This window comes from Vulpes vulpes, chromosome 8, assembly GCF_048418805.1.
Source record: "Vulpes vulpes isolate BD-2025 chromosome 8, VulVul3, whole genome shotgun sequence".
Lineage (NCBI taxonomy): Eukaryota > Metazoa > Chordata > Mammalia > Carnivora > Canidae > Vulpes > Vulpes vulpes.
This window is the reverse complement of record NC_132787.1, coordinates 34,564,215-34,678,823: the sequence shown is the minus strand read 5'-3', so window position 1 is coordinate 34,678,823 and position 114,609 is coordinate 34,564,215. Positions and strand designations below refer to the sequence as shown.

The 114,609-nt window shown below is 37.7% G+C and overlaps 3 protein-coding genes and 1 long non-coding RNA gene across 8 annotated transcripts; 1 reads left to right on the top strand and 3 right to left on the bottom strand.

Moving 5' to 3' along the window:
- Positions 1–41,443: 41,443 nt before the first annotated feature.
- LOC112917496 (killer cell lectin-like receptor 3) lies at positions 41,444–61,777 on the bottom strand. Of its 2 annotated transcripts, XM_072766038.1 has the most exons (8): positions 60,320–61,777; positions 51,835–51,938; positions 50,277–50,444; positions 48,979–49,068; positions 47,528–47,740; positions 45,566–45,708; positions 43,811–43,917; positions 41,444–43,208 (listed from the first exon to the last, which is right to left on the bottom strand). In XM_072766038.1, the coding sequence occupies exons 3-8, from the start codon at positions 50,386–50,388 to the stop codon at positions 43,046–43,048; spliced, it is 828 nt and encodes a 275-aa protein (XP_072622139.1). In that variant the 5' UTR covers positions 50,389–50,444; positions 51,835–51,938; positions 60,320–61,777; the 3' UTR covers positions 41,444–43,045. The 2 variants fall into 2 exon arrangements, with proteins under 2 accessions (XP_072622139.1, XP_025851333.2); XM_025995548.2 differs by lacking the exon at positions 60,320–61,777 and having other exon boundaries at positions 51,835–52,510.
- Positions 61,778–66,289: 4,512 nt separating this feature from the next.
- On the bottom strand, positions 66,290–73,878 carry MAGOHB (mago homolog B, exon junction complex subunit). Of its 2 annotated transcripts, none has more exons than XM_025995223.2 (5): positions 73,709–73,878; positions 70,899–70,957; positions 70,065–70,175; positions 67,885–67,967; positions 66,290–66,630 (listed from the first exon to the last, which is right to left on the bottom strand). In XM_025995223.2, the coding sequence occupies exons 1-5, from the start codon at positions 73,800–73,802 to the stop codon at positions 66,531–66,533; spliced, it is 447 nt and encodes a 148-aa protein (XP_025851008.1). In that variant the 5' UTR covers positions 73,803–73,878; the 3' UTR covers positions 66,290–66,530. The 2 variants fall into 2 exon arrangements, with proteins under 2 accessions (XP_025851008.1, XP_072622138.1); XM_072766037.1 differs by lacking the exon at positions 73,709–73,878 and adding an exon at positions 73,184–73,324.
- A 21-nt stretch (positions 73,879–73,899) lies between these two features.
- On the top strand, positions 73,900–95,609 carry LOC112917286 (uncharacterized). The gene is made up of 4 exons (XR_003234454.2): positions 73,900–73,983; positions 75,280–75,412; positions 90,414–90,608; positions 94,184–95,609. It is a non-coding gene; the product is annotated as an uncharacterized lncRNA (long non-coding RNA).
- Positions 80,874–112,962, bottom strand: STYK1 (serine/threonine/tyrosine kinase 1). Of its 3 annotated transcripts, none has more exons than XM_072766035.1 (10): positions 112,639–112,962; positions 94,775–94,923; positions 94,202–94,336; positions 91,449–91,715; positions 90,486–90,667; positions 88,570–88,653; positions 87,077–87,285; positions 85,441–85,481; positions 84,553–84,649; positions 80,874–82,483 (listed from the first exon to the last, which is right to left on the bottom strand). In XM_072766035.1, the coding sequence occupies exons 1-10, from the start codon at positions 112,707–112,709 to the stop codon at positions 82,279–82,281; spliced, it is 1,440 nt and encodes a 479-aa protein (XP_072622136.1). In that variant the 5' UTR covers positions 112,710–112,962; the 3' UTR covers positions 80,874–82,278. The 3 variants fall into 3 exon arrangements, with proteins under 3 accessions (XP_072622136.1, XP_025851007.2, XP_072622137.1); XM_025995222.2 differs by having other exon boundaries at positions 94,775–94,870; positions 112,639–112,739; XM_072766036.1 differs by lacking the exon at positions 112,639–112,962 and having other exon boundaries at positions 80,874–82,504; positions 94,775–94,860.
- Between the last annotated feature and the right edge of the window lie 1,647 nt (positions 112,963–114,609).

The window sequence follows — 114,609 nt, the reverse complement described above, 5'->3', positions numbered from 1 at the left end:
AGAATCTCCACCTATGAAAACTAGATAGGTAAATATGATTCCACTAAACCTAGAACTTCTCTCTCCCTCAAATAAAATGAAAAAACAAGGTTCAATCTGGAGATATCTGCAATAATCTGAAGGACAGATATTTCTGTAAAACAATAAGAAAACTATCCAATAAGAAAAAATGGACAAAACATAAGATCATATTTCAAATAAATAAAGCATATTGCTAATAAATTTTGAAAGATTCTAAGAGAATCTTAGATCAGAAAAATGCAAATCAAAACCACAAGGATAGGGGATCCCTGGATGGCTCAGCGGTTTAGTGCCTGCCTTCTGCCCAGGGTGTGTCCTGGAGTCCTGGGATCAAGTCCCACATCAGGCTCCCTGCATGGAGCCTGCTTCTCTCTCTGCCTATGTCTCTGTCTCTGTTTCTCTCTCTCTCTGTGTCTCTCATGAATAAATAAATAAAATCTTTTTTAAAAACCCATAAGGATATATTTTACAACTAAAGCAATTATAGTGAAAGGGTTATGGGGAAAGGAAATAAAATGAGTGGGAAAAATCAGAGAGAGTGACAAAACATGAAAGACTCCTAAATCTGGGAAACAAATAAAGGGTAGTGGAAGGGGAGGTGGGCAGGGGGATGAGGTGACTGGGTGATGGGCACTGAAGGGAGAACTTGACGGGATGAGCACTGGATTATACTATATGTTGGAAAATCGAACTCCAATAAAAAATATACCCAAAAAAAAGTGATTATTTAGTTCATCTGTTTTTTATAGGTAAAAGTGATTAATTTATATTACTATTTCAATAAGAATTTTATTTTATTTCTTTTTTAAAAACAGGCAGAGGGAGAAGCGGGCTTCATTCAGGGAGCCTGACACAGGACTCAATCCCAGGTCTCCAGGATCAGGCCCTGAACTGCAGGCAGCACTAAACCACTGAGCCACCCAGGCTGCCCATAAGAATTTTATAAACAAGAGAACCTAAAGGTTAGGTTTTTGGATGGTAGTTTTTTTCTTGGTTGGTTTCTTTGCTTTTTTTGTTGTTTGTTTTTTAAGTAAGCTCTATACTCAACATGGGGCTTAAACTCTCAACTCTTGAGATTAAGAGTCTCATGCTCCACTGACTAAGCCAGCAGGTACCCCTGAATGTTGTGGAGATTTTTTGTTTTTTGTTTTTTCCAAACATAGGGCTTTTAATTCATTCTTCATAAGATACTACTAGAAGTAGCATTGCTAGGACAAAATAGTGTAACTAAAATTCAGTGCCTAAATGGAATCTTAGAGGGAAATCTACAGAATCAAATCAATTGACTTTATGGTCCTAAATTTTATAAGGAATGGCAAATGTGATTTAGATTGTCTATTCTAGAAAAGAGATGCTTCCTCTGTCATTCTGGATTGTAAGTAAAATAAAAATCCATTTAAAAAATCAATCCAGCTATATTCAATATCTATGTTTCATTCTTTTTCCTATGGCTATTCATGAAAGTATAATGTGAATTACCTCTTTAGATTGCTCACACCATTGAAGGAAGTTTTTCTTTGCCCTGTATTAGCTCTGAGAAGTTAAATAGCGAACCATCTAATATATATTAAAATGTGAAGGTGTAACACACACAATAAAAAGACTGAAAATCAGTCCATGGCACACACAGCAGAGAAATTTCTCTTGTTCATTGTTTAAAACAATGAATCTTGGGGTGCCTAGGTGGCTCAGTCAGTTAAGCATCCAACTCTTGATTGCAGTTCAAGTCTTGGTCTCTGGCTTATGAGTTCAAGCCCCATATGGGCTCTAGACTGATTGGATCTTACTTTAAAAATACATAAATAAATAAAATAGTGGTTCTTCTAGGTCTCTGTTACCCCTGTGTCTCCTCTCGAGAGAAATTTATATCAATTAACAAGTGCTTCAAAATAAAGTGGCCAAATAACATTGGAAGAAAGTTGAAACAATTATCCTAATAAAGACATAAGACTTCTTATAAAGCATTTACTTAGGTTGAATAAAGTAGACATACCTGCTCCTCTTTATCATCAATCTTAATAAGACTAGAATGTAGGCCTTGGCATGACTTCTGACTCCTCTCCCAAGTTTTCTCTTCTTTTGAAAAATAGTAACAGCTTTTTCCACAGCAGTACCAATTTCCTTGAAATGAATCATAGTCTTTATCTTGAAAACAAAAGCCACAATGGTTCTCAACCACAAGACCACTTAGAGACCTGCCCTTTCCACATATTTCTTGCTTGCTGCAGACCAAATGTTCAAAAAATTAGCATTTTCCCCACTTCCCAAAAGTCTAATGTTTGGCTCTTTGGCCAAATTGTGGTACCAGGGACTGTCTCTGAACAGACTTCAGATCGTTGTTAGGATTACACTGAGAAATCTTGACTTCTCGAGGACATATATACTGCAACAACGTGGAGTAGATATCCTCCTCGCAGGAAGAAATCCACCAAAGTGAATATACAGATATGGTGTTAATTCCAAGGGATCTATTTTGGGGGAAAATTCATTCATGAACATAAATTACTCAATCAAATCAACATGAGTTTGTGAAAGTCAAGAGTTCAATTAGCTATAATAAAGAAAATAGATTTGATTTTTTAAAAAAGTACCTGACAAAGTACAACAGAAAGTTTTAAAATTATATCTTGAAATGGGACAGAGGGGATAATTCTTTAAAAAGAATCCATCTGTAAACTATCACTGTAGGTATTCAGTACATACCTATGATAGGTGGTAAAATTGAGTGATCTTCAACTTCTACAAAGGAAACATTTTTTTCTTTTGTGTCCTTCATATCTTGCATTGTGTGTCCAGAACACCTCTGAAAAACTTAAATCCATATTATAAAGTTAAGGTCATGAATGCCTTTAATAGATCATATTATTATGCTCACTCTAATTCTAAATGGCATAGTGAATGTTGTTGACTAAATGAAATTACAATCAGACAATGTTAGTCTAAAATAGTTTGAAGTGTCACAGAATAAAACAGAATTTTACATAAAAATGTAACTTGCTATGTATTATTTTTAAGTATATAAAAGATATAAAACATATAAGCATATAAGTCAGAAATATAAACTTGAAATAAAACTAACTAGCTTCTATGCCATCTACTCTTCAAATAAATATTTTAAAGTTGGTGAAATTTTGTATTTAGTATTTATTTAGCCTTTAGTATTCACATGTAAAGCCAAATACAGTGATTTGGCTCTCCTCTAGGATAAGCTTATAATGGATTCATTGAATTTACATGGAGCAAGAGCTCAGATGGTTCCTTCTAATATGCAAAAGGAAAGTTAAAAATCTCTGAAACAGTAGTGTCTTGCCAAAGCTCACAAAAAAATGTAAAAGCATGAAGTATACTGCTTTGTGTGTGAACATTAAAAGAAAAATGCTTTAATTTTGTTACACAACTGAGAAACATAATTTTCAATTCTACTGCTCACCATCATTCAACTAAATTCTATTGGATGTCTATTTGACAAAATCCAGTAATATCAATTGCACAGTCTCTTATTTACTCAATTGCAATAAATGCAATTACTGCTTCAATTCAGTCACCCATTCCAATATTCATATATTGGATCTGAATTAAGAAGACATATTAAGACCTCTAGTACCTAAATACTATCATTTCTGTGACTAACCAATTCCCTTGTCCTTTCGTTTCTGTCTATCCAAGGACACAGGGTACAGAACTAATCTTGGAAGGACCTCCAAGAACTTTGCAACATAGTCTTTAAAATAACAATTTAAAATAGCCAACTTCATTGGGGCACCTGGCTGGTTCAATCTGTAGAGCATGTGACTCTTGATCTCAGGGTCATGAGTACAAGGCCCACATTGAGTGTGAAGCCCACTTAAAAATTTTTAAAAATTAAAAAAATATGAAAATGCCCAACTTCAAAATACTCTTGTCATTCACCATCTCAACTTCACACAAGCTTCTGAAAGTCATATTCAAAATAATCACAAAACTGTACACATATGGTTTAATGCTGACCAACAGTTATCTTTCTCATCACTAGTTCACCTCAACATTACACAGTATAGTTATTGAGTAACACTCTTCTCAATTCAACAGCTATTTCCAGTATTTATACTTTTCCTAAATTTTCTAGTGCACCTCCTTGACTCTCCCTCTCAGATGGCCTCATCTGCTATTTCACAAAGAAACAGTCACTGGTAACTATATATTTCCCCCAACTTCCTGCTTTTCCTCCTATAAATATACAGGCATCCCTCACAACATCTCAGAAAAAAAAAATGCTTCTCGTTGAACAAGTCTGAAACTCTCATCCCTACTGAGGGTTTCATCTTCTACTGAATCTTTGGTGATTGTGATCTCCTACTATTATATTTCTCCCTTGAGCGCTCAACATTTTCCTTCTCATGGCTCCCATCTCTTGGATATACTCATCTCCAGTAAATTCTCCCACAAAATTTCCTGTCCTCTTTCATATTTTTTATAACAGAACTGTTTTCCTAACTTTTACATTAGGGATAGCATAAGATTGTTCATAATACTTCATCCATGAAACACTCTCAACATTACTCTCAGAGCTTCTATTTACTTTTTATTTAGCTGATTTGTTAGCCATCCAGAATTTTAGCTAGTACTTTAACCATTACATTTATCTACTTTTTAAAAAAAGATTTTAGTTATTTATTTGACAGAGAGGGAGAGAGCATAAGGAGGCAGAGCAGCAGACAGAGACAGAGGGAGAAAGAGAAGAAAAATCCGCCTAAGTAGGAAGCCTGATGTGGGACTCCATGCCAGAACCCTGGGCTCATGACCTGGGCTGAAGTCAGATGCTTAACTGACCAAACCACTCAGATGCCCCTTTATTTATCTATGTTGATATTTCATTTCATCCCATCTTTGTACCTCTCTCAAACAGTGTAGCTAAAACTCATTACAATCACCCCCTTGATATTATTAACTCTTTATGTATTTTCTGGAATAATACAATTTATTTTGTTTTTAACTATTTAAGCTTATTTTTAAAAGTATGATGATATACAAGAAATTATGTGATTTTGCTCTTTTTTCATTTCATATTATTTTGCTAAGATTTGTCCACATTGCTGTGTGTCATTGCAGTTTGTTTTGACAAACTACATAAAGTCCATTGGTAAATAAATTGCAGAGACTTCATTTGCTCTGCCATTAATGATCATCTGCATAGTTTGGGATTTTAGATATGGAGAATGGCACTGCTAAGAACAGTCCTGAAGTTGTGCATTTCTGTTCCTGTGCAAGTGTATCTGTTGGATATATACTTAGAGTGAGAAAAATTGATTCATGTTCAGCTTTAGGAGATAATAACAAACTGACAAAGTGCTATGTGAGTTTCTAGTCCCTTTACAATGTATGAGATCATGTAGATCCTTATACTTTTAATACTTGATAATTTTTTTGCTTAGCCATAATTTAAAAAAATAATTTTCTGTATTCACTGCCTCTGCTTCCTAATGTTTGAAGTTTCAGCCATTGCAATCAGGCTTTGACCATACCCACCATTCCACTGAATCTACTTTAGAAAATGTGATTAGTGACCTCCCTCTTGCTATATTTAATAAAAATAGTGTTGGCGATTATTTTACTTGATTTTCATCTACTATTTGGAACCCATGACTATCTTTAGCCTCCTTTCCATATGATGCCATAATGTTTTGGATTCCCTCCTACTTATTTAACCAAAGCATCACTGTTTTTCACTGTTTACTCATCTTCCACTTTCTTCTAAATACTGGTTTATCCTAAGGATCATCCTCTCACCCTTGTTCTTCTACTGCCAAAACTCACTCTAGAAGACTCATACCAATCTAATTCTTCCTGGTCATCTCACTGATATGCCACAAGCTCCTCACTCTTCACAATTATTACCACACACACACACACACACACACACCAATTCATACCTAATGTTCCTCTTGTTCTTACTATAACATTTAGTGGAATATATTTGCCAAAGTGCATAGCCTGATGTCAAATGGTATCACTGATTCACTTGTATCCCTTCCACAATCAATAACAGGCATATCCCAACAATTCTACATGTTAAAATTTCTCACATATGGTCCCTACGCTTCATTACTTCTTTCATGACACTAATTCATTCTAAATAATCCTGATTCCTGAAATATCCTCCTATCTGATCCCCCTCACCCACTTTCCAGTCTATTCAGATTGACCTTTCCAAAATTCCTATCTGTTCAGGGGACATGAATCATGTTTTTTCTTTGTGAAAATCTTCCAACAGTTTCTTTTGTTTTTAGAACAAATCTAACATTTCTTAAAATGATATTAAAATTATCATAAATTACATACCTAGCACAACGTATTTCTGGCTACTTCTTTAATTTTCCCAGAAACCTAATTTTTCTAACACATCAATATGTTCTTTTGTTCATGTTGTTTTTGCCGAGATGAGTCTTCTCTACCCTGAGCTTCCTGATTAAGTCCTATCTAGTCTAATAATAATAGATAATATCAATTACTATATCCTGGAGGAAAGCTTTCTTGACCTCCACATGGAATATCCAATCCTTCTGATATCTTCATACCATTGTCCCAGCACTAATAATATTTATTTTAAAAACTGCTTCATTTAAAAAAAAATCTTCCCTTTAAACTGGGTTCATGAGAGCTGATTTTTAAAATTCTTGTATCTTTAGTTCCATACAGAGTTCCTGAGCCAAAATTATGTTGAATGAATGAACCAAGGAATTAATAAACATCAAGGAAAAGATATTAAAAGTATTGTATACATATTTGTAGAAATTGAGATGAAATATATAGAAAGTGATATACAAAACAGACCAACTTGATATTCCTCCATGATTTAAGCAATATTGTATTATGATAGGGAATGTAATAATCAGGGCAACTGGGTGGCTCAGCTAGTTAAGTGTCTGCCTTTGTCTAAGGTCATGATCCCAGGGTCTTGGGGATCAAGCCCCACATCAGGCTCCCTGCTCAGTAGGAAATCTGCTTCTCCCTCTGCCTCTCCCCCAGCTTGTGCTCTCTCTCTCTCACTCTCTTTCAAATAAATAAATAAAATAAAATCTTTTTTTAAAAGGGTGTAGTATTCAAATAAAAATTTTTCTAATTCTCTGATTATATGGAAAACCTCATTCTATATAAAATATAAGGTTGAATATATATATGTAAGCCTCACTGTACATTTCTGCCAAATTTTGTGCCATTACAACTATTATATACCCTAATTTGTGTAGCATAAAAAATAAGTGTTAGCAAAATAATAAAATTATCATCATCAATATTATCATTGACACCATCATGATTATTAACATTTCTATAGGACTTTATGATTTACAAAGGCTCTGAAGAAATTCAGTTTTTATAACATCTCATTTATCATTTTGGCTCATTTTTCTTATAAGAACTGTGTATGCCCAATACTCACACATAGATCCTAAGACTGTGATTGCCAGCAGGAGGAAAAAACATATAACTCCTAGGATTAATGCAACCATATGCCATGGAAATACTGTACAAATCAGAAAGCAAAATATAGAGTAAATATTGAGCATAGCAAAACCCCTGTAATTAGAACGAAATGGAAATTCATTCTAGAATTTAAAATGAATGTTACTATTCACTGTGATAATAAATCTTACATTTAATATATCCGTTGATATATAAAGAGCCAGACATAAAATATCAAATACATATAGACATGATTATCATGATTTCACTTTTTCTTATCTGACTTCATAATGTTTTCAGAAAACAAGAAAACAACCTGAAAAACTTTTACCTCTCCTTTTACCCACTGGATGTCTTTTGTCCTGTTTCCTTGAATAGGGTAATTTCAGCTTTGCGTATACCAGTCTGTCCTCACTCACTTTTGAGGTCTGCAGGCAAAGAACACAGTTCAAATCCTATGCAATGTTCATAAGGCATAAAAATATTCATCATAAAATATCAAGGACAGCTAAATAAATGCTAAGCATGATAAACATGATAATCTAAAATAGCAAATTTAAGTAAATATTTATCTGGGAATATTAGGAAGAAAATTGTTTTCAACTTCTCTTTGTAATGCCTTACAACAATGATCCTACACTATTAAATAAAGGTCCATTACTGTTTATGGACATGATATGCTAACTTTCACTGTTTTTTAAAATAATTAAATTCATTGCCAAAATTTTAAAATGTATATTATATTCCAAACTCATCTAAAAATCTAGATTTATACCATCTTTTGAAAAATTATGTTTGATCACTTAGTGTCTGTTTTATGCTCAAAAGGGCAGTATTTTGACAACAAATAGAGTCACTCCCTCCTTAGTAACACACACGCAAATTTGACAAACACCGTACCTGCCACATTGTTGTCAGACCCCATTCATTCATTCACATGAACTTCATAGTCACTGGGTCATGACTCCATTTCAGAGTGTGAGGAAAATGTGGAAATCATGGGGTTCAAGGAAAGGGAGTTTAGGAAGTAATATTAAATGAGGGAGGAATGACTTGTCATTCTAACAACAATGCTGCACAGTGATCTCTTTTCTATTTGTAGATGGAAGAAAACAGTCTCCAAGACAAGAAATATATATAAATATATATTTAGTTAAAGTATGTATATTATATATATAGCTTATATATGTTTATCCAAATAATGATCCTTCACTTACACTTAACTTATATAAACAATACTTTCCAAAAAATACTTAATAAATTCTCTCCACTAAAATATAAATATGTAGCGATTAAAGAAGAGAAAGCATGTTTCCCAAAAGAATATTTTTGTTAAGTGTAGAAAGACTATATAACTGTTCTTCCTAAATAGATTTGATTCTTGAATTTTAAAAATATCTAATATTTCATCATTTAATTGCTTTATAACTTCACGAAACTTGATTTGAACCATCATCTAATACATATCTAATATGTAAAGACACTGCCATTTGTTTTTAATAAATATTCTCTCTGCCAAAGTGCCAGATCATAAGGTAAATTTTGTCTCGAGGTCATGTTTTCCTAGGTAGCCGGTTTCTGTTTAGTTGTATTTTAACTGCATATCTGTATAACAAAATAACAAGAAAAGAAATTTGCAAATATAAAACTAGATTTATTTTGATAGAAAATAATCCTATTCTCAAGGCATCAAACTTTTGTATTACATTTAACTGAAAGATAAGAGAATTTAGCCTTTGGATAATTAATTGCTAACTGGTTAGGTAGCACCCATAAAGATAAGGTGGAAAAAAAATACAGACTTATGTTGTCTAAAAAAGAATTAAGTATCCTTTAAAATATTTAAAGATTAAAGAAATAATATTCTGCATAGGAAATATTTTGACCCACTCCCATTCTGATCCATTCCTGTCTTCACTTGTAGAATAAAGTTAGCATTTGGTATGAATTAACACGGATCCCAAAGTCAGTTATTTTCTGCAACATTCCTACCCCACCCCCAACTTTGTATATAGCTTTCCTGTAGCAAATTCTACTTTATCCCTCTTTGCTCCTCAATAGGACAGCACAGGCATGGGTCACACAAGCTCCCTGGCTGCAATACCTGCATCTGTGCCTTGGGATTTCACCAGCTGGAGAAATAGCTTGGTCAGGAATACCGCTACAATGTCCTGGTTCTGCAGACCTTTCACCTCTGCTGTGACTCTAGGACGTACTTGCTGATATGTTTGACTCTCAGAGAGATCATGTCAGAAGAAAGATAGACAATGATCATGTGACATTAGATATCCCACACAGCTTCCACTGGTGTCAGTATCTCATTAAGTCCTGCACTCTACTGTGTAGACAAGAGTCATTGAGAACTCAAATGCTAAATTTTATACACATTTCTGAAACATTTCTGGCTTTAGCCCAGTTACCTTGAGATTCAGTTACCTTGAATCTTGAAAAAAAAAATCCTTCTCAAAATCTCATGAGATTAGGAAATACTTAACAATAAAATTGAAAAATTATAAAAATAAAAAGGGTAATATCCATATTCTACCTAATGTGATTCATGATTTCTTTTTATGGAGTGAAAGTTAGATCGCAATTGCTACATATATATAGTAAAAATAAGAGAATGTCAACTTGTGTACACATTTTAGCCTCTATTTTTAACAAACATCCTAAGGATATCCAGATTGTTTAATATATCATATTAAATCTAAATACATAAAAGTTGAGATAATTTAAAGAAAATCACATTTCTACTTATTTCCTGTGTTCTCTTCAAATTGCCTGAAGAAACTAACTCTTTAAATAATAAAATTAAGACAGAAACAGAGACACAATTAAAATTTGGAATAGGTTTCCCTGTAACCCTTTTAAAGCTTCAAAATCAAAGTAATCTGTTCTGTTAGTTCTATTAGAGCATGTTTTAAAATGTTTAATTCAGTGAGCAGCTCTAAAGCCCTATGTAACTCTAGAAGTCAGTGTCAGACTGGAACAAAAGCAGTTTTGTTTTGTTTTTCAGATCTACCACATTGATCTGTGATCCTCAAGGGCCCGGTGCTCTAGGCTTTAAAATACTTCTTAGAAATATGTAGTAATAAGAACTGAAATTCAACTGTATGTCAGCGACACCAGGTGAAGTCTTTTCAAAACACTCTTTCGTGGTTTGAGCTGCCTTTTCCATCACTCCCAAAGCACAATTGTCTTATCCTCTTCTAAATAATGGCAGTAGCACATTGAGAGTCTCTAGCTTTTTCTCTTGTACGTTTGCCTTTGGATTACACTTTTTCTTTGCTAAGGTCTAACTAACTGTTTCAGGAAGTAGGTTTCTGACATAAAGAGAGAAAGCATTCTGCAAATTCTGCATGCAACAGGGCTTTCTCTCAAGGGTAAACATGGTCTTTAGCCATGCCTATGAACTATGATGTTCCAGGCTCCTGAGTGGAATTACTCTGCATGGCAGCTGCACATCGCTCTCTATGCCTTATGTCAAATTCCCCAATACCAAAATATATCATTTAACAGAAATATATTTGATAATTCTTTTTTTTTTTTTTTTTTTGCTACTAAATACTATATATCTTTCTGGTTAAAGGATGACTAAACCAGAAAACTGACTGTGAGCATGTGTTTTAGAGGATAAATAGTATGGACTTGTAAACTCTCAGGGCAGCACTGTCTTCTGGGGTGTGGACCATTAACACCTGACTGTAGTTCATACTTGTCTGCTTCTGAAGCAGCAGCTGAGTGAAGTGACTGACTTTGGAAGTCCCCTCCTCACCAGCAGCATTCAAAATACCTACCATGCAAATGAGTTAGCTGGGAGATTGAACTTTAGGATCAGAATCTTTAAGGAGGTATTGAATAACATTTGTATAGCTTAGAAACCAAGTGGAAAATTGACTCTCAGGGTTAGCATATTTTACAGGAATATATTGCCTCTGATCTTTTTAAAAGTTGACTAGATTGTGTTTATCATTTTTAAGGTTAACAGGTCAATCAATACATATATATCCTTAAGAACTTGGGGCAGAGCATCAATGAAAAACACTTATTAGCGATTTTAGTTGTTAGGGCATTTTTAATAAGATGCCAGGTTTATCATAACTAAAATAGATGTAACAGGTTGTAGAAAACCTATGAAATATATAGCTTTAAATATTTCATCAATAATATTTAGAGCAAGTAAAAACAATAATACTTTGGGCATATGACTCTTGTTTTTAGGATTGATTTTTAATTTTCTAACTATTTTGAGAAATGAGGCTATTACTAATTAGTTAGTTATAGAGACATTATATGCAAAAATCTTTCTGTCTTTAAATCACCCACACACTTTTATAACCAATGTCAGTGTATTTTTAGTGTTTCTTAAAATGTTTCCTATACTTCTTTTCTACTTCAACTTGTATTTATCATATAAGGTTTCAATAAAATATCAGTTGTATTCACTATTTTTACATTCACCAAGCCTAGCCTGTGTCAAAGAAAAATAAACACTATAATGATATTGAATGAAAAGATTTAAACTAGTAGAAACCACAGTTTAACCTGAAGATGAAATAAGAAGTAAACAAACCAAGGAGAGAGACAGAAGTGTTCGTGATAACATTAGGTAAACAGATAGAGCAGAATGACAGCTGACCCAACTAAACTAATGTGAAGTTTATAATAAAGCAACTAAAGTGTATAAAATTTTGAAGTAATATTCCAAAAGCAAAGGTCAAAAAGAAAATTGGTTCTATTTTTAATTTTTATATTATGCTTTTCTTATATATTATTTTCACTTATTTTTATAATAAAATTGATAAAAGTTAAGTGAGTGTGAAGAAATCAGGAGTCCAAAATTCTTGGTTACATTACACGGCAAGGAACAGGGACAAGTGATTTACTTTGAAAACTAATAAAAGCTTGTGTAAACAGAAGTGAAAATTATAAAAGGAGACAGTTTACTTTACATTTTTATGTGTAATTTTTGATCAATAACATAAATTGGTACATTAAATCTCAAATTATTTGGGAGCATTTCTGTTACACTTTTTCCTTTAGTAGCTAAAGACTTAAGCTCTGATTTGCCTTCTCCTATGACCATAATTATTGGTATTTTTCTTACCTTAGTTTCAAAAATAATCTTTATTTCAGTAAAGCTGTCAGCAGAAACAGAAGTATCATTAAAAAAAAGTGCTGTTTCCTCTCATACTTTTGATTTTTGCAATTTCCCATCATATATCCTATCTTGAAAAATTATGAATAATAGTTATGTTTTTGCAGGAAATGTCAAAGTAGACTTGCCTGTTTGCTAGTCACCTATGTTTAATGTTAGTTTGGAAGAGGAAGCAATGTAAAACAGACCTTTCTAAATTTTCAAATTACCTAAAAATATGAAAGGTACTGACTTCATTATCAGTTGAGATTTAAATCAGAAGATAGCCAGAGGGAGCTAAGATGGTGGCATGATAGGAAGACTCTAGGTTCATTTCATCTGTCAAAAACACCTAGATAACTATCAAATCATTCTAAATACCCAAGAAATTGATCTGACTGACAGAACAAACTCCACAACTAGAGGGAGAGAGGAATCCACATTGAGGAAGGTAGGAAATGAAGAAACATGGTTTGAGGAAGAAATGGATCATAGGAGCTGCAGAGGGGAGAGAGCCCTGGTCATGGAGAAATGTGAAAGGAAGATGCTCAGAGAGGAAAGTACAAGGAGAACACTTATCCAAAGCATGAGTATATTTCCCCAATGCCATTGACAGGAAAAATGTGAGGGGCTGATTTTCATGAGTTTTTGCCAAAAAGTAGGACCTGAAGACTAGAGTTTTAGCAGACAATGGCTTGGCTAGAGCACCTTGGATAGAGCACCAAGGGCACTCCCTGCTTCTGGGGAAGCAGGAAAGCAACCCCTGGGCAGATGGTTTGATCTGAGGATCTCCTAAGGCACACAGAGAGAGACTATTCACTCTTCTTGGAGCATATCTGAAAGAGGAGACATTTGCAGAGTTCCCTTACTGGGACAAAAGAGGTGATGGGCATCATTTTGCCACTCTGACCCTCACCATAGGCACAAAGTCACCCATGGAGGATGGCAAACCCAGACACTACCTGCCTAGCCAGTGCACTCTGGCACAACTGGCCTTCTCAGTCAAACCTCCCTCAATCCCAGCACTCTTAGACTCTCCCCCAAGAAGACCAGCATGCTCCTGCCCAGGTCCCTAAAGCCCAGAATTTTAAAAGTCAGCAGTCTCAGCTAGTATAAAGCCGAGAGGGCTCACTGCTCCTGGAGAGAAGGCAGACAAACAATCTGGAGTAGACAGCATGAATACTGCAATCTGAAAAATGCCTGGGATGCACAGGGAGAGATTATTCATTTTGTTTGGAGTACTTCCCTGACACCAGCAAGCATGGAGACCCCTCTTTGGGGACAAAGGAGTTGGTGGCCATTTCCTATCCCTCCCCTCAGCATAAGCACAGAACCACTTGCAATAAATAACAGAGCACTGGCACAGGCCACCTGACCTCCCTACACCAATTCACACACCCTTGTGCTCTGGCAGTATGGCCCTTCTCAGTTGTGTTTGTTTCAGTCCCAGTGCAGTGGGCCTCTTCCCCAGAAGACCAGTAGAAACACCTGCCCACATCATGTCTCCCAACCAAAGAATTCTACACAGCTTCAGTTCTAGTGAAAATAGCATCAGGTCTCATTTAACAAGCAGACCAGAGCATACTTGGTGTGGCCAAGAACCAAACACTGCCCATAGCCAGCAAGATGAGCCTTTAGAGATGCCTGGACCAAAGGATAGAAGAGCCAGAACAGACCAGCAGAGTGCACATAGCACACACCAAGGACAATTCCCGCAGTGCCAGGCCCTAGACATTATATGACCTCCTCTTTATAAAGCTGTTACTCTCAGGAGCAGAAATCATAACAGGCTTTTCTAACCAGAGAAGAAGACAGAGACTTAGAGAAAATCCCAACATGGAAGACTTTGTCCCAAGGGAAACAACAAGGAAAGGTCGTGGCCAGAGATGTAATCAAAAAACACACATAGTAATATGTCTGATTAAAAAAAAAAAGTAATATGCCTGATGGAGAATTTAAAGCCACAATCATAAAGATACTCACTGGACTTGAGGAAAGAATGGAAGACCTCAAGGAGTCCCTTATTGAAGAGATAAAAGGTTAAAAAATGATCCTTCAGAAATGAAAAATGCAATAATTGAGATTTGAAACATACAAGATGCAATGAACACAAGGGTAGGAGAATCGAAGGAATGGATAAGGGGTATAAAAGATAAAATAATGGAAATTAATGAAGCTGAAAAAAAGAGAATAATTATGGAACATGAGAATGGATGTAGTAAACTCTATGACTCCATCAAACATAATAACAATTATAATATGGGATTCTCAGTAGAAGAGAGAAAAGGGGCAGAAATTTTATTTGAGGAAATAATAGCTGAAAATTTCCCTAATCTGAAGAGGAAACAGACATCTAGATCCAGGAGGTACAGAGAACTTCCATCAAAATCAACAAAAGCAGGCTAATACCAAGACATATTATAATTAAATATGTAAAATATAGCAATAAAAAAAACCTGAAAACAGCAAGACAAAAGAAGTCCCTTACTTACAAAGGAAGAACCATAACACTAGCTGCAGATGTCTCAATAGAAATTTGGCAAACCAGAGGGAGTGGTATGATATATTCAAGGGGCTGAATGGGAACAATCTGCATCCAAGAATTCTCTATCAGCAGGGCTGTCATTCAGAATAGAAGGAGAGGTAGAGTTTATTAGATAAGCAAAAGCTAAAGGAGTTTGTGACCACTAAACCAGCCCTGCAAGAAATATTAAAGGAGACTGTTTGAGTGGAAAGGAAAGACCAAAAGCAACAAAGGCAAGAAAGGGACAGAGAAAAATCTCAAGAAACAATGACAAAACAAGTAATAAAATGCCACTAAATACATATCTATCAATAATTCTCTAAGTGTAAATGGAATAAGTGCTCCAATCAGAAGCCATAGGGCATTAGAATGGCTAAAAAAACAAAATCCATCTATGTGCTGTCTACAAGAGACTCATTTTAGACCTAAGGACACCTGCTGATTGAAAGTGAGGCCACAGAGAAATATCTATCATGCAAAGAGATGTTCAAATAAAGCCAGAGTAGCAATACTTATATAAGACAAACTAGATTTAACCCAAAGATTGTAACAAGAGATGGGGAAGGGCATTATATCATACTAAAAGGGACTATTCATCAAGAAGATCTCGGGGCACCTGGGTAGCTCAGTCAGTTAAGCATCTGACTTCAGCTCAGTTGGTGATTTTAGGGTCCTGAGATTGAGCTCCGTGAGGGCTTCCCACTCAGTAGGGAGCTTGTCCTTCTCCCTCTGCCCCCCTTCCACTCATTCTTGCTCTGTCTCTCTCTCTCTCTCTCTCAAGTAAAATATTTTTTTAAAAAAAGGTTTATCAATTGTGAATACCTATGCTCCCAACATGGGAGCACCCAAATATATAAAACAACAATTAGTAACAAACATAAAGGAATTCACTAATAAAAATTCAATAATAATATTTAACACCCCACTTACATGATTGGACAGATCATCTCATCATCTCAGCAGAAAATCAACAAGGAAATATGGCTTTGAATGACACACTGGGCCAGACAGACTTAATGAACATATGCAGAACTTCCCATCCTAAAACGGCAGAACATACATTCTTTTCAAGTACAAATGGGACATTTCTCAAAACAGATCACATACTAGGTTACAATCAGGCCTCAAAAAGCAGGAGGAGGGGCAAGACGGTGGAAGAGTAGGGTCCCCAAGTCACCTGTCCCCACCAAATTACCTAGATAACCTTCAAACCATCCTGAAAATCTACGAATTCGGCCTGAGATTTAAAGAGAGACCAGCTGGAACGCTACAGTGAGAAGAGTTCGCGCTTCTATCAAGGTAGGAAGACGGGGAAAAAGAAATAAAGAAACAAAAGGCCTCCAAGGGGGAGGGGCCCCGCGAGGAGCCGGGCTGAGGCCGGGGCGAGTGTCCCCAGGGCAGGAGAGCCCCGTCCCGGAGGAGCAGGAGCTGCACCAACCTTCCCGGGCGGAAAGGGGCTCGCAGGGAGTTAGAGCAGGACCCAGGAGGGCGGGGATGCCCTCGGGCTCCCGGGGACACTAACAGGCACCTGCGCCCCGGGAGAGTGCGCCGAGCTCCCTAAGGGCTGCAGCGCGCACGGCGGGACCTGGAGCAGCTCGGAGGGGCTCGGGCGGCGGCTCCGCGGAGGGGGCTGCGGGGCGGGAGCGCGAATCCACCAGCGCAGGCCCCGGAGCACAGGGCGCCGGGACACAGCCCAGGACCCGGACTCCCCCGGGACAGGCAGAGGCCGGGAGGGCCCAGGACAGCGAGGACGCTCCTGACCCGAGGTGAGCAGATCAGCGGCCCCGTCCCGGAGCCTCCAGGCCCTGCAGGCTGAAAGCCCCGGAGCTACTGCAGGAGCTGAATCCAGGGCTCCAGGGCTGGCCGCCTCCCCTGTGGTTGTTCCTCCTGGGGCCTCATGGGGTAAACAACCCCCACTGAGCCTCACAGTGGCCTCACCTGATAAGCCAAGCCGGATAAGCCGCTTAAACATCCTTCACAGAGCCCTGCACCAGGCAGGGAGCTGAGCAGCTCACCCAAGTGCTAACACCTGAAAATCAGCACAACAGGACCCTCCCGAGAAGACCAGCTAGACGGACAGGGGGAAAAAAAATATTGACCAAGCAGCACTGGAAAGTTCCTGGGGAAGTCAAGGGACTTACAATATACAGAATAAGAGGATACTCCCCCTTGTGTTTTAGTTTCTTTCTTTCTTTCTTTTTTTTTTTTTTTTTTTTGATTTCTGTTTGCTTCCCCCACCCCTTTTTCTTCCTTCCTTCCTTCCTTCCTTCCTTCCTTCCTTCCTTCCTTATTTAATGTGATTCATCATATCAGCAAGAGAAAAACCAAGAACCACATGATCCTCTCAATAGATGCAAAGAAAGCATTTGACAAAATACAGCATCCATTCCTGATCAAAACTCTTCAGAGTATAGGGACAGAGGGAACATTGCTCAGTATCTTAAAGCCATCTACGAAAAGCCCACAGCAAATATCATTCTCAATGGGGAAACACTGGGAGCCTTTACCCTAAGATCAGGAACGAGACAGGGATGTCCACTCTCACCACTGCTATTCAACATAGTACTAGAAGTCTTAGCCTCAGCAATCAGGCAACAACAAGAAATAAAAGGCATTCAAATTGGCAAAGAAGAAGTCACACTCTCCCTCTTCGCCGATGACATGATACTCTACATAGAAAACCCAAAAGCCTCCACCCCAAGATTGCTAGAACTCATACAGCAATTTGGTAGCGTGGCAGGATACAAAATCAATGCCCAGAAATCAGTGGCATTTCTATACACTAACAATGAGACTGAAGAAAGAGAAATTAAGGAGTCAATCCCATTTACAATTGCACCCAAAAGCATAAGATACCTAGGAATAAACCTAACCAAAGAGGTAAAGGATCTATACCCTAAAAACTATAGAACACTTCGAAAGAAATTGAGGAAGACACAAAGAGATGGAAAAATATTCCATGCTCATGGATTGGCAGAATTAATATTGTGAAAATGTCAATGTTACCCAGGGCAATTTACACGTTTAATGCAATCCCTATCAAAATACCATGGACTTTCTTCAGAGAGTTAGAACAAATTTTTTTTAATAAATTAATTTTTGTTGGTGTTCAATTTACCAAAATACAGAAAAACACCCAGTGCTCATCCCGTCAAGTGTCCCCCTCAGTGCCCGTCACCCATTCCCCCCAACCCCCCGCCCTCCTCCCCTTCCACCACCCCTAGTTCGTTTCTCAGAGTTAGGAGTCTTTATAGAACAAATTATTTTAAGATTTGTGTGGAATCAGAAAAGACCCCGAATAGCCAGGGGAATTTTAAAAAAGAAAACCATAGCTGGGGGCATCACAATGCCAGATTTCAGGTTGTACTACAAAGCTGTGGTCATCAAGACAGTGTGGTACTGGCACAAAACAGACACATAGATCAATGGAACAGAATAGAGAACCCAGAAGTGGACCCTCAACTTTATGATCAACTAATATTCGATAAAGGAGGAAAGACTATCCATTGGAAGAAAGACAGTCTCTTCAATAAATGGTGCTGGGAAAATTGGACATCCACATGCAGAAGAATGAAACTAGACCACTCTCTTTCACCATACACAAAGATAAACTCAAAATGGATGAAAGATCTAAATGTGAGACAAGATTCCATCAAAATCCTAGAGGAGAACACAGGCAACACCCTTTTTGAACTCAGCCACAGTAACTTCTTGCAAGATACACCCACGAAGGCAAAAGAAACAAAAGCAAAAATGAACTATTGGGACTTCATCAAGATAAGAAGCTTTTGCACAGCAAAGGATACAGTCAACAAAACTAAAAGACAACCTACAGAATGGGAGAAGATATTTGCAAATGACATATCAGATAAAGGGCTAGTTTCCAAAATCTATAAAGAACTTATTAAACTCTACACCAGGGATCCCTGGGTGGCGCAGCGGTTTGGCGCCTGCCTTTGGCCCAGGGCGCCATCCTGGAGACCCGGGATCGAATCCCACGTCGGGCTCCCGGTGCATGGAGCCTGCTTCTCCCTCTGCCTGTGTCTCTGCCTCTCTCTCTCTCTCTCTGTGTGACTATCATAAATAAATAAAAAATTAAAAAAAAATAAACTCAACACCAAAGAAACAAACAATCCAATCATGAAATGGGCAAAAGACATGAAGAGAAATCTCACAGAGGAAGACATGGACATGGCCAACATGCAGATGAGAAAATGCTTCCCATCACTTGCCATCAGGGAAATACAAATCAAAACCACAATGAGATACCACCTCACACCAGTGAGAATGGGGAAAATTAATAAGGCAGGAAATGTTGGAGGCACAAATGTTGGAGAGGATGGGGAGAAAAGGGAACCCTCTTACACTGTTGGTGGGAATGTGAACTGGTGCAGCCACTCTGGAAAACTGTGTGGAGGTTCCTCAAAGAGTTAAAAACAGACCTGCCCTACGACCCAGCAATTGCACTGTTGGGGATTTACCCCAAAGATACAGATGCAATGAAAGGCCGGGACACCTGCACCCCGATGTTTATAGCAGCAATGTCCACAATAGCCAAACTGTGGAAGGAGCCTCGGTGTCCATCGAAAGATGAATGGATAAAGAAGATGTGGTTTATGTATACAATGGAATATTACTCAGCAATTAGAAACGACAAATACCCACCATTTGCTTCAACGTGGATGGAACTGGAGGGTATTATGCTGAGTGAAGTAAGTCAATCGGAGAAGGACAAACAGTGTATGTCCTCATTCATTTGGGGAATATAAATAATAGTGAAAGGGAATATAAGGGAAGGGAGAAGAAATGTGTGGGAAATATCAGAAAGGGAGACAGAACATAAAGACTCCTAACTCTGGGAAACGAACTAGGGGGGTGGAAGGGGAGGAGGGCGGGGGGTGGGGGTGAATGGGTGTCGGGCCCTGGGGGGGCGGCACTTGATGGGATGAGCACTGGGTGTTATACTGTATGTTGGTAAATTGAACACCAATAAAAAATAAATTTATTTTTTAAAAAAAAGATGATGTGCAGATGGACACCAACAAGAGAACTTTTGAACATAATGGAACAGAAAGCAGGAAATATCCCAGTTGACCTGGGTCATGCATTTTCTACCACCTACCTCTGGTCTTTGGGTGATTTAATATCTCAGCAGTTCTGGACACTTTTAAGCTCTCCTCCAGAGAAGGTAGGATACTTGGTCATCCTATAGGGAGGTTGGAACCACAAAGCTATCATTTTGACCCCTGATCGAGATGGAACTGAATTGAACTAGTTCACAAATGAGATTCCCTTGAGAATAAGGCAGCTACAGAAGGAAGGAGTGAACCTTAGTGAAGGGAAAAAAAAAATGTAAACCTTCATTCTGAGAGCAAATCCTATTGTGGAAATAGGATTTAATCAGAAAATATGGCTCTGAAATGGAAAGGCTAATGGAGACTTTGAAGAAATGAACAACAGTTTCTCTGATCAGAAAAAGCAATTCCAAGGAAAGAATCTGAGACACACCATAGGGAATTGGCAAATATAGCTAATACTTTCATTGTGAAATAATTAAAAATAAACAATAACAGAAGGTCTTGAAGTGTGGTCCTGGGACCAGAAACATCACCTGAAAACTGTTTAAAATGTATTCTCGGGTTCCATTCCAGAATCACTGAACAAGGAACTGAGGTGGGTCCCAACGATTGTACTTTAACAAGCTCTCCAGGGGATTCTGAGGCAAATTAAAGTTTGAAATCTACTGGTATTGACATCAGAAGCAAGTGAGTCATAGCTGTGAAAAGTCCCTAACCTTAAATCTATGAGTGGGATAAATAACAAAGAGAAACTAAAAAGTTAAATAACCAGAGGCTGACCATAGTTCAGAAGTAAAGATGTCCCTAGATATAAAATCCCTTCTTAACACAAAATGGGAGTATATTGAATCATTTATGTAGCATCTCATTATATTTCTATAGAATAAGAACCAGACTGTGGGCTCCCTGAGTGGCTCAGCAGTTTAGCTCTGCCTTCGGCCCAGTACGTGATCCTGGAGTTCTGGGATTGAATCCCACATAGGGTTCCCTGCATGGAGCTTGCTTCTCCCTCTGCCTGTGTCTCCGCCTCTCTCTCTCTCTCTCCCTACTTCTGTGTGTCTCATGAATAAATAAATAAAATCTTAAAAAAAAAAGAAGAAAAGAAGAAGAAGAAGAAGAAGAAGAAGAAGAAGAAGAAGAAGAAGAACCAGACTGAATTACACTTTATGTTTCCTCCACACACGATTTTTGATAACTGAAAAAGGTCATCTCCAGGCCCAGGCTAGTAGAGCATCATCCCTCACTTGATGGTAATACACCAAGAGCAGGCACAGTGTCAAGAGGGATTCTAGTCATAGCCTACAGAGATACAGCTCTGAACTCACCTGTCAGTGTTATATCCCAAAGACTTATCCACTTAATGGATTTACATTTGCATTTTCTCATGCTCACCTAGTTACCTACCAGCACTTCAGTCTTCTTGGTCCACCTTCACTAATTACAAATTGGTTAAAACTCAGATACTATCATCATTTGGTATTGCTTTATCAAAGTATATTCAAGCCAATAGTAAAAATATAAAATATAATTAACACATCAGTAAGTTTTAGGTCACCTGCTACTTGTCTCTACAACCTCAACCCTCCACCACCATGAGGATAACTTAAAGCCCATTATAAAAGACACTATCAGCCCTGGAAGTTATACTATATGTTGGCAAATTGAATTTAAATTTAAAAAATAAATAAAAATAAAAATAAATAGAATAAAAGGCACTATCAAATACTCTATGAAAATTAAATGTAAAAATAGACCCAGATACTTCCTGAGAGATTATCAACATATCTAACCCAGCAGCTGGGGACTGCCTCAGTATTTTAGCTAAAACCACACAGGAAGTCTCAAGCTCAAGGATCTCACTGTGTACCATGAGGCCTAGTGCAGACCCTGTTCAGTGTGACCCTGACAAGGGCCTCCTCTCTTCCCTCATTTTCCTGCAAGGTCTAGAAACAAGGCAAATGGTAAATTTTTAAAATAACTTTGACTCAATATGGACCTTTAAATCCTTGGCTTACTTTAAATTTGGCCTCTTGGGTATGGATTCTTCCAGTATGGGTAGTAATCAACATTCATATGAGAATCTGATATTGTGTTAAAGAGACTGATGCTTGAAAATGCTGTGTTTGTGGCCAGAACTTGTTTTTACCTTATTGTTCTTGTGTTTCAGTATTTTTTTGTCTCCCTCCAATCTTGTGGAAATCTGTATTAGAAAAACTGATTCCAGGGATCCCTGGGTGGCGCAGCAGTTTGGCGCCTGCCTTTGGCCCAGGGCACGATGCTGGAGACTCCAGATCGAATCCCACATTGGGCTCCCGGTGCATGGAGCCTGCTTCTCCCTCTGCCTATGTCTCTGCCTCTCTCTCTCTCTCTCTCTCTCTCTCTCTGTGACTATCATAAATAAATAAAAATTTGAAAAAAAAAAAGAAAAGAAAAACTGATTCCAGCCTCAAAATCCAAATGGCAAACTCAAAAGCCAAGACTTTTTAGTAACAGTGTTCTGTACTGTAATCTACCTGGATAACAGTGTCAAAGAATCTATTTCTCACAGGTAGATAATATCTTTTCCATCAGATAAATACTTGCAAATATTATTTGCTCATGTATCATGTTTCCTCTTGGAAATCTTTACACAATAAAAAATATGTACAAAGTTCAGTATGTCACACTCATAAATAGAATATTTGACAGTTCAAATTGGGAAAATTGAGACTATGAAAATGTATTATGCTGTTATTGATCTTTTGCATCTGTCACCTTACATTACAGAATATCTGCCTCTCTCTCTCTCTCTCTCTCTCTCTCTCGACCATATGTTCCCTAAAGGCAGAAATTGTGTCTTACTTCTGTATAACCAGCACACAGTGTGATATCTGGCATATAAAAGACACTAGATAATGAAAAATAAGTGAATACTTTTATGGTTTAACATAGTAGAGGACAAAGAATTTTAAATTATAGTAAGTGAAAAAAAGCTTCCATTCCATTGCTTTGTTGTCCTCACACGTGACTTCTTACTGATAACACACAATGTTACTTCTAGCTAGCCATTGTTAAAAATTGGGGCAATAAAGAAAATATGAAGAAAAAAACCTGATAAAATATATTTCTATATATTTTCATTTCATGTTTTCTATATATATATTTTGTACATGATAGGGACCACACATTATTTTGCAATCCATTTTTTAATTAACATTAGTCAAAAGCATTTGTCATATCACTGAATACTTCATAAAAATAATTTTAAAGTTTTCATATATTTCAATTCAGATAGTTGTATCATATATACTTAACCCTCCCACTATTGTTGGACATGAGATTTTCCCTGGTATTCGGCAATTAAAATAATGTTGTGATAAAAATCTGAGTGTGTACGATTTTGCTCACATATTGTTTTCTGAAGACAGATTTCTAGAAGTAGAATCATGAACTGAAAAAGTAATACCGTTTTTAATACTAAAATATATTTTGCTAAGTTCATTTCAGTAGTGGCCTGCTAACATTCCCAATAGCACTTTATGAGAATAGATATTGCTTTATTCTTTGGAGCAAGATTTATCTCTAAATTTAAGAGCCTTGATTTTATTTTATTTTTTTATTGGAGTTCAATTTGCCAACATATAGCATGACACCCAGTGCTCATCCCATCAAGTGCCCCCCTCAGTGCCCGTCACCCAGTCACCCCCACCCCCACCCCCGCCCACCTCCCTTTCCACCACCCCTTGTTCCTTTCCCAGAGTCGAGCCTTGATTTTAGAGCTAAGTCTGTGCAGTGATGCCATCTGGTGGTCATACTACAAAATTACAACACCAGAAATGAAAAAGATCTTTTGGAAACTATGTAGTAAGCAGGATTCAATTTATATCACAGGTCTCATAAGTTTTCAAAAAGCACTCTTGTTATTTGGGTTTTTAAAAATTATCAGTAACCAGATAAAATAAAGCTTAAATAAAATTCATGGTGGCTATTGTATTAAGTGCTGGATAAGAGATGAGTCACAGTGCACCACCTCAAAGAGTTTATAGTTTAATCAGGACACAAATTAGGAAGCAAACTGACCAATACAAACTTGATCAATGGCTTTTGCAAATGGAAAATAATATTTACTAAAATTTATAATTTGAATTATTTAATTTAAAATTGCCTCCAATCATCTTCCCCACCTTCTGGTATTAATGCCATTGTGTAATCCTTTTCTCAGTAGTGTGAACTAGTTCCTATATCTCTCCCCCTTTTCCCCCCACCCCCACAAGAAACAAACAGCTATGATGTGAATAGCCCTATGGAGAGATCCATGGAGCAAGAAATTGAAGTCTCAGGCAATAGCCAGTGAAGTCCTGAGGACAGCCAATAGCCACATAAGTGAGCTCCAAAGCAGATCCTTCCTTATCAAGCTCAAGTTGATACCCGAACTGTGGCCCACCCCTGGGGATGGCTTTGTGAGAAACCGTGAGTCAGAGGGACCCAGACTAGCCATGCCTAGCTGCTGATGCACCAACACTGTGAGATCAGTTGTAGGATAATTCATTACACAGAAATAGCTATTTCACAAATACAGGAATTTGAAACCTGCTTAAATATTTGAACATTAATTTCAACTTAATTGCTCAAGTCCTATACAAAATTTAAAATGCAGTAAGAGTCTCTTTTTAATACCTCAAATGCCTTGAGTGCTAAACGTATGCAAATAAGATTATTTCAAAATCTATTGCTATTCTTACACTTAAACTCAACTTAAAACATAACTAGTTTTTAAGCTTCATTTTGCTTGTTATTCATATAATGTTTTTATACTTCTCTAAGTCAATAATTGTACTTTCCAATTACTATGTCCTTTGATACTTTCCTGGGCTTACGGTAATATCCTTAGAACAAAAAGTAAAATATTTCAGGAAATGTTTTATCAAACAACTGAGTGTAGGACCTGTTTCCTTTTCCCACTGTGATCTTACTGAAACTATAGACAATTAAATTACCTACTGTTTTAGGGTTAAAATTTAGTTGTTACAAAAATACCATACTTAAAATTCTTATCTTTCACATAGGTTTCAGATTTTTATAATTTAAAATTTTTACTATAAATAATGTGTTTTAAATCTCATTTAGTCAACATTTCATTATGCATTATTCTATTATTATTATATACTAATATGTGTTACACTATTTCAAACTATGTACAGGCATACCTCAGAGATATTGTGGGCTCAGTTCCAGATGACCCCAATAAAGCAAATATCACAGTAGGGTGGGTAATGAATGTTTTGGTTTCCTAGTGCCTAGAAAATTATGTTCACACTATACTGTATTCTTTTAAGTATGTAAGAGCATTATATCTTTACAAATATGTATGCCTTAATTTTAAAATATTTCCTTTCTAGGGACAGCCTGGGTGGCTTAGTGGTTTAGCGCCACCTTCAGCCCAGGGCGTGATCCTGGAGACCGAGGATCAAGTCCCACATCAGGCTCCCTGCGTGGAGCCTGCTTGTGTCTCTGCCTCTCTCCCTCTCTCTCTCTCTCTCTCTCTCTCTCATGAATAAATTTTTTAAAAGAAAAAATATATCATTTCTTAAAAATGTTAACCATCATGCGAGCTTTCAGTGAGTCATGATCTTTTTGTGGTAAAGGAACTTGATGATGATGGCTGCTGGCTGGCTAGGGTGCTGGTTGCTTAAGGCTGGGGTGGTTGTGGTAGTTTCTTAAACTAAGATAACAATGAAGTTCACTGTATCAGTTGACTTTTCCTTTCACTTGAACACAATTCCTGACATTAGTATTTATCTCCTTTTATGACAAAATGCCCTTAAATACCCCAAACACACACTGACTCTATGTCAAATAAAGTAAGATTATCTTTCCTGTGTTTTCTGTGCTGTGATGAATTCTCAGACCCAGGAAGAGATGATGACCTATTCTCTGAGAAGTTGGACTCGGTCTCAGAAGTCATGAGGCATGTGAGACTAGTATTAATTCTTCTTCACCATTAAAATGCTTCTGATGAGTAATTGTTCAAATCCGATGCAAGGAGAAAAATTTTGATCCAGAATAAAGAAGAATATTCTAGAAGCAGTTAAAATCCGTGATTGACTAGCTTGGGGGAAAAAAATGAATTTGATTTCCCCAGAAGTGTTCAAACATGCTAGCAAGTCCAAGCTAAGTGTTCACCACTTAGCAAGGACTTTTGAACAGAGAAGGTCCTGTTCAAACACTACTATTCCCCAAAAATAAATGTTAACTATAATTGTATTTCCTGTTAGAAGTCCTGGATTGTATTCTCTTCCTTTTGTCATGAGAGTTCACATTGTGTAAATATCCTCCTCAGTCATTTCTGGAAAGTAGAGAAACATGGAGAAAAAATATGACGAAGTAAGAACCTCTTCCATAATGGTTCAAGAAAAAAAAAGTCATTACATACAATTCCTACATCCCATGTGACATATGGAGTTTAGTTGTCAAGAAAAAATAATATATGAGTAGGCTTTCTTCCTTTTTGATGACAGTTCCTTTGAAGGGCCTTTATAATAAAGTTTACATTCGAATTTCCCATTTGTTATCCTCTGTAGATCTGAGGGATGCTACTGTACCAATCATGGATGGAGAAATAGCTTAACCTAAGGAGGGTGGAAATATTAAGTGTTAGGACAAGGCATCACAACCAGAAAAATTAAAATTACAGGTCAGGAACTAAAACACATAAGAACAGACCTATCAGAGAAAAGCAGGCTGAGAAGCTGTGGCTTTGGCTGCCTGAGATTGAAAGCACTTTTATTTCTAAGCCACAAATCACAAGATTTCCATTTGTTTTGCCTTGTTTTGTTTTTAATCTTAAACCATCTTGTTTTATAGCACAGCACATCCTCTGTACATTGTAAAACCAGATGATAAGAACACAGTGTATAGCTACAATAATAGTAAACACAGAACTCTTCTGATTTCTCCACCCTGTCTTTTCCATGTGTCAAATTATGTGTTTATGTTTCAATTTAGTGCGAGTTCCCTCTTCTGGGTGATCAGGAACCACCTGAAGTTGACAACCATGGGCAGGTGGTTCTTAGACATAAATTTCAACCTAGATAACAAATCCAGAGATCAAGTGACTAAGCACTGCTCTGAGAGTTCAACAACATCAGCAACGCCATTGACTCTCAAAATCTTCCTAATCTGTCCCTGGGCATGTTGACAACCTCATTGCTACAGTATAGCTGCCACAGCTCCAGGAAACTCAGTATTCTGGAAAACAAAAAGAGAATAGAGAAAATGCAAGCCATTCCAAAAATCTAGCAAACTTTGTCTTAAGTTTCAAAGGCCAAAGTCAGGCTCTATGGCCACTCTCACTGCAAAGGGGAACCAGCAAGGGGAGTAACCTATGAGAATTACAGGAAGAAAGATGATTTACAGTGGCTCATGGATAGGCCAATAGTCTCTGCTACCCTAGGCTAAGGCTAACACAAGATTGAACTAGATATCAACAAATGTTTGATTTACTTACTACTTATTCCCCCAAATAAATGTAGAAGTAACAGATCAAGAGGTACTTTTACCTTTCAGAAAAAGAGCTGGGAACTATATACCACAGATTATAGGGAATAAAGAAAAACCTTCCCTGTATCCTCTGCTAGTTTATCTATAGCAGTCATCGGTAAAAAAATAAAATAAAATAAAATAAAATAAAATAAAATAAAATAAAATAAAATAAAATAAAATAAAATAAACAAATGAATTAATAAAAGACAAACTGTAAAAGCAAAATAATCTAAGTAATTGCCTTTGAAAAAATAAACTCAGTAGAGTTAAAAGGACTCCACCTGAGGTATATGTCCAGGGTAGTGGTGATACTAAAGAATATCCGAGTTAGGAAAAACTGTAATGGAAAAGAAAAGAGGGATTAGTTTCTGGACTTCTATCAAAGAAGAAAAGAGAAACAGTTTGGGCCTCAGCAGGAATCTTCAGACACTGCTTGATCTCTCTAAAATATCTATTCTCACATCCATTCTTTACAAAGCTGCCCTTCAGTTTTCTGCTCTGGCTGAAGACCATGCTGGCTTGTCCCTATTCACAGCTCCTCCAGCAAAGCCCCATATCATACCTTCAGGCAGAACAACAGTCTGTGGAAAGTTATGCGTTGGGATTACAATCACTCACAGTGAAATGCATTCTCCTGTCTCGTCCAACTGACAAAATACATACGCTTCCTGCAAATATAACTGAATGGATTTTTCTGAAAAAGTCTTCCCTGTGCCTGCCTGATCAGAGTTCATCTCATCCTTCCTATGGGTTCTCAGAGCACCTTAATTATGACCCAAATACTTAGGCTTTCATATTCTGTTTCGATTATTTGTGGATATTTCTCCCCAATGAGGTGTGAGCACTCCAAGGGGAGGGCCTGTGATTTCATTACAGTAGCACTTCAGTACTAACTATAATGCCTTACACATAGTGTTAAACAACTGTTGAACAAGTAAATAAAAGAACAAATGAATGCTCTTTTGAGGGACATAATTATAAACAAAACTAAAAAGAAGGAGCCATTAGTTGTGTTTTAAAGTATCTAAGAAACAATAATTGGATTCTTTCAAATGGGTTTGTCTCAACAAGAATACAAAGTGTTCATCTTCAAGAAGTTTCAACTTGTAAGGAAAAATGAAATCTCATGTAGTTATTTATCTGTATGCCTCCAGAAAATTTTAAAAAACATTCCTCATCTGGATTATAGTTTATAATTAAGAATAAAAGCTAACTAAAAAGGATGATATGAATATTCACAAAAATAATATTTCTAAAGAAAGAAGATAAATGTGTATCTTCACTTTTCTTGGTCTTTGAAATTCACTTCCACATGAAGGAAACTCTGGAGGACCAGCATTATTCCATCACCAGAATAGAAATTCTTCTACTCAATGACCTCCTTTTAATTTAATATGATTTGAGGCAACCTGAGTGGCTCAGCAGTTTAGTGCTGCCTTCAGCCCAGGGCCGGATTCTGGAGACCCGGGATTGAGTCCCACGTTGGGCTCCCTGCGTGGAGCCTGCTACTCCTTCTGCCTGTGTCTCTGCCTCTGTGTCTCTCATGAATAAATAAATAAAATATTTTTTAAAAATTAATATGATTCTACTTGAAAATATTCTGATACAGGAGGTTTATGCCCTTCCCCTAAATTTTTTTTCTAATTTTTTTATTGGAGTTCAATTTGCCAACATATAGCATAACACCCAGTACTCATCCCGCCAAGTGCCCCTCCTCAGTGCCCATCACCCAGTCACCCCAACTCCCCGCCCACCTCCTCCTCCACTACCCCTTGTTCATTTCCCAGTTAGGTGTCTCTCATGTTTTGTCACTCTCACTGATATTTTCACTCATTTTCTCTCCTTTACCTTTATCCCCTTTCACTAATTTTTATATTCCCCAAATGAATGAGAACATATAATGTTTGTCCTTCTCTGACTGACTTATTTCACTCAGCATAATACCCTCCAGTTCCATCCATGTCGAAGCAAATGGTGGGTATTTGTCGTTTCTTATGGCTGAGTAATATTCCATTGTATACATAGACCACATCTTCTTTATCCATTCATCTTTCGATGGACACCGAGGCTCCTTCCACAGTTTGGCTATTGTGGACATTGCTGCTATAAACATTGGGGTGCAGGTGTCCTGCCATTTCACTGCATCTGTATCTTTGGGGTAAATTCCCAGCAGTTCAATTGCTGGGTCATAGGGCAGATCTATTTGTAACTCTTTGAGGAACCTCCACACAGTTTTCCAGAGTGGCTGCACCAGTTCACATTCCCACCAACAGCGTAAGAGGGTTCCCCTTTTTCCACATCCTCTCCAACATTTGTGGTTTCCTGCCTTGTTAATTTTCCCCATTCTCACTGGTGTGAAGTGGTATCTCATTGTCTTCCCCAAAAGTTTTATTGTCTTGAGTTTATTCCCCTGCTTTTGAATTTCAAATATTAATCACCATCAGGCAGAATTAAGGATGTCAAAAAAATCTCTAGCAACAGCGGCTGATCACACCTCTGACATGATTGGAAAGTACCACAGTTTGGTCAGAAATAGTGGTGAAAGCGATTCACTTTCCCTCCTATAGTCTGAACAGAAAGAAAAGATCTGAGGTGCAGGACAACTGACAATATTCCCAAGCAGTAGGACAGGGGATCTCAACATTCAGAGGCATCCTGAAAGTTTCTGTTCTTATCATAATTCTTCCCTATATTTAAATTTTTCTTAGAAGACCCTTGCTCCTCTCTTCGCCTGGGGCACAGAGCCAAAAACAAGTATTACTCATTAAGTATTTTTGACTAGTAACTGGAGAAAAAAATAATAATTTAATGATAAGGTAATAAAAGAAAGGAAGTGAAGAAAGAGACATAAAAATGAGAGAGGGAAATGGGATATAATTTGGTCAAAATCATGAGCTAGTTAGCTGGCAATCTCTGTAATCATTTTGCATGTCGTTTGCATACAGAGCTCTCATCTTTCCCTGATGTTTGCATGACGGCAGAGGAAATCCAGGCCAGACAGTTAAAGAAAACAGACAAGAGAATTCTCTGCTTTGAAAAACTTACAAATTCAGGCTATAGGAAAATGGGAGAGAAGAAAAATTACCTAAGTAGAGAAAAGATTATTATGATGATTTTAATCATGAAATATTGTCATTCTATAATTACTCTTATGGTTTTACTTTCTTAAATTGTTGGGCAGAAAATAGCACAATGTTTCTTTTCTTTCAATAAAAGAATAATGGTCAAATATTTAAATTATACTATAAAATATATGTTATATTACATGTACAATATTACCACCATGTCTGGAAACATAAACACAGTTATATAACAAGGGTTTACTACTAACTTTTCAAAATACCACATTACATGTATGTGCTCTGTGTGGTTCCTCATTAGCAATGTGTTATGCAAACAAGAATAAACTTCCTACATTAATGTAACATTTACATCCATTCCTAAACATGTTCTGTGAAGAGCTGCCTCTTCAGTGAGGAGCTGCTTATTCTTCTCCTTCTGACCCTTCCCTGCTCATGCTCTCTCTTTCTCTCTCTCTGAAATAAGTAAAATCTTTTTTTAAAAAAGGTTTCAGTTAAGAAGCCAGGAAAATAAAAGCAGTCAGCCAAAATTAAGTAGAAGAGAGAAAATAATAAAGATAAAAGATGAAATAAATAAGACGGAGAACAGACAAACATAAATCGATGGAACAAAAATCTGGTTTAGGCCGGGGAGCACGGCTTCAAGTGAAGTTAATCTGAGGGGAAGCAAACAGAAAATTGTGGAGGTTTTGTTGGGTTGTGAGCTCAAGGCCAGATGACTTCCTGGGAGAGAAGCCACCACTCTACTGTGAAATTGTACTTTCTACTTGAAATTGGTGGCAGCTGATGCCATACTCCACACCAAGAAGTTAAAAGGGATGTGAGGTGTGCAACAGAGGAACATGGCTCAAGAAACTAATCACAGCCAAGTGCCTATGCTTTGTTCCACTGGCTGCGGATTTTATGGAAACCCTCGTACAAATGGCATGTGTTCAGTATGCTATAAAGAACATCTTCAAAGACAGAATAGTAGTAATGGTAGAATAAGCCCACCTGCAGCTTCTGTCAGTACTCTGTCTGAATCTTTACCCGTCCAGTGCACAGACAGATTTTTCCAGTATTAAACATGCATGCGTTGATCTTGCAGTTTATTTTCTCATTGTGTGTGTACATAGCTTTTCTCTGCAGCACGACCTCTGTCGATGGCGCCCCTTGGGGCACAGCTACTTACCAGTCACTGAATGTACCTTCATCCTTACGGCTGCTTTGGGGTTTTCATTAACAAAGGTTCTACATATATTAGCATATAGTTTCTTTGCACCCACTATTTATGTCTGAATCATTTGTCACAGGAGAGTGTGTGCTGATGAGATTCTAAGTTTGTGTGTTTTTAAATTTTTTTGAGCGAGGGAAGGAAAAGCTGTATGCATTTCATTGCCGACTGCAGGTTTCTTTCAGATTACGTTCATCGGTCTGTGTGTATACAATATGAAGAATGATCTGAAGTAATTGTGCTGTATTTATGTTTATCCACCAGTCTTTGATTAAATAAAAAGGAAAACCATAAAAAAAAATCTGGTTTATTGGCAAGATTAATAAAAGTGACATAAAGGCTAGACTGATAAAAACAGAAAAACACAAATACAACAATATCAGAAACACAAACAGTATCAGAAAAGAAATGACAGGAATTATAGATCCTACAAACAGTAAATAGATAATAAGGGAATACTACTGTTATGGGTTAAATTGTATCCTCTGAAAAGATATGCTTAAGTCCTAACCCCTATATCAGTGAATATGACCTTATTTGGAAGTAAGGTCTCTGTAGGTGTAGTCAAGTTGGAATGAGGTCATTAGAGGGCTCTACTGCAATATGGCTGGCATCCTTACAAGAAGAGGAAACTGTATGTAAAGTCAGAGACGCACATGGAGAATTCATGTGATAACAGAGGCAGGTAGTGAGACACAAAGCTGCAAGCCAAGTAATGCCATGAATCAATGGCCACCGTGAAAAGCCAGGAAGAAGCAAGGAGAGATACCACCCCAAGTCTCAAAGGAAGCATACTGACACCTTGGTTTTGGACATCTGTTTTCTGAAACAGTGAGAGAATAAATTGTGATGGCTTTAAGATGCCAAATTTATGTCATTTTCTCACAACAACCCTAGGAAACTAATACGACTGTGAGAAACAAGAAAATGACACATTTGGTGATTTAGACAAAATTAACAAATTTCTTGATCAAAACTGATAAGAAACATAATGTCTAAAGAGCCTCTGTTAAAGAAATGGTATTCCTAATGAAATATCGTCTCCCAAGAAAATTTGAATAAAGATTATTTCTCCAGGACATTTTAAAAAACATTTAAGGAATGAAAACTAAAATCCTACCCCAAAAATAGATATTCAGTGTTGAGTGCGCTGCGGCAACATGATCAGGGTCCCAAGGATAAGGGGATGAGGAAAATAAAAGAAAAGTAAAGAGATGGGGACAGGAGGGACACAGTGGATGATGTCCAAGCAGTGCCAGCTTTATTCAAGGTTTTACAACATTTTATAGCATGAGCAAAACAAAGCCAAGAAGGTGTTTATTTTTAGCAGGTTTGTGAAACCCTCCAAAGTTCCCCTTTCACAGCATGCAAGCCAGACTCACGGGTGCCAGAAGACCTTGGTAAATAGATAAGCTTGTTGCTCCAGATGTGCACACTTCAAAAGAATATTAGGTATAGTAAACAGACCAGCAAGGACAGACAGACCCTTATTTACATTTATGCCCAGGTCAGAATAAGTTGTATCTATTGTGTTATGTGGGCGACCACGTACAAGCGAGCCCTGAGAACCATTGCTCAAGCCCATTCTCAAGCATCTACCAACTATTCACCCTTTAGGCTCTCGAGCCTTTTGAGTGAATGAGGGACGCAAGTCCGGGCCTGGTTTGGTTCAGTTACTCCAGCTAGTTCGTTGTCGCCCACATTTCAGAAACATCTCAAATGAATACACAAGGCCAGTATTTCTCCAATACCATAAACAAAAAAAGATATTTTTTTCTTTTCTTTTTTTTTTAATCAATTTTTATTGGTGTTCAATTTACCAACATACAGAAAAACACCCAGTGCTCATCCGTCAAGTGTCCACCTCAGTGCCCATCACCCATTCCCCTCCAACACCCGCCCTCCTCCCCCCTTCCACCACCCCTAGTTCGTTTCCCCGAGTTAGGAGTCTTTATGTTCTGTCTCCCTTCCTGATATTTCCCAACATTTCTTCTCCCTTCCTTTATATTCCCTTTCACTATTATTTATATTCCCCAAATGAACGAGAACATACACTGTTTGTCCTTCTCCGATTGACTTATTTCACTCAGCATAATACCCTCCAGTTCCATCCACGTTGAAGCAAATGGTGGGTATTTGTCATTTCTAATGGCTGAGTAATATTCCATTGTATACATAGACCACATCTTCTTTATCCATTCATCTTTCGATGGACACCGAGGCTCCTTCCACAGTTTGGCTATTATGGACATTGCTGATAGAAACATCGGGGTGCAGGTGTCCCGACGTTTCATTGCATCTGAATCTTTGGGGTAAATCCCCAACAGTGCAATTGCTGGGTCGTAGGGCAGGTCTATTTTTAACTCTTTGAGGAACCTCCACACAGTTTTCCAGAGTGGCTGCACCAGTTCCCATTCCCACCAACAGTGTAAGAGGGTTCCCTTTTCTCCGCGTCCTCTCCAACATTTGTTGTTTCCTGCCTTGTTAATTTTCTCCATTCTCACTGGTGTGAGGTGGTATCTCATTGTGGTTTTGATTTGTATTTCCCTGATGGCAAGTGATGCAGAGCATTTTCTCATGTGCATGTTGGCCATGTCCATGTCTTCCTCTGTGAGATTTCTCTTCATGTCTTTTGCCCATTTCATGATTGGATTGTTTGTTTCTTTGGTGTTGAGTTTAAGAAGTTCTTTATAGATTTTGGAAACTAGCCCTCTATCTGATATGTCGTTTGCAAATATCTTCTCCCATTCTGTAGGTTGTCTTTTAGTTTTGTTGACTGTATCCTTTGCTGTGCAAAAGCTTCTTATCTTGATGAAGTCCCAATAGTTCATTTTTGCTTTTGTTTATTTTGCCTTTGTGGATGTATCTTGCAAGAAGTTACTGTGGCTGAGTTCAAAAAGGGTGTTGCCTGTGTTCTCTTCTATGATTTTGAGGGACTCTTGTCTCACATTTAGATCTCTCATCCATTTTGAGTTTATCTTTGTGTATGGTGAAAGAGAGTGGTCCAGTTTCATTCTTCTGCATGTGGATGTCCAATTTTCCCAACACCATTTATTGAAGAGACTGTCTTTCTTCCAATGGATAGTCTTTCCTCCTTTATCGAATATTAGATGACCATACATTTCAGGGTCCACTTCTGGGTTCTCTATTCTGTTCCATTGATCTATGTGTCTGTTTTTGTGCCAGTACCACACTGTCTTGATGACCACAGCTTTGTAGTACAACCTGAAATCTGGCATTGTGATGCCCCCAGCTATAGTTTTCTTTTTTAAAATTCCCCTGGCTATTCGGGGTCTTTTCTGGTTCCACACAAATCTTAAAATAATTTGTTCTAACTCTCTGAAGAAAGTCCATGGTATTTTGATAGGGATTGCATTAAACGTGTAAATTGCCCTGGGTAACATTGACATTTTCACAATATTAATTCTGCCAATCCATGAGCATGGAATATTTTTCCATCTCTTTGTGTCTTCCTCAATTTCTTTCAGAAGTGTTCTATAGTTTTTAGGGTATAGATCCTTCACCTCTTTGGTTAGGTTTATTCCTAGGTATCTTATGCTTTTGGGTGCAATTGTAAATGAGATTGACTCCTTAATTTCTCTTTCTTCAGTCTCATTGTTAGTGTATAGAAATGCCACTGACTTCTTGGCATTGATTTTGTATCCTGCCACGCTACCAAATTGCTGTATGAGTTCTAGCAATCTTGGGGTGGAGGCTTTTGGGTTTTCTATGTAGAGTATCATGTCATCGGCGAAGAGGGAGAGTTTGACTTCTTCTTTGCCAATTTGAATGCCTTTAATGTTTTTTGTTGTCTGATTGCGGAGGCGAGGACTTCCAGAACTATGTTGAACAGCAGTGGTGAGGGTGGACATCCCTGTCTTGTTCCTGATCTTAGGGGAAAGGCTCCCATGCTTCCCCATTGAGAATGATATTTGCTGTGGGCTTTTCGTAAATGGCTTTTAAGATGTCGAGGAAAGTTCCCTCTATCCCAACACTCTGAAGAGTTTTGATCAGGAATGGATGCTGTATTTTGTCAAATGCTTTCTCTGCATCTAATGAGAGGATCATATGGTTCTTGGTTTTTCTCTTGCTGATATGATGAATCACACTGATGGTTTTACGAGTGTTGAACCAGCCTTGTGTCCCGGGGATAAATCCTACTTGGTCATGGTGAATAATTTTCTTAATGTGTTGTTGGATCCTATTGGCTAGTATCTTGTTGAGAATTTTAGCATCCATGTTCATCAGGGATATTGGTCTGTAATTCTCCTTTTTGGTGGGGTCTTTGTCTGGTTTCGGAATTAAGGTGATGCTGGCCTCATAGAACGAATTTGGAAGTACTCCATCTCTTTCTATCTTTCCAAACAGCTTTAGTAGAATAGGTATGATTTCTTCTTTAAACGTTTGATAGAATTCCCCTGGGAAGCCATCTGGCCCTGGACTCTTGTGTCTCGGGAGGTTTTTGATGACTGCTTCAATTTCCTCCCTGGTTATTGGCCTGTTCAGGTTTTCTATTTCTTCCTGCTCCAGTTTTGGTAGTTTGTGGCTTTCCAGAAATGCATCCATTTCTTCTAGATTTCCTAATTTATTGGCGTACAGCTGTTCATAATATGTTTTTAGAATCGTTTGTATTTCCTTGGTGTTGGTAGTGATCTCTCCTTTCTCATTCATGATTTTATTAATTTGAGTCTTCTCTCTCTTCTTTTTAATAAGGTTGGCTAATGGTTTATCTATCTTATTAATTCTTTCAAAGAACCAACTCCTGGTTCTGTTGATCTGTTCCACAGTTCTTTTGGTCTCGATATCATTGAGTTCTGCTCGAATTTTAATTAACTGTCTTCTTCTGCTGGGGGTGGGGTCTAATTGTTGCTTTTTCTCTAGTTCCTTTATGTGTAAGGTGAGCTTTTGAATTTGAGATCTTTCCAGTTTTTGAATGGATGCTTGTATTGCGATGTATTTCCCCCTCAGGACTGCTTTTGCTGCGTCCCAAAGATTTTGAATGGTTGTATCTTCATTCTCATTAGTTTCCATGAATCTTCTCAATTCTTCCTTAATTTCCTGGTTGACCTTTTCATCTTTTAGCAGGATGGTCCTTAACCTCCACATGTTTGTGGTCCTTCCAAACTTCTTGTTGTGATTAAGTTCTAATTTCAAGGCATTATGGTCTGAGAATATGCAGGGGACTATCCCGATCTTTTGGTATCAGTTCAGACCCGATTTGTGACCCAGTATGTGGTCTATTCTGGAGAAAGTTCCATGTGCACTTGAGAAGAATGTGTATTCAGTTGAGTTTGGATGTAAAGTTCTGTAGATATCTGTGAAATCCATCTGGTCCAGTGTATCATTTAAAGCTCTCGTTTCTTTGGATATGTTGTGCTTAGAAGACCTATCTAGTATAGAAAGAGCTAGATTGAAGTCACCAAGTATAAATGTATTATTATCAAAGTATTTCTTCAGTTTGGTTATTAATTGGTTTAAACATTTGGCAGCTCCCACATTCGGGGCATATATATTGAGGATTGTTAAGTTCTCTTGTTGGATAGATCCTTTGAGTATGAGATAGTGTTCCTCTTCATCTCTCACTATAGTCTTCGGGGTAAATTTTAATTTATCTGATATGAGGATGGCTACCCCTGCTTTCTTTTGAGGACCATTTGAATGGTAAATGGTTCTCCAACCTCTTATTTTCAGGTTGTAGGTGTCCTTCTGTCTAAAATGAGTCTCTTGTAGACAGCAAATAGATGGGTCCTGCTTTTTTATCCAGTCTGAAACCCTGCGCCTTTTGATGGGGTCATTAAGCCCGTTCACCTTCAGAGTTACTATTGATAGATATGAGTTTAGTGTCATCATATCTATTCAGTCCTTGTTTCTGTGGATTGTTCCACTGAACTTCTTCTTAAAGGGGAATTTTAAGAGTCCCCCTTCAAATTTCTTGCAGAGCTGGTTTGGAGGTTACATATTCTTTCAGTTCCTGCCTGTCTTGGAAGCTCTTTATCTCTCCTTCCATTTTGAATGAGAGCCTTGCTGGATAGAGTATTCTTGGTTGCATGTTCTTTTCATTTAGGACCCTGAATATATCCTGCCAGCTCTTTCTGGCCTGCCAGGTCTCTGTGGAGAGGTCTCCTGTTACCCTAATATTCCTCCCCATAAAAGTCAGGGACTTTTTTTCTCTTGCTGCTTTAAGGATCTTCTCCTTATCTTTGGAATTTGCAAGCTTCACTATTAAATGTCGAGGTGTTGATCGGTTTTGGTTGATTTTAGGGGGGGATCTCTCTATTTCCTGGATCTGAATGCCTGTTTCCCTTCCCAGATTAGGAAAGTTTTCAGCTAGGATTTGTTCAAATACATATTCTGGCCCTCTGTCCCTTTCGGCGCCTTCAGGAACCCCAATTAAATGTAGGTTTTTCTTCCTCAGGCTGTCATTTATTTCCCTTAATCTATCCTCATGATCTTTTAATTGTCTCTTTTTTCCTCAGTTTCCCTCTTTGCCATCAACTTGTCTTCTATGTCACTCACTCGTTCTTCCACCTCGTTAACCCTCTTCGTTAGGACTTCTAGCTTGGATTGCATCTCATTTAATTGATTTTTAATTTCTGCCTGATTGGATCTAAATTCTGCTGTCATGAAGTCTCTTGAGTCCTTTATGGTTTTTTCTAGAGCCACCAGTAGCTGTATAATAGTGCTTCTGAATTGGCTTTCTGACATTGAATTGAGATCCAGATTTTGTAACTCTGTGGGAGAGAGAGCTGTTTCTGATTCTTTTTTTTTAAGGAGGTTTTCCTTCTAGTCATTTTGCTCAGTGCAGAGTGGCCAAAAACAAGTTGTATTGGGAAAAGGAGAAAAAGGTAGAGAAGGAAAGAAAAAAAAAAAAGAAAAAAGAGAAAGAAGAAAAAAAAGGGGAAAAAGAGAAGAAAAAGAGAAAGAAAAAGAAAGAAAGGAGAAAAAAAAAAGGGTGGGGTGGGTGGGGGAAGCAATCCGAAATCAAGAAGAAAGAAAGAAAAAAAAGCACAAAACAAAACAAAAACAAAAAAAAAAAACAAAAAACAAAAAAAACAAAAAAAAACTCGGGGGAGTATCTTCCGATTCTGCATATTTTAAGTCCCTTGACTTCCCTTGGAACTGGTCCGTGTCGCTGGTCTTCTGGGGGAGGGGCCTGCTGTGCTGATTCTCAGGTGTTAGCACTTGGGGGAGCTGCTCTGCCCCTGCCTGGTGCAGGGCTCGGTGGGGGTTGTTCGCCCCGTGAGGCCCCGGGAGGAAGCCACAGTGGCGGGGGAAGCTCTGGGACCCTGGAGTCAGCTCCTGCAGTAGCTCCGGGGCTCTCCGTCTGCAGGGCCTGGGGGCTCCCGGGTGGGGCCGCTGATCTGCTCAGCTCCAGGCAGGAGCGTCCTTGCTGTCCTGGGCCCTCCCGGCCTCTGCCTGACCCGGGGGAGGCCGGATCCTGGGCTGTGTCCCGGCGCCCTGTGCTCCGCGTCCTGCGCTGTTGGATTCGCGCTCCCGCCCCGCAGCCCCCTCCGCGGAGCCGCCGCCCGAGCCCCTCCGAGCTGCTCCGGGTCCCGCCGAGCGCTGCAGCCCTTAGGGAGCTCGGCGCACTCTCCCGGGGCGCAGGTGCCTGTTACTGTCCCAGGGAGCCCGAGGGCATCCCCGCCTTTCTGGGGATCCTGCTCCAATTCCCCGGGAGGCCTTTCCGCCCGGGAAGGTCGGTGCAGCTCCTGCTCCTCCGGGACGGGGCTCTCCTGTCCTGGGGACACTCGCCCCGGCCTCAGCCCGGCTCCTCGCGGGGCCCCTCCCCCTTGGAGGCCTTTTGTTCCTTTATTTCTTTTTCCCCGCCTTCCTACCTTGATAGAAGCGCGAACTCTTCTCACTGTAGCATTCCAGCTGGTCTCTCTTTAAATCTCAGGCCGAATTCGTAGATTTTCAGGATGATTTGAATGTTTTCTAGGTAATTTGTTGAGGACAGGTGACTTGGAGACCCTGCTCTTCCACCATCTTGCCCCTCCCCCCCAAAAAAAGATATTTAAAAAAAGGAGGGGCACCTGGGTGGCTCAGTGTGTTAAGAGTCTGACTAGTGATTTTGGCTTAGGTCATGATCTCAGAGTCATGAAATGGAGCCTCATATTGGGCTTCTGGCTCAGGGGGGAACCAATCTTTTCCTCTTGCTCTGCCCCTCTCCCTACTCACACATGCTCTCTCTCTCTCTCACTCTCTCTCTCTCTCTCTGTGTCTCTCTCAAACAAATAAATGTTTTTTAAAAAATAAATAAATAAGTCAATATCCATCATGAATATTAGTACACAGTTTTTAACAAATATTACCCAAACAAATCTACCAATATATAAAAAATAGTGATAAATACAACATGACCACATGGGAATTATCCAAGAAGTATAAGATTGTTTAACATGGAAAAAATCAATTAATGCCATCTACCATACTATAACTATAAGAGAGTATCTATAGAAACATCTCAAGAGATGCAGAAAAATTATATAACAAAATCCAACTCCCATTCATGATAAAAATCTCAATCAACAAGAATAGAAGGAAATTTCTTCAACATGATAAAGAGGGTCTCCATAAAAACTGCAGCAGACCTCACATATAAGATAGAAGAACTAAACATTTTTGTAACATGGGGAACAAGACATGGATGAGTACTATCATCAATCTCTTCAACATTGTACCAGAGGTCGTAACCAGTACAATAAAGGAAGAGGAAAAAAAAGAAAACAAGGAACGGAAGAAGTAAGCCTTTCTACAGTCTATTTTTAAGATTTATTTATTTACTTATTTATTTATTTAAGAACACGTACAGTTCAGTAAGAAGACAGATAAACCCAATTTAAAAAAAGATTGAACGGGGTGCTTGGATGGTTCAGTCAGTTAAGCATCTGCCATTGCACAGGTCATGATCTCAACATCTTGGGGCCAAGCTCCCTGCTCAGGGAGGAGCCGGGTTCTCCCCCTCCTTCTCCCTCTGCAGCTCCCCAGCTTGTGCTCTCTTGCTCTTTCTATCAAGTAAATAAATCCTTTTTAAAAAATAAAAAGATTGAATAGACACTTCAAAGCACAAAACCTAAACAAACACTTCCCAAAAGAAGACATACAAATGGTCAAAAAACACATGAGAAGATGTTCAATATTATTAGTCTTCAGGGAAATGCAAATTTAAAAACACAATGAAATATCATTGCACACCCATTATCATACTGGTGAAAGTTCAAAAGACTGACAATATCAAGTATGAGCAATGATAGGAGCAACTGGAACTCTTGTGTGTTGCTACTGGGAATGTAAATGTTGCAACCACACTGGAAAACAAGGTAGAAGTTTCTTATCAAATTAAACATGCATTTACCATAGGACTCAACGATCAAACTCCTAGGTATCTAATTTAAAAAAAGGAATGAAAACGCATGTCCACACAGAAACTTGCACATCAGTATTCATGACAGGTTTATTCATAATAGCCAAAAATAGGAAATACATCATAAGTCCTTAGAGAGATGAAGAAATTGTGGCATATACATACAATGGGATATACCTCAGCAACAAAAGGAATGAACTAGTGATACATGAAAGAACATAGACTAATTTAAAAAAACATACTGAGCAAAAGAAGTCAGTTACAAGAGTACATGATTATGAAATTCTATATGAGGCAAAACTAATTCATAGAGACAGAAAGGGTAGCACTGATTGTCTGGGCCGAGCGGGTAGTGAAGGGGAAGAAAGGAATTTTTGCAGGTGATACAAATATTCTGTCTTGACCTGATGACGTTTAAGAGGTGTATACAGGCTCCCTGCATGGAGCCTGCTTCTCCCTCTGCCTGTGTCTCTGCCTCTCTCTCTATGAATAAATAAATAAAATCTTAAAAAAAAAAAAAGAGGTGTATACAGTTGGTAAAAATCCATTGACTTCATGACTTCAAATGGAAGAATTTTCTTGCATGAAAGAAGGACTCAAAAAAATTAATTTTTTAAAATTCAAGGTCAAGGGGCACCTGGGTGGCTTAGTTGGTTAAGTGATCGACTATTGTTTTTGCCTCATGTCATGATCTCAGAGTCATGAGACCAAGCCTCAGGGAGGGCTCCATGAGTGGCATGGACTCTGCTTTAGATTTTCTCTCTTCTCTCCCTATGCTTCTCCCCCTGCTCACATGTTCTCTCTCTAAATAAATAAATAAAATCTTTAAAAACATAAATAAAATGTCAAGATCAAGAAAGACAAATAAACCTGAGGAATTCTCCCAGATTAAAAGAAACCAAAGAAGTTTCTCAGTTGAAAAAATTCAAATATGGGTTATAGATGAAATTACAGTACTTTCTCAATGTTAAATTTCCTGATTTTGACCTTTTTGCTATGGTTATACAAGACAAAGTAATTGTTCTTATAAAATGTTTAGACAATAGGACATAATGTCCCCAATTTATTATCAAATGGAACAGCAAGAGAGTGGGGAAGAGAGAGAGAGGAGAACTGTAAAGCACAGATAAAATATTAACAAATGGTAACTACCTGTCAAGGTTATATGAGCGTTTTTACACGATTGTTTCAACCACTCAGGAAGTATAGCAAAGTAAAAACATTTTAATTAGAGTTGATTATCTATTTTTATGAGAAGAGTGGCAAGATAGCTATTTTTTAGTTCTTAATTATGCCATCTCTCACACCCAGAGGCTATTGGAATGATTTATCCTATTAATCAGGAAAAGACCCAAGCTATTAACAAGGACAAAAACCAGACTATCAAGAGGTGTCCAATTAGTTCTATGGGTGGTTCAGGCAAAGAGAAAGAGAGAATTTCTCAGGGCCATTAAAGAAAGGGGAAACTGCTCTCCAAAGAAAAAATCATGCCCTCTTCCTCAAGAAGACAGATGACATCTGATCTCTTAAATCATAGTCCAAAATTATGATTTCTTCTTTTGTCAGCTCATCACAGCAAACTAATTCCTACTATCAGAAACATTACTTCATAAATAATCACAAATTATCACAGAAACAAATGAACAAAAAAGTGACAAAATTCCATTTCACCTTTTCTTCTTGTATCTTTGGAAGGAGGTAGACAAAACATTATCAATTCTCTTCTCACAGATACAATGGTATGGATTAGAGCAATCAATATTTGTTACTCTTGTTGAGCTCAAAAATGCACATTGTCCTCTTCCAGAAAAACTCATGAAGGTAAAATTACTGTAGAACAGAAAACACAGCATCAACTGTTTCATTCTGAAGCTTACAATAACATAATTTATCATTTTTTAGTCCATTGCCTAAAGGTCTAGAATATGGAAATGTTATAACTTCATCACTAGCAGATTTTCTTTTGGCAAGGCAAAGATCAAATTAAAAATTAAAGTACAGTTTCTACTGAATCCATATTTCTTTCTTGTAAAGTAGAAAAATTGTAACTCAAACCATTGTTAGTTAGAGACCCAATATAAAGGAGTTTCAGATGAATTTGGTTGGGGGATCCTCAAAATACTCATTTGTGATTGTGGGAGGGATAACTAGCTGAGTCACGATGATACAATCACTTCATATTACTTTATGATTTTGTGTACCTCATAATGCATTGTCTGAGCATGTGTTTACCATAATAATTTTGTTAATATCTCTATGACATTTCTCATCTTTTTTCATTATACTTACCAAAACATTTTCTTAATCATTCTACTTACTCTTACCAATGACCTCTGTGTGAAAACCATGTGAAATAAGAAAAGATATTTTTAGACACAATCTTCCCAATCTCAACACCACTGTTGGAGCTCCAATGCATTCCAGACACTTACATCCCAAAAGGTAGGTCAGTGTCAACCCATTTCCATTTTTTTTCCTTTATATCATATGATAATCCAATCCAGTAGTTTTTCTTATAAGTTTGTGTTTGAATGAAGGTCTGTAAAGGAAATAAAACATTTCATGTGGCTAGTCTCATTTGTTAGATGAATGCAAAGAAGGAAGGTTAAGGCCACAGCTCTTTCTATGGCCAGTACTCTGCACTCTCCATACCATCCTTCATCTCTACTTCCTAGAAGACGCTCTCTCTCCTCCAGCCCCTTGCTTGTATTTTCCAAAGTAGTTTTTTTTCCCTTGTAGTTTATTTACTTAATGTTAAAAATGCCCATCTGTCTCATGGATTATTTAAAACTTAAAAAATTTTAAATCTAAATATCTAACAAAAAAAACATAAAATAATGTATGACACTTGAAACTACTCAAAATCATGCTCCAGAAAAATATTTAAGGATGTTAAAAGTGATCATTTCATATTCTTAACTGAAAAATGAATCTTTACAACAAGCATATGTGGGAAGTTGTGTATCAGAGCCTTCAGCCTCTTAAGAGAAAGGTTTGCTATAATTTACTAGTTAGAAGGAGTGAAGGGAAGAGGGGTAGGACTTAGAAATATGTAGTGTCAAAAATGTAATATATCAAAGTGACATTTTATATAATGTCTGATTAAATGGTTAATGTATTTCAAAATATAGGTTTAAATATAAGTATGTTTTACTGCAAACAAACATTATTATATGACTTGCTCTCATAAATTCTTTTATGTTGTGATTTAAAACATCTATTAGATTTGCATATAAATTTTGTGTTGCTTTCCTAAGTGATAAATAGAGGCTTCAGATCTTTAAAAACATTTCTCTGTAAAAAAAAAAAAAATGTGTGTGTGTGGATGGTTTTTACTGGTTATAAATTTAAAAGATAATTTTGATATTGTTGTCACTTAATTTTCTCTTTTTTGAAAGATATACATCTTGATACAATATATTAGAATATGGATCAAGAAAATATTACCTAAAGATGCAATGAAAATCACCATGAAGCTAATTTGTAAAGTAATCATTACTTGAGCACTGGGTGTTATGCTATATGTTGACAAATTGAACACCAATAAATAATAAATTAAAAATAAATAAATAATCATCACTTTTAGGTTCCTCATGATTATGTTCATATTGCAGATGGAAAGACTGAGACCCAAAGGGTAAGTAATTCACCCAAGGTCACTCAGCTAGTAAGTGGCAGAACTGGATTTGCCTGATCCCAGGCAATCTGGCTCCTGGATTCCTAATAGCACCTTCTGGATTAAGTTGCCTCCAGGTTTTTGGTTGCCATTTTATAAGGATAAATAGCCACTGCATCCAGGCTATAAATAACAAAGGGTTAAGGACTCCATCAAAGGAGAGTTATGCTTTTCAGGGAGCTTACCCACACACACCCTAGAAAAGGAAATGAATGCAAAGACCTAAACCAAATCTTCAAGGGGATTTCCATTTTCAAAATAATCATGGTCATCATGACAGATAATATATATTGAATGCTTGGTAAGTAGCAAGATCATATATGCCTATCGGTAGGCAGGGTTTTCCAGAACACTTAACTTTCTTAACTACAAATTTTTAATCACTCAACAGACACAACACAGAATAACTGAAGCTCCCTCTTTCTGAACTCTCCCTGTTCTTAATATCTTGGGTCCCAGCATGAAAGACATAGTCCAGAAAAATAAAAGTAAATGTAACAGTCCACAATACCAGTTCATCTTCATCATTTATCTTCAGAAGAGATAAATTACAACTTTGGCATGTCTTTTTACATCCAATCCATTTTTCACTTTTAGAAGTGAAATAATAATACTTTATTCTATGACAGGACTGGTGGTTTTCATGGAGTTTGCCTACAACATATAAGGTGAAACATTATGTGGTATTCTGTTAAACAGAGCAATATATTTTTCAGCCCTCCATAACTAAAAAAAACTTAATAGCTATCAATAATGATAACTTTCAGTTCATTAAGATTCTGGAATACCAAGAAATACCTCCCATGTCAATTGCTGCATTATTCACAATAGCCAAGATATGGAAACAACCCAAATATCCATCGATGGAAGAAGGGATAAAGAAAATGCAGTATATACATACAATAGGATACTATTCATCTTTAAAAAGGAAATCCTACCAAACATAACAGTATATTACATTAAGTGAAATAAACCAATCACAGAAGGACAAATACTGTAGGATTCCACTTATATGAGATACAAAAAATAACCTTGGAGAAACAGAAAGTGGAAGGTGGTTGCCAGTGGCTGGGGCAGGGGGGAATAAGGAGCTTTTCTGTTCAATGGGTAGATAGCTTCAGTAATGCAAAATGAGTAAGTTCTACAGATTTGCTGTATGACATAGTGCCTATAGTTAAGAATACTTGTGAACTTAAAAAAACTTGTTAAAAAGGTGGATCTCATGTTAAGTATTCTTAACCAGCCCCCAAAAAAGAGAAAAAGGAAAACTTTCGGAAGTAATGGATATGTCTATTATTCTAATTGTGAATGATTTTATAGACATATGCATATATCCAAATTTGTCAAATATATACATCAAATATGTGCAATTTTTATATGTTAGTAATCTCTATAAAGTTGATTTTTAAATAATAAAAGCAAATTTTTAAAAAGATTCTGGAATGCCTTCTAAATAAAAGAAGCATTATTCTTTGGAATTTTTTCTTTTCCTCATTTATTTTAAAAAGTACCAAATTTTTAGAATACTATTGATTCTTTCATAACAGAGAAGATAAATTCCTACCATATCTAAATGATATTAAATATGCAAAATCTTTTTGTAAACTCCAAACCTATACAAATATTTAATAGTTATAGATTAACCAGGTCAATTCATTCCACAATTTGCATAATAACAGATTTTATTATATGAGATTTAATATCTTATCTCTTGGATGTTTTTAATGGTTTTATTACAAAGAGTTCACAAACATTGACACTTTGGCAAAACTTGCAGAAGTACTGCAGAGAGCATATAGACTAAATATCTGAGGTCAAGGCAGAATGGAAATACACATGCAATTATCTTTACAGAAGCCTCCAAATCAAAGGCTTGTGCCCATTTTAGGCTAAATATATTTTTACTAACAGCCTCCATATTCTTGTCAGCAACAAAGTGAGTGTCTAATTGGCTCACATAACCAAAATGATCCACATTTTCCAGGAAGCTGACAAACTATTTCACCTTCTGGGAGCAGTAGGAATGCAGGAACTGCCACTAATCTGAACAGATCCTGGGGTCTCAGTCTCACATCTGACACAGGCAAACGCAAATACTCATCTTACATCTATGAGATACAAATGAAAAGGTGTCAGGACACCTGGGTGGCTTAGGAGTTGAGCATCTGCCTTTAGCTCAGGGTGCGATCCCCAGATCTGGGATGGAGTCCCACATCAGGCTCCCTGCATGGAGCCTGCTTCTCCGTTTGCCTATGTATCTGCTTCTCTCTCTCTCTCTCTCTCTCTCTCTCTCTCTCTCTCTCTCTGTCTCTCATGAATAAGTAAATAAAATCTTTTTAAAAAAATTAAAAGGTGTCTAGTAGACCTGATCACTAGCATATACCATAAGCCTGCCTATTAGGCCTCAAAGCTTCTGGAAGGTGAAGAAATAATAGTAAATCATGCAATCTTTCATTCAAGATTCTCTTCATACCTTTATTTTTGCTCTGAAACGTCCTATTTGTAAAGAGTAAATCCTGTTCCTTTTTCTGCTGAAGCATTTCATTTTTGAGAATGTTATATTCTAAACTCTTATTTGTCAAAAGTTGGTCCTTTAAGTAGCTGTCATTTTGCAAAATGTGGTACTCTTGAGTCAGGTTTCCTATCATTTCCCCCAGGTGATGGTTTTCTTGAATAAACTGAAAAACTAAAATAAATATCACAGATATAATACAAGAGTGCTCATAATGCTTCAATGTTAAAATTTAAGACAAAATAAAAAGTCTCACTTTGACAACCAACCCTTTCCATTACCTTAAATGGTTATTGTGATATTTAGAAAGTAACACCTCTATAAACTGACCATAGAAATGGAAACATCAAACCCCACACTGCAAACAACTTACCTTCAATCGGAGAAGAACAAACATTATATGGTCTCATTCGTATGGGGAATATGAAAAATAGTGAAAGGGAATAAAGGGGAAAGGAGAAAAAATGAGTGAGAAATATCAGAGAGGGAGATAGAACATGAGAGACTCCTAACTCTGGGAAACGAACAAGGGGTGGTGGAAAGGGAGGTGGGCGGGGGTTGGGGGTGACTGGGTGACAGGCACTGAGGGGGGCACTTGATGGGATGAGCACTGGGTGTTATGCCATATGTTGGCAAATTGAACTCCAATTAAAAAAAAATCCCCCCCAAAAAAATAAACAACTTACCTGTAGATTAAGTAAAATAAGGTGTCTGAATAAAATTATGATGGTAACACCTTAGCATTCAGTTCAGTTTCTTTTTAATAGTTAGGACATTATTTATAAATAGGTACCAGAGTAAAAATGAGTCAATCAACACTTAGCAATACATCTTCTAAGTATGAAAATCTGTACTAAGAAACATGAAATAATAGTATCATTGCTATTGGAGTAGATCGAATATCCACAGGAGAAAACAGAGGAATGTTTAAATATGTACATTTATCTTAGTGTCACACGTTAGTGATTTTCTCTAAAGATGTCAAGAAATTCAAATAAAAGATAAAAGTTGAATTCATCTTCATCTAAGATCCACAAATAGAATTAATCTTTTTACTAAACTATATTCACATTACATACTTGGAAAAAAATCAAGAGAACATCATAATTTCTTTTGAAAAGTTGTTTCTCAAAGAATGTGTATGTAAGATTCATAATGATCTAAACTCAGAAGGCATTATATGACTAAGTCCTGTACCTGAAGGAATGTTACCATGTATTATACAGAACGAGACAGCTCATTAAAGTACAGAGTCATTGGAATAGGCAAGTAAAATGAAGGTGACACCATGACATGTCTGGGACATTCCCTGATGATAGCCAGGGAACAAAAAAATGGAGCGAGGTTAATATTTGCACAATTAGTGATCACTGCTATTACTCAAACTTGAAGCATGTATTTTAATTACTTACTCTTTGTCCCCAACACGGCAACAATGATCAGTAGTAGTAAACACAGGATCCCAAGAATCACTACAATGAGATGTCTTGGCACTGGAAACCCTTTAAGTAAAGAAAGAAAATCATCAGGAATAGAGCCTAGTCTACTACTAACCTTAACCTGAGATACCATTTGAAACAAAGAGACAATCTTCTCTAAATTTTTACAAAAAATATCATACAAATTGATATAAATTTGCAACCTAGTAATCACAGTTTTAAAGTCTCACATTTCTGACTGATACATACCCCCTGTAGAAATCTACACAAGAACAGTCCTCTAGGATTTTAAAAGAACTTCCCCTACTAAAGCACAGATGGCATAATAAATAGAATTGTCCAATCACTACGCTGTACACTTGAAATTTGTGTACATTGTGAATCAACTATAACTCAAAAAAGAATTCAACCAAGTTTTTTTTTAAAAAAAAAGCACAAATGAGAATAAACATAATACTCATTTATAATAATTTACACTGATGTGTTTACTCCTCCCTGTGATTACAACTCATCATGAAGAAGAAGGAAAAAGCAGTCAAAATTCTTGAGGAATTGGTAGTCAATAGTGGGTATTGTGAGGCTGGAAATGTAACTGAGGTCCATCCTTAAAAGAATTAATAGAAATCAACTTTCCTTTCTTTTCCATCAATCCTATTTTTCCCTAGCCAATATTACATTTATCCTCATACTTTTGAAGTCTTGCACCTGAAAATTCTATTTTTCACTGTCACTAAATTAAGACAATAAATGTTATTCTCAATTTAGAGGTTGTGACAATATTTGAAGGTAGAAAGCTAGAATAGAAAAGACAACAAAGAGTGAATGCTCCTTTTGAATAATTTTCAATTTCTTCATTGCCAGTTAAGGCTTGGTAAATAATTAAGACACTTGAAATTTTTTGTCTGAATTAAAACATTGTTTCTAATAATTATTTTCATTTTTCAAGAATTCTCTAAGACTTTTATTTCTCTAGGAAATTCAGTGTTTTCTTGAGACTCTAATCTGTCCTTTACTTCTAAAGGTCTCATGGATTCCTCTTTACCAAATTTAATTAAAAAATTTTATTGGCCTTGCAAATTTAAAGAATTTGTTAATTTCTCCATTTTCACACACACACACACACACACACAGAGAGAGAGACAAAGAGGCTTGTTCTCCTACTCTACACCATTATGGCTTATTATTACCGTTTAAGAACCTGAAGGACAGACAGGAACTTTTTTTCAAACATCAAAGTCTGACAATCCATAAGAGATGCTTAAGACATATACCTTTGCCATCCTTTGTCCCAGGGCTTTGAGTCGTATCTGCCCTTAATCTATTTTGTGACTCTGGAGACTGAAGAAATCTCAGGGAAGAATAAATTACTTTCTCATTGCTCATCTTTACAGTAAGAAGGGAAATATGCTTGGCATTAAAACCTCACAATGGGATTACTTCTGAAAAAAGAAAAATTAAAATGTCAAGCAGTAGAAACATACTAGGGACATGTCTAGAAGCATGTGTGTGTATCTGTATGTGTGAATGTGTGTTTAACTCCTTCAAATGCCTAAAGTATGTAGACTAACCCTGATTTATATAAGAAACGGGAAACCTTTCAATCTTTCTGTTAAACTCATTTATGTTCCTAGTGATTTTTTCCATGATTATTAGAAAATATAGAAATAATTTTTTAATATCTCAATGGATTGAATAGGCTGGGTCCTATTCACCCAGCCAACTTAGTTCAAAATGTTGAACATACATATACAAATGTCGGGCAAATCTGGCACCAGTATAAATCACTAAGACACTTTTAAAATTATCAATTCAAACAACAAAAATTTTGTTGAAAATTTGTAAATATATAAATTTTTATATAAATAAAATTATAAATTTTATATTAATATAAATACTGATTTATATTATAAAATATAAGTATCCTGGTTTTAAAAGCTTTACTGCACATGTTCAGATCTACATATAAATATTTAAAAGTTTTTGTATTCTTTTCAGTTATGACATAACTCTACCAGAGTGTTTCCCAAAGTACAACCGATACACCATCTACAAAAGAATTAGAGATTAACATCGCAGATTGGTCAACAACACAGATTCCAGTGCTCTATGCAAGATATGCTGAATAAAAATCTCTCAGTTGGAGCTAAAACATCTGTGTTTGTAACCCGTAATGATACCATGTATATTTGAATTTTAGAAATAATTTTTAGTGTATAATGTTGCCAGAGAAGCCTCTGTGAAAATAAAATTTATCAGTAGGTAGTCATTTGTTAATATCCATAAAGGATTCCATCTCTGAATGGATATCAATATAAAAAGAAATTATTAAATAGTAAATCTTTAAAATTTACCTTCACTTTTATATTAATCAGTATGAAAAGATAATATCTGAGAAACAGAAGATAAAGAAAACAAATTGCAAATGTAACTATTCTCCTTAAATTTTTTTGTTGATTTTACAAAATCAACAAAGTTTACCCACAATCTTCCCTAATTACCTAAGGAAAAGGAGTCTTTTCTATTATAAAATCCTTTAAGACAGATAATATGTAAGTCATACAACACAAAGTAAAAATCTTTTGAGAAATCTATTGAGAAAAAAAATAACTTTCCCTGAATGTTGCACTGCAGTTTTCACATCCTTTAGAGTTAATGCAGTTCGAATGTAATCAATACAAAATGCTTTTCTATCAATCCCCATATTTACGCCAAGCCTTTTGTAATAAAATATCTACTTCCTAGAATATTGTTTTCCTAGAATCTCTTTATAAGTGAGACTAGTAAAATACTCAGATAACAAAGATTTGGGGGCACAAAAGTAGATATTACCTGTGTCTATGCCCTGCTGAGATACCGGCATAGAAAGATGATCCAAAAAAGATATGGAAGAAGTTGGCTTTTCCAATCCTGGATTCCCTTACATACCTGAGGGGCTGTAAGAGAGAGAGCAGAAATGATTGTCTTTAATGGTACTCCTACTCAAAAATTTACTGCCCCTCCTCTTGACCAAAGTGGTGAAAGGAAATTCTATGAAAAGGCTGATATCTTCCTCCATTTCAAAATAACCAATCACTTCTTGACCAAAGTGGTGAAAGGAAATTCTATGAAAAGGCTGATGTTGAGGTATATCTTCCTCCATTTCAAAATAACCAATCACTTCATACTCTTTGCAAAATAACATTCAAATTCAGTATTTGTGGACTGAAAATATAAATTAACAGAGCTTTGGAAAAAACAAGAACTAATATCTTTAACAAAAACTAGCATACTTAAAAGAAACTATTAGAGAAAACAAATGATTAAAATGTATAAGTATACATATTCATAAGAAATACTATAACTAAATTCTAAAACCCTTAAGGAGCCTGTCAGAAACTTTATCTTACATGTTGCTATTTGAAAAAAAAAGATTCATTTTTCTGTTTACTGCATACTACAGATATATGTATTTTAGAAATTATTTTAAAATACCCATAATCCCACTATAAAAATTTTGGTGTATATTATTCTATTTTTAAACCACACACTATGTTTACCCTCAAAATTGACATCATTCTATACATAATATTTTTGATCTATTATTTCCTAATAAATGTTTTCTCACTTAAAATATTCATCTAAAATGTGATTTTAAAAACACATATAGGGAAGCAAGATGGCAGAGGAGTAAGGGGTCCTCATTTCATCTGTTCCCCCAAATTGGGGAATTTCATCAATTCCCCAATATTTCTCAATAGAGAAACTATTTTTTTCTCTAATAGTTTCAGTTGTTTTCAGAAAAACAACTAAAAGACCAAAGCTAGATAACTTTCAAACCATCCTGTATATCTATGAATTCAAGCTGAGATGTAAAGAAAGAATGCCTAGAATTCTACATATAGAAAAATGCCTCCAGGGAACAAAGACTTTCCCTGGCAAACAGTTTACACTAAGCCCAACCACCTGGCAAGGGGCAGTGCAACCCTGCCCAGATACAGACACCTGAGAATCAGTATAGCAGGACCCTTCCCTAGAAGACTACTAGAAGAATAGGAAACATCAAGTGTACTGACCAAGCAGCACTGGAAAGGTCCAAGATGGGGGAAAATAGTATATAGAACTAGAGGTATCTTTCTTATAATCATAAGATTTTATCTTTCAGGTTAAAATTCATTTATCTTTCAGGTTAAAATTCTCCAATATTCTTTCTTTTTCCTGTCTTGACTATAATATTTTATCAACTCTTCATTTTTAAGGTTTTTTTTCTTTTTTTGACTTTAATATTTTACAATTACATGTTTTAGATATATTCTTCATTTTTTATTTTTTTCACCATATTTAATTTTATTTTTGTATATATATATATATATATATATATATATTTGCTTTTTTAAATAATTTTGGAATTTAGTGCCTTATAACATACAAAGCAAAATACACTCAGAACAAAGTGGATCACCACTTTGGTGAGATTATATTCTCTTGGTCCACTCTGTGAGATTATATTCTCTCTCCCACCATTCCCCTTCCTCCATTTTTTTTAAATTTCTTTTTCTTTACCCTTTTTCTTTTATTTTCTGGTCCCTGATCTCTTCAGAATTATCTAGTGTGTATTTTGCGTAAGTTGTGGTTGTTATTTTTGACTCTGCTCACTCATACAGCCATTCTGCACTGGAAAAAATGACTAGAAGGAAGAATTGACACAAAAGAAAGAACTAGAGGTAAAACTCTCTGCCACAGATCTACTGGATATGGATTTAAGTAAAATGTCAGATGGAGTTCACAATTACAATTATAAAGTTACTGGTTGGACTTGAAAAAGGCTTAAAAGACTCTAGAGAATCTCTTAGTGTAGAAATGAGATCAGATTGAAATTAAAAGTCCTCTGAGATGTAGTCTAACTGGATGCTCTAACAAGTAGGGTAAATGAGGCACAAGAGAGAGTAAGTGACATAGAATACAAGTTGGTGGACAGAAGGAAGCTAAGAGAAAAAGAGAAAAACAACTAAAAGACCATAAGGAGAGGCTCCAGGAACTAAGTGGTAGTTTGAAAAAAAAAAAATAACATCCATATTATTGGAATTCCAGAGGGCATGGAATCAGAGAGAGGACCATAAGATATGTTTGAACAAATCACATCTGAGAACTTCCTTAATCTAGGGGCAGGAATTCACCTCCAAGAGATGGAGAAGACACCTCCCCAAATCAACAAAAACTGAATCCACACTCTGACATAATATCGAAGCTTGCAAATTTCAGAGATAAAGAGAAAATCGTGAAAGCAGCTCAAGAGAAAAGATTCCTAACATATAGGGGAAGAAATATCAGATTAACAGCAGACCTATCCACAGAGACCTGAAAAGCCAGAAAGGGCTGCCATGATATATTCAGGGTACTAAACAAGGAAAATATGCATCCAAGAATACTTAATCCATCAAGGCTGTCATTCAGAATGGAAGGAGAGATAAAGAGCTTTCAGGACAGAGAGAAACTGAAAGAATATGTGACCACCAAACCAGCTGTGCAAGAAATATTAAAGGGGATCCAGTAAGTGAAGAAGGAGCCCAAAGAAAGAAAGACAATCTGCAGAAACAAGGACTGTGTTGATAGTACAATGGCACTAAATTCATATCTTTCAATAGTTACTCTGAATGTGAACAGGCTAAATGTTCTAGTCAAAAGACAGGGAGTATCAGACTGGATAAAAAAAAATGCTGTCTACAAGAGACTCGTTTTAGACCTAAGGACACCTTGAGACTGAAAATGAGGGGGTGGACAACCATTTACCATGCAAATAAACCTCGAAAGAAAGCTAGGGTAGCAATCCTCATATCAGATAAATTAAATTTTAAACCAAAGACTGTACTAAGAAATGAAGAGGGACATTATATCATACTTAAAGGGTCTATCCAACAAGAAGACCTAACAATTATGAATATTTATACCCCAAATCTGGGACAACCAATTATATAAACCAATTAATAACCACAATAATGAAACACATAGATAATAATACATTAATAGTAGGAGACTTCAATACTCCACTCTCAGCCAAGGACGGATATTCTAAACGGAAGATAACAAAGACAAGGGCTTTGAATGACACACTGGACAAGATGGACTTCACAGATATATATAGAACATTCCATCCTAATGCAACTGCATACACATTCTTCTTAACTGCACATGGAACTTTCTCCAGAATAGACCACATACTGGCTCACAAATCAGGTCTCAACGGATACCAAAAGACTGGGATTATTCCCTGCATATTTTCAGACCACAATGCTTTGAAACTAGAACTCAATCACAATAGGAAATTTGGAAGAAACTCAAACACTTGAAGGTTAAACAGCATCCTACTAAAAGATGAATGAGTCAACCAGGAAATTAGAGAAGAATTAAAAGATTCATTCAAACTAACAAAAATAAAAGCACACGGTTCAAAATATTTGGAATATAGCAGAGGTGGTCCTAAGAGGGAAATGTGTCCCAATACACACCTCCTCAGAAAATTGGAAAAATCTCAAATACACAAGCTAACCTTATGCCTAAAGGAACTATAGAAAGAACAGCAAATAAAGACTAACCCAAGCAGGAAAGATAAATAATAAAGATTAGAGCAGAACTCAACAAAATAGAGACCAGATGAGCAGTAGAAAAGATAAAAGAAACTAGGAGCTGGTTCTTTGAAAGAATTAATAAGATAGATTAAACCCTAGCCAAACTTATCAGGAAAGAGAAAAGATTCAAATTAATAAAATTGTAAATGAAAGAGGAAAGATCACAATGAACACCAAGGAAATACAAACGACTTTAAGAACATATTATGAAAAAAAAAAAAAGAACATATTATGAGTAACAATATGCCAACAAATTATGCAATCTGGAAGAAATGGATGCATTCCTGGAAACTTAAAAATTTCCAAAACTGAATCAGGAAGAAATAGAAAACCTGAACAAACACAGAACCAGCAAGGAAATTGAAGCAGTCATCAAAAACCTCCCAAGAAATAAGAGTCCAGGGCCAGATGGCTTCCCAGGGGAATTCTACCAAACATTTAAAGAAATAATACCTACTCTACTGAAGCTGTTTTAAAAGATATAAGTGGAAGGAAAACTTCCAAACTTGCTCTATGAGGCCAGCATTACCTTGATCCCAAAACCAGACAAAGACCCCATCAAAAGGAGAATTACAGACCAATATCCCTCATGGACATGGATGTCAAAATACTCACCAAGGTAATAGCCAATAGGATACAACAGTACATTAAAAGCATTATTCACCACAACCAAGTGGGATTTATTCCTGGGATGCAAAGATGGTTCAACATCCACAAATCCATCAACATGGTAGATCACATTAATAAAAAAAAAGACAAGAATCACATGATCTTCTCACTTGATGCAGAAAAAGTATTTGACAAAATGCAGCATCCTTTCTTGATGAAAACTCTTCTAAGTGTAGGGAGAAGAAATATGCCTCAATATCATAAAAGTCATATACAAAAAGCCCACAGCAAATATCATTCTCAATGGGGAAAAACTGAGCTTTCCTCTCAGGTCAGGAACATAACAGGGATGCCCACTCTCACCACTGATGTTCAACATAGTACTAGAAGTCCTAGCCTCAACAATCAGACCACAAAAAGGAATAAAAGACCTTCAAATTGGCAAAGAAAAATTCAAAGTCTCCCTCTTCACAGATGACATGATACTGTATATAGAGACTCCACCCCAAAATTTCTAGAACTCATACAATTCAGCAATGTGGCAAGATACAAAATCAATGCACAGAAATCAGTAGCATTTCTATATACTAACAATGACACAGAAGAAAGAAATTAAGGAATTGATCCCATTTACAATTGCACCAAAAACATAAGATACCTAGGAATAATCCTAACCAAAGAGGTGAAGGATCTGTACTCTAAAAAACTATAGAACACTTATGAAAGAAATTGAGGAAGACACAATGAAATGGGAAAACATTCCATGCTCGTGGATGGAGGAATAAATATTATGAAAATATCTATGCTACCCAGAGCATTTTACACATTCAATGCAATCCCTATCAAAATACCATAGACTTTCCCTCACAGAAGTGGAACAAATAATCCTAAGATTTTTATTGAACGAGAAAAGATCCCAAATATCCAGAGGAATGCTGAAAAATAAAACCAAAGCTGGAGGCATCACAATGGCCTGACTTCAAGATGTATTACAAAGCTATGATCGTCAAGACAGTATGGGATTGGCACAAAAACAGGCACATAGATCATTTGAACAGAATAGAGAACCCATAAATGGACCCTCACCTCTGCAGTCAACTAACTAATCTTTGACAAAGCAGGAAAGACTATCCAATGGAAAAAAGACAGTCTCTTCAATAAATAGTGTTAGGAAAATTGGACAGCCACATGCAGAAGAATGAAACCAGACCATTCTCTCACACTATACACAAATATAAACTCAAAATGAATGAAAGACCTAAATGTGAGACAAGAAACCATCAAAACTTTAGAGGAGAACACAGGCAGCAACCTTTTTGACTTCAGCCTCAGCAACTTCTTGCAAGACACGTCTATAAAGGCAAGGGACACAAAAGCAAAAATGAACTATTGGGACCCCATCAACATAAAAAGCTTCTGCATAGCAAAGGAAGCAGTCAACAAAACTAAAAGGCAAACTACAGAGTAGGAGGAGATTTTTGCAAATAATATATTAAATAAAGGGCTAGTATTCAAGATTTATAAAGAATGTAGTAAAATCAACACCCCAAAAAACAATCTAGTCAAGAAATGAACAGATGACATGAACAGATATTTCTCCGAAGAAGACCTACACAAAGCCAACAAACACATGAAAAAGTGCTTCATATCACTTGTCAACAGGGAAATACAAATGAAAACCACAAAGAGATACCACCTTACACTGGTGAGAATGGCTAAAATTAACAAGACAGGAAACAACAAGTGTTGGTGAGTATGTGGAGAAAGATGAGTGTTATATCTTTATAAGATTAATCAGGCAATGGCTTGGAGGGCAGATAGGCATAGAGAAAGCTGTGATTTAGTGGGATGGCACTGGTCTGGATGTGCAGTTACCAGGGCCCAGTGCAGAATGTCACCAGAAGTTTAACAATGTATTTCCATAGAACTACTCTATGACCCAGCAATTACACTACTGGGTATTTACCCCAAAGGTACAGATGTAGTGAAACAATGCAACACCTGCACCCCAGTGTTCATAGCTGGAATGCTCACAATAGCCAAACTGTGAAAGGAGTTAAGATGTCCTTCAACAGATGAATGGATAAACAAGTGATTTTATACACACACACACACACACACACACACACACACACACACAATGGAATATCATTCAGCCATCAGAAAGAATGAATACCTACCATTTACGTCAACATAGAAGGAACTGGAGAGTATCTTGCTGAGTGAAGTAAGCCAATTGGAGAAAGACAATTATCATATGGTTTCACTCATATGTGGAATATAAGAAACAGTGAAAGGGAATATAAGGGAATGGAGGGAAACTGAGTGGGGGGAAATTAGAGATGAAGACAAAGCAAACCATGAGAGACTCCTAACTCTGGGAAAGAAACAAAGGGTTGCAGAAGGGTAAGTGAGTGGGGGACTGGGGTAAACTGGGTGAAGGGCATTAAGGAGGGCACATGATGCGATGAGCAATGAGTATTATACTATATGTTAGCAAATTAAATTTAAAATAAAATATTGGGGGGATCCCTGGGTGGCTCAACGGTTTGGCGCCTGCCTTCGGCTCAGGGCATGATCCTAGAGTCCCAGGATCGAGTCCCACGTCAGGTTCCCTGCATGGAGCCTGCTTCTCCCTCTGCCTGTGTCTCTGCTCTCTCTCTCTCTCTCTCTCTCTCTCAATCTCTCTCTCTCTCTCTCCCGTCTCTCATGAATAAATAAGTAAAATATTTTTAAAAATAAATAAGATATTAAAAACAAAAATAAAATAAAGATATATATATATTCATTAATCATATAGATTGTAACAAAATTTACTTAGGCAATACCCTACTGTTGGACATCTGGGTTGTTTCCCATTTTTTTGCTGGTGTAAAAAATATTTCACCTACTTTTGAATGATGTCTTAGGAAAAATATTTAAACATGAAATTAGAGGGTCAATACAAAAAAAATGTTAACACATATTGCCCAGTGCCTTCCAGTAAAGCTGCTCCCATTTATATATGACCAATTGTGTGTGAAAATGTTCACATTTTATTTTTTAAAATAAGATACTGTTGAAGTATTCCTCTACTTAAATTTTATGTGAATCTTATTTCATGAAGATCCACAACCTTCCAGCTAGTGGAAATTGGTTTCTATAGCTGCTTCTGAGGCAGGACTTATCATTATACACCCAAATCTCACTGAAGTTCATTTTCATATACACAGGCCTTGTCAATCTTCTGACATTCAGCTCTGTGAAGTCAACTAAAGTACTCCTCAAAGCAAATGATTAGGGTTAATATAGAGTATGGCAGAAGAGGAGTGAGGTGGGATGAGAAACAGAAATTGGTCATCTAGAGACAGCTCATCCTTCACCAGTCTCTAACCAAATTCCTTGCTTATTCTTTTCATCCCTTACCAACCTCCAGCTGCAACTAAACCATGGTACTTTAGAAGGCCTTCCCATTCTTCAGTTTGCTCATGCCCCCCACCTCTCATCCAAACTACTTTCCAAACAGAGCTACTGAATATTCTGACCACAGGGATCAGTCTAGGTTATGCTGCTGTTCCTTGGCCCTCCACTGACCCACTTCAGCCCCCAAAGCAGTCTTCCACTAATCATCATGTGCAAGCAGTCATCTGAAATATTTCCCAGACTGATGTAATTCAATTATATAAGCAAAGTTTTATGAGTGGAGTCTGGACACTTCAGTAAACCCATTGCTGGGCATTTTCTTCTCTCCAATCCTGATTAGGCTTTGTTAATCTCAAAACAGAGAAATCCTAGCCTTCTATCCTAACACCATAATTAATTAATTAATTATTAATTATTATTAATTATGTCTGCTGAGACAACATAGGAAGTGGGAATGGGAGAAATATTAATGGTCATTAACTGTCATTTATTGAAGGACCCACTGGATATAAAACCATATCAAAACCTCCCAACACTGATAGCTGTTTATTATTGTCCCCATTTTACAAATGAAGAAACTAATGTTAAGAAGTTGACTTGCCAAAAGACACATTATTGCTAATTCTTGACCCATGTTTAAAATCAGGTTCATTGAATGTTAAATATTATTTTTTGAGGTCCAAGTTTCAAACTTTTCCTACCTGTAAAAATGTGAAGCAAGTCTCTCAATCTTCAAGACTATTTCCTCATATGTCTGTAAGAATATCATTCACTTCATAGGCTGGGAAAAATTCAATGAAATTAGCACTAGATATGATTTCCAGACTTCAAAATTAATAACTATTCATTTTTCCCCTCTCTCCTAAGGTTCTATAAATAGTGGAAGAGCCAGGATGGCAGTCCAGAAATGCTGACAGGCTGAGCTACTTTTTCTCTCCTCACATGTCAGTTTTGCAGTGTAGATGCTTGGGAAAAGTGTGTGAGGAGGGGCAGGGGGCACATTAATACAATTTAGGAGCAGGGAACATATGGCAGTTCACTCCTGACTCCCTAGAAAAACCATTCTGTGACCTCAAGTCCAATTATTCCTATATTGCTGTCCCATGCAGATACTAGTAATGCTGAATCTTTATTCTGTTTTGATTTACATCCAGAGTCGGGGAGAGTGTGACTAATTCTCACGATGGAGGCTAGACAGGTACAGGATACTGTTTTACACTACCACAGTGGTCTGTCTTCTCTACGTAAACACTGTAAGCCAAGCACCATGTCGGTCTAGTTCCTTACTATAACTACAGCATAGACAAGAGATGTGATGCCTACATGTGCACATGATGAACAGGTTGTTCAAGTTCAGAGAAACTGACTATAAAATCTAGATTTTTCAGTTGTAGAGAGTATAATTAAGATGAATGATTAGAGAGCCAAATTGTGTAGCTGCTCCCTCCAAACTAGGTGTTTGGCTTGTTTATTACTAAGACCTACTTTCTGGAAAGAAGCAAATTTATTCTTAAAAGAGAAGACAAGCAGCATCAGATAATAATGGCAGCGACTTCAGTGGGGACTAATTGAAACACCTAGCATGGCCTTTTGATCAAAGCAGCACAAAACTGGAAGCACCAAACCTCATCTGTCACAAATACTAGTTTATAAAACAGAAAGATGAAAATTTGAAGAATATTTTGAATGTTGATTGTACTGTCTTCCAAATTCACTTATGTGCAAACACATATACACACTAGGAATATATAAAGCATTCATTTATTTACTTCCTGGCTGCTTTGCTACAAAGCCTTCTTTCACTTGGGACACCAGATATTTTACAGCAACCCTTACTGACCATATTAGCTTTGTCAGCTAGCTTAGTTCACAGCTTCTATCACACCATCAAGTTTTCTGGTCACACCTTCAAACCACAATGGCTTATCATTTCACAGCAGCTTGCTGTTCTTACACTTGTAGGCCAAAGTGAAGGATGTCTAGAAGAAACACTGGCTCCCAGGGAAAGATGGTCTACATCCCTCTAAGTGAGAAGAGAACCTCACCTAGCCAGTTTCCCACCTCCACAGTTAGACTCAATGCCTAACCTTTATGACATGCTAAATTTCTGGTTCTTGCTGTAAACACTCAACAGCCCTTGTTTGAGTTTCCGGTTCCCCTAATTAGCTACTACATTTCTCCTTCCTTTTTGCAATAAAAGCTTATCAAGTGCCCTAGAGTTAAAATCCTTTATAACAGCCCAACTTCCCTTCAGGGGTCAATCAAATAGTATGCACCCTTCCTCCAATTTCTAAATAACTAAATGAGAAGACCACCTTAGGAAATAAGTGAGCTTGAGAAAAGTATGGCAACCAAAGTTCTTCAGAGGGCTATTTGGCCTCTCTGCCACTAAAAGAAAACCTGTCTATTCACAGGCTGAAAGGGAAAATAGGTCTGCAAAGTAAAGGGATAATTAAGAATTTGATGATTTTTTTTAAATTTTTATTTACTTATGATAGAGAGAGAGAGAGGCAGAGACATAGGCAGAGGGAGAAGCAGGCTCCATGCACCAGGAGCCCAATGTGGGATTCGATCCCGGGTCTCCAGGATTGTGCCCTGGGCCAAAGGCAGGCGCCAAACCACTGCGCCACTCAGGGATCCCAAGAATTTGATGATTCAGTTAGTGTTCCCTCCACTATTTCAAACAGCTCAGACCCTTAAATCATTCATTTACCTTTGTTGTTTATCTTTTATTAAATTTTGTGGATTTTATCTTCTAGCTCATTACCATATAATGCTAGGAAGCCAATTATTAAAATAATCAACAAATTTGATGTTCACTCAAAAACCTACACATAGATGTTTATAGGAGCTTTACTTAAAATCGCCAAAACCTGGAAGCAACCAAAATGTCCTTCACTGGATAAATGAATAAAATAAGAAGAAATGAGCTATCAAGTCATGAAAAGACATGAAGGAAACTTAAATGTGTATTACCAATAAAAGAAGTAAATCTGAAAATCTACATATTGCAGATTTCCAACTATATAGCAGTGTGGAAAAGATAAAACTATGGAGACAATACAAAGAGCAGTGGTGATGATGAGGGTAGGGGATGAGGGTAGGGAGAAATGGATGGAGCACAGAGGAATTTTAGTGTTGTGAAAATACTAGCCCTGATACCATAAGGATAGATACGTATCATTACACATTTGCCCAAACCCTTACAATGTACACTGCCAAGAGTGAACCCTAATGAAAACTATGGGCTTTAGGTGATTATGAAGTCAATAGAGCCTCATCAAATGTAACAAATATAACACTCTGGTGGGAAATGTTGGTAACAGGAAGTTATGGATGGGTGACACTGGAGTATATGAGAAATCTGTCCCTTCCTCTCATTTTTCTATGAACCCAAAATTGCTCCTAAAAAAAAGTCTTTAAAAAACATCACAGGGATTAGTGGTTGAACTTACAGTACAACCCATGTTCACAAGTTTCATGTATTTCAAAACAAAATAGCAATAGGATATACAAAATAACAATTTAGCTATCATTTAAATTTATACTTAAAGTCATCATATGTATACCCTCAGCCTGGTATCAACGAAATACCCGCCTGCACTCTAAACTATAAGCAGCAGAGGCACAATACCTGGAAACTCAAAATAAAATAAAATAGAATGGTAGAGGCTGACAGATCATCCCAATTCTCACCATTCCTCTTTGCTGTGCCATCGTCTATTGCTTTGGTTAAGCAACATTAAAGTGCTCTACTCAAGAAATTAGGATCACAGTTGGACCACATCCAAAAGACACAACCTTATCCAAAGTGTTTGAATATACAACTCTGTGGCAGGAGTATGTACATTTGCAAAGTTCAATGTAACTGAAAGGTTTTCCATTACGAAAGAAATTAATCTCCCAGATCAGACTAAGTTACAAAGGCAAATAATCTGATGGCAGTAAATACAAAAGACAACCAGATGTCAACTTTTGTAAAGCACCTACTTCATGGAAAATATTGTGCTAAGTGATGGGAAGCAACACTCCATCCCATAAAGGAGCAAAGGAAGGATGGGGCACAGAACCAATACTTGGGAAATAAGTTTTGATTCTTGCAAGAAGTCTCTTTATGATGGGGAGGAGGGGAAGGGAAAACGTATCTGTGGACCTGAGTGCTGTAGTATTCTAGTTTCACATAAAACTAGAATTATACAAAATTTGTTAGTGATCACTGTCCACAACAGCATAAAATCAAGTAAGAGCCAGTTCAATTAAGGTATAGGAATCAGAGACAGGGACACCTGGGTGGCTCATCAGTTAAGCATTCATTGCCTTTGGCTCAGCTCCATAATCTCTATGTCCTAGAATGGAGTCCTGCCTCAGGTTTCCTGCTCAGCAGGGAGTCTGCTTCTCTCTCTACCACTGCCCCTCTGCACCACTCATTCTCACTCTATCTCAAATAAATAGTCTTTAGAAAAGAAAAAAGAAAGAAAGAAAAAGAAAGAGGAAAGAAAAAAGAAGGAAAGAAAGAAAGAAGAAAGAAAGAAAGAAAGAAAGAGAGAAGAAAGAAAGAAAGAAAGAAAGAAAGAAAGAAAGAAAGAAAGAAAGAAAGAAAAAGAAATCAGAGACAATATAAAATATTTATCTTACTGACCTAGCCTCCAATCTTGGTTTGAATAGGAGAAACTCAGCAGACAGTGGGGACAGAGCATAACAAGTTAAGTGAGCACTGGAAGTGCTGAGAATGAAGACAAGGAGTAACATGTTAAAGATGTTTTAATCTAAGGACTATTACTCCCAACACTGTTCCAGCTTGATCATCTTATCAATGTCTTACTCAGGAGCCACAAAACAGTTATTTTGAGGAGCAACCAAACATTGTGGGCACACAGGTTAAAAGCGCACTTGTTTCTCCCTTTCTCCTTGAGGTTGGCACCTAAGTATAAGAAAATTACATGATTTTATACTGCATATCAATGTCTACAACTTGAACAGAAATATTTCTTTTCATAAGAGACCTGGAGGTGATAACAGTATCATCTTGCACAGTGGAGATCAGGCAACTTTCCAGAGCAAACCTGGATGATGGCTATACATTTTCACTCAATGTGCAAGATCAAACAGGATTACATGGCAAACAGGATACCAAGAAATGTTCTACAGCTACAATGTCCAAAGGGTAGGCACAAGGCACACCGTCTATCTAAATTTGATCAAAACTACATAGCACTAAAAAGTGGCCTGTTGACACCAATTACACCAGTTATTTTATTCTTAAGTGAAAAATCAACGGACAGGATTTAGAAGAGATTTACTTCAGTAAAATATTATTAAGTATAGAATCTAGAGTGGTTGTGAGTATTCATTTTACAATTCTTGTAACAAGTTTTATACTTGAAATTTTTCATAATTTTGAAAAATATTTTTAATTGAATAGGACTATAAATTCAGTTAGACTAGCCACATCTCAAGTACTTATGTTGCTACCTTATTGGACTACAGATACAGAACATCTCTATTATCTCAAAGAAGTTGACTGGACAGTCACTAGAACAAAGCTCAGGAGTACTGGCAAACCTTCAGAGACCAATTCTACCAATGAGGTCACCCAGTAAGTCCTGACTGACCACAGGGCAAGTGAATTATCACTACCAGGATGGCACACTTTTAAAAAGTAGAGGTTCAGATGGAGGAAGAACAATACCAGGGGCATAGTTACTAACAGGGGAAGTAATTAAAGATCAAGTCTATCAGCAAGAGGTTGCAGGGAACTGAAAATCATGAGTTGAACCTATGCTCATTTATAATTAGAATACATAGACACGAACATGTGCATTAAAGTCTCAATTTTTAATAACTTATAATGCTGAGAACTTATTTCCTACAAAAATACAATATATTGTGAAATATCTTATTGATAAAATCTTTTGTGAAATAAGGAGGGGATCCCTGGGTGGCTTAGCGGTTAGGTGTCTGCCTTCGGCCCAGGGCATGATCCTGGAGTCCCAGGATCGAGTCCCACAACAGGCTCCCTGCATGGAGCCTGCTTCTCCCTCTGCCTGTGTCTCTGCTTCTCTCTGTGTGTCTCTCATGAATAAATAAATAAAATCTTAAAAAAAAAAAAGAAGGAATAAAGGCATAATAAAAGATATGTTTAACTTGGAGTGCTGACTTCACTCTTGTAATCCTGTAGGCAATTACTGACTATGCCAAAAATATTTAAATTCCAATAATTTCCGTAAGGTTGTGATAAATGTAAAAACCTGCTGTAAACAACTACTAGGGCAGCCCCAGTGGCGCAGCAGTTTGGCGCCGCCTGCAGCTTGGGGTGTGATCCTGGAGACCCAGGATCGAGTCCCACATCGGGCTCCCTGTGTAGAGGCTGCTTCTCCCTCTGCCTGTGTCTCTGCCTCTCTCTGTCTGTGTCTATGAATAAATAAATAAAATCTTTAAAAAAAAAAAAAACAACTACTAGAAGCACCAAAAATTAAGTCCCATTATGTATGGAAGAAATAAAGGAAGATTACAATTGCCTTTAATGAATGAAAATCTAGCAAAATGTTTCTGCCTGAAAGAACTTCTGGCATAGGATGTATACCTACTAAAACAATTCTTTATTATCTTAAACTGAATAAACAGACTTGGCCTTCTGAAAAAAAGAACAAAAGCAAAAAAATCACTCTCCATTCAGGCTTTGATATGTTTTATTAGAGCAAACTCTCAACAAAAGGTTGCTTTTATTTACAGAATTTCATGTGTGAGGACTGTCTAACCATTTGGACCCAAGTGAGAATAACCATTAGCCTATTTATGTATTTTCTTACTTTTAGTTGGCATACAAAAAGAAGTTTCACATTTATAAAAATCCCAATAGTGTAAATGACAAACCCCTAATTAAATATAAAAACAGCTTCAAAAACATACAATTTAGATTGGTTTAATCTTGAAATGTAATCCAATAAGACTAAATACTAAACATTTCAGGTCCTGTACCAAATAGTAAAATACTCGAAGGCCTTCAGGATCCCTAAAATTTAAAAAGATAAAAGTTATTATTTCGTTCCTAAAATAAAACACTTAATTTTAAAGTTAATTCCCAAAACAAAACAAAAACCAAAACAAAGGCATTCAGGAGAAAGGAACGATCTGTCTCAACTAAAATGAACAAACTAAACAATTATCTCTGGATTTTCTACAAAAAATATAAATTTTCTTCACCAGTATTCATTACATATTTAAGTATTTTCTTATAAAAGTAATAGCTATACATATCAAGAACAGAGAAAGTATATAAAAGTATAAAGACAGAAAAAATAATACTCATAATACTATTAAATGTCACTCCTCACAGAATAACTATAAATATTTTGGCATTTCTCTATTTTCATAACTAAAATCATTCCCTGTGCTCTTTTTAACATTACTTTTTTGGTTACATTAAAAACAATTCACAAATGACTTTTAATTAACAATTCTTTGTTAAGACCTTTTGATTTCTTCCCAATTATAAGACTTTAGTGACCATTTTCTTGAATAATAAAGCTTTTTCGTTACTTTGACAGTATATCCCTAAAATAGATGTTCAGAAATGAAATTACTAAGTCAAAGATGAGTTTACAATCTTAACAGTTTTTCATGTATAAACATCACACTGCTTTCCAAAGAAAACTGTACCAATTTAAGATCCCAGTTAGGGTATGAATGCCACATACTCCCTAACTGTGGGAAAATCAATGGATAGTTCAAAAATCTGGTTGGTCTTGATGAACCTAGCCTTTTGTATGTAACAGTTACTATGCATTCATTCTTTTCTCCTTTCCTCTAATTCTTTTCTCCCTTCCTCTAATTAATTAATTTATTAATTAAATTTCTTTCAAATGTTAAACTCAAGAAGAAAAATGATGTGATATTAAGCTACTGAGGTGATATAATCAATAAGGATTTCTTTAAAAGATTATGAAACTTTATCCAGATTTTTACCAAAAACAGCTATTAAAATTTGGTCACAAAAAAAAAAAAAAAAAAAAAAAAAAATTGGTCACTCTTATACATAGTGATCAAATTAAGATTTTTTTTTTTTAAATCAGAAAAATACACTGTTAGTCACTGTCAAAGTGGTTAGGCAAAGCAAGTCTTTAATGACATAAAGTCAGAATTATATCTGGAGAATAAACTGGTAAGTTACTATTGAAATAATTCCAGATTATGGCTACCATTCCTTCTAAAATGAGCCTGTCAAATAAATTACATCAATTTAGTCAAAATACTTTAGCATACTCACTTTGACTGATTTACATCAATAAGAGAACCTATTTTTGATGTGGTAAAAGAAATGTGTTCATCTCCAATTACAATCTCAAGCTCCTGAAAAAAATAAAATAGATTAATGTAGTTAATATAAAACTCCATTTCAGAGACATCTGAATTCTTGTTGTCAAGAGATCCCAATTTTAGCTGCAAGTTTTCTAGTAGTCAGAGGAGAAAAAAAAAAAAAAAAAAACCAGAAAAAAGAAAGAAACTTGACCTGATAGACATAAACTATGTAAAATAAAAACTCTGTAAAATAAAAATCCCATTGACTGCTCAGGAGTCCCCAATATTAGGATCAACTAAGACTGTTTTCCACAGATATTATAAATAAGACACTATACATATAAATGATGTATGTAAGAGTGACACATAAATGACTCATAAAGCTTATGAAAACAGTGATATTTACAAGCAAATGATGGTACTGATATCTGAGTCCTGGGCTATTAAGACTGAGAGACTCATAGTTGTTTAACTTCACAAAGCATGTAAAATTAATACCTACTAAAGCAAATGTAACATATTACAGACATTCTTAGTGTGCCCCAATTATTGTATAAATTTTTCCCTAGATTTTATCTGCAAATCTAAAATCAATAATTAAGAGGCTATGTGTGTAGTGATTTGTCAGGTAAAATACCAAATGCCATTAAAGAACATTTTAGCTATGTTTTGACGAAGAAACCTAATTATACACAGTTTATGACATGCACAAAATGGAGAATTAACTAAGGCTCTCAAACTATCATAGAATCTTTGACTTAAAGATCCAATTGATAGGGATACCTGGATGGCTCAGCAGTTGAGCCCCTGCCTTTGGCTCAGGTTGTGATCCCCAAGGTCCTAGGATCAAGTCCCGCATCAGGTTCCTCCAGGGAGCCTGCTTCTCCCTCGGCCTGTCTCTGCCTCTCTCTGTGTCTCTCATGAATAAATTAATTAATTTTTTAAAAATCCAATAAATGATTTCTGGAACATGTCTACCCCTCCCTACTAACCAAAACACATAAACCCATCATCAAGTGGGTAGATGAAAATACTGAGTTCTCTGAGTCTAAAAGAGATAAATGATTTGCTGTTATGGTGTCTGTTTTTTAGTACATATGTACCTATTGCATAAAAGAAACCAAGATTTAAAAAGTTACTTTCCAAAACTGTTTACAATATGTCACATAAATACTATTAACTATTACCTTTGCTTTCCTAAAAAATGTCTCTTTAAATAGAAGAGTTAAGTGATTGCACAGAACATCAGCATTTAATTTCTCCATATTTTCTTCCAGTCAAGGAAGGGGATATAAAGTATAATCCTCAGGAATATACAAAAATGAAATTAACTGTTTCTTCCTCCAGGATTTGTATTTCAATTCTCCAAGAGTTGAAAAGACCCAATCAAACTGTCTTTCTACAGAGGGAAATTAAGCCTTCAAACTTCTCCAGAAGCCCTTTGAGAAACATTAATTACTCCGAAGGGAACAACAGGAGGCAAATGCGGTGGTCAATTTGCACAAAGACGCAATCAAGACCCTCTCTTGGGCCCAAGGGTGCAAATAAGAGTTCTCAAAGTTATAAAAATGAAGAAAGTGAATTTTATTATTTTTTTTAATTTTTATTTATTTATGATAGTCACAGAGAGAGAGAGAGAAAGGCAGAGACACAGGCAGAGGGAGAAGCAGGCTCCATGCACCGGGAGCCCGACGTGGGATTCGATCCCGGGTCTCCAGGATTGCGCCCTGGGCCAAAGGCAGGCGCCAAACCGCTGCGCCACCCAGGGATCCCCAAGAAAGTGAATTTTATAGTCAATAAGAATCTTGTCTTGAATTTCACACTGTACTTTTTCTTAATAGAATTAATATACAATAGCAATTATTCATAACAGTGTGAAAACATCATAACTTTAACTCATGAAGCTACATAGAAGACTTGTCAGGAAGATGTCTAAATTCAGAGCTCTGCACTGACTCCTTTACTATTCAGAAGTAGGACAGAAAATGAGACTAAGTGAAATAAAATCAAAGAGTACTGATCAGATGCCTACTAAATAAATGGAAAACCAAAGAATCAATGAGGATCTATTCTAAATAAATAAGTAGAAACACAACATTTATATTACCAGTTTCTACTACCATGCCTAAAGAACCACTGAACACGAACCTGTCGGCCAACTCTGTCAGGGGGAGGCCACAATGCATCATCTTCTTTTGTAATTTCACTGTCATCAATAATCCTCTTCAGTTCTTCCATTACACTCTTGTGTACATAAGCCTGAAAACAAGTTACAATAAAAATTCCACAATGTCTATTTCTTCCCACAACTCAGGATGAAATGATAATACAAAGTTACAAAACCTAAATATTCAAAGAGAGTATCACAGGAAAATCTAATACTGATTCCAAAAGTACAAGTTGAGAGGGAATCACTCATCTTACAACTTTATTAACTCTCTTGCCCTTTCCTTTAATATATATCTGTTACTAAATTAAAATAAATAAATTAATAACTTCCACTAGCCCCCTTTTAAAACTTTGATCTGCCTTTGTAACACGGGACTCAAATACATCTGAATGGTTAATGGTGATTTGGAAAATCTGTGTGGTGAACAGAGACAAATACAAGTACATATCCCAGTTACTGCTCTGAACTTTTTCTTACTTAGCCCTAACTTTTGAGCCTTTCATGCAAAATTCACTGTGTTTAATTAAATCTTGATTATCCATTAGTTTAATAAGGAGTGGGATAAGGAGACATAACTAATTATAAAATGAATGAAATTATATGTTCAAAAGTGGGACTACAACTTAATATACCCAGATTGCATCTACTTCTGTTACACATGCTACCCTTATATCTAATTTAAAGACTCCCTTTTCAACCTATAAATTGGCTTCTTTACAGCAATACCGCCTTAGGTGTATTTTTGTAAATTCAAAAATGACATGAAGAAAATGGTCTAAATGTAGAAAATTAGACATTCAAAAAGAACTTACCTCCTTTCTGATCATAACATCATTTTTATAATTGCTGTTGTTCGCATATCTAAGCTTTCCTGTGGGGAATACAAAAAAATTCAATTTATAACTGCAAAAACTGCTATAAATAAATAAACAAATAAATAAATAAATGACAATGTAAGCAATTTTGAAGGTAAAGACGATTTATACTACTATTTTCATTAATATGTCTGCCCTTTCAGCATAAAATCAATGCTAGACCTGTAAACACTCAAATATTTGTTGGTAAAAAGTTGGCTAAAGGTGAAGCCAGTCATTTTCAAAACTTTCACACCTTCAATAGATTTTTAAAATATTTAACATAATTTTTAAATATTTCATGCCTTCAATATAATTCAATATAATAGAGGGGTCATTTTTAAGGCTCATTTGCCTAAGCTATGTCATGAACTAGACAGGGACTCTGAAAAAGGAATTAACATTTTCTTTAAAGCCTATGTAGTAGGTCTCTATTGGCCCTAAGTCATTTACCCAGAGCATTAGATCTAATCAGTAAAACAACCCTTAGAAGGTTTTATTCTCTCAACTATTCATAGTTGAGAAAACAGAGTTAAATAACTTGCCCAGGGTCACAAAGATTCAGTTCTAGGTCTACCTTCTTCCAATACTCATGCTTTCCCCACTACTCCAAAGTGTTCTTTTAATTATCTCCTTCAAATTAATCTATGCATGGCAATGCTACTATTTAACACTGTGGCTAAGATACAAAACTATGTATTGCTTCTAGATAAAAGTCGGCCAGTTTGTTAGCTGACCTACACTTAACTTTAATCCATGACTTTTGTACTCCCTGATGCATGCTTCTCCTCATAGCTATAGTCAGTTGTCCATATACATATGTAATGTGGTCCTGATCTCTAAAATGATAGGTTACCCTAGTGCAGTGACCCTTGATCACTGAAGGAAGTATATGGAATGGTGTGGTGGCAGACAACTGGATGAAAGCCACTGTTCTGGCATGAACTCTCCCTGATAATGAGACTACTTAATTTATGTGACTAAACATGATCTAGGCAAGCTGAAAGCTGTTCACAGGCAAAGGCACTAAAAGGAGTATCACCTAAGAAAAGATTAGATGGAGAATTCAGGTAAATTTGGCTCCTTAGCTAAATTTAGAAGAGACATGGCAAGAACATAGGAGAATAGTGATTAAGGTTTCTGAACTGCAGGGCTGTAGTTACTTTGAGTTTCTTTATATGTCTGATACTATTCCCCCTTCCCTAATATGTGATGCTTCTGTGCTTTATCTTTCACTCACAGAACTCTGTCCAAAGCATAACACATCATTTAATATCCACACTGTTTTATGGCTAGTTTTACATCTTTGTTACCCAAAGCAAAACTCCTTCAGAGAAGTTGAAGAGACTTGCTCATTATTGTACCCTCAGTTTTTGTATTTTACATGTTGCCCAGCATATAACGGGCATTCAAAGACAGAAAAATCTATGCAGGTGGACTGTCCTGGTTCTAAGGAGAGTTCAATATACAGTAACTCTCTAAAGAGAATCAGGGCTCTCAAAACATAAAATATGCTGCACCTGCAAGGCAGCAGTTTCCACCTTATCCTTTGTTCATGCTGCTTCCAATGGTCTGAATGTTTGTTGTTGTTTTTCCCTCACAGGCCAAGAAAATCGCTATTCTCGAGATGCCTGGGTGGCTCAGCGGTCGGCGTCGGCCTTCGGCTCAGGTCGTGATCCCGGAGTCCTGGGATCAAGTCCCATGTCGGGCTCCCTGCATGTGGCCTGCATCTCCCTCTGCCTGTGTCTGCCTCTCTGTGTCTCTCATGAATAAATAAATAAAATCTTTAAAAAAAAAATGTCTATTCTCATTTCAAGACTCATCTTGAAAGAGGTTTTGGGCTACCTCCACCATGATCTCAAACCCACTTTTGCCCCCACATTTTTTTTTTTTTTTTTGGCAAGTATTTCTGGCATTTTGGCATGTAGAGAGAGTGTTTGAGACTCTAGTCCATGGTCTCCTTGGTGACGGCCTCTCTGAACTAAATTCCTTTCTTGTTTCACCAACAGTAGATTCTCTGCCTTTGGATTTTATCAGCGGCGCGCCCCCAATCTGGTCTGTTTGGGAACCCCAGAATAGCCCTGCATACCAGCTACAATTTCAACTGTTACCTTCTCTAGGAAGCTTTCCTTGACGCCTACATGTAGCCCTAACCATTCCCCTCTTTTGTATTCTTAACGCATCCTATGGGAACAACTATACTTAATCACCCAAACCACATCGTTATACCCATTCTTCCATACGTGGAGCTTCCTTCTTGAGAGTGGGTCTCATTCCTATTCCTAGACACGTGGCCTTACAGGCAGCGCCTGAACGAATACAAGGGTCGAATGGGGAGTCCGAGAATTACCGGTCCCCGAAAGATTTTAAGCATCCATTGGACCAGTGCGTGGTGGGATGTTCTTTAAAATGTTCAAGGATGACGTCAAGTAAACTAGACGGCTTTACGGTCTCTTCCGGTGCGCTGAACGTAGGATTCTCATTATCCTATGTTCAAGTTTTCAGTACCTGGCAGGATTAGATTTTCTGAATTCATTTACACCCGTGAATTTTCTTTTATGCAGAGAACCAATTTATGCTTCCGAGAGTCTTCAGTTCGTATTTACTCCGGCTCTAGCAGTGACCTCGGCCCCCACGACAGACTTGCAAGCCCACTGCCGCGGGCTCACCGCACCCCGCCTCCGCGGAGTCCTCTCCGCCCCGCTTCCCCCAGCCGCGCATCGCGCTAGGCTGCGGCGGCGGCGGCGGCGCCCCGCTCCGCTGCTCACCGTCTGGCCGAAACTCGAACTCCAGAAACTCGTGTCCAAACTTGCCCTTGTGCCCTACGTAGTAGCGCAGGTAGAAATCGCTGGCCATAGCCATGTTTGCGCCCCCTGAAGCCCGCCCAAGGCCTGGCCAACGTGCCGCCGGGCGCCTGGCAGCCACGTCATCGCGCGGGATAAATGCGTCACTGCGGGCGCGCCTTTCCGCTCCCCGGTCCCTGGGGGACCGTGGGGAGGCGGACTCAGAGGCGCCGGGGCGGTAGGAACTTTGCTTAACTAAGGTTGGAAGACCATTCCCCCCCCCCCCCTAAGGTTGGAAGACCATCCCCCCCCCCCCCCCAAATTAAGTAGATCATATTATATTGGCAAAACTAATAATAATTTTTTATGGGTTTAGAATGAAGGTTTTGCAAGTCGCTTTTCCTTCTCGAATCTCTAATTCTCGCGGCATCCCGTCCTCACGAGGTGGGTGTGGCATCATTCCCGGGTAACTGGTGGAAGAAACAGCCCAGAATCAGAATGGTGGACCCGGACTCCCGCCCTTTCCTGCAGTTAGATTCTTAACCGGGGCTTTCCCCTTTATACAATGATTGAACCTAGAATAGAGGCGAAGTCGAAGGAATCCATCAGACGAGAGGTCTGAAATTTGAAAAGCGCTTTGAAACTAAAAATCTCTGACATTTACTGTGTTAAGAGACTTCCTCTTAGTAGTAAAACTTCCATCATTCAGTAAGGGTTGATCTTTGGTAGCCTGTGGAGTTTGGGGAATGTGACTTAAGATCAAATGGTTTAGCCCACATTTTTTTTTTTTTTAATTTTATTTCTCCAGGGGGGGAGGGGCAGAGGTAGAAACAGACTCCCCGCTGAGCAGGGAGCCCAATTTGGGACTGCATCCTGGACTTGAGGATCGTGACCTGAACGGTAGGCAGATGCCCAACTGGCTGAGTCACCCAGGCGCCCCAGCCCACGATTCTTACCAGAAAGAATTAAATTGGGGAGGTTAAAGTAGTGTTCCAGTATAGAATGGGTTTTGGAGGAAGTGGAAAGAAACTTTATACACAGTCTGCTTTTCAAATATTATTGATCACCCTGTTTTTACCATCAGAGTAATTCTGTTGGGTGACCTTTAACCTTCAGCAGGATATAGAGGAAAGAGTGGCAGTCAGAAGACCTGGGATTCATTCCCATCACTTACCTCTACCAACCGTGGTTTACTTAATCACTGTTGACGCCTGTTTGTTCACCAACCGAGTGAATATCCTACAATCAACTTTTCCAAGCTCAGGAATTACTGAGAAGATCAAATGAGATAATAAATGTATAATAAGTTTTAAAATTTGTAAAACACATAATGACTTTAACATTTAGCATTTCTTATGTGCCAGAAATGGACAGACACTGGTAATAATAATAGACCCCTTTATACTGTTAGTCCAGAGAAGAAAGCTTAACACGAGGAGGCAAACCTTAAAAGAAAGAATATTTTTAGCTCTTTGAAGAAGATACAGGTGCAATAATAGCAGAACTTTGTACACCCAGCTTCAGCTCCTGACTCACTGCTGTTCCCTGTCCCAAAGGAACAAGTTCATCAGGGAGCCAAGCTGCAGCCATGGCTTTTAAAGACATCGGGAAAACACCCGTGGAACCAGAGGTAGCAATTCACAGAATTAGAATTACCTAACCAGCTGCAACCTAAAGTCTTTGGAGAAGGTATGTACTGATTTGATCAGAAGCACAAAGGAAAAGAATCTCAAAGTGAAAGGACCAGTTTAGATGCCTACCAAGGCTCTGAGAATCACTATAAGAAAAATTCCTTATGGTCAAGGTTCTAAGACCTGGGATCGTTTTCAGATGAGGATCCACAAGCGATTCATTGATTTGCACAGCCCTTCTGAAATTATTAAGCAAATTACTTCCATCAGTATTGAGCTAGAAGGTGAGGTTGAAGCCACCATTGCAGATGCTTACATCAACCTTTTTAATAAATTGGTTATCAGTTATTTAAAAAGAAAAGAAAGGATATTCTTAAATGCTGGTAGTACAGCAGAAGCAAGTCATTTTATTGGGGAGTACGGGAAACTGAAGAAAGGGAAGTATCAAGGAAGGCTTATGACCAGACCATAAATTTAAATTAGACCTCCTTGAATAAATTTCGTATATGTTTAAAGGGAAAGAAAGCATTCCAGGCAGAAAACAGCCTAAGCAAAAAAACAGCCTAAGCAAAGGCATAGTGTGTGATTTGGGAAAGCGAAGAAATTCACTATAGTTAACACATAAGATTCATGCGAGTAGAAAAACTAGAAAGGCAGACTGGGCCAGATTATGTTGAATCTGTATTAACATATATATCGTCAATATAGAAATCTATATTAATCATTGTATAAATGTTAATATAGAAATTATCCAGTCCCTGTTATATGCTGCCATTATGGAAAATAAACAAGACACATAAAGCACTATCCCTTATCGTTAAGGTGAACTAACCATTCGGTTTGAGAGTTTCCAGGGATGTGGAACTTTCAGTTTTAAAGCCCGCAAAGTCCCAGGCAAACTGGGATGAGTTGGTCAGTGTACTTACTACAAGAATAGCCCACAGAAATTTGGCCACAATATTCCACAGTAGCCCTGAAAATACAAGCAGTAATCCATTTGGCTTGTTTTTTGCAGGGAGCATCATTCAATATCTTTAGATTCCCTAGTGCATGTTCTTCAGACATTTGGCACACATGCCAGTGTTCAACTTCAGGCTTACGTAAGAGAGCTACCAAGTGCTAGAACTAAGACTATGTAGGTAGCATGTGTGGAATGCACAGTGTTAAGATCTTTATAGGCCGCTTACTGTTTTTATCCCCTATAAAGACTTCTGAGGCAAAGACTAATCCTCTCTAACCCTCTCTGTTTTTAAGATGAAATGTGAAAATATATGTACTTAATCCTTTATATATATAAAAATAAAATAAAATAAAATAAGCCTTGAGGCACCTGGGTGGCTCAGTGATTGAGCATCTGCCTTTGGCTCAGGGCGTGATCCCAGAGTCCTGGGATTGAGTCCCACATCGAGTTCTCCACAGGGAGCCTGCTTCTCCCTCTGCCTGTGTGTCTCTGTCTCTCTTTGTGTCTCTCATGAATAAATAAATAAAATCTTTAAAAAATAATAATAAGCCTTACTATCTCTTGTATCTTATAAGGATTGCAAAGTGATAAAGCATTTGTTTTTTGTGGTCTTCTTGGGTGTTACACAACAGAGATGTGGAAATGTTCTGAATAGTTCTTAAGCACTTGAAACGTGGCTGATGAGATCAGGAACTGAATTTTTAGTTCAATGAAATATTTCATTTGTAAGAACCACTTCATATACTTTAACTTGGGCTGGAAACAAAATATTTTTCAAACTGAGAAATCTCAATCCCAGTTGCTGTAGGGTTCAAATTAGAGCATATTTACTAATATTACCAGAGTTTATTTAGGAAAATAAATGTTTGGGCAGCTTAAATGAAGCCAAATAAATAACTACTTCTGTCTTCGCTAAGGCAACCTATCTGTGGTTAGCTTTAAAATATCCTGCAATTGGGACGCCTGGGCGGCTCTGCAGTTGGGCACCTGCCTACAGCTCAGGTCATGATCCCGGGATCAAATCCTGCATTGGGCTCCCTGCAAGGAGCCTGCTTCTCCTTCTTCCTGTGTCTGTGCCTCTCTCTCTCAGTCTGTGCCTCTCATGAATAAATAAATAAATCTTTTAAAAATATAATAGCCAAGAAATACGCATTTGATTTCCAACTCTAGCCGAAATTAAGGCTTAATGATTTAATCAAATACACAATATTCATTGAAAAAATAATGATTTTCCCCTGAGATTTTAAGTTTATTGCTTTCAGCTTCACAGTAATGAATCAAGTCAGAGGGCTATGGTCAGAGATGATTATTTCTTATAAGTGTTAGTCTGTTAAAATATTCTGATTTTACCTGCATCTAAAATTCTCTTTTCCTTTGATCTCTCAGATCTCTGTCCTCAGATTTTTCTTTTGCCTTTTGCCTCGCTATTTAAAATTATCAAATCATTCCTACTTAAAATTTTCAGAAATAAGTTCTGAATTTCCTGAGATAAATACTGGAGAGGATAGGTTTTGTTGTATTTTATCAGTAGCTTTTGAATAGTTTGAATTTTTATTTACAGAACAAAACTGCCAGGGCTATCTCATTCCATTAAATGGATCAGAGTAATAAATCAAGAATATTATATAATCTAAAACCACATTCTAATTTAAAAATTAGATTTAATTAAAAAATTTTTACTGTCAGAATGAGATGGTCTGTTTCAGCCTTTATGCCATCCACCCACCTTTCTCTTCTTTCTTCTGAAATAGACTTCTCCTGAAGCCAGGTAGCTCAGTCAGTTAAGTGTCTGACTCGACTTCAGGTCAGGTCATAGGATCAAGTCCTGTCTGGGCTCCATGCTTAGCGTGGAGTCTGCTTGTCACTCTCCCTCTTCTCCTCCCCCTGCTCATGCGCATGCCCTCTGTCTCTCAAATAAATAAGCTCTCAAATATATAAATAAATAAAATCTTTAAAAAATAAAATAAAATACATTTCTCTATTAAATTTTAACCATAATGTCTTTTTAGCCACTCGATGATATTACTGTTTTAAAACACCATCATGCAGAAACACCAAAATTTTCACACCATTTTTTCCCAGATATGTTCATATGTGGTGAACACTATTGCTAGATTATTATGATATGATGATATATTTAATTCCAGTATTCAAAGTAATGATTTTTTCCAGTATATGACAATGCTATACACTTCTAACACATAGCATGACTACTAACTCTTCCAAAACAAGTAAAAACAGTCTCTAAATTAAGTATAATAGGCTATCCTCCCAGTTTCCCATAGCATTTGCCATACGTATTTGTTTAAATGAGCTATGATAAAGCAAAAATTTAATAAAAATTATTATAGCAAGGTAAAGATTAAGAAGATTCTATCCGGACAGATAGACAATTGCTATCTCAGCGGTTGGCTCAGCGGTTTAGCGCCACCTTCAGCTCAGGGCATGATCCTGGAGACCCAGGATGGAGTCCCATGTCGGGCTCCCTGCATGGAGCCTGCTTCTCCCTCTGCCTGTCTCTGCCTCTCTCTGTGTGTGTGTGTCTCTCATGAATAAATAAATTTAAAAATATTTTTTAAAAAACATTCTATCCATTAGCTTACTTTTCTTCAAAACTAGTGAAAAAATTACTCAGTTTTAATAACAAAACACCTAAATCTACCATGGAAAACCCTAGTGTTCTGCATAAGCGTGATTTGAAACTACTAGTTCATACTATTCTAAGTTACACTACATTTTCAACTTTCAATTAGACACTTTTTCCAGATGGGTGTTTGCTCAGTTCCTAGCTATGTTAGAACCTTTTTTAACCAGTAAAGGATAAATTGGAAAAAAGATCTGGGGAGAGGGGAATCAAAACTATGAAACAAATGCTAGCCCAGATTCAACTTAATTGAGTGGTAAATATTTTAATTCTCTTTTCCACTCCTTAGCTCAGAAACACCTGGTTTGGCTGACCAGTTAAAATGCCAAAAATATAATCCCGCTTTTGGAGAAAGCCTGGCCAAATAAGGGAAAGACAAAAAAATAATAATAATAAGGGAAAGACCCAGTTTTCTTAGATTAAACAATTACTGTATCCATTTTTCTCAGCCTAAATCCAGGACAACAAAATTAAGGGCAAAAATATTTATTTTTTTAAGGGCAAAAATATTTAAATAGCAATTGTCTACTGCTTTCCCTCCTACCAAAATAACTAGTAACATACAGTATAAAAGAGCAATGCTCTGATTCATTATGCATCATTTTCTTCCTAACCTCACTATGCCCCCACCTACTTCCCTATTTGCAGTTCCTCAAATAAATTATGCTTTTTTCCTTGCCCCAGAGTTTTCACACACATAGTCCATCTCCCCTCTCCCAGATGGCTCTTCTCCTCACTCTTTATGAGGCTCACTTACCTACCCCTAAGGTGTAAGTTTAAATGCCATTTCTTCAGGGAGGTCTTCATTTTACATTTTACATTTCCTTCTACTATAGTTTTTCTTCATAGCACTTACCACTATTTGTATTATGCCCACTCAAATATATAAGTAAAATCTCTTTCTAGACTGTAACCAAAACTCTCTGTTTTGCCCAACACCTAGAACAGTGTCTGGCACAGTTGGCCCTAATGTTAACTCACCTTTCTTAAAATATTTGAATTAATACATAAATATTTTGTAAATTTAATCAAACAGCCAAGCAACAACAATGAGATTCTATAGGACTTGATTGTTTTGTACCAAGCCACTCTACCTCCCTTCTCCCTATTGCAACTTAACACCCACACATTTAAATCCTTACTAGTGTGGTATTCCTACGGGAGCAAGAATCATTATTCAGTTGGATGATTAATCATGACCTCATTAGGATTCTAATGTCTACAAAATTTTCAACTACCAGTTATCTTTCCTACAGCAACCTTAGGTGTCTCCCAGAGCACTCAGAGTATTCTTTAAAATCACATGTCCAAGTAAATTGTCATTGTCATGGTATTTTCAGTATTTTTAAATAGTAGGAGGCTACTATCACCATCCAGGAGCTCATATAAAATGATGAGCTTATTTTTTTAGTCATGTGGTACTTGTCCCATACCATCCTTCAGTATGTGACTGACAGACTGAGATTCTCTTTTTGGCTACAGTATACATTTTTTAAAGATTTTATTTAAGATTTTATTTATTTATTTATTCATGAGAGACACACAAGGGAGAGAAAGAGGCAGAGACACAGGCAGAGGGAGAAGCAAGCTCCATGCAGGGAGCCTGATGCGGGACTCGATCCCAGGAATTGATCCCAGAACTCCAGGGTCATCCCCTGAGCCAATGGCAGGCGCTAAACCACTGAGCCACCCAAAGATTTTATTTATTCTTGAGAGACTCTTAAGAGAGAGGCAGAAGCATAGGCCGAGGGAGAAGCAGGCTCCCTGCAGGGAGCCTGATGTGGGACTCAGTTCCAGGACCCCAGGATCATGACCTGAGCCAAAGACAGACACTCAACCAACTGAGCTATCCAGGCATCCTGGCTACAGTAGATTCTAAATGTAAAAGATATGAAATATTCTAGGAGAGGAAGGGAAAAAGAAAGAAAATCACCATTTATTGAGCACATATGAGCCAAATATATACCAATATATATTCTTGTTCAGTCCTCACAACAACCCTGTGAGGTAGGTATTATCTCCATTTTACACATAAGGAATCAGTTTTCTGACAATGTAGATTGTCTTGAATTTTTCTGTTGACATGAACTTCCATTTGTTTACTTCTCTCCTCCCTGTTGTAGAGATTTGGGCAGCTGTATACTAGAAAATCCAACTTTTACTCAATAAATATTAATTTAACAAAATAAGTTCCACAATATATTAATGAATGTTTGAATCAGAAACTACCAGCCTTCTGTCTCAAATTACATCATTTTCTAACCCTTTTAAAGCATTCTTGCTTGGCTTTCACATTTCTTACTTATTAAATCCATATGTAGTACAGGTGACCCTTGAACAATACAGGGATTAAGTGTGCCTATCTGTGCACAGTCAAAACTCTGCATATGACTTTTGACTCCAGAGCTTAACTAGTAAAAGCGACTGTTTACCAGAAGCCTTACCAAAAACAGTCAACACATATTTTGTATGTTCTATGTATTATATACTGTATTCATACAGTAAAGTAATCTAGAAAATAGAAAATCATAAGGAAGAGAAAATATATTTACAGGATTGCACTGTATTTATCAAGAAAAAAATCCATGTATAAGTGGACCCACACAGTCCAAACCCATGTTGTCCAAAGGTCAACTGTATATTCATTACCAGCCTAATAGACTCTCTAGCTTCTAGTTAAAGTAGTACCTGCAGAGTTCACTTGTCTCATAATTAGATGAAAAAAGAGACCACCTATCTCTTAATCTATACCCAAAAGGAAACTTGTACGTTTTCTTTCATGGTCCTCCTCCTGTCCTGCATGAATAGACCAGGATTGAAGAACTTTATCTCCTTCCTCCACCTTCTGTTTAAAGGATAACCTTGATCCATGTCTATACTCCTGAGCAAAAATAACTTTTGATTTTCTTTCTCATCAACTTCTTTATCAGCTCTCTATTCCCTCAGTTGATTCCAACTTCTCTGGACCCAATAATAATCTAGATAAAAATATGCTTCAAGAGGAAACCAGCCTGTGTGGGAAGATCAGCTTATTTAGCAATGCCAGACACATAGATTTCTAAACTTTCTTTGCATGTGATACTCTCCACCACATCTACTCTGGGTCTTCAGGATTGGGGTGGCAGAAATGAAACTGGACTTCTGAGTCTCCAGGGCATGTATATGGAGTATGTTTCCTGATCTACCATTTTGGATAACTAGGGAAATGTGTAGGGGAATATCCTATTTTTCCCTTTATGTCTCACTAGAAAGCTATTCTCTGTTCTCAGAGGAATTCATTCCAATAGTATATGATCACACATAAATTTCCCCAGGATCTTCAAAGGATGCTGTAGCTATAGGAGAGGCTGTCCATGCTGATACCAGCCACAGCTGCATACAGTTCAGGCACCACCAACTCTGGTACTTGCAACACAGCTTTGTCATCTGCAGTTTGAGCAGCAGTTTCTAGGCGTGAGTGTAGCTCTTGAAGTGAGGGGCGGCTCTCCTCACTCCAGCGCCAGCAGGACTTCATAAGACTATACCTGAAAGGGGAACAAGAGAAACTAACTTCCTTGATAAGACAAATGTTTGAGGAATATGTCTCTTCTCCTAACAAACCTTAACAACAACAACAAACCCTTGCAGTTCTTTAATCTACTTCTCATTGTCCTCTCATAGTCTTCCCCGTTAATAATATTCCTTCTTATCCTCAGAGACCTTGCCTAACTGAACCCCTTTCCCCCAGCCAAGTCAGTGTCTTGCTATGCCTAAGATGTGGCTGTTAACACCCAACTCTGTCTTTGCTCATGCTATGCTCAATTGCCTGAGTATCTTCCCCATGGTTGTCATTTCCTACAGCTTTGTTTTAGATCTAAATCCTTCTATGCAACCTTCCCTTATAAGCCTCAGCCCACACTGTGTCTCCCACACTCTTTTCTGCAGTAAAGAGTACAGTGAGACAGTGTAAGAGATGCTAATTTAATAACACTGATAACATTTAGCAAGAACTTATTTTATAAGGCATGGTGGTGAAACTGAGCATGCGTTATTTTATTTTAGCCTCACAATAACTTTGAGGTAGGATTATCATCATTATACCTATTTTAAGATAAGCAAACAATGTCCCATAAAGTAGCAGGACTAGGAGTGTCTTTTTAACCCTATGATGTGAGTCTGAGCTTTTCAAAATCTTTCTTTTATGTTGCCTCCCACTTTATGTTGATTTTTCAAGGTTGTTTCAGGTATGTCCTCATCCAAATATTAAATTCTCCAAAATCCAGTAATAGTCCTATAAATCTGTGCATGTCAGATTGATGGGGTGAAATTAGGCAGATGCTCAGCTGAACAGGATTGGAGTAAACCGAGGCTACCCCAGGTTTTTGCAGATACTTTATTGGTTAAATGTCTCCCCTCCCCTAATATAAAGGACAGATTTTTACACATAGATAATAAAGCCTATAAAAAATATGTTTCAACAATCATTCTAGTATACCCAGGCAGTATTATACTGTATATATATGCATGTGTGTATATATATATGTATGTATATAGTTATGATATTTGACATTTATAATCTGCTCAATACTTTAACTATTGGTGGGAAACTCAGTTGATGGAAATCTACCCTTTCAAGGCTGAAAAATTATAACAAAAATCTTATCAGAAATTTATATTAATATACTCTCCTCTGACTTCTTACATTTTATTTAACTTTTTCTTATATTCTATAGCAATCCCTTTTTGTAATTTATAGGTTAGAAAATACTGTGTATAATTTTTAACTTTTCCATTTTCTGCCTCTGCACTGACTCATCAGCTGTCCCCTTCTGCTGATATTATTGGATGCTCCTCCCATCCTTCTAATTTCTTCTACCCCTCCTTCTTCTGGTTGGCTTCTAATTTGCTCAGAACTGGGAAAAACAGTCAATATTTTATAAAAGTTATACACCAAATAAGAGCCAGTGAGTTACTCTAGAATAATGGATTTTATAGCAGCTATATTAGAACTGAGGCTGGCAGTCTCTGACTGACAACCTTTAGACAAAACACTAATGTATTTGCATTGGATTTGGTCCACTTCTTACCTATTTTAGAAGCTTCTAGAAGAACTAAATTTTATCAACTTAGATTGCTGATATAGTTTTCAGTAGTTGCCTCAACACTATGTGTGTGTGTGTGTGTGTACACACATACATATATATACAGATTTAAGGAAATATATATATGATATATGAGCAGATGTATTTTACTGCATAGGTTTGTCTAAGGCTTTATATTAGCACATAAAGGTGGGCTAGGGATCATCTGAGCCACTTTAAAAGGGCATGGTTGATGGAGATCAAAAAGGAGTTGTTGGGCAGCCCCAGTGGCTCAGCGGTTTAGCACTGCCTTCAGCCTGGGGTGTGATCCTGAAGACCCAGGATGGAGTCCCACATCAGGCTCCCTGCATGGAGCCTGCTTCTCCCTCTGCCTGTGTCTCCGCATCTATCTCTCCCCCTCCCTCTGTGTGTGTGTGTGTGTGTGTGTGTGTCTAATGAATAAATAAATAAAATCTTAAAAAAAAAAAAAAGGAGTCATAATGAGAGAAGAGTAGGCCCTAAAAGCCACTTACATGGTATGTGTGCAACTACTGGGTTTCTTCATGATTTTCCTTCTCTGGAGATGCTGTAGGATGCTGGTAGGAGGGACTTCAGGATATGGTGGTGCCCCTGTTGGGATGGAAAAAAATGAGAGTAGGAAAGGAACTTTAAGTCCTCTAGAATATGAATTATATCATGACACTTCATCCACCAAGCTAATTGCTTGCAAAAGGTAGAGCCAAAGGAAAGATACTAGATACAATATAGCTGCTCCCTAGTGATCAAGGAAGAAAATAACTTAGAGAATTTGGGGGATGAAAAAAGGTGTTTGAGAGGAAAAAAACTGATAATTAAAGAAAATGTTGAGCCTTTATGAAAGTAATAACGCAAAGTGAGAAATGAGAACAGCCCTCCACTCCCCAAACATGGAAAAGTACTGCATTTTCTCCATCAAATAGATTAATAAATCTAAGGACAATGTGTTTATACAAAATCACTCTTGGAATTATTCTTAGGATTTTAAAACATCTTTGGAATTGGTAAAGTGGGGGATCCCTGGGTGGCGCAGTGGTTTGGCGCCTGCCTTTGGCCCAGGGCGTGATCCTGGAGACCCGGGATCGAATCCCACATCAGGCTCCCGGTGCATGGAGCCTGCTTCTCCCTCCACCTGTGTCTCTGCCTCTCTCTCTCTCTCTCTGTGACTATCATAAATAAATGAAAAAATTAAAAAAAAAAAAGGAATTGGTAAAGTGTTGAGGAAAAGAAAGAAAAAGAAAGCAAAATTAAAAAGGTAAATAGAGGAGAGGGATTTCATGTAAGCCCAGTTTAAACCTCTTTCCATAGCATATGCCCTCCCCCAAACATCCCCCAAACATACTTGTTTATTTGCATACAGGTACTACTTTAGGGATCCGCCTTACCTAGAGTCACCATCTCATAAAGCAGGATCCCAAAAGACCAGCTGTGAAAGAAACAAAGCCATTTACTTAATTTCTATTTCTGCCTTTTTTCCTAAAGAGAGCTCACTTAAACTATCAGGGTCCTTCAGTAAGAATCATATAAAGGCCATGAAGGGGAATTGAAAGTGTCTCGTAACATAAGCAAAGTAATTAGAAAGCATTTCTGTTCAATACCCTTCAAGTTTAATCTCCTTAAAGACTGGATTTATGTCTCTTTTCTTCTATATTTCACATTCATAGATGTTTACTATCATTTGCTAAATTGTATGTGTATGTGTTCATGCAAACACACAAGCACATCTACCCAAAGAAATTACCTTCTGCATCTTTTTCATCCTTTCCATTCACTCCTGCTGAAATTTTAGTCCTTATTCTTAGCACAAGTCCCAGAGAGTTTTATCATTTATCTATTTCCTCAATAGATCTAACTGCCCAACCTAGGAAAAACACTAACAGAATAAGTTTTACACATAACAGGGCTAGATATTTGCCAGAGCAGTATGATTTAAGGCATACTTATTTCACTCTTCTATCATATCACCACTAAATGATCAACATTTCCCAGTTATGCTTATTACTCTAAGACCTCTACTGAAAAGCAGATGTCAGTGAAGCAGCAATGAAAGTCTCTTAATTGACTCACCATATTAACTGATATTCTAAATTTCCTCTGCTGCTCATGACATTTATGCTAGTAAGATATTACGTTATATCCATGTGCTTCTCCAAGCTACTAAATCACATGGTTACCAAAAGTCAATTGTAATTCTTTACAATACTATTTACACTATCAGATGTAACAATGCTATTATGTAATCAATTAAATATAAATGTAAAAAAGTACTAGCTCCTGAAAACTAGGCTGAATGCTTTGAAAGTATTCTATAATAATACACTACTGAAAAAGAAAGCGTTGTCAAATTGCATGGGTAAGCTAACAGTAGAAAATTGGAAAAAATAATAATAAATGTCTGCAGTTAAATTGCTTCACAGCTGTTGTTGTTGTTTTTTTTTTTTTTTCAAATTTTTCACTCAGAATCATTGCAAGCTGAAACTCAAACATAATGTGTTATGAATGCTATTTATATTTATACAAGAAATACAATGTATTAGCTCACTTAGCGGGTCAACCCTCATAAAAAAAGGCCTTGGCCCTCCCCCAAATATCAACAAATAATTGTATATTTATATGTTTGAAGTCAAAATAAATTACTTGATGTATGTATATTACTTTTTAATTTTAATAATCCCTGGTTTAACTGAACTTTTGATTAAGTGGACCTACCTCCTTCAGATAAAAAGGACTGTACTATCTAGTCCTTTAGATATTGGTAGGAATAATCATTTCATTTTTCTTTTGTCTTTCCTAATGAAGACTGCTAATCTAATACAGAAAGAATATTTTAAAAGGCACTAAAAGGGACCGCAGCCAGATGCCAAATATGAGCTCTGTCACAAAACACACATTTCTCCTGGAGAGTCTGGCTTCTGAGATTTCACATCACACAGAATTTACAACAGATGCAGTCATGGTCAGGAACCAGAGGACACCTAGGTCAAGAAGGGACGAAGTCTAAAGGGCAGAAACAAACCGTACACATCTCCTCTGATGCCAGCTGGTCTCAGCAGAAGCCGTTCTGGGGCGAGCCACTTGAGAGGTACCATGTGAGTAGCCGGGATGGCCCCTCGGGCATGGACTTCATAAGCCAGGCCCAGTCCACAGAGCTTAGCAGTAAGATCACTTTGGATCAGGATATTTCTAGCTGCCACATCCCCATGGAACAGATGCTTATCCTGGAGAAATTCCTGTCAGCATAAGATCAAATATGGGTCAGCTATCTGAGGTTGTAGCTGGAGTCACAGACAAGGAGAAGCTGTCCTAGGAATCCTCAAAAAGACAAGGACATTTTTGACTGAACAAATCTCACTGATAATGACATAACACTTCCAAGTCACCATAATGAATCAGACATTTTTGCATTGTTTAGACTACTAAACTGAGCAAATAATCCAAACAGCATTAATACTGAGTTTGGAAAGTATGATCTCTCACTGTGTCAAGCCCTGACCCCTGCCTGAGTTTACATTTCTCTTAGTTAGGATCCAGCTAGACCCTGCAAAAGGAAGCAGGTTTCAAGTTTCTAGCCACAGTCCCCTAAACAAGATAATACATATATAGTGAAATTGTGTGTCGTAATAATAAATTTATATCATCCCATTTTGTCCCTAAAATAACTAGGTCAGATAAGATAGGGAAGTATCATTTAGATAAATCTAAATGATTATATAAGGTCACACAGTTTTGAGTGGTATATCAAATACTTAAAATAGCTTCAAAGAGCCTGATTTTTCTAAATAGCAAATGCTAATTTTAAACACAGTTATCTAAATAACTTCAAAGAAATTGCCATCTATATTTCCTTATTCTGGTAAAGGTACATTTTTTTTCTCTTAAACACTGAATTATTTCTCCTACATCTTTATTTAATTTAAAATGAATGAATGATCTTGCTGTTGTCCCTCTTATTTCTTCTCTTCCACTTGTTCCTTGTTCTTTTTAAAGTCTGTTTTCCATCACATTCAGTATCAAAGCAAGTCTCCAGCCAAACGTGTTCTGAACTCGTCTTTCTTGTTTTTCAGGCATAATATTGTGCACTTCCTTCTAGCTCTGCAGCCTTTCACCTATTTGATTTCTCTTCCCACATCTCCTCCCAACTCGCTTGCTATTTGCTATTTTACATCTCTTAATATTAGTACATGTGGGAAAGTAAGAGTGTCAAGCATTTAACTCTTGGCCATGGTTTTTGAACTTTAAGACTGAGAAACCTTTTAAAACCCTTCCTGTTCCTTCTATAAACCCTAAGTTGATGACTTTCAGCCTAGAATTACCAATGTTATAGTGTCTTATCTAAATAATTTCATAAAGAATAGAAAAGCTTATTAGTGCTTGAATTTCTGCCCCTTAACTTCCATCTGAGTCTCTTTATAATATATACCCCATTTGGAAATAGAAATATGAGAAATATGGTGTCAAATATCAAGCTAACAAGAAAAATCCATACCATCTGTTGGCATTTTGCTCAGCCTTACCAAAGCCAGGAGGACCTGACTCCCAATGTGATATACTTGTTTTTCTGTAAGATCATAGAGAAGGCTGTTCATGGTCATTACATCCTAAAAAGACAAAGAAAGAAGCATTATGTCAAAATGACATGAACAGATTTGAAAAAATAGGGGCAGAGATATTCTTAAATGTAGATATCAAGGCTAAAGAAAAGATGCAAAACATAGGAACTAAGATTCAAGGAGAGGCTAATATGAGAGATTCTCAGATATGCAAAGTACAATGATTTATTATCCTGGAAAGACAATAAAGAAGGTAGATGAATAATAGGATAAAGGAAAAGCAGAATAGCAGGAAAGAAAGACAAATATATATGAGTATATATAGTCCCTGAATAAAGCAATAATTTTCCTGGGGCACTATGTGTGTGTGATATTAATGAAACATGTTAACTCAACACATTGAATGACTACTATGTGCCAGGTTCCAGTACTAGGGATTCAGAACACAAGAGTAAGCAAAATAAACATGACTAGGGATTCAGAACACAAGAGTAAGCAAAATAAACATGTCAGCTGCCTCTGCTACTTAAAGTGTGACACTAGAATCAAATAATCATACATAAATATTGTTACATATCTACAAGCCCCATGAAGGACATGGAAAAGAGAGCATATGATGGTGACAAAAAAAGAGATTGGAAGGATGAGTGGACAATGACTATGCAAAAAAAAAAGAAAGAGAAGTTTGGTATGATGAAAAAAGCATGCAGATGGTCTAAAATAGAGAAGCAAAGTGGTGCCTGGGTGGCTGTCAGTTAAGCATCTGCCTTTGGCTCGGGTCATGATCACAGAGTCCCAGGATCAAGCCCCACAATGGGTCTCTGCTCAGCAGAGAGCCTGCTTCTTCCTCTCCCTCTGTCAAATAAATAAATCTTTTTAAAAAAAGACTGAATAGATCTATAACAAGTAGAGATGGAATTTGTTATTTTTTTAAAAAAATGAAAAAAAGAAAAATAGAATAGTGAGGTTAGAGCCGAGAACAAGTTATAGATGGATAACCTCTTACAAAGGTTTAAATGCCTAAAGACTTGCACATCGTCCTATTTGCACCACTAGATGGAAGGCATTAACAGGGTCTTTTTATCATACACATTTAGTAGCAAAATAATCAGTCTATTGAGGAGGCTTGATTAATATTGAACTTATTCATTAGTAAGTGACAACTAACTATGGAAACATGCAATACTTCAAAAAGAGCAATATGTAGAGAAGTAGGAAGATTGTAAGGAAAAGGACTTGCACTATAGTCTAGAAATTTCTAAACATTTAAATTTTTTAAAAAATGAATTTGAAGTACAAAAAACATTCATGCTGAATTTCTCCTCAAGACTGGCATACTAGAGTGATGTTACAGAATAGAGGACACACTTAAGGCTAACAGCAATGAAATTACAATAAGTACTAACAATAGTTTTTACACACATAGTTTCTGTTAATTTTAATAATAACTTATTATTATTCCCATTTTACAGATTCAGAAAGTTCAGGCTCAGAGAGGTGACTCGCCCAAAGTCACATAGCTAGTAGAAAATAAATCCTAAAGCTCATACTCTAAATCTGTCTGCACAATATGGTAGCCACATGTGGCTAATTAAAAGTTTATTATTTAACAGTAAGTAAAATTTAAAATTCAGTTTCTCAATCACATCAGCCACATTTCAACTGCTCCATAGCCACAAGTGATTAGTGGCTACTATTGTGGACAGAGCAGATACAGAGCATTCCTGTCATCATAAAAAGTTCTATTGGATGGTGATACTCAATCATTGTTATTTTATTACAATAATGTCTCTCTGCTTTGTCATTAGCAGGCTATTTGACATGTGAACAACTATCAGCCAGGTCAAGCCTTTCCTTCCTAACACCTCTACCCTGCTCACCCGCCGACAGGTCCAGAGAAAGCTGAGCAGGTCGCCTTGGGCCACATCCTCCAGCACCATATAGAGTGGCAGCCTTTCTGTGCAGCAGCCTTCCAGCTGTACCAGGTTCTTGTGCTTCCCCAGGTACTGATAGAATTGGATTCTCCCTAAGAAATCCTGCACCTCGTGGAGCCCAGCTGGTTCTGTAGAGGACAGATGAGCCATGGGAAACAGTCAGAACATTACCAATAAAATGGGAGGTATGAGGGAAGAAGCAACCTCAGATGGTAATTCTCAAGGCTCCAAAGGAGAGTAAGTATAGGCAAAAAGTAGAGAAAGGGAGCTGATTAGAAGATAATTCTCAATGTCACTGATTTATTTTTTTGTTTTTTGTCAAAGCAACATAGAATCATAGGCATTAGAACTGGGTAGACTTTAATCTGCCTAAATAGACAAGAGTTCACATTCAAATATTATCACTGCCTAGGCCTTTTGAATAGTATTCTTGCTTACCCCAGCTTTGTGCTGTTTTATGTATCCACTACTACTGGTCCATATAAAGAGAAAAAAAGAAAAGAGGGAGGGAGGGAGAGAAGAAGGGAGGAAGGAAGGAAGGAAGGAAGGAAGGAAGGAAGGAAGGAAGGAAGGAAGGAAGGAAGGAAATAGTTGCAATAATTATTGCATATTAGGGAAAGTGATAGTGCAGACAAATGAAGGAACAACCTCAAATCCTCATGCACTAATGCCCAGTTTTTATATCAGCCTCAATAGGCAACACTGAGCTACTGAAAGACCCCCAAGAAAAACATTTCTGCCTCAAGTTTTCACTTTCTATTCCCATCTTGCTCTGCAAGCAATTGTGATCACAGCTATCTATTGATTAACATCTAAGTGTCTGCAAGCTTAACAACCACCCAGGCTTGGGGCTCCCAGTGGAAAAGTAAAAAAGAGAAAGAAAGGGAAATCAAACACCTCTCCCTTTACCTTTCAAAGCCTTGAGGATAACACTCTTTGGCTTATCAGTGTCCCCACTGTGCATCTTGGTTCGATAGATAGCTCCATAACTACCCTTGTGAATCTGCTCCAGAACTTCAGAGAGTTGCTCTCGGGGCACTTGCAGCTTAGCCAGAGCATGAGTGGTAGTTTGTAGGACACTTTCCATTGATTTCTCCGTAAGTGGCACAAACACACTTCCTCCATGTCCTGCTGCCTCCCAGCTTCGGCCCCTAGATGGAGACACAGGGCCAGTGCCTAGAACAACGATCATACCAGTCATCTATTCCGTACCCTAGGTAGGGACTCCAAGAGAGCAGAGCCTGGAACACACTGGCAAGGAAGTTCCTCTAGCAATTTTCTCTCTGGCCGATGCTTCTGTGAACTTCTGATGCTTCTCTATGACCAGCACCAATACCAACCTTGTAAAACATTTATAATATAACCCTATTACTTCTAAGACAACTCAGGATGGACCTCTGGAAAGTGGTAATGACATTTCCTCTCTTTCTTAGGATTATATGTATAATATGGAGACAATTAAGCAAGTTCCTGGGTAGGTACTCAAACCACAGACACCTGAAAGGTGGTGGTAACTACCCACAGGAACTAATGTTTAAATCAATAAAATGGCTTTTAAAGGTGGAGGGAAGGTATGGATAACTATTCAACTCTAAGCCATGATTATTCCCCCTCCTTTATGATGTTCCCAAAGTCAAATTATTGCATATTTCCTAGAATCTCAGTCCAAAAAAAAAATTTGGTACTTTTCTCTTTTCAATTTTCCTCCACTGGAAAAGATAAATTCATTCTTCTCATTAAATCTCCATTCATTCATTAACCTATCCACTTATTTGACAAATATCATATCCTACATGCCAGGAATTGTTCTCGTGTTGGGAATACGCAAAGTCTAGGTTCTGATGATTATTTTCTAGTGGTAGGAGAGAGAAAGCAGATAACATACCAGGTGATGAGTGTTATAAAGGAAAATAGCAGAATTAGAGGCATCAATGATGCTATTTTATATGTGAAGGTCCGGAAAGGCCTTTCTGATAGGATGATATTTGAAAAATGCCTGGAAACAATTACAGAACAAACCGTCTGGAATCAGGAAGGATATTACAAACAGAGGGAACAGGAAGAGCAAAGGTATTGAGGAAGAAGCATATTTGGCATATTTGAGGAAGAAAAATGAAGTTAGTACAGCTGGAACTATGTGGCATAGTTGGAGAATTATAAGAGATGAGGCCAGAGAAGGTCCAGATCATGGAAGGTGATTGAAAGAAATTTGTCTTCTTTTGTTCCAAGAAATAAAAATATTGCTATTTTATTTAATTCCAAGCAGAGAATAGCCAGGACTGATGTGGGCCTTAAAAGAATCATTCTGCTGCCCTGTGGAGAACAGACCATAAAGGGATAGGAAATACGCTCCAGATAGGAGCGTATTTCAGTGATCTCTGAGAAATGAGAGTGGCTTGAGTTTATTCTGAAGATAGAGATAACAGGATTTGCTAATGGATTGGATACAAAGTATGAGAGAAAGGGGAGTCAATGACATCTTCAAGATTTTAGACTGAACCCTAGAAAGCCAGAGGACATGTGTGAGGGAATTTCAGAACCTTTGCTGTGGACATATTACGTATAAGATGTGTATTGGATCCAAACTGCCAAATAGGTGGTTTAGCATATGAATCTGAAGTTCAAGGGAGACTACAATCAGAATAGAGAAAGTGTTTGAATCCATAAGACTTAAGGGAGTGACTGTAGATTTAAAAGGAAAATAAAGTGTTTCAATAAGGAGAAGGGGCAAAATTGTTTCAAATGCTTTTGACAGGCTAAGATGAGGACTCAATATAGCTATCATTGGCAATCTTGGAAAGAATTGTTTTGGTGGAGTGGTAGGGAGAAGAGCTTTGTTTTAGAATGTTCAAAAGAGAATGTGACAAGCAGAAGTCATGAGAGTGAGTTTAGATACCTCAGAAGTTTTTCTGTAAGTAAATTAGAAGAGAATTGTGATCTTTAAATTTTTTTATTTAAATTCAATTTAGTTGACATATAGTGTATTATTAGTTTCAGTGGTAGAATTTAATGATTTATCAGTTGCTTATAACACCCAGTGTTCATTACATCATGTGCCCTCCTTAATGGCCATCACCCAGTTACTATTTTGAGAGGGAATGGGGATCAGTCACTATAGAGTTTCTGATCACTGTCAGGCTTTTTTTTTTTTTTTTCTTTCCTTCTTTTAACCCTTAGTTTCATGAGAGCTAATTCACTTTCATTATATGCTCAGTGGTACTTCAGAACAGGACATCATCTCCTACTTAATGCTTCAAAGACTGTTATGAAGGCTACTCCTTTTCATTATAGAGTCCAGGAGCACAGAGGATGGCTGGAATGTATTACAGAGTAAAATGTCATCCTTCAAAGCTGGTAACAAAGCCTTAGGCCTTAACCACTAATCTTCCTCCCCAATACATTGACACTCACATGGCCAAATGTTTGATAATGCAGTAGGAAAAAGAAGACAGAAACAGGCCACATGAGGCCTCTTTTGCCTACTTCTGTTTCAACTAATAAGCATATACTGAGTTTCAAAGAGCTCACCTCGCCTCAACTCCACAAGAGGGGGGCCTCACCCTCCCGTAGCAGGGACCTCACCTTCTAGACTTGAGCTCACTGAGACTTGGATCTTACTCCATTTTCCCTGGACCTCTCCCCAGCTCCAGCTTAAGTTTTACCTCGGAGTCCAGGAGACGGCTGTTGAGCTCTTTGTCCTCTGATAAAAAGCCACAGGATGACCGCAAGAAGGATGAGGAAGATGCCTACCAGAATGGTTGGGATGATGATGATCTCATACTGCTGCTCCCGGACAACTGGGTAGGAAATCAAGCAGGAAGAGATTGAAGAATTTCAATCTGATGTTCACACAACTTCCCCTATCCACCAGTCCTCAGCTCCTCATACATGAAATGATCATCTCTTCTTTCTTCCCCTCCACTTCCATGCCGTGGAGCCAGTATTGGGAGCACCTCTCTAATCAGAAACCCCAGTGTCCCTACATTTTAGCCTATCAAGCATGCTCTGTGTCTCATCATTTTTCCTACTGAGGTGAAGAATGCAGCATCTGGATCTCTGATTGGCACTTATCACTCTTCAAAGACAATGACCTTTAGTGCTCAACCCTTTATTAATGCTGTCTTCATTTCTATTAGAAGTCAACTCATCGGCCTTCTAGAATCTATGCAGATCTTAGTCTCTGTCATCCTAGAATCAGTAGATAGTTATGTGATGATCAGTAGATAGGTCCTTACCACACAGCTTGTCACTGAGACTGCATTCCAGTAGCTTTCGTGCCATGCTCCTCTCATCTCCCAGGCCAACACAGCTGTCTGCTCCTTTTCTTGGCCCTAAGAGAATGCACAGAGCACCACTGAGAATAATTCCCAAGGACTCAGGTACTCTGAAAAAAATAAAATGGAGCATACAGAGAATTTTAAGATCCCACAAAAGATCATTAGGTATTAAGTACATGGCTGCCTGGAATTTTCTGAGTCAACCATTCATCTCTTTCCATCTACCTGATATTCAAGTGTGAAGAATTTTGTTTTGTTCTGGCATTTTTCTCTTTTCTATTATACAGAAAGTATAGCCCTGATCCAGTCTTACCTTTCATGCCATTGTTTCTCAAATTATTTTAAAGGTTCCCCTCCTACCCAAGACCCCTGCTCCAATGTTTAAGTTCATGTTCACAGTACCTGTTTGAGCAATTGTGGTCTGTGGGTTATATGGAAATGACCTAACTACCCTATAATCCCAAGCAGGTTTAATTTTTTTCTATGTATTACTTATTTTTTAATTGGAGCTTCCCCAGATCATTATATATAGACAGACACAGGCATTCATTCCTACCAGCATACAGGTTAAAGGGAATATCAGAACCAAGCCATCTTCTTTCTCTCTCTTAAACTAGATAGATAGATAGATAGATAGATAGATAGATCATCAAGAGAGAAGGGGGCATGGAAGCATACACAGGAAACCTGACTACCTGTAGAGCCCACCAAAGCCCTTAGAAGATGCTCATATTCACTCATATATATTCTTAAGTTTCAAAAATAAAAAACTAAAGTGATATACCATAAAAAATCTTTCTCCCACCCCATCCTTCTCCATGTATTCAGTTCCCAATTCTCCAAGTAAGGTATTTTCTTGCTTACTGGGCCAGAAATTCTTTATGTACATCACCGTAATTCTATATGATCAGCATATATTTGAAATTACACCTCCCAAAAACTGGTTATTTCTTTCTGAAGAGAACTTCAGAGAGATATATATATACATATATAGATATATATATAATATATATATAATATATATAATCATGTACATAAATTATATATGATTATATATGTGTGTATATATAATTATATATGTAACATATATGTTATGTTTATATAACATATATATTTTTTATAACTTTTATATTTTATAACTTTATTTTTCCCTTAGTTCCCAAGAGTCTTCCCTGGTTCTAATTAATTCTGACTGATCTGAAAAAAAAAAATGGTGATTTTTTTTTCACTATCTAGGTGATCCTAAGTATGTGATCTAGTTTTGTAGTAATTTGATAACATGCTAAAATTTTACAAATCAGAATTACAGCTTGTAGGATATTGTACATATGTGCTATCTACCATATTATGTGGTCTTCTATCATATGTTATGCTTTGTTGTTGATACTAATAACCATAATGTGACTTAATGCGACAGAGTCTCTTAGTTCCTAAAACACATATAAAGAAACCTTCCAGTTCCAGCTTCATCCCCTTTTCACTATTCCTGGAGCTCCATGTATGGAGAGATAAAAATTAGACAATTTTCTTATAACTCAGGAGAAAGACAGGTGGTTGGTTGACAGAAGCTCATGTATACAAAAGAGTAGCCAAGAGGAAAACTGGGGAGCAGGGAGGCACCTTCTTATTTGTGGGCTGTACATAACAAGGGATCTATGAAGTCAATGAATTATAACAAAGTCCATCTAGTTTATAAGCCAAAAAAGGCAAGGCAAAAGGTAATTGAGAAAGTTTCCACAATTCCATAAGACCACATAGAAGGAAAAGCACTGGTGCTAGGGCAAGAATCAGAAAGCCTTGAGAGGGTGGAGAAGGAGAAGATCTTAAATAATAAAACATCAGCATAGTCAGGAGAATTCAAAAGCTGTTTGAAAATTTCTCACTGCCATTCTCATTCTCGTTTTCCTTTCCTCTTACTTCCTTTTCAGTGCATTATCAGATGTAATTGTGTTCATTCAGGGAGCAGCCAGTTGAACGAGTTTGGCTCTCTGGGGTGTGTTCAGTGAGCATAATCTCTCTTAACCACAGTACAAGTGGAAGAAAAAGTCAGTCAGCAGCCAGCTCCAACTTGGAAGCTCTGCCCAGAAACCAAACTACACACCCACTAATACATTCTGAAGGAAGAAATTTAAAGGCCTGTGTGCACATGTATCCTCACTTGGAACTGCTCATTGTGAGCCAAATGCAACTATAAGTACATGGCCAAAGACTCAAATCCATGCTTATTCCCTTGCACTTACACATCATACTTATTAGAGCACAATGTGATCATTTAGATACAGTATGACCTTCTATTACATTTCCTGAACAAGGTTCATTTGTGCATGGATACTTTAAAGAATCTAGGTTTATTAACAACTAGAAGCCCAATGTAATCGGATGCTGGAGCAAGGAAACAAATGTATAGGGCTATGGTGAGGATCACTCAGTAGATCACTTTCCAGGCATTTGTACAATAAGCTCTTTCCAACTAATACAGTTTGACTAGAGTCGTATGGAATATACCAAACGAGTCTAGAATTTTTAAGGTAAACACACCAGGCATACCCACCCACATAGGCATGGAAACCTACACAGGAAACCTTACTACCTTTAGAGCCCACCAAAGCACATTTATCAAATGTTCAGATTCACTCATAGCAACGATATTCCTCTCAACATCACATTTCTCTCTGCAGTTAATATTCAATTACCACATGACTTCGCCTGCTCACTGTGTCAACCTGAGAAAAGACATGCCTTGATGCCAAAACCTTCTAAGATGACTCTTCCTATCAATGTTCTTGACCAACACTTCTTTGCAATATGACCAATACTCTATCCCTCTTAATTATATCTAGACAGTTTTCTCACTGTGTTAAGACAAAAATGTAGGGGTGCCTGGCTGCCTCAGTAAGTAAAGCATGCAACTTTTGATCTCAAAGTTGTGAGTTTGGGCCCCATGTTGGGTGTAGAGATTACCTAAAAAATAAAATCTTCAAAAAGAAAAAATGTATATTGGTCAATGCTTCTTCTCTTACCTAGACTGTAAAGTCCTTACATATATAAAACATTACCCCACACTTCTCTCCTTGATGCCGTATATTACTAGATTCAAGCCACTGGAATCAAGGATCCAGTAAAGTTAGGAAATTGTTTATTCTGATAATTCTATCCAACTGGTTGGAAAATATGTACACAGTTCACCTATAGTTTACACATACCTACATCTAACAGTGCCAAATCTCCTCAGGCAGGGCTCTAATTAAAACAATATCATTGCCTCATTTGTGGTTATCATTCCTTATTTTCTCTCTTCTCAATCTCTTCTTTCTGTTGGCATACTGAAAAGTTTAGCTTCCCTCTTGAACTGAGAATCTAGAGGAGGAAATAACACAATGAAGAAGGAATGAGAGTGAAATGGGAGCAGGGGTAAAGTCCAGCCCAAACCTTTGCAAGATTGTAGTCTGGAGACCAGACAGGTGAATGATTCTAACTAAAATTAAGCTAACTATGAACATAAACTCACCAAACTCTCACACATAAGCACAATGCAAGCATAATGCCATGCCACATCTTTGTATCTGTTTCATTACACACAAAAATAGCTTCATTGCAAGAATAACACAACCCTCACTAGCAACACTTCTGTAAAGTGAGCACAATATAGTCTCATAGAGCAGCAAGTTACCCAGGAGTGTCCAAAAGAAATTCTTCATACCAAAATACATCTACAAATAGAACATTAAAAATGAGATCCCCTCTCCTGTATTCCATACAATACATTGTGAGAAATTCCTTCATTGACCTCTGTCTAACACCTGGTCCCATTCCCATAAGATATGACTAAACATTACACCAGCCTCACCCTCAACCTTACCGCCTGTGTATCAACACAAGTAGGTCTGCCAGCATGTTCTTTTTATGAAGACAAATGACCCATCTGCCCAGATAGATGCCATATCAGGTAAGGGAGTTATTAATAACTATGGGCTATGGGGCAAAGGACTCAAAGACTTCAGGTGAGGAGGGTAAAATATATGGAGGTAACAGCCCCCAGACTGAGGCAGTCTGCCTTCTAGCTCACCTTACCTTCTCCTCCCCTCCCTTTCATCTTTATCCTTGAGCTGTTTAGCAAAATGAACAAACAAAACAAAAACCAAAAACCATTTAATGGAACAAACACGTTAAATTGGAAATGAGATAGAAAACTGTTCAGATCTATCTACAGGATTCCAAAATTACTTAATCTTCAACATTCTGAAAAGCAATTTGTCCTTCCTATTTTCAGCTCTAATAAACATATGTTGAGCAACTACAATGTGCCAGGTATTGTGCTAGGCACCTTCACACAAAAGAGGAAACAGGCTCAGAAAGATTAAGTTCTGAATCAGCCAGGGTTAAAAAAATTAAAAACATAAAAAGCAAGTAAATAACAGCAAGGTTTCGTACCCCTGTCTCTTAATTACAAACCCAATATTCCTTAAACTACTACACATCTGTACTTGTCACTCAAATGGACAAGACCAATAGTGTCAAGAAGGAATTATGTCAGAATCCAAAAGAACCATAGAAAGCATAATGCTGAAACCAAACTTCACCAACAAATACAACACAACTTGGGAAGGACAGAATCTGCCTGTTGTGTGTTCTCCAGGATCTTATAGGACACAATGTCTGCATGTCTGTCTTCAAACTGTATTAAAAAAATAAAGGTAAAATCAAAAACTTTTCCCAGTACTCACCAGATCGTGGAATCTTGGATCATTTTCTTTGTTTGGTCATTTTCTTGGGTCTGATCGCAATCCTATTTCTACCTTCTGCTTTTTGAGGGAAAGGGTCTAGTTTCCAGGACCAGCAATCTTTCACTGTGAGCATGAGGATCAGGAAAAGGATAGAATTCCCAAGAGATAGGGCACAGGCTAAAGAAGTAGGATCACTATGCAACACTCAAGGCTCCACCTTTCTCCTGAAGCACACTTGTCAGAGGACAAAGAGTAAAGGGAAAGGCACACTGAAGAGATGACCATCTTTCAATCCAAAAAACCTGACTAATGTAGATAACTTGCCTTGTGCAGGGTGATAGCTCCTGGTGTGGATGAGGCAGAGAGAAGAGGAGGTTACCCAGAGGGAATCCCTTGTCCTCCTGTTCTTCTCAGATATTGAAGAATTGTGGTTGTTCTGATCTTCATCCTCCCCCACCTTCCTAAAACCCAGAGCTTCAAATCCACTTTGAAATGGTTGGAAGAGAATCTCCTGTGGTGCCTGGGAATCCTGACCTTGTTTAAACAAGTGTCTTTCAACAAGGAGACTGTTATCAGCTTTTCTTGTTTCTTATTTTTACTTATCTACAGGAATTCCTAAAACACATGCTACACAAGAGAGATGAATTGAAGAATCTTACTTTCTATCCTAGCACCTTCTGAAAAGTTTGCTTTATAGAAGAGCATTGTGATTGCAAGACAGGCCCCCTAACATCTAGATAAGAATTGCAGTAACACTACATAGCCCATCAGATTTTGAATATGATCACAGAGATTAATTTTATTTCCTTTGAGATGTTATACAAATTCAAGACATTTTATATTATTATAATTAACATTCTATTTTTCATGTTCTTGATAACATAATTCTCCATCTACCATGTTCAAACCTAAAAAGCTCAGAAATAACATATATCTCAAATTATCCTCCCACTGATTGTTTTCTCTTCCCAAGATCACTAATCAACAACAGTTTTCCCAGCCCAGAAAAAGTATTCTCAATAAGGAAAAAGCCAAAGACACACAACTACTACCCTCCTCTAAACACAGAATTGTTCCTGATGCATCTGTGTCTCCTTTCCTACCTTATGGAAACACCAGAAGACCTGCTTGGGGCTTCTCTCAAACAACTCGCTGCTATTGTTCAGTCACATTGTATTTCCAAGGATCAGTCCCCCACTTTGCTACTCATTCTGCCAGGCTTTTCATTCAGGGGTGGTGGGGAGATTCTGGTACTTCAAAAATATTGGCAGTTTCCCCCATAAATGAGGAACTCTACGTTGTCCTGCCACTCCTCCAGCATATTCTAGCACACTGCCCTCTGGCAGAGAGGAAAGCCATACTGAAAATGACAGAAGGAAGATATTCTGCGAAAGATTGCAAGAACACACACACACACACACACACACACACACACACGAACACACACATTTTCTCATACTCTGATAAATGAGTCCCAGATCCAGGCAGGCCCATTTGAGAGACAAATGGGCAGGAGATTTCACAATCAGGAAATCAGCTCAATTGCCTTTACCTCAGTACTGTGTCTTACAGGGTGTATCCCTGTAAAGATTCTATACACAGAAGGTAATCCTAGGTAAACAACAACAAACACCTGGCAAGACGAAAAAGACGCCTCTGGGAATGTCATTCTGCACAACAAGGAACAAGCAGCCCATCCCCTTGTTAGAAGTGGGTCCCTGTGCTTCAGAGCTGAGCAGTCTGGAAATTGGGAGAAGTGGATCGGCAGGGAGCTGGTACTATGATAACAGCACCAGCTCCCTGCTGTTAAAGAGAAGTTTTGAAGTTCTAGTTTGGGTTTAATAGGTGATTTAGCAAGCATCCAGAGGCAGAACACCTAACCTTGCCATGCCTTCCTGTCCTAGTTTAGGGAGCAGGACACCTCTTTCTCTCCTGAGAGCAGAGAAGAACCACAGAGCACAGCAGAAAATGAATCTCACTGGAAGAGGGTCAGGGCAATGAGCAAGCCCCTCAACCAGCCATCCCACCTTACCACTCAAATTCTAAAGGCTCCTTCATATCTGTATCTTCCTACCCATATCATAGCAGCGCAAGGAACTCTCAATTTTCATTCCTATCCCTACCCTGCCTATAATTTCCTATGGGCTAGTGGTAAGAGAAGGAGATTTGGGGGCAGACTTCCATTTGAATCTCAGGTCCACCATCCATCATGCCTGTGGATAGCTTATTCTAACTTTTCTGAGCCTCTGTTTTTCCACATGTAAGTAGAGACAATATCTGCCTGTCGAGGCAGTTGAAAGCTCTGTGGGATAACTGATGTAAGATACCTACTATAGTGCCAGGCCCATGACAGATGATCAATATATGATAATCTCTCCCCACCTCCCTCCATCCTGTGCCAATCTCCAGGGAGATTGGGAGGTCGTCAGATAGCTGTACCAATCAGTAAATGTAAATAACCCCAAATAAGAAAACAAAAGCCCATTGTCAAAATATTTATAATATTTGTAGATCTAACTATATTTTAGTCTTGTGTGTAAAGAGGAAGTTAAAGTAATCATAAAATTAATGTGGGTTTTAAAATTCTTCATATCAACTAGAGATGATTTGACAGTCTAAGTATCATACCTGTTAGGAGGTCTCTGAATTTGACAAACATGTTTAGGAAGGGATATTTAAATAAGACTGATCAAAGAGCATAATGCTGTAAACTAAGGTAAAAAACAGAATGTCAGATAGTGATATATTATTAGTTAATTAGTTAGTTAATTCACCTTCTGTCCCTAAATTTCTCAACTCCTTCTAGCTGGTTCTGTTGATACCACCTATCTGCTGGCTACACTTTTACCCAGCTCCTGAACCAATCTTGATAGAGGCAGTAAGGAGACCAATAGTCTCAGCTTCTTCTCCCCATTATTCTTACTGTACTCCCCAATCTGAGAAAATGCATGATTGCTTATTATTCACAAGGGGTATCCAGTTATTCATGCTTAGTACATAAGTACTGTCAATATACATTCACATAGGAAAAGAGAATTCAGAGTTTTTCTTTATCCTTTTAAAAAATGTAATACCTTCTATCATCCCCTCAAAATGACTATATGACCTAGTCCTTCTTTGCTATATGTTGACAGAAAGAATCAGATCTACAGAAAAGTTAGGAATAGTAAATGCACCCTGCAAAGATGCAGAAAGCAGTTTAAAACAAAGGCATGTGTTGAGACACCTGGATGGCTCAGCAGTTGAGCGTCTGTCTACCTTTGGCTCAGGGCGTGATCCTGGGGTCCTGAGATAGAGTCTTGCATTGGATTCCCGGCGGGGAGCATGCTTCTCCCTCTGCATATGTCTCTCCCTCTCTCTCTGTCCCTCATGAATAAATAAATAAAATCTTTTAAAAAATAAAAACTAAAATAAAACAAAGGGATGTGAATATTGCTAGAAATACCAGTCACAGTCCTGGTTTCTTGATTTGTCCTGGGAATAAAAATGTGGCAGGGAAATGAGCTTTAAAGCTTTGTTTGGGGGTGCCTGGGTGGTTCAGTCAGTTAAGCATCCGACTTGTGATTCAGCTCAGGTCATGATCTCGAGGTCATGAGATGGAACCCCATGTTGTGCTCCACTTGAGATTCTCTCTCTGCCCTTCCCCTTACACTCAATAAATAAATAAATAAATAAATAAATAAAATCTTTAAAGATTTGTTTGATTTTATTTTGAAATGAAAGAGGCAACAAGATCCCAGTAGAGATAGGAAGAGAACAAAGATCATAAGTTTATTGTCCAAATCCAGAGGAAAACCCTCAAGATTTTCGCCTAATATATATTTAAATTAAACAATGAAAGTTTATTTGGTACTTTCCAGCATCCCTTGCTCTGGTTCACTCTCTCCTAACATAGGTTTGGATCTTTTTCAGGACCCAGGAAAGGTTAGATATAGGTATTGTATCCTGGACCCATATTCTCTCTCCCTCCTCTTTCATTAAACTCAGTTTCCTTCCATGAGTCAACGGGGAACAGAGTTCAGCCAATAAACCAAGTGAAACAATCTGCTTTGGACTCTGCCCTGCTCTGCTCCTCCTTAACAGTCATTTACGGGTAGCACAGCTTCCTTGATATTGGTTTTTGCCTCCCACTACAGCCTAGCACATTTTATGGCATACAATTACAATTACAAACATCCATATAGTGCTCCCCATGTGTTAGAAACTGTTCTAAGCACTTTACATACACATAAAGAAATGGGGCCACAGAGAAGTTAAATAACTTGCTCCAGATCACATAGCTAGTAGTAGAGATTTGAAATTTCCAGGTTGTGTGGGTTTGGAATCCGTTTTCTTCAGTTATACCATCTTCATAGCAAATTCTTGAAAATCTTTTTCTTTTTTTCTTTTTTCTTTTTTTTTTTTGAAAAACTAGAATTACCTTCAATATTGCCTTCCTTTTACCAAGATATAATTCACATATTATAGAATTCACTCTTTTTAAAGTTTTTTAGTGGTTTTTATATCCACAAAGTTGTACAACCATCATTGCTATCTAATATTAGAATATTTTCATCATCCCCCCAAGAGAAATTTATACCAGTAGCAGTCACTACCCAATACCCACTCTCCCCAGCCCTTGCCGATCACTAACATTTTTGCTGTCTCTATGGATGTGCCTTTTGAACATTTCATATGAATAGAATCATACGATTTGTAGCTTTCTCTCTGGTTTCTTTCACTTAGCATATTTTTAAGGTCACTCATTGTAATACTTAGGGTTCTCTAGAGAAACAAAATCAATAAGATATATAGATGTATATATGTAGATATACATGAATATGCAGATATATAAGAGGAGACTTATTATAGGAATTGGCTTATGAGGTTATGGAAGCCAAGAAGTCCCACAGTCTGCAATCCGCAAGCTGAAAAGTCAGGAAAGCTGGTGGTACAATTCAGTGTGAAGCTGAAGCCCTGAGAACTGGGGACCACTGGTAGAAGTCCTAGAGCTTGAAGACCAGACCACCAGGAGCTCCAATGCTGAAGGGCAGGATGTCCTATCTCAAGAGAGAGAAAGTCACCCTTCCTCCACCTCTTTGCTCTATTCAAGCCCTCAACAGGATGGATGATGATCACCCACACTGGTGAGAGCAGATCTTTCCAAAGTTCACTGAATCATATGCTAATCTTTTCCAGAAACATCCTCACAGAGACACTCAGAAAGAATGTCTCCCAGCTATGTGAGCATTCCTCAGCCCAGTCAAATTGACACATCAAATTAACCAACACAGTCTGCCATCCAAGAGATTTTATTCTTGTGAAAACCTGACCCCACACTCTCTCAATTTTCTCTCTCTCAGCCATTTCTCTCCCTAAGCGTTTTCTCTCCCTGCAGAAAGTGTTCCTGCTTATCCCCAACAGAGAAGCTCTTCTCTCCCCCAATTCATGTCCATGCACCTTACACCTGCCTCCAACTGTGAACATCCTTCTTCCAATCCTCAGATCTATTTCTTGGGTATGATCTGACCTCAGTACAGCTGTGTTGAGGGATGAGGAAAGCCCCAGGTCCCCATATTTGTCCACCATCTTAAGTCTACCTCCTAACCATCACATCCATGTTGTAGCATAAATCAGTACTTTATTCTTTTTTGTGGCTGAATGATGGTTTTAGTTCCTATATTTAGGTCTTTGACTTATTTTGGGTTAATTTCTGCATGTTATAAGGTAAGCATTCAATTTCATTCTTTTGCAAATGGATATCCAGTTGTTTCAAGGCAATTTCAGTGTTTCAGTGTTGTACATGAATATCCAGTGTGTCCATACAATTAATTGTTTTGGCATTACGTAGAAAATCAAATGGCCATAGGTATGAGTTTATTTCAAGACTATTAACTCTGCTCCATTGGTCTCTATGTCTATCCTTATGCCAGTAGTACACAGTCTAAAGTACTTAGCTTTGCAATGAGTTTTAAAATCATTAAATTCGAATCCTCCAATATTGTTCTCTTTCTAATGTTTGTTTTAGATATTTTAAGACCCTTATGTTCCACCATGAATTTTAGAATCAGCCTGACCATTCCTGTAAAGAAGGCCATCTGGAATTTTGGTAGAGATTACATTAACTATGTGGATCAACTTTGGGAATACTGCCATCTTAACAATATTAAGTCTTCCTACCTAAGAATACAGACTGTCTTTCCATTTATTTAGATCTTTAATTTTTTAATGATATTTTGTAGTTTTCAGTGTACAAGTCTCATTTGTTGTCACTGCTAACATTTACAGTTCCATGGCCTCTAAAGGTTAAGCCAAAATTTGTGTATGACTTGGCAATACCACAGAATGTTCTGTCTCTGAGAAAATCCATTCTAGAACAGGTTGGACAGTGAATGCCTCTTACAGGTTGGCCAGACATGCTACATATATCTAATACCATAGCATAATAAAAGGCCACTACTTGTCCTTCTCTTATTTGGATAAATGCACAGACCATAGAGGAGCACGTTTTCCACCTCTTAGTGTCAGAACTCAGTTTCTTTTCTTTTTTTCTAAGATTTTATTTATTTGTTCATGAGAGACACACAGAGAAAGGCAGACATATAGGCAGAGGGAGAAGTAGGCTTCCCGAGGGGAGCCCAATGCAGGACTCCATTGCCAGACCCGTGATTCATACCCTGAGCCGAAGGCAGATGCTTAACCTCTGAACCACCCAGGTGTCCTCCAGTTTATTTTCTTTCAGGAGCCTGAGTTAATCTAATTTCTCAGATTGTCACAAATTTGTGGTACTAGAGATGATATCCAAATAAACACATCTCTCTAGATTGCTATCAACATAAATGCTTCTTCATGTCTAACCTATGGAGAACACTGCTCTCTGGGCACCCAAAATACGTTTGATTGAGGTTTAAATAAAAGCCACAAAGGAGCAGCCCCCAATATCACTGTTTAATCCTACATCTCATGTGTAAAAATATAAGAATTTCTATCTAGCACAGAGAATTCTATCCCAGAGTTCAAAGAACTTCTTTTCATGAGTGACTTACCTCACATGCTATCTGAATATCTATAAATCCACAACCTGTGGCCTTGCTGATACTATCAAATCTTTATTGGCCGTTGATTTGTAGTTAACATAAGCTTGTACTTCCATTTTTAAGTCAGCTTGCGTCCATTCCCCAGTCAATGCTAACTCAGTGAATTAAAAATAATCAATTTTAATATCAGCCCAAGAGCAACCTTGGGAAGATAAATGTGGTGGTGGTGAGGGGTGGTACTTTATAGATAATTATAAAATCACATGTGGTTTATTTGTATTTCTTTTTTCCCAACCCTACAGAATCAGAATATTCCTCAAAGTTATCTTCATTTTTATAATAGAAAGCCACTTCAGAATACTCCACGACTGTCTTAACAACTTCACATGTGGAAACTAAGTTCTGAGTGATAAAATGACTTACCCAGGGTCAGAAGATCTAATCAGAAGTGAAAGCTCCTGATCCTGAATTCCTGATTAGACCATCCTAAGAATGGAATGTGGGTGAGGACAAGAACTACAGGGAATGAAATCAAAGTCACCTGGTGATATGGGAGATGCTTAGGCTTCAAGAAAGAATGCAAATAAAACAGGTTCAACTTTCAATATCAAAAAGCCATTTGATTCCTGTGCTATAAATGAGGTAACCGTAGCTGTACCTTCCGGGCTGCTATAGCCACACCTCCCTGCTAAAGAAATAATAAAAACAGCAACCCTGCCTTCCATCTCTTATTCTATCTGACGAGCATGCTATGAAGTGCAACACCTTCTCCACAAATGCCATAGAATCCTAAACAACCAGAGAGCCCTCCAAAAGCAACAAAAAAACCTCACCTCCTTAACTTACCAATGAGGAAACTCAGGCACACAATTGAAGGGTATCTTCCAACAGTTAATTAGCCCTTAAGCTAAAACTACTAGTGTGAGTCTTGAATCTCCACCTGGTGCTCTTTCACTATCATTTGCCACCATTCATAAAGCTAGCTAGAGGTCTAATCCCTTTTTATTCAGTTAAGTTTTGTAGGGATGAGGATAAGGAAAAAGATCCTAGTTTTTAGAATTAATTATGTATGTGTACTTTCATAGTTTCTTCTTCCTGCCAGGTCTTTGGGTTGTTTATGCGTCTGGACTAGCCCCTGGAAATCTACCTCATACCTGCCCAAGATTTTAATAAAAGAATGAAGGACACTAAGGTAAGTCCTTTGCTCTTTGCTCATGAAAAGAGTGCCAGAGTTTAAAAATAGATTTCAGGTCCCAGCACTCAGGACAGGATTCTTTCCATTCCACACTGATCCCTGTACAAGTAGCTGCTCTGTGTCTGTGTGTGTGCACTCGTTTCCTTCTACTTTCATTCTCTCCAGTTAGAAACTGTGTCCAAGAGATGACATGCTAATATAGAGCGTTGAATACTCAACATGCTTACTCAGTGTTTAATTGGTTTTCCTGGGATCCCTGGGTGGCGCAGCGGTTTGGCACCTGCCTTTGGCCCAGGGCACGATCCTGGAGACCCGGGATCAAATCCCATGTCGGGCTCCCTGCATGGAGCCTGCTTCTCCCTCTGCCTGTGTCTCTGCCTCTCTCTCTCTCCGTGACTATCATGAATAAATAAATAAAATCTTTAAAATAAAAAAATAATTGGTTTTCCTGTTATTATCTGTGTCTTCCCAACCAGATGGTAATTTCCTTGAGGGCATGGTTAGCTTCTTAGCACCTCCATTAGCCCAGCCCAAAAGTAGGCAGAGGGCAGTAGCCACATCTGAAGTCAGAGGTATGGTGGGGAATTGAAACTGGCTAAATCTAGGCTGGTTGGGAAGGACAAGAATGAAGTGAGAGAGACAACTTCATGCGAACAAGAATTTAAGGACCTTGGCTACTTTCTTCATTGCTGTATCCCTTCTACCTAGACCAGTGTCTGGCACATATCAAAATTCATATGCTTGTTTAATAAATAAATAGCCAAATTACCTATAAAAATAGCTTGGGGGATACCTGGGTGGCTCAGTCAGATAAGGGTCTGACTCTTGATTTCAGCTCATGTCATGATCTCAGGGTCATGGGATCGAAACCGGCATCAGGCTCCCCACTTGACATGGTGGGGCATATGCCTGAGATTCCCACTCTCCCCCTCCCTCTGCCCCTCCTCTCTCTCTCTCTCAAATAAGTTAATAAATCTTTTTAAAAAATAAAAATAACATTGGATCCAAAAGAAATTTTCATAGAAAAATAACCTATACAAATTAATTAGATATAAAGAATTAAACTATAATGCTAAAAGTACAAGTAGGGTTGGGGAGTCATTTTTTAACAGTGTTAGATAGGAAGTATCAAGGTACCCAGGTCTCTACTCAATGGAAACACATTTGTAGTTCTATCAATAGGCAGGGTACTGGTTTTCTCTATAAAAGGGATACAAAATTCTTTGCTACACATAGAAAGCAAAACATTGATCCCTCAGAGTGAAAAGAGAACGATAAATCCAATAAAGAAAACCCAGTCATTTGAAAGCTCTGTGTGACTGGTAGTAAATGGCCCCTCAAAGACATCTCTGTCCAAATCTCCAGAACTGTGAATATGTTAGTTTTTAATAGTGTTAAAGTAGCAAAGGGGAATTAGATTGCAGTTGGAATTAACACGAAGATTATTCTGGATTATCCAGTGAGTCTGACATAGTCACAAAGACCATAAATGTGGAAGAAAAGGCACAAGTGTCATTCCCAGCATAGGGAATGTGTGAAAACCTTGATATGGCTTTGAAGATGGAGGAGCCGTGAGCCAAGGAATGCAAGCAGTCTCTATAAGCTGAAAAAGGCAAAAAAAGGGATTCTCCCCTAAGGTCTCCAGAAGGAATCTGCTACCCATTTTAAACTTCTGATTTCTAGAACCTATAAGGTAAAAATCTGTGTTGGTTTAAACCATCTAATGTGTGGTGATTCGTTACAGCAGCAACAGGAAACTAACAGGGTTCCTGGGTGGCTCAGTCAGTTAAGGATTGAATCTAAATTTTGGCTCCTGTCATGATCTCAGGGTTGTGCCATCAAGCCCCATGTCAGGGTCTGCACTGGGTGTGGAATCTGCTTAAGACTCTCTCTCCCTCCCTCTGCCCCTACCCCTGTCACCCCACTCAGTATACATGCCCTCTCCTCCTCTGTCTTCTTTGAAAAAAAAAAAAAAAAAGGAAACTAACATACTCAGTTTAAAAACAGAGCTGCAGAACCACAAAACTCCCAGTAGGAGTTTGGAGCACCTGCTTGTGGAAGCTGGTTGTGAGGTGAGGAGTTGGGAAAGGTGGAAAACACAGTTTCTACAGAAGACAACTAAAATAGATGTGCTCAACTAACTTTGAGTGTGTACATAATTCAAGAACAAGGAACTGTTACGGGTTGAAGTGTGCCACCCCAAAATTCATATGCTGTACCACAGAATGTGACCTTATTAGGAAACAGTCTTTACAGAGGCAATTGAGATAAAAGGAGGACATTAAAGTGGACCTTTACTTAATATAACTAGTGTCCTTTTAAAAGAGGAGAATTTGTTATGCCTGGGTGCCTCAGCAGTTAAGCATCTGCCTTTGGCTCAGGGCATGATCCTAGGATCCGAGATCAAATCCCACATCGGGCTCCCTGCATGGAGCCTGCTGCTCCCTCTGCCTGTGTCTTTGCCTTTCTTTCTCTCTCTCTCTCTCTGTCTCTCTCTCTCTCTCCCTCTCTCTCTCCCCCCGTATTTCTCTCAAGAATAAATAAATAAATCTTTAAAAATAAAAAAATAAAAGGGGGGATTTGAAGAAAGCCACGTATGCAGAAAGGATACCATATGAACGTAAATAAAGACAGCCATCTCCAAGCCAAAAAAAGGGGGGGGTGGCTGGGACAGAACTTTCCCTCCTAGCACTCAGAAAAAAACCTTGATCTGCCAACAGCTTGATTTTAGACTTCTAGCTTCCAGAACTGTGAGAGAATGAAGTTATGTTGCCTAAGCCACTCTGTTTGTGGTACTTCATTAGAGCAGCCCTAGCAAACTAATAGTGATTAAGGCTCTGAAGAAAGAGTGTATGATTTTCACTGAAGCAAAACAGATGTTTTGTCCTATTGCCTTTTGCTTTCTTGTGCTTCACAGATCATGTGTTTCGTACAAATTGCAGGTGTGTATCAAGCTTGCATTTTTTTCCTTTTTTTTTAAGATTTTATTTATTTGAGAGAGAGAGAGAGCACAGCATGGGGGAAGACTGGGGGAGAAGCAGACCCCCTCCCCTGCTGAGTGGGAGCCCTACTCAGAGCTTGATCCAGGGACTCTGGGATCATGACCTGAGCCAAAGGCAGATGCTTAACTGACTGAGCCATCCAGGTGCCCCTAACCTTGCATTTTTTTCAACAGCATTTGTTCACTTTGTGTCTCTGTTGGTTATTCTCACAATATTTCAAACTTTGTTATTATTGTTGTTATATTTGTTACAGTGGTCTGCAATCTGATTATGACTCCCTAAAACCTCAGATGACAGTTAACATGTTTTTAGTAATAAAGTATTTTTTAATATTTATTTAATTATATTAGAGGAGGGAGGGAAAGTTGTTTTTTTTTTTAAATTCTATTTATTTCTTTGAGAGAGAGCATGAGCTCCAGTGAGAGAGAGAGCAAGAGTGGTGGGGAGGGGCAGAGGGAAAGAGCTAAACAGACTTCCTGCTGGGTGTAGAGCCCAATGAAGTGCTGGACACCCATCCCAGGATCCCAGGATCATGACCTGAGCTCAAGGCAGATGCTTAACCCACTAAGCCAGCCAGGCACCCCAAGAGAAATATAGTTTTAAGCAGACTCCATGCTGAGCATGGAGCCTGGTGCCTGGCTCAATCTCACAACCCTGAGATCATAACCTGAGCTGAAAACAAGAGTCCAACACTTTGCCCATACCACCCAAGCACCAGAGCAATAAAGCATTTTTAATTAAGATATGCACATTGTCTTTTTAGACATAGTGCTATTCCACACTTAATGGACTACAGTACAATCTGCTTAAGACTCTTTCTCTTTGCACCAGAATCAAAAATTTCATTTGACTCACTTCATTACAATATTCGCTTTATTATAGTGGTCTGAAACCACACCCACAATACCTCTGAAGTACGCCTGTATAATTTACTCTTGAACAATGCAGGGTTTAGGGACATGGATCTCCTGAGCAGTAGGAAATAAGCATACAACTTTTGACTCCTCCAAAACTTAACTACTAATAGCCTATTCACCGGAACCCTTGCGAATAACATAAACAATCAAGCAATATTTATTTTGTAGATTATATGTATTACATGCTGTATTCTTACAATAAAGCAAGCTAGAGAAAAGGAAACACTATTAAGAAAATCATAAGGAAGAGAAAATATATTTATAGTACTATAAGGTATTGAAAAAAAATCCAGGTATAAGTGCACCCACACAACTCAAACCCCGGTTGTTCAAGGGTCGACTGTACCTCCCCGTGCCTCACTGAAAGGCCTAGCTAGCCCCTCGCTGGCTGTAAGGACTGCTGAGGAGGGTCAGTCAGGTCAAGGGCACCGGGTCCAGATGCATTTTCAGTGTGTGTGTGCTGCACGTTACAGGAGTTTTGGTGCGTGATTTCCACACTACAGATGGCTCTCCCTAAGTAGCAGGAAGACAGCTTGGTCTGAAATGTCTGAGAAACTCAGCCGGCGAGGGGGTCCCTAGCAGAAAGGGGCCACACTCCTAGAAATGAAAGGAAAGGCAAGAGACAAAACAGGGATGAGGTTGACAGGGAGAAGGGAAAGAAGCACAGAAAAAGAGAAGACAAATTAAGAAAGCAGAAATCCGGTCACCAAGGAACAGCATATCACTGCACAGTCATAGAAACATAAAAGTCGAAACTCACAAGATGTTTTTACCAAAGAAATACAGGTTCGTTCACCTGGTGACTATTGTTCGTTTGCATAAAATTCGCACCACCGCTCACAACCGTTCCACTCTCCCTCTCGTCCTCCCTCTTTTCTTCCCAAACATCCGAGTCCACCCCCACCCCTCCAGCTGCATCACTGCCATCCGGCCTCCACCCTTCCTACCCCCAAATCCCAGTTCACTACCGGTAGTGTCCCTCCTCCGGCCACTCTGCTTTCGGATGCAACGGGACCAGCCAGAGGGGGGAAAAAATCATCGGTTTGGGTAGACAAGGTGTGCCAGTCTCAAGGAAATGCTTCTCGGTCCCTCCTTCCCACTGGTGGGGCGTGGCTGCCAGCAAAGGATGGAGTCGGGGCGGGCTCCCGCAAAGGGAAACCTGCGGGCACTGAGGTTTCCGGGACTCACCACACACTAGCCAGCAGGAAAGCTGCTGAAACGGTAAAACCTCGTCGCTGATCTACTCACTGAGTGCCTCCCCTAGAGATTGCTCCGGGGTCGGGTCAGAAGGAGACGTCAGTCCAAGCGAAACGTGCAAAGGCCTGATAAAGCGCAACAGCACCACCTACTGTCCGACCTGATCCCAGCGGCCTTCGTTGGTGCTCCAAAGGGCTCCAAAGAGCTGGTCAGGGTCTAGCCTGATGAGTCCCCTCCTGGGATAATTGCAACCTCAAGCCTTGGCTGGGGATTCCCTAAGGAATAAGTGGAAATAGGGATCCCTGGGTGGCGCAGCGGTTTGGCGCCTGCCTTTGGCCCAGGGCGCGATCCTGGAGACCCGGGATCAAATCCCACGTCAGGCTCCCGGTGCATGGAGCCTGCTTCTCCCTCTGCCTGTGTCTCTGCCTCTCTCTCTCTCTCTCTCTGTGACTATCACAAATAAAAAAAAAAAAAAAAAAAGGAATAAGTGGGAATAAAAGTATCAGCAGGTAATCATTCATTAGCATATGCTTTCTAAATACACTCTGGGCTGTCTTCTGGGATATAGCAATAAGGAAAGTAGTTGTACCTGACCTGCCCCCATGGAATTTACAATCATAGGAAACACAAAAGGGAATACACGGCTGAAAGAATTCCAAATTAGATGCTAACACTTCATACACATTCTATTAGAGAAATGCGGGCCGCGGATTACTTAAACAGGTGGCTGGTTTGTTCAGCACTGATAGATCGAAATCAAACAGAAAGAAGCACCTATTAGAACAGAAAGAATTTAGGTGCAGTGTAATGTGGAGTATTTAGAAATTGAGGTACTTTGGTTCTCTAGAGGCTTATCCATTCGAGTTTTTCTTCCTTCGGAGCTCTTTTAAGATCGGATGAACTGTACTAAATGTCACTGAATTGTACATTTAAAATGGTTAATGGGTGATTTATGTTATATGAATTTTACATTAATTTTTTTAAAGGGATGAGGTCTCATTGGCCAGTTGTTCTTCCGATGAGATTTTCTGACATGATTGATTAATAAAAGCCAAGTGACAGATGCCTGGGTGGCTCAGCGGTTAAGCGTCTGACTTCAGCTCGGGTCGTGATCCTGGAGTCCCGGGATCGAGTCCCGCATCGGGCTCCCTGCATAGAGCCTGCCTCTCCCTCTGCCTGTGTCTCTGCCTCTCTCTGTCTCTATGAATAAATAAATAAAATCTTTAAAAATAAATAAATAAATAAATAAATAAATAAATAAATAAATAAATAAATAAAATCTTAAAAAATATATCATTATTGTGAAGGAACCACTGATGGGAGTTATAATCTCTAGAACATAGGGATTGGAAAAAAAAATACAACGGAGGAAGAGGCCAGAATTTATCCTCCAATTTTATTGAGCAATTCAAACAAAAGAAGAACTTATGAACAAAGTGGCTAGATATCTGTTATTTCTTTTTTTTCTCCCCAAGTGCTCATTCCCTTATAATTTTTATTATTACCTCTTTCTCGAACTCCTGGTCCTCTGGCTCATTTTCAGCAATGCTGCAGTCCCGCCATTCCCACCAGGTGGTTATTTCTGCCTCAAAATTCAATCAATTAGCATTTGTTTGAGTTCTCATTATCTGCTCTGCTCATGTGAAGTGTTGAACTGTAGGAATTCACACTGAAATATCCACTGGGGACCTCTTCATTCTGCAGTTTACTCCAGACGACACTTTCCTAGATTCTGCTCTCCT

Excerpts from the sequence above, each read along its gene's own strand:
- LOC112917496 (XM_072766038.1), bottom strand. The coding sequence starts at position 50,388 with ATGAGCAATGAGAAAGTAATTTATTCTTCCCTGAGATTTCTTCAGTCT. Across the intron at positions 45,709-47,527 it reads GTTTCAGAGCAAAAATAAAG|GCAAACTCCATGAAAACCAC; the intron begins GTATGAAGAGAA and ends TATATGTTGTAG. Across the intron at positions 43,918-45,565 it reads TAAATGATGAAGATGAACTG|ACCTTCATTCAAACACAAAC; the intron begins GTATTGTGGACT and ends TTTCCTTTACAG.
- STYK1 (XM_072766035.1), bottom strand. The coding sequence starts at position 112,709 with ATGATTTTTTCCCCCCTCTGGCTGGTCCCGTTGCATCCGAAAGCAGAG. Across the intron at positions 94,337-94,774 it reads TCTCAGTGACAAGCTGTGTG|TTGTCCGGGAGCAGCAGTAT; the intron begins GTAAGGACCTAT and ends TTTCCTACCCAG. Across the intron at positions 88,654-90,485 it reads TTCTCTGGACCTGTCGGCGG|GATGTAATGACCATGAACAG; the intron begins GTGAGCAGGGTA and ends TTGTCTTTTTAG.
- MAGOHB (XM_025995223.2), bottom strand. The coding sequence starts at position 73,802 with ATGGCTATGGCCAGCGATTTCTACCTGCGCTACTACGTAGGGCACAAG. Across the intron at positions 67,968-70,064 it reads CTGACAGAGTTGGCCGACAG|GAGCTTGAGATTGTAATTGG; the intron begins GTTCGTGTTCAG and ends TATTTTTTTCAG. Across the intron at positions 66,631-67,884 it reads ATTGATGTAAATCAGTCAAA|GGATCCTGAAGGCCTTCGAG; the intron begins GTGAGTATGCTA and ends TTTAAATTTTAG.